Source organism: Miscanthus floridulus, chromosome 4, assembly GCF_019320115.1.
Source record: "Miscanthus floridulus cultivar M001 chromosome 4, ASM1932011v1, whole genome shotgun sequence".
Classification (NCBI taxonomy): domain Eukaryota; kingdom Viridiplantae; phylum Streptophyta; class Magnoliopsida; order Poales; family Poaceae; genus Miscanthus; species Miscanthus floridulus.
Genome location: NC_089583.1, coordinates 2,616,841 through 2,758,199, shown reverse-complemented (window position 1 = coordinate 2,758,199; position 141,359 = coordinate 2,616,841). Strand labels below are relative to the sequence as shown.

General features: G+C 47.1%; 8 protein-coding genes and 3 pseudogenes across 19 annotated transcripts; 8 read left to right on the top strand and 3 right to left on the bottom strand.

Moving 5' to 3' along the window:
* Window positions 1-8,247: 8,247 nt before the first annotated feature.
* On the top strand, window positions 8,248-10,481 carry LOC136550788 (uncharacterized). The gene is made up of 3 exons (XM_066542377.1): window positions 8,248-8,505; window positions 8,595-9,003; window positions 9,091-10,481. The coding sequence occupies exons 1-3, from the start codon at window positions 8,467-8,469 to the stop codon at window positions 9,513-9,515; spliced, it is 873 nt and encodes a 290-aa protein (XP_066398474.1). The 5' UTR covers window positions 8,248-8,466; the 3' UTR covers window positions 9,516-10,481.
* A 12,832-nt stretch (window positions 10,482-23,313) lies between these two features.
* Window positions 23,314-29,758, bottom strand: LOC136550787 (protein LEO1 homolog). The gene is made up of 11 exons (XM_066542376.1): window positions 29,444-29,758; window positions 28,303-28,646; window positions 27,982-28,096; window positions 27,284-27,466; window positions 26,488-26,664; window positions 25,997-26,128; window positions 25,730-25,909; window positions 24,991-25,122; window positions 24,165-24,272; window positions 23,849-24,079; window positions 23,314-23,641 (listed from the first exon to the last, which is right to left on the bottom strand). Exons 1-11 carry the CDS (start codon window positions 29,678-29,680, stop codon window positions 23,486-23,488), a joined length of 1,995 nt encoding a protein of 664 aa, XP_066398473.1. The 5' UTR covers window positions 29,681-29,758; the 3' UTR covers window positions 23,314-23,485.
* A 10,904-nt stretch (window positions 29,759-40,662) lies between these two features.
* Window positions 40,663-43,483, top strand: LOC136549325 (4-coumarate--CoA ligase-like 9). Of its 4 annotated transcripts, none has more exons than XR_010781871.1 (6): window positions 40,663-40,932; window positions 41,010-41,232; window positions 41,762-41,907; window positions 42,045-42,112; window positions 42,204-42,323; window positions 43,446-43,483. XR_010781871.1 is itself a non-coding variant. In XM_066540562.1 (5 exons), exons 1-5 carry the CDS (start codon window positions 40,828-40,830, stop codon window positions 42,244-42,246), a joined length of 585 nt encoding a protein of 194 aa, XP_066396659.1. In that variant the 5' UTR covers window positions 40,663-40,827; the 3' UTR covers window positions 42,247-42,555. The 4 variants fall into 4 exon arrangements, 1 of the variants encoding a protein (XP_066396659.1); XR_010781869.1 differs by lacking the exon at window positions 43,446-43,483 and adding an exon at window positions 42,428-42,561; XR_010781870.1 differs by lacking the exon at window positions 43,446-43,483 and adding an exon at window positions 42,432-42,497.
* A 78-nt stretch (window positions 43,484-43,561) lies between these two features.
* Window positions 43,562-46,117, top strand: LOC136549322 (4-coumarate--CoA ligase-like 7). Of its 2 annotated transcripts, none has more exons than XM_066540559.1 (6): window positions 43,562-44,587; window positions 44,745-44,934; window positions 45,107-45,252; window positions 45,377-45,444; window positions 45,582-45,684; window positions 45,811-46,117. In XM_066540559.1, the coding sequence occupies exons 1-6, from the start codon at window positions 43,574-43,576 to the stop codon at window positions 45,934-45,936; spliced, it is 1,647 nt and encodes a 548-aa protein (XP_066396656.1). In that variant the 5' UTR covers window positions 43,562-43,573; the 3' UTR covers window positions 45,937-46,117. The 2 variants fall into 2 exon arrangements, with proteins under 2 accessions (XP_066396656.1, XP_066396655.1); XM_066540558.1 differs by having other exon boundaries at window positions 44,726-44,934; window positions 45,102-45,252.
* An 8,600-nt stretch (window positions 46,118-54,717) lies between these two features.
* On the top strand, window positions 54,718-57,538 carry LOC136549326 (4-coumarate--CoA ligase-like 9). Of its 4 annotated transcripts, none has more exons than XR_010781874.1 (6): window positions 54,718-54,987; window positions 55,065-55,287; window positions 55,817-55,962; window positions 56,100-56,167; window positions 56,259-56,378; window positions 57,501-57,538. XR_010781874.1 is itself a non-coding variant. In XM_066540563.1 (5 exons), exons 1-5 carry the CDS (start codon window positions 54,883-54,885, stop codon window positions 56,299-56,301), a joined length of 585 nt encoding a protein of 194 aa, XP_066396660.1. In that variant the 5' UTR covers window positions 54,718-54,882; the 3' UTR covers window positions 56,302-56,610. The 4 variants fall into 4 exon arrangements, 1 of the variants encoding a protein (XP_066396660.1); XR_010781872.1 differs by lacking the exon at window positions 57,501-57,538 and adding an exon at window positions 56,483-56,616; XR_010781873.1 differs by lacking the exon at window positions 57,501-57,538 and adding an exon at window positions 56,487-56,552.
* Window positions 56,814-72,340, bottom strand: LOC136549329 (uncharacterized). Of its 4 annotated transcripts, none has more exons than XM_066540566.1 (3): window positions 72,071-72,340; window positions 71,850-71,960; window positions 56,814-56,989 (listed from the first exon to the last, which is right to left on the bottom strand). In XM_066540566.1, the coding sequence occupies exons 1-2, from the start codon at window positions 72,338-72,340 to the stop codon at window positions 71,895-71,897; spliced, it is 336 nt and encodes a 111-aa protein (XP_066396663.1). In that variant the 3' UTR covers window positions 56,814-56,989; window positions 71,850-71,894. The 4 variants fall into 4 exon arrangements, with proteins under 4 accessions (XP_066396663.1, XP_066396664.1, XP_066396665.1 ...); XM_066540567.1 differs by having other exon boundaries at window positions 56,814-56,981; XM_066540568.1 differs by lacking the exon at window positions 56,814-56,989 and adding an exon at window positions 60,819-61,419.
* Window positions 57,617-60,158, top strand: LOC136549321 (4-coumarate--CoA ligase-like 7). 2 transcript variants are annotated; one of them, XM_066540557.1, is made up of 6 exons: window positions 57,617-58,642; window positions 58,800-58,989; window positions 59,162-59,307; window positions 59,432-59,499; window positions 59,637-59,739; window positions 59,866-60,158. In XM_066540557.1, exons 1-6 carry the CDS (start codon window positions 57,629-57,631, stop codon window positions 59,989-59,991), a joined length of 1,647 nt encoding a protein of 548 aa, XP_066396654.1. In that variant the 5' UTR covers window positions 57,617-57,628; the 3' UTR covers window positions 59,992-60,158. The 2 variants fall into 2 exon arrangements, with proteins under 2 accessions (XP_066396654.1, XP_066396653.1); XM_066540556.1 differs by having other exon boundaries at window positions 58,781-58,989; window positions 59,157-59,307.
* On the top strand, window positions 72,160-88,943 carry LOC136549319 (sister chromatid cohesion protein SCC2-like; annotated as a pseudogene).
* Window positions 88,944-90,781: 1,838 nt separating this feature from the next.
* Window positions 90,782-97,160, top strand: LOC136549316 (phosphatidylinositol 3,4,5-trisphosphate 3-phosphatase and protein-tyrosine-phosphatase PTEN2A-like). The gene is given in 14 exon segments (XM_066540555.1): window positions 90,782-91,033; window positions 91,108-91,669; window positions 92,327-92,428; window positions 92,521-92,577; window positions 93,651-93,716; window positions 93,979-94,155; window positions 94,265-94,303; window positions 94,305-94,352; window positions 94,428-94,492; window positions 94,583-94,659; window positions 94,771-94,817; window positions 95,386-95,516; window positions 95,736-95,805; window positions 96,320-97,160. Coding segments are annotated over 13 exon segments (1,941 nt in total). The 5' UTR covers window positions 90,782-91,033; window positions 91,108-91,159; the 3' UTR covers window positions 96,872-97,160.
* Window positions 97,161-98,100: 940 nt separating this feature from the next.
* On the top strand, window positions 98,101-99,780 carry LOC136549317 (UDP-glucose 6-dehydrogenase 5-like; annotated as a pseudogene).
* Window positions 99,781-100,102: 322 nt separating this feature from the next.
* LOC136549318 (probable WRKY transcription factor 57) lies at window positions 100,103-104,816 on the bottom strand (annotated as a pseudogene).
* Between the last annotated feature and the right edge of the window lie 36,543 nt (window positions 104,817-141,359).

The following is a 141,359-nucleotide window of genomic DNA, read 5'->3' as shown; positions in this document are numbered from 1 at the left end:
TTTCTTACAGTACATGCATGACACATATTTTTCCTAGGAAGTACATTACATAAGAAGATCAACAAACTTGGAATCATATTTTTCTGAAGCCTATAGGATTTTTCTACATATTTTTCAAGTTATCAGCAATATCCATGATTAAATAAAGTTCTACAGAAAAGTATCTCAAAAATGACATACAATAATTTTCCAAGTAGATCTGATGATAAGGAACCTAGAAAAATTTATTTCAATAGATTTGGAGCAAATTTGAGTATTCAAACATTTTCCAAATCATTTCTATTTTCAAATAATAAAGAAAAACTGAAAACTAAATCATCCTATTGCTACTGGGCCGGCCCGTGGGAATCAGTCCGGCCCACTACCACACTTGGCCTGCGCGGCTCGAGCAAAGGGAAGGGGAGGCGGCCCGACATGGGCTTCGGCCCATGGCCTCTTTGGCCAAGCTCGGCCGAGGCGAAGCCATGCCGGCGCCGTGACGTCGCGGCGGCGTGGCTCGGCCAATGGGGCCGGCGGCCATTGCCGGCCGTGCTAGGGCAAGCTAGCGGGCGCATGTGGTTCACGTGAAGCTGGCGAATGTAGGCAGGTAGCTAGGCAGGGAGGAGAAAGGGAGGAAGGGTGCCTTCCACGGCGGCCGAGCACGGCGGCGCCATGGCCGACGGTGGCAAGGCGCCAGAAGGCGCTACCTGGGCTCAATAGTCGGCACAAGCATGAGCACCACGTGCTGGAGAGCGAGGTGGAGCTGCTGGCGCACGATTGCTGGCCGAGGTGGAGGAGAGACGGTGAATTTGACCGGCGGGTGGCGGTGGCGCTCGGTGGCCGCGGCGAGGAGAGGCGGGCACGGGAGTGCGAGAGAGCACGTGGGATGGAGTGGAGAGGAGTGCATCGTGGTCGGCAGGTGTAGGCGGGCGCGTGGGCTTGGGTGCAGGCCGGCTGCGACGTGCAGCGGCGTCGACGGTGCATGGCCGCCACGCGGCGGGCTTGCCCTGCCATGGTCGGGACGCGGCGCGTCAGCGGGCGGGTGAGCACGGAGGCAGGCCAGGCGTGGCGCTGGGCTGGGCTGGTGAGGCGCGCGACGCTAGCGCGGGAGGCTCGCGGCTGCAGGCTGGGCCGGCTTCGGCCGTGGGCCGGAAACGAGGCGGCGGCCCGCGAAGTGAGAAAAGCCCTTTTTCAATTTAGAATTTCAAGAAATTTTTAAATACCAGCTTTCAAATACCATTTTGAGCAAGAAAATAACATCTTTTGAAAATGTACCAAAAATGAAAATTGATTAGAATGTAATTCTCTACAACTTTGCTTTTATGACCAAAGCCAAATTCTTGATAGATTTTGAATTCTAAAATTAAAGTCAATTTTAACTCAAAACCCTAATTTTGGAGAATTATTTTTAAAAGCAAAATTTGGCAAAATTCAAATACAAACCTTGCTCCAAAAATTGTGCTAAACATTTCTAGATGATTTACCATGATAGCCAAACATGTTTTACTAGCCTAGCAACATAATCAGGGCAAAATAACTCTTAAACAGGTGTATGCAACATTGACGTTTCACGAACATGTTTCGTATGTTTTGAAGCAGTGTTTTAGTTGTGTCGGTGTTTTGGAACCGGGGGTCCCTCAACCAACGAGTGAATTTGTACTGCGTGTCCCTAATCCCGGATGGTGATGCAAAGAGACACAAGGTTTATACTGGTTCGGGCAGTCGAGGCCCTACGTCCAGTCTGAGAGATTGATCTTGTATTCCTTGCACCGGAGTGCTCGTGGTAGGGGGTTACAAGCTGAGTGAGAGAGGGAGCTAGCCCCAGGTCTCGGCGAGGGTGGTGCGAACGGCTTGGGACGTTGCTCCCAAGCAGCGTGGAAGTGCGTGATTCTATCGGTGTGTTTTTCCTCCGCCGCCTAGGAATGGCCCTGGCTACCTCCTTTTATAGTTACAAGGAGGAAGCGAGAGGTACATGAGAAGGCTACTATTTGCTGACGTATTCCGCTCCCTGAAGCAGTATGGCGTCGTGGGAGTTCCAGTCGATGTCTAGTCGGTATGGTCTTCAAGGCTGACGACATGCTGCGCTCTTGTACTTTTGTTGACTTGGTGAAATGCCGAGGCCTGGTGGCTGCTGTAGTAGGCTGCGTCGAGACCTGTCGCGCTGAGGCCGAGACCCACTGTGCCGAGGCCTGCTGTGCCGAGGCCTTTAGCGGGTGGCAATGTGAGGTCTGGGCGGCCATCGCCGATAGTTGATTTGGGCGGAACAGTGCCGAACACGCGTCTATAGGATACGGTGCCCTGTATCGTCAGTAAGGGATGGTAAAAAGGCGATTTGACCGTTGTCCTGCCGCGGCATGCTGCCGATCGTGACTTCCGTAGTGCGGGCAGCTGGGTGCATTAATTGGATGCGATAGCCTGCCGGAGTGACTTTCGAGGTGGAGGTGACGAGATTTCGGGACGAGCCCAGCCTCGGGCGAGGCGGAGCACGGCCAGTTCGCCCGAGGCCCTACCGGGAGTCTCGGGCGAGGCGGAATCCGAGGCTCATCGGGGGTCTCGAGCGGGGCGGAGCGGTCGGTTCGCTGGCCCCGAGGTCACAGGAACCCGGTTCTGACTCCCCACGTCGTGTCCGTCCTTGGTGCAGGAGTTTAGGCAGCACAGTAGCCGGTAACCCTTGCACAGTCCCGTCGTGGTTGGCAGGGTGCTGACGTGACGGACGTCTGGTCTGCCACGACGCTGCACTGCGCCGCCGTGTGATTTGTTGGAGTGGTTGAGCGCCTCGACAGGACGTGCGGAAGTGACATGCGGGTCGTACTCGGTCTTGTGCGTCGTGGGGCTCCAGTACGGCTTGATGCAGGGCATGGCGGGCGACGTGCGGGTTGCCGTGTAATGACGTCGTAGGGGGCAGCGACTATGCCGAGGCCGAGCCATCGCGGGGGGCTCGGTGGTCATGGACCCTCAGGCTGCCGAGCCCGTGAAGCAAACTGTCGAGGTTCTTGGGGGGAGTTATTGGCCTTGGGTACTGATTCCGAGGCTACAGTAGCCCAGATGTGGCTCCCCACGCTGCATTGTCCTTGGTGCAGGAGTTGGCAGCATAGTGAGGCATGGGCGTTACGGTGGTTAGTACAGTGGCGGGTAACCCCTGCCCAGTCCTGCCTCCTGTCCCATCGGCCATTCTGCTGTACTGTGCCGGGCGTGCGGTTGTCGTCAGGGGCAACAGTCGGCTGAGCTGATGTGACACGACGTTTTGTCAGAGGGACGGGAGAAGGAAGAGGCGGCGGAGTGCTGCCGAGCCTGCCTTGCGCGAGACGGAGGGTCGGTGGCCCGGCCGTGGCCTTTGGCGGGGAATCGCTCGGGGTCGGTAGCGAGGGGGCCTCGGGCGAATCGGAGAATCGGCCGAGGCCTGCGGCGATGGGCCTCGGGCGAGTCGGAGAGTCGGCCGAGGCCCTTGGAGCCTCGGGCGAGTCGGAGAATCGGCCGAGGCCAACAGCGTTTAGCTGGTTTCGATCTTTACGAAGTCTAAGCAGTCGTTTTTTGGATTTTGCTTAGGGTACCCCTTCTCACGGTACCCGACAGTAGCCCCCGAGCCTTGGGGGGAGTGGAGGCACTCCCCCTGAGGTTCTGACGAGAATTGGCTCTTCATAGTTCCTGTTGGGATGTTGTTTTGTTTTCGGGGTTTCGGTGGGTGCGCGCGAGCGCACCCGCCGGGTGTAGCCCCCGAGGCCCTGGAGGAGTGATTTCACTTCTCCAGGGGCTTTTCTCTCTTTCGAGTGGGGAGTTACATTGTGTTTGCCGGGCCCGTGGGTGCGAGTTCGGATCGCAGGGCCTCGACGATGCTGCGGGAAGAGCCCCTTAGCCTCCGCCTGGAGCGAGAGGGCCGTCAGGGGTTCACCCGACTTTTTATTCGACCCTCGCGCTTCCTTTTCGCTCGGAAGGAGGGTTTGTTTTGCCGAGACCCCTCGCGTGCGAGTCTGAGCCGCTGGGTCTCAGCAAAGTGTCGCAGGAAGAGTCCCTTAGCCTCTGTGCGGAGCAAGAGGGCCGTCAGGGATTCTCCTGACTTTTTGTTCGACCCTCGCGCTTCCTTTTCGCTCGGAAGGAGGGGTGGAAGATACCGCGCTACCCTCGGTGGGCGCGAGCGACGGCATTTCCGGTGAGCTGTTATCGGGTAAGTCCGAGTGGAGGCCCGTACCCCGTTCGCTGGGGGTCGGCTAGCGGTCCTGAGACGCGCTCCAAGAGTACCGGAGGGTTTCTCTAGTGGGTGCCGAGGCCGTTCGCTGGGCCTCGGTGGCTCGGCGCCTCCCTACGGTGGGATCCCATTCGGAGACTTCCCTGCCGGTCTCGGACACGACACAGGGCATCCCAAGCGTCTCGCTTGCTTGGGCCTCGGCCTCGCATAGGCTCGCCCGTAGTCGCCCCTGACTCTGTTGTCCTGGGGCGGCTGTCGAAACCCCTGGGGGCCCAGCCTTCGAACCCCTGGACCGTAACGGGCTTGGGTCGCTTGTCTTTATCTCGGGTGCAGGAAGAGCCCCCGAGCCTCCGCACGGAGCGAGAGGGCGGTCAGGGGTCCTTCCGTCTTTTTTGCCCGTCCCCCGCCCGTCCTTTTCGCTCGGACGGGGGGGGGCTGTTTGCCGAGCCCACTCGTGTGCGAGCCTGAGCTGCTGGGTCTCGGCAAAGTTGCAGGAGGGCCCCCGAATCTCTCGCGCGGAGCGAGAGAGCGGTCAGAGGTCCCCTGGCTTTTGGTTCGCCCCTCGCGTGTGAGGGTCTGACTGCCGAGCCCCCCTCGGGTGCGAGCTTAGGTCGCGGGGTTTCGGCGTCTTTTTGCAGAAGGAGCTCCCTAGCCTCTGCACGGAGCAAGAGGGCCGTCAGGAGTTCTTCCGGCTTTTTGAACGACCCCTCGCACTTCCTTTTCGCTTGGAAGGAGGGTTTGTATTGCCGAGCCCCCTCGTGTGCGAGCCCAAGTCGCTGGGATTCGGCAATGTGTCGCAGGAAGAGTCCCTTAGCCTCCACACGGAGCAAGAGGGCCGTCAGGGATTCTCCTGACTTTTTGTTCGACCCTCGCGCTTCCTTTTCGCTCGGAAGGAGGGTTTGTGTCGCCGAGTCCCCTCGTGTGCGAGCCCAGGTCGCTGGGACTTGGCAACGTTTCGCAGGAAGAGTCCCTTAGCCTCTGCGCGGAGCGAGAGGGCCGTCAGGGATTCTCCTGACTTTTTGTTCGACCCTCGCGCTTCCTTTTCGCTCGGAAGGAGGGGTGGAAGATGCCACGCTACCCTCGGTGGGCGCGAGCGACGGCATTTCCGGTGAGCTGTTATCGGGTAAGTCCGAGTGGAGGCCCGTACCCCGTTCGCTGGGGGTCGGCTAGCGGTCCGGAGACGCGCTCCAAGAGTACCGGAGGGTTTCTCTAGTGGGTGCCGAGGCCGTTCGCTGGGCCTCGGTGGCTCGGTGCCTCCCTACGGTGGGATCCCATTCGGAGACTTCCCTGCCGGTCTCGGACACGACACAGGGCATCCCAAGCGTTTCGCTTGCTTGGGCCTCGGCCTCGTATAGGCTCGCCCGTAGTCGCCCCTGACTCTGTTGTCCTGGGGCGGCTGTCGAAACCCCTGGGGGCCCAGCCTTCGAACCCCTGGACCGTAACGGGCTCGGTGCCTGGTCCCTTTGCCTGAAAGGAATCGGGTGGGGGTTACCTCTCTCCCTGCGGTTAGCAACGGCAGGCGCGCCTTTTGAGGCAGCTTTTTCGGGGAGGTGGGACGGGGCCTGCAGCTGCTGCGGTTGGGCGTGACGTGCGTCAGTCGACGGGACGTAACTGCACGCGCAATTAATGAGGAGGGAGTGGGCGGTAAGACCGGATCTGGATAACCGCACCGGATTTCCTGGGGGAAACTTCCCCGATTTCGTCGCCTGGTGGTTTCGATTCGTCCCTGCATAAATACGCAAACAGCCTCGCCCTCTCCTTCCTTACCTTTTCCGCGTTCGCCTTTGCTGCCTCCGTGCCGTCGCTGAGAGCATAGAGCGCTGGGGAAGAGAAGTGCGAGGGCGAGAGATCGAGAGAGAGAGGGGGAGAGATTACCGCTGTAGCAGCGTCCTCCGCCGCGCAATGGCTGGTGGTCCCGTCATCCTCCCGGCGGATCCCTGGGAGCGGTCCGACGTCACCGAGGAGAAGCTGCAGTCGCTCGTGGAGGCCGGTCTTCTTCGCCCGATCACCGACCCCGACGAGCCGGAGTGGATTGCTCCGGGGGACGAGTCGGAGCCGAGGCCGCGCGACGGTTACGTGGTGAGCTTCGTCGTCTTCCACGAGCGAGGCTTCGGGTCGCCGGCGGATAGCTTCATGCGGGCACTCCCGCACTACTATGGCGTGGAGCTGCACAATTTCAGCCCCAACTCCATCGCGCAGGCGGCCATCTTCGTCGCCGTCTGCGAGGGGTATCTAGGGATCGCTCCCCACTGGGAGTTGTGGCTCCATTTGTTCCGAGCGACGTTCACCTCCAAGCCGGGGGGAACGAGGGGGGCTCGGAAGGCGCAGAGGGCCGGCGGCTGCACCCTCCACGTGCGCCAAGACCGGCAGTCCCTCTACATCCCGGCCCAGCTGTCGACGTCCAACCGTCGTTGGTATGACGGCTGGTTCTACCTCCGCAACGACGGCGGAGGACTTCCCCCTTATACCAGGCGGGTTGTAGAGAGTCAACCGGAGAAATGGGGGTACGGCGTCATCAAGGTCGACCAGCCTAGGCTGGAACCGCTCTTGAGGGCCTTGGGGAAGCTGCGTGACTGCGGCCTTTCGGCGGCCGTGGTCGTGGCGGCCTTTCACCGCCGGAGGGTGTTGCCGCTAATGGCCCGGCGACGGCGGTTGTTCGAGATGACGCCGAGCGACCTGGTCGCCGGTATCAAGATGTCCGCCCTTCGCCCTTACCGATGACGAGACCCTGCGTCGGGTGAGGGAGGCGGTAGACGGGAGGCCGAGGCTCGAGGACTTAATGCCGTTCCCGATGCGCCCGTCGCGGGGGTATGTCTCGCTGGTAAGTTGGATGTTGTCGAGGCTTTCGCGTCCTTCTTGTTTTTCGCCTTTTTGGTCTGTTGTCTTACTTCGTCGCTCTCACAGGGGATAAGAGACGTGCGAGGCTCCCCGCCGCCCGTTCCTGAGGACGCCCGGCGGCGATCCGTGAACAGGGCGCGTGCCGAGGAGGAGAAGAAGAAGAAAGATGCCCAGGAGGCGAAGCGCACGAAGAAGATCCTCGCGCGCGAAAAGCTGGACGCCCGTCGCCGGCGCCAGAGGCTCGACGGTCTCCCTTTGGAGCCGTCTCCCTCGCCGTCGGTGTCGGATTCTTCGAGCGACGGCGGTGGGTGCGAGGTGGGGACGGCCTGCCTGGAACACCTCCCTGACATCAGGGAGATGGTTCCCGGGGCGCCGGCAAGGAGCCTGACGCCCCTAGGAGAAGGAGGAGGTGTCCCGGGGCCAGTGGTGGCCCGTCCCGGCGCCGAGGCCGGCACACCCGAGGCGCGGGTGTCGGAAGAGCGTGCCGTCGACCCGATGGGTTCGACGGTGGAGGTTGAGCGGGTGACGGTGGGGGCGACCCCATTATCTCCGCGAAGGGTCGAGGAGGTGCCGGGGTCCGACGGGGTCCAGCTGGCGCTGGTGGACACCGAGGCCGCGTTGCTGCCACCACCGCCGCCGTTGCAGAGGAGGCGGACGGTGTCGAAGCGGTTGCATCCCCGTTCGCGGTAAGCGTCTTTCCTGGCGGAGTCCGCTTCTTGTTTGCCCCTTGGTTGCATGCTGACCTTGGGAGTGTCTTTTCTTGCAGCCAGACGCTTCTGGTGGGAGACCCTCCCTTGGCGCCCCGTAAGGCGCTCAAGGTGAACGTTAGCTCCTCCGCCCATCAGGCAGCGGAGGCGCAGGCTGACGCGCAGCGTGGCGCGGGATCGGGTGAGGCCGTTTTGGAGGAGGCGGCTGCCCGGGAACAGGGGGCCGAGGCGGCCGCGGAGCGAGTGGAGGAGGAGGCCGCCCAGGAACAGGGGGCCGAGGCGGCCGCGAAGGAGGCTGGGGCGTCTGCTATTGCCGAGGCCACTGAGGGCGAGGCCGTAGCCCCCAAGACCTCCGATGTCAGGGCGGTGGACACCGAGGCCATCAAGGTAGAGACGGCGGAGGCCAGAGCCCTCGGGTCCGTCGAGACCGAGGCGATGGAGGTGGAGACGGGGCAAATTTTGGCGCCGCCCCTGGTTCAGACAATCTCGTCTGATGATTCCTCCCAAGGGAAGGAGGCGGCGGACGTCGAGGCGGCCAGTACCGCGGAGCAACAAGTCCCAGATCCTGCCGAGGGGAGTTCGGCCCTTGTTCCGCTACGGCCCGAGCCCCGTGGGTGGAACTTCCCGCGTGTTTTCTGGCGGGACCAGGCTGATCCCGAGGGGGAGCCTGTGTTCGCCCTTGAGGACGTCGCCGAGGGGGGGCGTTGGGATACCCTCGAGGAGTATCGCCGATTGGCCGTGCGGTCGTTGCAGACAGCGATGACTGTCATGGAAAGGGACTTGCCTGGTGTCACTCGGGTGAGTACTTTCCCCTCTCGTGCCGCGTTGTTTTCTCTCCGAGCCCGCTTGCAGTGTTTTGACGTGTGTTTTTTGTTTTGCCTCCTTAGGAGCTCGAGACCCGATCCCTTGGGAAATCGGTGTTCCTGCGAAATGAGAGGGATATCTGGGACCAGCTCCGGCGCCAGAAGGGCTTGCTTGCCGACGCCCAGGGACTATTGTCGGCGCGGAGTGCGGAAGTGGAGGACCTCCGCCTTCGTTGTGCCGACATTCAGGCGGAGTTGGCCATGGCTAAGGAGCAGTCCGCCCCTCTGGTGGCCAAGATCAAGGAACTGGAGGAGGAGCGAGACTCCTTCAGGCTTCGGGCCCAAGAAGCGACGGCCTCTGCGAAGGCTACAGCCGGGCAGCTGGGTGCGGAGCAGCGCGAGCATCAGGCGACAAAAGTCGCCCTGGCAGAGGCTACCAAGGCGGCCGAGGCCTCTCGGGTCGAGGTCTCAGCCTGGAAGGGCAAGGCCGAGGGTAAGTTCCGCTGAACCATGTTCCTCGTTCCATTTGCTCTTTTTGTCCTGGTTCGCGCTTGACTCCTGACCCCTTGCTGCGACGTAGGTCTGGAGAAAGAGGCCTCCCAGGCGGCTGAGGCCTCCGTCGCGGCGCAAGCAGCGCTGGATGCCGAGGTCCGGGAGCACGAGGCGCTGCGCAGCGCTGTCCGGTCTGCCTGCGAGGCTCTGGACATCGAGGAGGTCCAATCAGCTAGCTCCCTTGGGAGCCGCCTCATCGCGTTGAGCGGCCACGTCCGCGAGAGACTCCGAGGGGCGTTGCACACGGGTGTCAAGCGCGCCCTGGCCGTCGTCTCCTCGCACTACGCCATCAACCTCGAGGCTGTCAGCGACGGCTACGTGTTGCCAGAAGATGACGAGGAGGCTGATGCAGAGGTCGTGAGGCTGTTGGAGGCGGCCGAGGCACCTGGCACCGCGTTGGCCAAGCTGTTCGAAGAAGAGGTGGTCCCTCCCGCGCCAGCCGCCGATCCTTGAGCTTTGACCTGGGCCAAAAGGGGCCATGTAACCGAATCGAGTTAGTTGCCGAATCGTGACGTTTTTTTTGTGGCCGTCGAGGCCCTTAAAGTGTTTGCGTATGTGTGCTTCTTAACCGTTTTCCATTTTATTTCTAAGTTCGTGCCCTCTGTCCCGATCGCGAAGAAATCCCTCGGAACCTAAGCCGTCCTTCGGCGAAGGGCGGTGAGGGAGCTGCCGTAGCCCAGAGGCGTAGGCCGTTCTCACAACTCAGCCGGCCCTTTGGCCTCTAGACAGGCTTTTGGTCTTTGGGTTTCTTGCGAAGGTCCCGTCGGAGCGCGAGAGAGTTTGGTGTGGAAATTTTCGGAAAAACGGTTGAGAAATGGTGTCCGGGACTTAGGGGGGTTCCCCCTTTTTAGCCCCCGAGGGAGGCTCGACTTTGCAGAGGCAGAGCCGAGTCTCCCTTATTGCGTTATAGTGACGTCGAGCCCCTATCGATAGATAACCTCTCTGCAAAGAACTTCCTCGGAACCTAAGCTGTCCTTTGGGCGAAACGGTGGTGAGGGAGCTGCCGTAGCCCAGAGGCATAGGCCGTTCTCACGACTCGGCCGGCCTTTTCGCCCTTGAGACGATCTTTCGGTCCTTGGGTTCTATACAGCCGATTTGTCTATAAGGGGGTTCCTCGAAAGATTATAACAATTTAAAGAACGCTTCTTTATTCATTTCGAGAAACAATGTAAACAACGTTTGGAAATTTAAGGGTAGAAACGACGTAGCTGTTCTATGTTCCAAGCGTTGGTGAAGATTTCGCCCTTCTCGTTGGCTAACTTGTAGGTCCCGGGCTTCAGCACTTGAGCGACGATATACGGCCCCTCCCAGGGTGGGGTCAGCTTGTGGCGGCCCTTGTTGCTCTGCCTCAGTCTCAGCACTAGGTCGCCCACCTTCAGGTCCCGGCTTTGGACGCGCCGGGCTTGGTAGCGTCGTAGGGCTTGCTGATACCTGGCTGAGTGTAGTAGCGCGACGTCGCGGGCCTCCTCCAGTTGGTAGAGGGCGTCTTCGCGGGCAGTGCGGTTTGCTTTGCTCGTTGTACGCCTGTAGCCTCGGGGAGCCATATTCTAAGTCAGTGGGGAGGATGGCCTCGGCTCCATAGACCAGGAAGAACGGTGTGAATCCCGTGGCTCGGCTCGGGGTATTTCTTAGGCTCCAGATGACTGACGGGAGTTCGGCAAGCCATTTCTTGCCAAACTTCTTCAACTGGTCGAATATTCTTGGCTTAAGGCCTCGTAGGATCATGCCGTTGGCACGCTCTACTTGGCCATTCGTCCTTGGGTGCCCTACGGCCGCCCAGGCCACCCGGATGTGGTGGTCGTCGCAGAACGTTAGGAATTTGCGCCCGGTGAATTGTGTCCCATTGTCAGTGATGATGGTGTTAGGAACCCCGAACCTGTGGATGATATCCGTAAAGAATAGCACCGCTTGCTCGGATTTGATCTGAGCGATCGGACGAGCCTCGATCCATTTAGAGAATTTGTCGATAGCTACCAGCAGATGGGTATAGCCCCCGGGTGCCTTCTGCAGAGGCCCAACCATGTCCAGTCCCCACACAGCGAATGGCCATGTGATGGGGATGGTTTGGAGGGCTTGGGCCGGGAGGTGCGTCTGTCGAGCATAGTACTTGGCATCCCTCGCAGGTGCGTACTAGCTTTGTGGCGTCGGCCACCGCCGTTGGCCAATAGAAACCTTGGCGGAAGGCGTTACCTACGAGCGCCCGAGGCGCCGCGTGGTGCCCGCAGACTCCCGCGTGTAAGTCCTGAAGTAGGGATTGGCCAGCCTCGGTGGTGATGCATCGTTGGAGAATACCAGACGGGCTGCGCCTATATAACTCGCCGTTGCAGAGGACGTAAGTCTTGGCGCGACGCGCAAGCCGTCGGGCTTCGGTTCTGTCAGCAGGAAGCTCTCCTCGGACGAGGCGATCAAGGAAAGGGACTCGCCAGTCCGTTCCTTGGTCGGTCTTGGGAGGCTCTTCGTCAATCGCCATCGCCTCGGGCTCGGCTGGCGGGGTCTCGACGGCAGAGGGGGCCTCGAGCCCTGCGGTGGGCTCGGCCGATGGGTCCTCTTCCGTCGCCGAGGCGTAGTCGACGGACGGCTTGTGGAGGTCTCTGGCGAAGACGTTCGGAGGGGCCGGGGTCCGTGCCGACGCCATCTTTGCCAGTTCGTCCGCGGCCTCGTTGAACTTTCGTGCAACGTGGTTGAGTTCGAGACCGTCGAACTTGTTCTCCAGACGACGTACCATCGCGCAGTACGCCTTCATTTTGGGGTCGTGGCAGCTTGACTCTTTCATCACCTGATCGACGACGAGCTGCGAATCACCCCGTACGTCGAGACGTCGTACTCCAAGTTCGATGGCGATTTGCAGGCCGTTGACGAGGGCCTCGTATTCGGCGACATTGTTGGAGGCGGCGAAGTGAAGCCGGATCATGTAGCGCATGTGTATTCCGAGGGGCGAGACCAGGAGCAGGCCCGCGCCGGCCCCAGTCTTCATCAGAGACCCGTCGAAGTACATGGTCCAGCATTCTGATTGGATTTGAACGGGTGGCAGCTGTGTGTCGGTCCACTCGGCTACAAAGTCGGCCAGGACCTGTGATTTGATCGCTTTCCGAGGCGCGAAAGACAAGGTCTCCCCCATGAGTTCGACAGCCCATTTGGCTATTCTACCCGAGGCCTCCCGGTTTTGGATTATCTCCCCCAGGGGAAAAGACGACACCACAGTCACCGGGTGGGACTCGAAGTAGTGACGCAGCTTGCGTCGAGCCAAGACTATGGCGTAAACTAACTTCTGGATGTGCGGGTAACGTGTCTTAGTCTCGGAGAGCACTTCGCTAATGAAGTAGACAGGTCGCTGGATGGGCAGAGCGTGTCCCTTCTCCTGCCTCTCGACGACTACGGCCGCGCTGACCACTTGGGTCAGTCGCGGCGACGTAGAGCAAGAGGTGTTCGCCCTCGGCGGGCGGAACCAGGACGGGGGGGTTGGTGAGTAGTGCTTTGAGCCTGGCGAGGGCTTCCTCGGCCTCGGCGGTCCAAGAAAAGCGCTCGGCCTTTCTTAAGAGGCGGTACAGGGGTAGGCCTTTTTCGCCGAGGCGGGAGATGAAGCGGCTCAGGGCCGCAAGGCATCCCATGACCCTCTACACGCCTTTGAGGTCTCGGATCGGGCCCATGTTGGTCACGGCCGAGACCTTCTCCGGGTTGGCCTCGATCCCACGTTCCGAGACTATGAATCCTAAGAGCATGCCTCGGGGGACCCCGAAGACACACTTCTCGGGGTTGAGCTTGATGTCCTTCTTTCTGAGACATGTGAAGGCAACCTCCAGGTCGCCGACGAGATCGCTGGCCTTCCTGGACTTGACTACGATGTCATCCACATAGGCCTCAACGGTTCGTCCGATATGTTCGCCAAAGGCTTGGATCATGCACCGTTGGTAAGTGGCCCCTGCGTTTCTGAGGCCAAACGGCATGGTTACGTAGCAGTACATGCCGAATGGAGTGATGAAAGAAGTCGCGAGCTGGTCGGACTCTTTCATCTTGATTTGGTGGTAACCGGAATACGCATCAAGGAAGGAGAGGGTTTCGCATCCTGCAGTGGAGTCGACGATTTGGTCAATTCGTGGTAGTGGGAATGGGACTTTCGGGCATGCTTTATTTAGACCAGTGTAGTCCACGCACATCCTCCACTTGCCACTTTTCTTCCTGACTAGTACAGGGTTAGCCAACCACTCTGGATGGGATACTTCCTTGATGAACCCGGCGGCCACAAGCTTCTGTACTTCTTCGCCGATGGCCCTGCGCTTCTCCTCGTCAAACCGGCGCAGGCGCTGCTTTGCCGGCCTGGAGCCTGGCCGGATATCTAAGGCGTGCTCGGCGACCTCCCTTGGTATGCCTGGCATGTCCGAGGGACTCCATGCGAACATATCGACGTTCGCACGGAGAAAGTCGACGAGCACGGCCTCCTATTTGCTGTCAAGGGTGGCGCTGATCTTCAGTCCTCGGCCGTCGGGGACGGCGGGGTCGACGGGGACGTGCTTGACAGCCTCCGCGGGCTCGAAGGCCCCGGCGCGCCGCTTGGCGTCGGGAACCTCGCCACCAAGCTGGACGAGATCGGCGATGAGGGTCTCGGCCTCCACGATGGCCTCGGCGTACTCGATGCACTCGACATCGCAGTCGTATGCATGTTCGTACGTGGACTCGATGGTGATGACGCCGTTGGGGCCTGGCATCTTGAGCTTGAGGTAGGTGTAGTTGGGGATCGCCATGAACTTGGCGTAGCACGGGCGCCCCAAGATGGCGTGGTAAGCCCCCTTGAATTCCACCACCTCGAAGGTGAGGACCTCCTTGCGGTAGTTGGAGGGGGTGCCGAAACAGACGGGTAAGTCGACGCGTCCGAGGGGTCGCGTGCGCTTTCCTGGCACGACGCCGTGAAAGGGCGCGGAACCGCCTCGGAGCCGTGATCGGTCGAGCTCCAGGAGCTCCAGAGTGTTGACGTAGAGGATGTTGAGGCCGCTGCCTCCGTCCATGAGCACTTTGGTAAGCCGGGTGTTGCCGATGATCGGGTCGACGACCAGTGGGTACTGCCCGGGGTTTGGAACGTAATCAGGGTGGTCATCTCGGTCAAAGGTGATTGCTTCCCGAGACCAATCGAGGTACCGGGGGGTGGCTACCCTGACCGAGAAGACCTCCCGGCGTTCCCTCTTTCGCTGGCGCGCCGTGAGGCATGCCGAGGGTCCGCCAAAGATCATGAAAGCGTTGCGTACCTCGGGAAACCCATCATCTTTATCACCAGTCCCTTTCGCCGGCGCCCCTTTTCCTGGCCTCATCGTCGTCGGGGAGCCCGAGCCTGGCGTAGTAATGCCGGAGCATGGTGCATTCCTCGAGGGCATGCTTCACCGGGCCTTGATGGTAAGGACAGGGCTTTTTTAGCATGTCGTCAAATAGCCCGGGGCCGCGGGGGCCTCGGGGATTCCTGCGATCTGTTGTGGCGACGCGGACGGCCTCGAGGACCTCCTGCTTCCCCGGGCGGCCCTTCTTCTTTCTCTTAGGAACGCGGGTGGGCGAGGCCTCGGGGGCCTCGTCCTTTTGCTTCCCCTTGGCGTCGTTGTTGGGGAAGATGGCCCCCACCGCCTCTTCGCCCGAGGCGAAGTTGGTGGCGATGTCGAGGAGCGCGGCGGCAGAGCGCGGGATGTTGCGCCCTAACTCTCGGACCAAGTCCCGACAAGTGGTGCCGGAGAGGAAAGCCTGGACGATCTCCGAGTCACCGACGCTGGGTAGCTCGGTGCACTGTTTGGAGAAGCGCCGGATGAAGTCTCGGAGAGACTCGTCCGGCTTCTGGCGGCAGTGCTTGAGATCCCAGGAATTCCCAGGGCGCACGTAAGTGCCCTGGAAGTTCCCGACGAAGATCCTAACCAAGTCGCGCCAGTCGTGGATTTGCGAGGGGGGGAGATGCTCAAGCCAGGCTCGCGCCGAGTCCGTCAAGAGCAAAGGGAGATTGCGGATGATGAGCAGATCATCGTCCGCGCCACCCAGCTGACAAGCCAGGCGATAATCGGCTAGCCATAGCTCAGGGTTCGTCTCGCCGCTATACTTGGTGAGGTTGGCTGGCTGTCGGAACCGGGCGGGGAAAGGAGCAACGCGGATGGCCCTGCTGAAGACCCGAGGTCCTGGCGGCTCAGGGGAGGGGCTGCGGTCCTCACCACTGTCGTAGCGACCGCCTCGGTGCGGGTGGTAGCCTCGGGCGGCTCCGTCGTCGTGGCGCCGTCGCCTGCCAACTACCTCGTGGTCGCCTTGTACCTCGCGTTGGTGTCCAGGTCGGTCGCGCACCGAGGGGGCCCTGTTGACCGTCGGCGCGCGAGCGGGCTCGGGACGGACCGAGGCATCCCGACCTTGGCGAGGTCGTGCCGTGGGTTGCTCCGAAGTGCCTCCGCTGCCGGCGGGAGGCGGAACTTTCGGCCTGCTGTACTGCTGCGGTCTCGAGGAGGTCGCGGAGCTCCCCGCGGACCCGTCGCCCTTCGGTGGTGGAGGGCTCGGGCATCGCTCGGATCAGCATCGCAGCAGCTGCGACATTCTGGCTAGCGCGGTTAAAGATTGGGGGTGGCTCTCCGCCCTCGTTGTCGTTGATGCGGTGATGAACGTCGCGGGCCCGCGCTCGGGCTCCTCCGCCCTCACCGCGCCCTCGCTGCTCCTGCTCGAGAGTGTCCCGGAGCTGTTGCAGAAGGAGTCGGTCCTGTTCGACCTTGGCCTGAAGCTCGCGGAGCTGCTCCAGGTCTGGGCGACGATGCCCCCCGTGGACGAGATTCTCGTTCCGTGCTGCCGGGGCTGCGAGACGAGGAGGCGTGGCACCACCCGTCCCCGCCCGGGGCGGTGAACGAGTGCCTGTCCCTTCTTCCTCTTCGCCCACCGTTGGCATCCCGAGCCCGACGTGGAAGCACTCACGGGATGGATCGTAAGTCCCTTCGTCGTCGGAGTCGGAATAGCCGAGGCAGTAGTCGCTTGCGGCCAAGAATTGGCGTAAAGCCCCAGGGTTGTGGAGTTCGGAGAAATCCACCCCGGGCCACGCCTCGTCCTCGTCCGGGGGGTCGGAGTGGGTGCTTAGGTCGAGAGCGAAGCGCTGGCGGCGTTCCGAGGGGTGCTCGTGAGCGGCAGCGTAAGCGTAGGCGTAGGAGGTGGCGGCATTTCTTAACCCAAAGGGGTATGGGAACGGGGCCGTCTCCAGATTCTGCCCCGCCGGGGTCGGTTCTTCAGGGAGTGGCGGAGCGGGGTTAGATGACTGGGCATCGTCGTAAGCCCCTGGCGATTTTCCTTTGTCCAGGCTCAGGTCAGACAGGTCCCCAGTCAGGGACCCCGTACCAACAGCTGGTCGCAGGATATCGGCGGGGAGTGTCGTGCTGCCCCGGGCTCGCGTAGCGTCGGGGTGGCCTTGCTCGCGCCGTGCCCGGCGAGCGTGGCGAGAGCGGCCGCCCGGACGCCGCCTACGCCTGGGCTGCCGGGGCGTGACTTCGTCGTCGGACGGTGGGGTTCGAGGAGCGAGGAGCACCATGTCGTACTCATGCCCTAGAGACATGAACTCTAGGCTCCCGAACCAAACTATGGTGCCGAGGCGCAATGGTCGTATGTGGTCTGCCATCCGGAACTTGCTAGGATGACGAAGCTGACACGCAGAGGCCCCCTACCTGGCGCGCCAACTGTCGGTGTTTTGGAACCGGGGGTCCCTCAACCAACGAGTGAATTTGTACTGCGTGTCCCTAATCCCGGATGGTGATGCAAAGAGACACAAGGTTTATACTGGTTCGGGCAGTCGAGGCCCTACGTCCAGTCTGAGAGATTGATCTTGTATTCCTTGCACCGGAGTGCTCGTGGTAGGGGGTTACAAGCTGAGTGAGAGAGGGAGCTAGCCCCAGGTCTCGGCGAGGGTGGTGCGAACGGCTTGGGACGTTGCTCCCAAGCAGCGTGGAAGTGCGTGATTCTATCGGTGTGTTTTTCCTCCGCCGCCTAGGAATGGCCCTGGCTACCTCCTTTTATAGTTACAAGGAGGAAGCGAGAGGTACATGAGAAGGCTACTATTTGCTGACGTATTCCGCTCCCTGAAGCAGTATGGCGTCGTGGGAGTTCCAGTCGATGTCTAGTCGGTATGGTCTTCAAGGCTGACGACATGCTGCGCTCTTGTACTTTTGTTGACTTGGTGAAATGCCGAGGCCTGGTGGCTGCTGTAGTAGGCTGCGTCGAGACCTGTCGCGCTGAGGCCGAGACCCACTGTGCCGAGGCCTGCTGTGCCGAGGCCTTTAGCGGGTGGCAATGTGAGGTCTGGGCGGCCATCGCCGATAGTTGATTTGGGCGGAACAGTGCCGAACACGCGTCTATAGGATACGGTGCCCTGTATCGTCAGTAAGGGATGGTAAAAAGGCGATTTGACCGTTGTCCTGCCGCGGCATGCTGCCGATCGTGACTTCCGTAGTGCGGGCAGCTGGGTGCATTAATTGGATGCGATAGCCTGTCGGAGTGACTTTTGAGGTGGAGGTGACGAGATTTCGGGACGAGCCCAGCCTCGGGCGAGGCGGAGCACGGCCAGTTCGCCCGAGGCCCTACCGGGAGTCTCGGGCGAGGCGGAATCCGAGGCTCATCGGGGGTCTCGAGCGGGGTGGAGCGGTCGGTTCGCTGGCCCCGAGGTCACAGGAACCCGGTTCTGACTCCCCACGTCGTGTCCGTCCTTGGTGCAGGAGTTTAGGCAGCACAGTAGCCGGTAACCCTTGCACAGTCCCGTCGTGGTTGGCAGGGTGCTGACGTGACGGACGTCTGGTCTGCCACGACGCTGCACTGCGCCGCCGTGTGATTTGTTGGAGTGGTTGAGCGCCTCGACAGGACGTGCGGAAGTGACATGCGGGTCGTACTCGGTCTTGTGCGTCGTGGGGCTCCAGTACGGCTTGATGCAGGGCATGGCGGGCGACGTGCGGGTTGCCGTGTAATGACGTCGTAGGGGGCAGCGACTATGCCGAGGCCGAGCCATCGCGGGGGGCTCGGTGGTCATGGACCCTCAGGCTGCCGAGCCCGTGAAGCAAACTGTCGAGGTTCTTGGGGGGAGTTATTGGCCTTGGGTACTGATTCCGAGGCTACAGTAGCCCAGACGTGGCTCCCCACGCTGCATTGTCCTTGGTGCAGGAGTTGGCAGCATAGTGAGGCATGGGCGTTACGGTGGTTAGTACAGTGGCGGGTAACCCCTGCCCAGTCCTGCCTCCTGTCCCATCGGCCATTCTGCTGTACTGTGCCGGGCGTGCGGTTGTCGTCAGGGGCAACAGTCGGCTGAGCTGATGTGACACGACGTTTTGTCAGAGGGACGGGAGAAGGAAGAGGCGGCGGAGTGCTGCCGAGCCTGCCTTGCGCGAGACGGAGGGTCGGTGGCCCGGCCGTGGCCTTTGGCGGGGAATCGCTCGGGGTCGGTAGCGAGGGGGCCTCGGGCGAATCGGAGAATCGGCCGAGGCCTGCGGCGATGGGCCTCGGGCGAGTCGGAGAGTCGGCCGAGGCCCTTGGAGCCTCGGGCGAGTCGGAGAATCGGCCGAGGCCAACAGCGTTTAGCTGGTTTCGATCTTTACGAAGTCTAAGCAGTCGTTTTTTGGATTTTGCTTAGGGTACCCCTTCTCACGGTACCCGACAAGTTGTTATTTACATGATTAGGCATGTATGATTAGGATGCTTGATGATGCATGATATGCATGATTTGCAGTGCCTAAATGCTGGCATAACACCGGGGTGTTACATGCACGTTCTCCACAATAGCCTCCCATTGTTGTTGTTGGTGGTGGCGGGGGTGGCGGTGGAGGCTCCTTGTTCTTATGATTAGGGCAGGTGCAATATGGATCATTGCAGAGTGCCACCTATGAACATGCACCATTGTTGTTATTGTCGTCGTTGTCTTCCTTGTAACCGTTGCTAACTTCCCTTTCGAAATCGAAGATACGGTCCTATAGGTAGTAAATGTACTGCTAATGCTGATAAATTGGTCGAGGATTGATCCAGCTAGTGAATCCACAGTTTTCTTTGGACTTGGAAGACTATAATAAATATGTCCTATGAGTTGTAAGGGTATTCATGAAACATATTTAACAAATGAATAGTAATAGCAAGCTCGCGGGCATTTAAAGAAGTGACGACCTCCATCTATCCCCTTGGTGAACATCTACACTAAGCAGTCCTCACCATGCATGCATTTTGGCCAATCTCTCTTCCGGTTATCGTATCCTTTGATAGGGCACTCTTTAGTGAAATCACTCTTGCTCTCGGGAGGAAACTGATACACTGGTTCCTCAAAGAAATCAGGACAAGAGACCCCTCCCACACAATGGGAGTTCCCTTCGTCCCCTCTTTCCTCTCCCTCTCCCGAAACCCTTTCCTCTAGATGACCCTCCAGACATTCCTACTCCAACAAGATTGAATACTAGTTTGGTTTTGCTTTTAGTTAGCAATGCATCTTGAAACGCATATATATAGGCGGAGGCAGGTTTGCTAGCTGTTGTATTGTATTGTAAATGCTCCTAAAAAGTCTACTCAAAATCACTAAAAAGCCTACATCGAAGGACACTGGAGAGCCTAGATTCCATCACTAAAAAGACTATTCGAATTCAGACTTCAATCACTATTTCAAAGGACACTGAAAAGCCTATTCGACTATGATATGATAAATCACTATAAAGGCTAGATGCTATTGGTGTACTGCACAAATGTACATTAGGCAGAAAATTTTGGCATAATTTTCCCTATTTTTATGTAATCCGTACACAAATATGACATGAATATTTAACCTCAATACAACATGTTCAAACATACAAATATATGCCACATTCATCTCAAACCATATACATGAGCATATTAATAGTTCATACAGTCCATAATAATAGTCCATAGTAGTTCATACAGTCCATAATAATAGTCCATACAGTCCATAATAAAAGTTCATACAGTGCACAATAGTTCATAATGAAAGTCCACAAAGTCCATAATAACATCTACCACAAACTCTGCCACAAACCCTCACTGCCTCCTGGTCTTACCCTTACCCTTGTGACCAAGAGCGCTGGAGAAGGGCTTGAGGCATCATAGGATATGGCTATAAGAAGTATGCTCTGGTATTTGCCAATCAAGAATGTATCATCATGGAGAAGATGGGACGACAGTGCCTAAAGGCCTCGACACACTGAGGGAAGCACCAGAAAAGCATGAAAGAATATCTGCCTCCCATCCTTCCATGCATTTGGTTTTGGGATGTACTCATAATGCATGCCTGAATTCACCGCTTTGATTACATTAAAAAGTACTGGCAGCTACTCATACCCATCCTCCTAGTCCCCATATATCTTTCACGATCGTTGCTTAGCCCTCCAAGCTTTACCATAAGTTGTCACATAACCTCTATACAATGTCTTAACGGTCCTAATAATTGTCCTAACCTTCATGTTGGGTTCTCCCTGCAATATTCCCATCAACCGCTTGGCAATAAGGGTAGATGTCAACTGCCGATGCTTTAGTGTGAGCACATGGTTAGCACAATTGTATCGCCCGACAACTTTTGTGATCTTCCACTTTCCGGTGACCTTTTGCTTCCTTGCACAAACCCTACATGGGCAGTGTTTCTTATCGCACATAACTATGCAACGGCGCTCTGCATATGAATACAAGACCTCATAAGGTCTCTTTCGTATCACTGCAAACGCCTGCAACCACTTCTTCAATGCAGGGAGGTCCTTGAATACCCTACCCTTCTCAATTACCATGTTAGGGCCGACCTCAGGAGCTTCTAGTAGCTCATCATCACGTCCTTCTGCACACGCCTGATCAGAATGAGCAAGATCACTAAACTTGTGAACTCTTAGATTACGACGGCCAGGAAAAATACGCCTCAGCATCTCAACGTCACTCTCCGTCAGCTCTCCAACAAGACGATCATCATAAAAATCAAGAGCCCTGCCATCTCATATGGCTCCGAATCATTCATAATTTCAACACTATTGGAGATACGAAATCCATCTCCATAGTGCACTTGCGCAGCAAAAAGGGGCACATCCATATTGTCAGGAATGTCTCTTGCAACATAAGTAGAAATACGAGGAAAGAATGAGAAAAATGGATGTCAGGAAGGGGGTAAGCTCCCAATAATGATACGGATAAGACACTTACTCGGATGATTCTGTATCAAAGGGATCTCATGAGGAGGATCTACCACAACATCATGAGTCCGACAAGCATCTCCAACTACCTCATTGGGGGCAGATTGAGCATCAGGAATCATAGGTGCAACCTTCACATCCATATCAGGTTCCGGGATGGGAGGGTCAAAGTGTGCCTGCTAACCCATTTCTGGAGAAAACCCATGAGGGATGCAATCAAGTACAACCCGACGCACAACCACATCCAAACTTTAGAACTGGCTCTTCATAGCCGATCTCACATAGTTCTCCCACTGATCCGCACATCCAATTGGGATCATCTTTCTTAGGATGTTGGGAGGGGAACCTAGGTGAAGTACACCCTCAACTGTGATGCCATCATCTCCATGGCAATGTAGCTCTTCCCGAGCCCTTGCAATCAACTCACTAAATGAAGGCTTCTCATTGAATAACACAGACACGCTTTGCATATCCACAAACTCAACATATCCATAGCGATCTCTTTCCACGGTGCCTCCATGATATATGCTCACTAGGTTGTCCATCTATTAGTTCATACACAAATTCAAACACAGATCGTTTAGTCCAAAGTAGTTTCATATAGTACCTAACTAATACATACTAACTACAACCCAAGTAAATAGGTTAATAACTAAGTATATAGATATAATCTAGTAACTAAATAGCTAAATCATACCTAAATAACTAAATATACAACTAGCTATCTAACTATATCTATGTACCTATGTATCTATGTATGTATCTATCTACATACCTATCTCACTAAGTAAATCAACAACCTACGTCATCACATTTACTAGTAAGTACCAAATAATCAAACTAAAGCTACAATTCAATCTAACTATGTACCTACATTGCATATTCACAAATTTTATCTATCCGACGAATGCAACAAATAGAGCAGGCGACGTTGGAGGTGACAAGCACTAGCCGAACTTGCCGGCCATGGCGGGTGCTACGGCCTTGTAGCCAGACACTAGCCCCTCCCCTCATCCCTTTCCAAGGGTCACTGCCCTCGGCACGTCGAGGGCCAGCGGTAGCAATGGACGACCGGCGGCAGGGATCGGGCGGCTGACGAGGAGGGGACGGCTCGTGGACGGGGAGCAGGCGGATGGGGTCGCCGGAGATGTGAGTAGGCTATCGGGGTTGCCGGAGGACAGGGATGGACGGGTCGTGGCGGCGAGCGGCAGACGCGGCGGGGCGCGGTGCATGGCGGGGTGCGTCGGGGCGCGGGGCGTGGCGCGGGGAGGACGGGGACGGGCGGGACGTGGGCCGCGGCGGCGAGCGGCAGACGCGGCAGCGAGCGGCGCACGGCGTGGCGTGTGGGGTGCGGCGGCCGCGGCGGTGAGGGCGGGGGCGCCGGTGGATGGGCGCCGGCGGCGGGCGGCTCGAGACTCGGACGAGCGAGGGAAAACGGAAGAGAAAGAGGAAGAGGAAGAAAGAGAAAGGAAAGAGAGCCCACATGTAAGGCAGGCACGGCGCCAAGACCTATGGCGTCATACTAGGTGTCAAGATCTACGGCGCCAAGCAGGTTGTCACGTCACCGCTACGTCTGCGTCGACGCCAACGAGGCGCCAAATGCTCTAGCGCTGAGACGTGTAAGCTCGGCGCCAATTACGTCGGCACCGAGATGAGGGTATAGATTTTGAAAGCATACCTCCAGAGGCAGATTTTGTGAAAAACTTAAAAAAAAAGCTAAAATACAAAAAATTCGAGGAGGGTATGGTTCAGCGTGCAGGACGTGTGGGCCTAATGGGGGTTGGCCCATTGGGCCGCCTAATGGGCTAGGCTAAATGGCCGGGCAGCACGTCGCCGCCAGCCTGCCACCGCTGGCCAAGGCGTGCATACTGCATATGCCCCAACGCTCCGAGGCTGGCCAGCGGCAGTATCCACTGCTCTCGTCTCGCACCACTCTGCCACCGTCGTCTCGCACTACTCTGCCACCGTCGAGCAAGGCATGCATAGGCCCCCGCAGCATCGTCAACTCAGCCGTGACCAGCACCAAAACCCGTTCTCAGCACATGAATTTCACAAAGTTCACACACATCATGCGAAATTTCCATATAATTTAGCAACGACCGTCGTGACATGGTAGCATATTGACCAACTTTTTTTTTCTTTTTCTTTTTTTGCTTCATCTCATAATAAACCGGCACACCGGAAAATAACAGTTAGCAACCTCTTTTTTCCAGATAACCATTCTCTAAAAGAAATGGGAAAAATGAAAACTGTAGCAGGTCAGGTCATACACACACCAACGTTTTACAAGTTCTAGTCCTCGTCGCTGTCATCAAACACGACAGCCTTTCTACGATGCTGAACAGCCGGCTGCTTCCTTGGTGGAGAGTCATCGTCATCGTCATCCTCGGACACCAGCTCCTCGCGCCTGTGCCCACCACCCCCTGATTCTCTCTTCCGTTTTGGTGCCTGCATCAGAAGTTCCATTTTGATTATATAGAAACTGCAGAAATGCCCTCTAAACTGATTTCCTAAATAAAAAGATTTCTAGTCCTACAATCGCGAGTCTTGTCTGATGCAAAGTATTCCGTTCTTTAACACATTAGCTCAAGAAAAAACTGAAGCTAAGCATCTATGGAAAAGAAACAATGGTGTTTGAGGCCAAAGATATTTCACCTCCATTTCTTCATCTGACAGAGGCGCTGCTTCTTCAACATCTTCCTCATATTCTTCCTCCTCATCCAGCTCATCCTCCCTTCCACGAGGCGGTGAATGTTCAATATCCTCGCCGTCGGTTTCATACTCTGACTCCTCCCTCTCACTCTCCGAGTATTCATCAGCTTGACGTCTCGGTGGACGAGCAGGAGGGTACGGTGGTTTGCGGGGAACATTTCTGCTCATATTTGACTGAAATGTGCAGAGCAAATAGATACATGTATATACTAAAAGTTTGGCTAAAGTAAAACTGATAATCATGAGCACAGCTGCTCACCTTCTTCGCGTTAATGATACGCCTCTCAGCTAGTGCTTCAGCCTCCAATTCATCCTCAAAATGTCTACGACCTGCCATTCGCCGAGAACCATAGTCAGGCTCCTCGTCCTGCCAAAATATGAGTAACTTCAGTCAATTCTCTAATAGTGATATTACTGGACAGATGTAAAATAACATCATTAATGTCCCAAAACTAGGCAGTTTGTTAGAGCTGGTCAGAGCAATCCTGTTTGGTCATGCCGAATCCAATAACAAATTTATTGGGACAAGTTAAAAACCAGCACAATGCTTAATGATCTAAAAAAATGGCTGCTAAAATTATTTTTCTAAATCAAGGAATAAACTCAAGAGTTGAGTAAACTAGCATACCATGAAGTAACCTCATACAGGAATAAACTGTCAACATAATGAAAGATACATCATCATTTAAGACATAACTGGAGTAAGTTTAAACCATTTTACACTGATTTTGTGGTAAATGAAACATATGAGTGTGGCATGTGCATGCAATAGCTCATAAAAAGGGTTTAGTTGCTGAAAAAAAAGTAAAAGGGAAAAGAAGTTATTAGGCACACTTTTTCTCTTGCTATGTTGCCAGAATTTAAACACTCCCAAAAAATACAAACCAGACAAGATTGCATCACAAATGTTCACCGAACACAAACTTTTAATTATTATTTTTCTTTTCCCGCCCTTCACTTTTTAGTGGGATAATACACTTGGCGGGGTAGATGGACGTAACAGAAATGGCACATTTACACCAATAGCTAATAATAACATGACAATCTAATTGTCAGAAAAAGCAGCTCAACAACAAGATACCAACCTCATCTAGAGCGCCTTCTAAGAACCCTGGAGAAAGCTGCCGCCTTGGCCGGGCAGGTTGTGTGTACTTGCGGTTCACTTTTTCTCTCTTGCGTTGAAGGATCGAATGGGCTCGAATAGTTTGGCCCTGATTCTGCATAATTTTCGTATCAGTAGAAAGAACAAACTCTGTCCAGATGCATATGAAATCAGTTTTTAACAAAAAGGAAAAAACAGATCAGAAAGAAACATGACTTGAGTGCTATTATTTCAATGGTCAGGATATAACTTTTTGTATCTTAATCAATCACTTTGCATGATGTAACTTTTTCTTTGGGGGTGCTCATTTGAACATGCACACTAAATCATAATAACACTAGCAACATAGTGACAACTAATATTTACTTTTAGATCCCTCGTACTGCTTAAGCTGATGAGACCTAAACTGATTTAGAAAACTATACAATATGAACTTCAGAAAATGATTTTGTAATTGAAAAAACCAATAGGTGTATACATCGGGATAGATCCAATCTTCTCAAGATAGATCCAATCTTCTCAAGAAAATACCACGCATGCGAGGAACTATGTATAGGACTACCAACAGGAGAAACAAATGGGCAGGAAAAGCAAAGCACAATACAAGTAATGCACACCTGAACTAGGGATCTTAGTTCAAGCAGCTATATTGGACAAAAGCAAGACATGCACGTCGTGTGTTACATAACATCCAGTGAATGAAGTACTAGTGATATACTAACCCTTTCTTTTTCCATTTTCGCTTTCTCAGGATCCTTAGTCTCAAACCATTTTTGCATCTTAACAGTTTTCTTATTCTGAGAATCAACCAGGGCAGTTAATAAGCGATGTGACTTTGAAGACAAGGAGGATGGCATAAATCGCATTTTGTGCAAAAGCCTTCCTTGTGATTGTAGAATTCCCTGCGTTAAAGTTCAAAATTAATAGTGCCAAAAAACCTAATCATTGGTGGTTGAAAAAAGAGGTGGTACTAGAAATACTTAGTTTACCTTCCCATGCCTCAAAAACAGATGGGACTGGTCATGATGCGCCTCATGTACAGAAATATCAAGAACCTCATTGCCAATCAGAAGCTGCATACTTCCATCCTTCCATCTTACAAAGCGTGCATTGCTTTCATACTGCAATAAACAAGTGCCCAAAGCTTAGTAACCAGAGTAAAAAGAAATGAAATCTCAGGAAGCCAGCGAAGAAATTTATTTATCATAACCTCGTAACCACCTATACAACCTGCACAAGGTTAAATGTAACTCTCAAATAGAAACTGATAATTTGATGGGTGTCCTATGCACAGACAGCCAAAGTGAGCTGTAAAGTTGCTTTCTTTGGACACATTTACCCCAAATAAAAAAAAAGGAAAAATACAGTTAAAAACAAAATAATTGCAAAAATCAAGACACAGGGAAGAGGTCAGTCCAAGTATCATCAGTATGTTAGTGAGTTCCAAGACTAATTGATACATGGACAGCATTCCACTTACAGATGTAGTGCCATCTGCATTCCTAACGGTTCTCCACCGCACAATATTGTCCTCTAGCCGTATCCTTTTCCTAGTCCCAGATTCATCTGTAACAAAAGCATCTTCTTCCACATATGTTTTTGGATCAAAGGGTTTAGGGTCGATCCCCATAATGTTTGATACCTTGATCACATTCATCTACAAAATAGGAAACAGTTAGTGATCAATCCATATGTGAGTAGCTACAAAAGCACAAACCTTTGATCGTGGATGATAAAATTCCTAGCCAAGCATGAAAAGTTCCAAATACAACATGTTTGCTATATTATCAGATTTAACATAAAGAGAACAGCAACCATACACATGCTCTTTTGGACAGCTCTTTTGGACAAGTATAAGCGAAGTGCTCAGCCAAATGATCAAGTTCCATCCTTCTTCAATGAAATTACACTAGCCAGGTAGCAAGGTGTATGTAACTAGAGAACATCATCTATGTAACAAGCAGCAGATGGTAACATTGTAGATACCAAGGAATATAAAACAATATAATGCAGATATAGCAAGATAAAACATGATACAGTATTAAAAAACATTAAATTCTTGGACACAAAGAAGGCAATACACAGTAGCCTATAACTCATAAAAAGCTTTATTAAACTACATGCCCCAAAAACATGAAAATTTCAAATTAAGAGCAACAATCTAATGATAAACATCAATAATGTACAACATGAAATTGTCTCATCAGAAAAGGACAGCAATGGTATGTGGCCAAAGATGGATTAAATGTATCATCATATGACAATAAATAACTCACTTTGTCAGGTTCAGCTGGTGGTTGCTTAAATGGAACCACCAAGTCTAGCGGTGGACCGACTGGTTTCTCTTTTGGTTTCAGTTCACGATTATCATCAGATTCATATCGCATATCTTCATCAGCCACAACGTCATCTGGTTGCATGTCCTTCTCATACTGGCCTTCATCCTCCATGGGAGATCTCTACAAAAGAAAAAGAAATTTTATTAAGCACAAGAGGAGTTTGAAAAAGAAAAGACTATAGAAAAAGATAACAGGTGAATATTTCTCAAAGCTGAAGGAGTGTGGGTCAATACTCATGTAGCAAGACACGAAGAGAAAACATAGCTTCCATTCAGAATTCAGACATATCAAGTCACAACAAGAAATGCTCTCATGGGAACTTAAAATATCTCAGATCCATATATGTGAGGTGAAACACTGAAGGTTAAAGGAAGACAAAATAGTGAATTTGCTGAGTTTATTCTCTGCATGCTAACCTGCATTTATGTTCTGTTAAAACTAACATGACATGCAGCAGATCGTAGCTATCTAGAGACATAATTTCAAGCAGGAAGTTCAAATAAAAACGAAAAGCTCTAGGGGTAAGCCTGATGAAGGATTCTGCTACACACTTTGAATCTTTATTAACGTGACTATCCTTACTTCTTACCTAAAATCGGCAAATAGAAAGGGCAGAAAACATGAGTGAATCTTACATGAGATTCTTCATCAATTTCATGCCTAGCGCGATATGGAGCTGGTTCATCTTCATCACTCTCGCCAAACACATCGCGAACTACTTCATGATCTCTTTCTTCCTCCATCGGAGAGCTGCATAATAATAAGATTATAACTTTTACAGACAACTACAGGATTAGGAAAAAGTCAGAATAAACAAAGAGTGTGTATGATGATAAAGTAATTGCCCAAATAACTAAACATTTGTGAACCATTGAATTGGGTACTAAAAATTGTAAAGCCTAAAACGGATACTGATGTATAGTTTGATATGTAGCATTATGCTTTTCCCGCCTAACCTTTGTTTCCTTGTTTGGCGAGGTTCCTCGTCTTCTTGAGCTCCATCAGCATAGTAATTATCTTCAGATCCATCCGATTCAGAGGCAACAACTCCCCTTCTTCTGCTAGATACTGTCCTCTGCTGGTAGCCTTCATCTTCACTATCCATTCCTCTTGCATCAGGTTCCATCCTCTGGTCATCGAACTCTCTTTCTGGGGAGCTCTGGACTTTGTCCCCATCACTTTCTCCTTGATCAAGATCGGCATGATGAGCTTCACCTTCACTTTCCTCTTCCATTCCAACTTGCCCCTCACTTTCGCCTTCACCTTCCCCTCCATTCTCTGCCTCGCCATCCACTTCTTCCTAGATAAATATGTATTAAATAGGTTAGTGTTACCTCAGGAGGCTTTCCTTAACTACACAGCATTAGAATGTTGGAGCAGTATGTAAGGATGAACAGCTTGGGCAGAAAGGAAAATTACATGAGCATTAACCTTGAACTCCTTAGTGACACTAGCAGAGCACAGTGGCCCAAATTCTCACCAAGATAGGGCCAGTGTTTTTAAGATCAATTGGTACCACTTGAAATTCCCCAAAAAGTAAATAGATTTACAGTTTAGTAATTCGCAGCTTGGTGCGCTGAGTGTAGAAATCAACTAAACTACAGTTTTCCTAAACCCAACCGAGTAGCAATGAAACTCGTATAGCAAAACATAACAGAGAAAACATGTGCTATCCTCTTGTAAATGCGACGAAGCACATGGACCTTGTGAACCTGAAACTCGAATTTGTTTTTTCTTGTCCTAGTGTTTGGATTTCGTAGTACAGACGACTGGACTTGGGGAGAAAATGAGGCAAACAAAATCATGTATCCATCAACCTCTCTCTGCATACACAACTAAAAAAAATGGATCAAGCGCGACTCCAAATCTCAGTAGAATTCAAACAAATTCGCACCGACTGTACACTCCCCCCCCCCCCCCCCCCCCCCCCCCCCCCCCCCCCACACCCAAAAAAAAAAACTGCATCACCAGCCGCGAGGCTCCCGGCCGAACCCGAAAACCTAAGCCCTAGCCCAGCCCCAGGCAGGTCCGACGGGGAACAGCAAAGCTGCCGAGACGAATCGGAATCACGGGGAGGAGGGAGACGGGAAGGCTTACGGAGTGGTATCCGCCGTGACGTGCGTGCGCGTGGCTGCGGGCGTCGTCCTCCTCGTCGTCTTCCAGCTCCTGGTGGTGTTGCGGGGGCGACTGTAGCTGGTGGCCGTCGTCCTCATCGACGACGTCATCGTCGTCGTCCGCCTCGTCCTCGTCCTCCGACTGGTCCCCGAAGAGGTTCTGCATCATCTGGTTCCGCGTCTCCTCCTCCACATCCCGCTCCCGATCGCCGCCCGCCATCGCCGATTCGCCGCCGCCGACTCCGCCTCTCGTCCACCTCACCGGCGTGTCCTGGCGTTGTGGTGCGAGGTAGAGGTGTTGTTGGGCCTTACCTTTTTCGAGAGGCCGAGAGGAGTTGTGATTAGTGGGCTATGGGCTTTAGGCTTTGGGCTTTGGTAGATGTGCGTGCGTTGGGAATTGTTTGGGCCGGAAGGCAAAACTGGGATGTGGTGGTAACGTCTGATTTTTTTCCTTTTTTTTTTGGTATCCGCATAACTCAAGGTTTTCTCTTCTAACTCCAAAACCTGATAAATTGTCTCAACTCTTAATACCTTTTCATCTAAAAAATATGGCAACACTTGATAAGGTTTCTAATAAACCACAAAGATTATATCGGCTTCTAAAAAATCCAAGAGAAATCATATGGATAGATTTGTACACAATAAAGCCGAAAAAATTAGAGCTCATCAAAATATATCTAGAATCTTACAGAAGTAAGATTTAGCTTTAGGGAAATGATAAATATCCATATAACATAAAAACTTTCCTAAACATTTCAATTGATGTCTAAATATGTTTTAACTTCTCGCAACAAAATTATGAGATGCAACGTGCAACTAGCGTGAATACAACATGCTTCAACGTGAATGCAACATAAATCAATGTCTAATAAATGCATGATTGGACACATCACATGTTTTTGTTGTAGAAAGGTTTCAAAATATTAATAAGGACCCACATAATATTAAGGACCCATTTAGGAGTGTTCCGACTCCTCCCTCCTCTTAAGATGGCTCCGGCTCCTCATGTGAAGTAGCTTTTTTGGTGGAGTAGAAGTCATTTTGGAAAACGTTTGGCAAAAACGGCTTCAATAGAGATTTTGTAATAATTTGTAGGAGATTTTTGAGGAAAACCGGAGGAAGATATATTTTTGTGGCTCTGGCTCCTCTATAAAAAATGGCTCCAACTCCTCTGGGCTCTTAGCAAGGAGACATTTTGTAGATGCCCGTTTGAAAGGTCCTTGTTTGGTTTTGTTAATTGAGCGACAACCTAGGTGGACTAATTGTGTTTAATGTGAGATACACAGGTAATTAGTTCATAGGTACATCATGTGTGAGCAACCTTTGCCATGAAGGTGAAATGGCTTGGAGATGTCGCAAAGCTCACACATGTGATGAAGAAGCTCATTGCATATGAGACATGACATGGAGTCACGTGATCAAGGTAGAGAAGATCAAGACAAAACTTGGCTCGATGGACCGGTTGTAAGTGTGAAGGGCAAGTTGAGTGATGACTTGGCGCCAATGGACTGAAGCAACGGTGAAGAGCAAGTGAAGTCAAGATTGATGAACCGATACGATCACATATGATATGAAGTGGATCATATCATTTGGTGATTGGTTGGTGCATGTGTTGCATCAACAATGGAGGAGATGGAATAGAATGCGCAAGGCAAAGGTATAACTTAGGGCATTTCATTTCACCGGTCATAGGCGTGTAGAGAAGTTGATGACCGGCTTTAGGATAGATGGCCGTACTATCAAGAGGGGCAAACTTGTTTGTATATCGGTCATCTAGTATCACTTGAGCGATCTAACTTTGCATATGTGTTAGGATCGAGTGGCGTGGTGAATTGAGTGCTAATCCTTTGGAAAAATGTTTGTGAAAAGCTAACACACGTGCACAAGGTGACGGTCACTTGGTGGTGTTAGCACATTTGTAAAGGTGAAGAAGTTAGTAAAGAAAAGGAGACGAAATCAGGCACGGAGTGGTGCCTTGGGGGCACCGCCACCCCCTGTCTGGTGCACCACCACCCTTAGGACGGTGCCAGGCTGGCCGAGGCCGAGAGCAGCGTGATGGGAGCTAGCACTGCCATGCCTTGTCTGGTGGCACCACCACCCTTAGGATGGTGCCCACCGAGACTTGACAGAGCGCAGCTGGAGTCGGGGTGGTCACCGGACGTGATGATGTGCACGGGCGTGTGTCGGTGTTTTGAGTAAACACCAATGAGTAAATTTGTATATTGCACATCTAGCTCAGATGGTGTGCTAAAAGGACACAAGGATTATACTAGTTCAGGCCGAATGTCCCTACATCTATTTTCTGGCTGCTCGTGTTACTAGCACTAAGTTTGTAGTAGGGGGTTACAAACTGGCGAGAGAGGGAGGAGCTCCCAAGTCTTTGTGGTTCGATTGCTCGATGCTAGAGGTTTTTGATCTGATGCGGTGCGATGTACCGATGCCCGATGTCCCTTAGTGGGATGCCCTACTTTCTCTTTTATAGCCCAAGGGAAAGCAAGGGTTACAGCCAAAGGGAAGAGGGAAAAAGAAGGAGAAATAAGTCTCTTGGAGGTGTGCCGTCCTTTTTTTGTGTGGTCCCGTTGACCCTGTAGATCATGGTGGTAGCGGCGTCGCACTAGGGTCCTGTTGGCCGCTACAGCATACGTGCGGGCGTCGTGCGTCGTTCTTGTCTTCCATCCCATCTAAGCGGACAGAATGGTCAAAGGGTCCCTGACAAAGGCCATACAGGGGGCTGGTGGTATAGTGTCAATCAATCTAACGTTGGTCGATTGACATTGGACGGTGGTCAAGTAGGGAGTTGGCAGCACAGTGCTGACCTGTTGACGTGGTGGGCGACGTGAGTCTCCTAGCATGGCCTAATACGATCGCCAGTCACATCAGGACGCGCTCGAGATATGCTCCCGGGCGTGCGCCTCCACGTCGTAGTGGTTGAAGCGGTTCAGGTCCTACCCTAGGGCCACTACTTTTGTTCAGTAGCAAATGCGACCCCTGAGGAACAGGCAAGGTGGAAATCTCGCCCTGGGGGCTGGGCAAGACGGAATCCGACCCTCGGGGGGTCAGACAAGGCGAAAACCTCGCCCTGGGGACTGGGTAAGACAGAATCTGACCCTCGAGGGTCGGACAAGGCGAAAACCTTGTCCTTGGAGTTGGAGCCCACGCCTTGGGGTTGAATGAGGCGAAAACCTTGTCCTTGGAGTTGGAGCCCATGCCTTGGGGTCGGACGAGGCGAAAACCTCATCCTCGGAGTTGGACGTGGCATGGCCCGGCCCCTAGGGTCGGATGAGGCAGAAACCTTGTCCTTGGAGTTGGACGAGGCCTTGCCTGGCCCTTGGGGGTTGGACGAGGCCACAGTTGTGTCCTCACCTTGGATGAGGCGACGTGACGCTCATTAATCTTTTGGCTCGGATACTCGGGTATAGATATCCAACAACGTGGCATGGACAGTGCACCGCTGGGTGCTGTCCGGTGCCACCGTCGTGTTTTTCCTGAGGCTGTTGTTTTCGGTGTTGAGCTAAGGGGGGCACCGCCATGAGCACCGCCACCCTATGTCCAGTGTACCACCCTATTAATCTAGAGAGGGAGGAAAACAAGCACGAGCACCGTCGGGGGAACCGCCACCCTGTGGCAGTGGCATCGCCCCTACCTGTTCGGTTAAAAGCTCTAGTTTGGTTTTGGTGAATTGATAAAACCCTAAATGCTAACCTAGTTTATGAAAATAATTATAAGATAGGTAGCACTATTCCAAGTGATGAAGCAATAGTGAAGATCATGATGATGATGATGCCATGGTGATGATCAAGTGCTAGGACTTGAAGAAGAAGAAAGAGAAAAACAAAAAGCTCAAGGCAAAGGTAAAACTTAATAGGAGCTTTTTCATTTCGGTGATCAAGACACTTAGTGAGTGTAATCACATTTAGGATCTATAGCCGTACTATTAAGAAGGGTAAAACTCGTATCGAAATGCGGTTTCAAAGTGCCACTAGATGCTCTAACTCATTGCATATGCATTTAGGATCTAGTGGAGAGCCAACACCCTTGAAAATATTTGTGAAAATATGCTAACATACGTACACAAGGTGATACACTTGGTGTTTGGCACATTTGAGCAATGGTGGAGAAGTTAGTAAAGTAAAGGAGGTGATTGTCACTGTGAAACAGTGACCGGACACGGGGGAGCAACGTTCGATCAATTTTAGATGAAGTTGGCGCGCTCGGGCTCTGTTGTTGAAGTGACCAGACGCGACAGTGGTGAGTCCGGTCAGAAGAAGTCGAGGCTATGTAACCTAGGGTATTGCACCGGACGCTGAGCTGGGTCCGGTCGAGGTACACCGGATGTGTTTGATCGAGAAAATGCTGCTCTAGATGCTCTCTGGAAGTGATCAGACTCCACATTATTGGAGTGTCCGGTCATTCCATTGGTGCATCTAGTCACTGGGTGTTGGTGCGCAGGCGCGTGAGGACCTGACGTAGGCATAGTGTGACACGGGGGAGCAGTGTCCGATCAATTTTAGATGAAGTTGGCATACGCAGGCTCTGTTGTTGAAGTGACCGGACGCTAGGTCAAAATGTGATCGGACGAGACAGTGGTGAGTCTGGTCAGAAGAAGCCAAGGCTGTGTAACCTAGGGATTGCACCGGACGCTGAGCTGGGTTCGATCGAGGTACATTGGACACGTCCGATCGAGAAAATGTTGCTCTAGATGTTCTCTGTAAGTGATCAGACTCCACGTTATTGGAGCATCCGGTCATTCCATCAGTGCGTCTGGTCGCTGGGTGTTGGTGCGTAGGCACGTGAGGACCTAACGCAGGCGTAGTGTGTCCGGTTAGCTTGCCTGTGTGTCCAATCATGACTTAGGGGTTGCGCTGAGTCACTTGACTGTTGAGATCGTGCAGATGTCGTTGAACATGGGGGACACATGGACGACGATCAGTGATCGGACACTAGGGTTGGCCTATTCGGTCGATCTGACTGGCATGTCCGGTCGCCCTGAGTTGGGCTACAGTGAGAGCCTAACGGCTCTATTTTGAGGGGACGCTTATATAAGGCGTTTGGTCGGCTCTAGCTCACTCTCTTGGTCATTTACATTGACATAGCAACCTTATGAGCTTAGCCAAAGCCCTCCCACTCATCTCCATCATTGATTCATCATCTTTGTGAGATTAGGAGAGAATCTAAGTGCATTGCTTGAGTGTTTGCATCTAGAGGCACTTGGTGTTCGTGTTCTGTTGCGGGATTTACTTGTTACTCTTAGTGGTTGCCACCATCGAGACGGCTTAGAGCAGCGAGGATCATCGAGCATAGGTTGGTGATTGTCTCTAGCTCCAATTGTGGTGATTGTAAGGGGTTCTTGATCCTTTCCCCGGTGGAGAGCCAAAAGGTACTCTAATAAATTGCTCGTGGCTTGTGTGATCCTCATCTTATGTTGGTTGTGCGATATCCTATTAAGAGTTTAGCGTGTGATGTCAATTAGCGTGTGAACCTCTAAGTGAGTGAATCACCACAACGGAGATTAGCTTGCCGGCAAGCAAGTGAACCTCGGAGGGAAAATCATTGTGTATTGATTGTCTCCATGGTATTCATTGGTATTCACTCATTGGTCACTTGCCACAATGGTATAACCATCTTTCTCTCTCTCTATTTACATTACTGTAAACTAGTTGTCAAGCTCTTTAGTGTAGCTAGTCGTGAGAGCTGGTTAGTTTGGTTAGTGTGGCTCTTTAGTTAGCCTTTGAGAGCACACTAACTTAGGGGGTGTTTGGTTCCCGCGACTAAAATTTAGGAGGTATGTTAGGAGGATGTTGCATGGGGTGTTCGGATACTAATAAAAAACAAATTATATAATTCGTCAGTACTCCACGAGATGAATTTTTAAGCCTAATTAATCCATCATTAGCACATGTTTAATGTAGCAAAACATTGTCAAATCATAGCCTAATTAGGCTTAAAAGATTTGTCTCGCAAATTAGTCGCAAACTATGTAATTAGTTTCATAATTAGTCTATATTTAATACTCCATGCATGTGTCTAAACATTCAATAGGACAACGACTAAAATTTAGGAGGTCCAACCAAACACCCCCTTTGTGTAGTGACATAGCCATTGTGTGGATAGAGACTATAAAAACTAGAATTATGGTAGATGGCTTGCATTTTTAGTAGGCTAGCGTAACACTCGTTTCACCTCATATTTGTCTAACCGGTTTGCTAAGTGTTGTTGTAGAAATTTTTAATAGGCTATTCACCCCTCTCTAGCCATTAGGACCTTTCATCAGTGCCAGGTCTACAACGGCTAGTTGAAATAGCCGTTGGAATTCGACCGTTGGGGGCACCGCCACCCCATGTCCGGTGACCGCACTGCCATGTCCGATGCCCTCGCAGAAAGTACAATTTTGCTCCAACAGCTCTATTTGGCTTAGAGAGTTAGAGGCTATAAATAGAGGTAGAGCTCGGGTATTCGGTTGATTGAGCACCCTTGGGACTGAGTGTCCATGCTTGGGGAGTGCTTGGGAGCCCTCCAACTCACTTGTGCTTGATAGTGATCATCCGATCGAGTGAGCGAGCGATTCTAGTATGATTGCATCGTGAAGGTTTGAAAGGTCCTTGTTTGGTTTTGGTAATTGAGTGACAACTTAGGTGGACTAATTATGTTTATGTGAGATACACAGGTGATTAGTCTACAGGTATATGTGTGTGAGCAACATATGCCATGAAGGTGAAAATGGCTTGGAAATGTTGCAAAGCTCACATATGTGATGATGAAGGAGCTTAAATGCACATGAGACATGACATTGAGTCATGTGATCAAGGTGGAGAAGATCAAAACAAGACTTGGCTTGATGGACCGGTTGCAAGTGTGAAGGGCAAGTCGAAGGCTTTGGAGTGATGGACCGCGTGGCGGTGAAGCTTGAGCAAGACTTGGCGCCGATGGACGATGGCAACGGTGAAGAGCAAGTGAAGTCAAGATCGATGAACCAATATGATCACGTGATGATATGAAGTGGATCATATCATTGTTGATCGTGTTGGTGCATGTGTTGCATCGACATTGAAGGAGATGTAATAGAATACGCAAGGCAAAGGTATAACCTAGGGCATTTCATTTCACCGGTCATAGGTGTGTAGAGAAGTTTATGACCGGGTTTAGGATAGATGGCTGTACTATCAAGAGGGGCAAACTTGTTTGCATATCGGTCATCTAATGCCACTCGAGTGATCTAACTTTGCATTGTCGCTAGGATCGAGTGGCGTGGCAAGTTGAGTGGCTAACATCCTTTGGGAAATGATTATGAAAATGCTAACACACATACACATGGTGGTGTACACTTGGTGATGTTGGCACATTTACAAAGGAGGTGGTGTTTGCAGGGGTGAGATGGGATTTGGAGCTTTCGGGAAAATGAAATGCCTATTTTCTATTGCGCCGGATGCAAATTCTTGTGGGTGGCACATTGGAGCAAGGGTGATGAAGTTAGAAGTGAAAACGAGTTGATCGCGAAGATGCTGGCGTCGGTCAACTGACCGAACGCTGGATCTGAATGCACCGGACGCTGGCAGGCTGCGTCCGGTCAGGCTGACGTACGATGACACAGAAGCTGGAGTGTGACTGGACGCTGGCTGTGTCCAATCAAGTGTGACCGGACGCGTCCGGTCGAGGTCGATACCTTACTGGAAACGACCAGACGCTGGGGGTTCAGCGTCCGATCAGTGAAAGCTGCTACGTCCGGTCAGGTCAAGTGACCGTTGGAACCAGGACACGTGGCCGTCTATAGGCGACCGGACGCTGGAGGTCCAGCGTCCGGTCAACACGATTGGAGCGTCCGGTCGGCCCGATCGTTGCCCAGTGAAGGGGTAATGGCTAGTTTAGCCCTTGGAGCTATAAATAGAAGTGGCCTTCAGCCATGGCTGGTGTGGAGCACCACAAGGGACTTAGTGTCCATGCTTGTGAGTGCTTGGGAGCTCTCCATCACACATATACTTGATAGTGATCATTCGATTGTGTGAGTGAGCAATTCTAGTGCGATTGCATCGAGTGGCACTAGGTGATCGAGTTGCAAGCCGGTGGTGCTTGTTACTCTTGGAGGTTGCCACCTCCTAGACGGCTTGGTGGTGGTCTCCGTCGAAGCGCGCAAGAAGCTTATGCGGCGCTCCGGAGAAGTGCTTGTGAGGGGCACTTGTGCTCGCCCCACAGGAGCCACGAAGAGCAACTTTAGTAAAGTGTGTCATTGAGCTACCCTCACTCAATGGGTAGGTTCTTGCGGCGCTCGACGTGCGGGCTTAGCGGGTGATGCTAATTAGCTGCCGAACCACCAAGTGAGCGGTTGACACAACGAGGACTAGCGTGTTAGCAAACACGTGAACCTCGGGAGAAAAATCATCGTGTCAACCTTATTCTTCCCGTTGGTTTGCATCCCCGTTACACAAGCTTGCAATTACTTTTATACATATTAAGCTTGTGTAGTTGCTCTTGAAATTAGTTAGCTTGTGTAGCTTACTAGTTACCTTCTTGCTTGTGTAGCATAGAAGTAGCTCCCGTGCGTAGCTAATTTGGTTTGTGTAACCTTGTTAGTCACATTGCTTAGTTTGTGTAGCTAAGTATTTGCGCTCTCTAATTTGGCATTGGTTGCCTTGTTATTGAGCATTGCTAGTGAGCTTAGTTGGCTTTGTGCTTTTACTTACTAGCATGTGTAGGAGCTCCCTTGTTGCTTAAAGTACTAGAGGCATAGGTTTGTGTGACCTTGCTCCTAGCATTGGTTAGGTGAGCTCTAGCTAGCCCGACACCTTAGTTGTAAAATTAGTATCTTTGGAAGGTGCTAGAGAACATATATAGAGGGGTGTTGTCTTGGCTAGACCAATAGTTTTAATTCCACACTTGTTTCAGTTAGCCAACGTGATTAAGTTTTAGAAAAGACTATTCACCCCCCCTCTAGTCCGCCATCTCGACCCTTCAAGGTTGCATCGAGTGGCACTAGATGATCGAGTTGTAAGCTGGTGGTGCTTGTTACTCTTGGAGGTTGCCACCTCCTAGATGGCTTGGTGGCTTATGACTACGTTGAAGCACGCGAGAAGATTGTGTGGTGCTCCGGAGAAGGATTTGTGAGGAAGATTATGCTCACCCCGCAGAAATCACGAAGAGCAACTCTAGTAAAGCGTGTCATTGAGCTACCCTCACTTTCAGGGTAGGTTCTTACAGTGCCCAACGTGCGGGCTTGACGGGTGATGCCAATTAGCCGCCGAACCACCAAGTGAGCGGTCAACACAACGGTGACGTAGCTTGGTGGCAACCAAGTGAACCTCGGAAGAAAATCACCGTGTCAACATTGTCTTCATCATCTTCTTGGTGGTCTGCATTCCGCGCAACGCAAGTTTGTATTACTTTCATTTATATTGTGCTTATGTAGTTGCTCTTGTGACTAGTTTAGCTTTAGTAGCTTGCTAGTTACCTTCTTGCATGTGTAGCATAGAAGTAGCTCCCTTGCTTGACTAATTTGGTTTTAGTAACCTTGTTAGTCACATTGCTTAGTTTGTGTAGCTAAGTAATTTATGCTCTCTAATTTGGCATTAGTTGCTTTGTTGTTGAGCATTGCTATTGAGCTTAGGAGCTTTATGCTTTTGCTTACTAGTTGTGTAGGAGCTTCCCCGTACTTAAAGTACTAGTGGTATATGTTTGTGTGACCTTACTCCTAAAATTGGTTAGATGAGCTCTAGCTAGCCCAGCACCTTAGTTGCTTGTTTATGATCTTTTCAAGGTGCTTGATAACCTAGATAGAGGGGTGTAGTCTTGCCTACACCGATATTTTTAATTTCGCATTTGTTACGGTTAGCCGACGTGATTGTTTATAGAAAGGACTATTCACCCCCTATAGTCCGACATCTCGACCCTACACCGTTTAGCAGGACTTCTTCCATGGAGCCGCGAGAAGCTAGAGCCGGAGCCCTGTCAAATAGAACCTAACACATAGTATAGAGCATTGTATATGAAAGCAAAATTAGAGAACCACATTAATTTTAAGCTAATCCATCTTTCTAGTACAAGTTCCTCTAGTGTAGTGGGTCCCGACGACGTTAATGTTAAGTTGATATTATATTACTATTTAATAAAGGAGGAATTCATGGCGCACACTTTTGGCCGAATAGTAAACAATTTGATTTGTTTTGTTTATTCGGCTGCCAAGGATCCTAGCATCATCTTCATGAACATGTAGATTTTAGAAAAAGAAAAACAGGAACGACAGTAACCAGCTGGAATACCTGCGATGCTAACAATTCTTATTGGAGCATGCAGGTGCCAGGTTTTGTTGAGCCTGGGGGCACCGGCCCATGGTGGGTGGGCCTTCGTCCCGTTCGTTTGGCTGATAAGCCATGGTTGAAAGTATCATTGACTGATTTATTGTGAGAGAAAAATATTATTCGTTGGCTGAAAAAGTATGGCTTATAAGCTAAGTGAACAGGACGCTTGGCTCCGCCATTGGCTTCTAGATATGTTTTTTTTTCATGGGCTGTGAATACTTGTTTGGGTTTACTGTGTTCCAATCTAGCTACCTATTATGATTCTCTTGGAATTTTAGAAATTTATAGAATTTTTTTTGTGGTTTAAAACTTTAGCATGAGTTTATTTTTTTAATTAAAATGTAAGGGAACCATCTTGGAAATCACCTGTAACCGAAACAAGAAGGGGTAATTTAAATGGTTTTGAAAGTTGAATAGAGACAGTTTGCTCGCATTTGGATTTCGATGAGAAAACCTAAATTATGGCTATAGTTTAGGGAGGAAAATTTATTTTTGTTTTTCTACAAAAGTCTTTTATCCACATATGTTTGAAGTTGTACAAAAGGGTTTTATCCTGTAGGTTCCGCCTCTAGCTCTCTACAAGTAAGTACTAGTCTTGGATTAACAGCTTACCATTATTGCGATTTGCATTCAACAAGCCAGGCTTCTCTTAAAGATCACCAAATGTTTATGTAGGAAGAAAATCTCATGGTAGATCGATTCAGAATGTCAGAATTTTAATGCCAAAACCAGAAACCTGAAAATGCAAGCGACACAACTAATATCCAACCATACTAATTAGCAATGCAACTGTGCCCTGCTATGGGTTTACATACACTACATAACAATCGGTCCTTCTGTCATGGAAGGAGCGTGTATATATGCCTGAATTTGTTGCTGCAACTGTGCCCTGCACAAAGTGGTAGAATGGAAATCTTGGTACTATAGAAAAGACAAGGTGCCATCCTGTAGATGTATCGCTGTCCAAGTGTCGAGTGACGCGGCACGCTGGCGACTCCTCTCCTACTATTCAGCCTAGCCTTAGCCTCAGCGCACCGCCACCCCGCCACTCGCGCGCACCAACCGCCCCGGCGAAGCACCCATGCCGCCGCCGTCTGCGTCCGACGCCGACATCGACCCGCGCAGCGGCTACTGCGCGTCCACGAAGACATTCCACAGCCTGCGCACGCCGGAGATTATCGTTACTGCAAGTTCATGCCTTTCGATTCTTAGTTCAGAGATTATCGTTACTGGTTGATACAAACCACTTGCAATTATCTGTAGATTATACGAATTGTTATTTCCAATTGGCAAACGGGGTATGGTCTCACGGAGACTACAGCCGGTTTCTGCCGTGCTGTTGGGGAGGAAGAAAGCGCGCGAATTGGATCCGTGGGCCGTCTTTCATGGGGCGCTGAAGTGAAGATTGTTCATCCAGAAACAGGGGCTGCCATGCCTCCTGATGTGCCAGGGGAGCTTTGGGTCCGAGGCCCTTTTGTAATGAAAGGTAAGGTCCATATCAGCATGCAATTAGTCTATCTAGTAGTAAAACACTATGCTATAATCCACTTTGCTCATATAAAATAATGACGTTGCTTTTAAGAGGACCTTGTCCTGATAGCTATAGTTTCAGTGGCTTCACGGGGTATTGCATAGTCAGATTCAGATAACTTCGGTATGACCACACTAGTAATGTCCTATAAGAGAGTTTTATAAGTTGGACAAGAGTTTCAGCATTTAGAGTGTGTATTTGTTTCTTCAGCCACCAAAGAAAAGATGCCACCAACCTTGCACTTGTTTACAGAAAATGTAAATAAACTTCACAAAAAGAAAAAAAGAAAAAAAATTGTTGGCATTCCGATGCGGTCCTTTCATGTGGATGTTGTCAGTTAATTTAAGCTACATGATTCAGTATCAGTGTTCTAATTTTGCTAGTGCATAACGTGATGCCTGTTGCTACTCGATTATTTTCGCCATCACCCTGACACTAAACTGAAACTTCAGCGACACTTTGTCCCTTTTGGGCGTTAGCGTAGGTTACCATGGCGAGGAGGATTCTACATCTGAGATCTTGGACAGTGAAGGATGGTTGAGGACAGGAGATGTTTGTTATATTGACCAAGACGGGTTCATTTACACTGTGGACAGGCTGAAGGAGTTAATTAAGTACAAAGGCTACCAGGTATCTATCTGCTAGTGTTTTAAATTTTCTAATTAGCAATAATAATCCCATGACCTAGCAGAGCATCTGTTACAGACTTTCAGTGTCAGCTTGCCTTCTCCCCTGAATCCTGATGGCATAGTATATGTTTCATTCAGGTGCCTCCTGCAGAGCTGGAAAGCCTGCTTCAGACACACCCAGATATTGTTGAAGCCGCAGTTGTCCCGTAAGTACACATACACCCAGAAAACATGAGAATCAATCCTTTAAAAAAAGACACTAATGGAATATTACAATAACTCTTCTTCATAATACAGATACCCTGATGACGAGGCTGGAGAGTTGCCGGTAGCGTTATAATTTGCCATGCAGGTTGTGCACTACAAGAGAATCCACCATGTTTTTTCTTGTGGATTCCATACCACAAAATGCGGCAGGTAAGATTCTACGGAAGGACTTGGCCAAGCTAGCATTGCGGCGTATTAGCTCCAAGCTATAGTATGTAGTTGCATTGTATGTGATGTCATTTTTTGTTGGATAGGTAGGTAGATCAGTTGCAACGTGATGTCAGGGTGTCACGCCATCGCCATGACTGTATAAAAGTTCTAGCAGATATCACGTTTGTAATCAGTTTAAGACATTGAGAGTAATTGAGTAAGTGTGAATTTTAAATTATATGCATTGTTTAAATATCTATAGATTGAGATTATATCAGATACTACGTACTCTGATGAATTTGTACCCTGGAGTATTATTATTCGTAGCCACTCCAAACGTGTCTCCAATAACCAATATGATCATAATTTTATTTTAGTTGTGGAACTGCAAACATCAAAAATTAAATTCAAATATTTGGCACATCCACCAATATTCGTTCAGTTTCGAAAGGATAGGGGCAAAACAACACTGATAACAAATTTAGGAAAGAAAGGGAGAGATGATATGGAGATGAATGCATAACAGTCTAATAGGAATTGCAGAGTGTAAGTTCTTCATTCAGTTCAGGACGGGTACTTTTCCCACCAGCGTCTTGAACTCCTCTGAAATGCTAAAAGATTGTTTTAATTAGCAAGCACATAGTAGGCAACTAAACAGTGGAACTCTAAACAACAAAAAGTTAAATTCAAATATCTGCCATATTAGTCCATTGATCAGATTGAAACCAAATTTGACAGATCTCTTGATTAGAGAAAATCTACCAGTACATCAAGAACTTGAAGAAAATAGAAACAAGTGGCATTCTCTGCTGCAGGCCAGCAGTAAATCAAGAACCCCAAGAACAGAAAATAGAAGCAATCAGCATTCTCTGCAGATAGATGTCGATCCTAAGCTTTTCATTCCACTGCACCCAAAAGCATAGTTTCTAGAAAAGCTGGAAGTGGCTGGGTATTCCAGATATATATTTTCCAACCGTGAGCAGAAGCCTGCCAACTGATTGGCCATGGTAGATTGGCAATCGGACGCAACGTTTTTTTATTATTCATCCTGTTTGTTGATGCTGAAATTTGGCTTATGCTAAACCGTGGCCATTATTTTTTGCTACCGTGTCCGGTGGCCAGTTGCCTTCCGAGCCGTGCAGGTCTCTTGACTTGATTCAGCAGCCGTCAGTGTCCAGCCGCCACCCTGCCCACCTCGCCGTCGTACTCGTACACGCGCGCACCAACCGCCCCGGCGAAGCACAGCACCCATGCCGCCGTCTCCGTCCGACCCTGACATCGACCCGCGCAGCGGCTACTGCGCGGCCACGAGGACGTTCCACAGCCTGCGTTCGCCGGCGCCGCTACCTCCGCCGGACCTCCCGCTCTCCTTCCCGGCCTTCGCGCTGTCCTTCCTCCCCGACCCGCTGCCCCCGTCGTCCCGCCCGGCGCTCGTCGACGCCGGCACCGGCGCGGCCGTCCCGTTCCCGGCGTTCCTGTCCAGGACCCGCGCGCTCGCTGCCGCACTCCGCGCCCGCGTCCGCCTCGCCCCGGGCGACGTCGCCTTCGTCCTCGCGCCCGCCGGCGTCCACGTCCCCGTGCTCTACTACGCGCTCATGGCCGTCGGCGCCGTCGTGTCCCCTGCCAACCCGGCGCTCACCGCCGCCGAGGTCTCCCGCCTGCTCGCGCTCTCCAACCCCCGCGTCGCCTTCGCCGTCGCGGGCACCAGGGGCAAGCTCCCTCCCGGGCTCCGCACCGTGCTGCTCGACTCCCCGACGTTCCTCTCGTTCCTGCTGCACGAGCCCGAGGACGACGCGGCGGCGGCGGTGGTGCGCCAGTCGGACCCGGCGGCGGTGCTGTACTCGTCGGGCACCACGGGGCGCGGCAAGGCGGTCGTGATCACCCACCGCAACCTCATGCCCAACATCGCCACGCAGGCGCCGGCGCCGGGGCCGGAGGTGTTTATGGTCGCCGTGCCCCTCTTCCATATCTATGGCTTCATCCTCTGCCTCAGGGTGCCGTCGGCGGCGCACACGCTGGTGCTGCACACGGCCAGGAGGAGGTTCGATGCCACGGCGGTCCTAGCTGATATACCAAGGTTTGGAGTAACGCGCCTGGCGCTGGCGCCCCCGGCGCTGCTGGCCATCGTGCGGGCCGCCGAGGAGGACGCGGCGGCCACCCCCCGCGTGTCCACGCTCAAGGCGGTGACCTGCGGCGGCGCGCCCGTCGCGGCTGACCTCATTGCGCGCTTCTCGCGCAAGTTCCCCGGCGTAAGCCTTGCCCAGGTTGGTTTCACTGCTGCCGGTTCATGTTTTTCGATTCTTGTTCAGAGATTATCGTTACTGGTTCATACAAATTAAATCACTTGCAAGCAATCTGATGCCCGCCCAAGTGGTCAGTTGGAATTATACTAATTGTTACAGTATCTGCAATTGGTAAAAGGGGTATGGTCTTACGGAGACTACATCCGGTTTCTGCCGTGCTGTTGGAGACGAAGAAAGCGCGCGAATTGGATCCGTGGGCCGTCTTTTATGGGGCGCCCAAGCGAGGATTGTTCATCCAGAAACAGGGGCTGCCCTGCCGCCTGGTGTGCCAGGGGAGCTTTGGGTCCGAGGCCCTTTTGTAATGAAAGGTAGCAGGTCCATTCATAACCATGCATTGAGCTATATATGATTCAGTATCAGTGTTCTAGTTTTGCTAGTGTATATCATGATGATGCCTGTTCTTGCTTGATTATTTCGTCATCACCTTGACATTAAACTGAAACTTCTGTGACACTTTGTCGCATTTGGGCACTAGCGTAGGTTACCTTGGCCAGAAGGATTCTACATCCGAGATCTTGGACAGTGAAGGATGGTTGAGGACAGGAGATGTTTGTTATATTGACCAAGACGGGTTCATTTACATTGTGGACAGGCTGAAAGAGTTAATTAAGTACAAAGGCTACCAGGTATCTGCCCAGCGTTTAAGATTTTCTAATCAGTTATAATCCCATGGCCTAGCAGAGCATCTGTTACAGACTTTCAGTGTGAGCTTGCCTTCTCTCCTGATGGAATCTGTTTCATTTCATTCAGGTGCCTCCTGCAGAGCTCGAAAACCTGCTTCAGACACACCCAGATATCGATGAAGCCGCAGTTGTCCCGTAAGTATACATTACATACACCCAGAAAACATGAGAAAAGAGAAATCGACTCTGCATGACACTAATGGAACATTTTCTTCAAAGGGAAAAGACACTAATGGAATATTCATGCTAACTAACTATTCTTCAAAACACAGATACCCTGATGACGAGTCTGGAGAGTTGCCGGTAGCGTTCATCGTCAGGCGCCCAGGAAGCCACTTGCACGAATCACACATCAAAGAGTTCGTCGCCAAACAGGTTTGCTGCTGGCTCAACACAACAATTTTTTTTTTCTTTTTTGAAAAAGAAAAGAAAAGAGGGAGCTTTGTTGAGTTGATTCAGCAATAAGCTTGGGCCCAATAACCGTTATCGCTTGTCATGCAGGTTGTGCACTACAAGCGAATCCACCATGTTTTCCTTGTGGATTCGATACCGAAAAATGTGGCGGGTAAGATTTTACGCAAGGACTTGGCCAAGCTAGCATTGCGGCGTATCAGCTCCAAGCTATAGCATGTAGTTGTATGCGATGTCATTTTTTGTTGGATAAGTAGGTAGATCAGTTGCAACATGATGTCAGTGTGTCACGCCCTCACCATGACTGTATAAATGTAGCATATATCACATCTGAAATCAGTTTGAGACATTGAGTAATTGAGTAAGTGTGAATTTGAAATATATATATATATATATATATATGTGTGTGTGTGTGTGTGTGTGTGTGTGTGTGTGTGTGTGTGTGTGTGTGTGTGTGTATATGCATTGTTAGGGTGGGCATCCCCATTGTTTAAATACATGTATATATACTGAGATTATATATCAGCTACTGCAAACAATCTACAATTCGATCATAATTTTATTTTAGAAAAAAAAAATCATAATGAGACCCAGCTGGCAGGGTCAGAGACTCAGAGCTATCCCTCCTCCCCTCTTCTGTGGCTGCACCCGTGACCCCACCTGTCAGGATCAGAGCTGCCCCTCAGATGACACTGCCCAAATGCCCAATCCACCACGCGCAGCTCAGCCGACCAAACCCTAGCTCGGACCCGCGGCGAGCAGCATGGCGCCGCCGGCGCTGATGGACGTGCTCGTGGGGGAGATCCTCCTCCGCATTCCACCGCACGACCTCCCGAGCCTCCTCCACGCCGCGCTCGTCTGCAAGCGCTAGGGCCGCATTGTTTCCGACACCGGCTTCCGCGGCCGATTCCGTGAGTTCCACCGGACTGCCCCATTGCTCGGCTTCTTCTTGAATGAGGCGAAAACCTTGTCCTTGGAGTTGGAGCCCATGCCTTGGGGTCGGACGAGGCGAAAACCTCATCCTCGGAGTTGGACGTGGCATGGCCCGGCCCCTAGGGTCGGATGAGGCAGAAACCTTGTCCTTGGAGTTGGACGAGGCCTTGCTGGCCTGCCCTTGGGGTTTGACGAGGCCACAGTTGTGTCCTCACCTTGGATGAGGCGACGTGACGCTCATTAATCTTTTGGCTCGGATACTCGGGTATAGATATCCACAACGGCATGGACAGTGCACACGCTGGGTGCTGTCCGGTCCACCGTCGTGTTTTTCCTGAGGCTGTTGTTTTCGGTGTTGAGCTAAGGGGGCACCGCCATGAGCACCGCCACCCTATGTCCAGTGTACCACCCTATTAATCTAGAGAGGGAGGAAAACAAGCACGAGCACCGTCGGGGGAACCGCCACCCTGTGGCAGTGGCATCGCCCCTACCTGTTCGGTTAAAAGCTCTAGTTTGGTTTTGGTGAATTGATAAAACCCTAAATGCTAACCTAGTTTATGAAAATAATTATAAGATAGGTAGCACTATTCCAAGTGATGAAGCAATAGTGAAGATCATGATGATGATGATGCCATGGTGACTGATGGATCAAGTGCTAGGACTGAAGAGAAGAAGAGAAAAACAAAAAGCTCAAGGCAAAGGTAAAACTTATAGGAGCTTTTTCATTTCGGTGATCAAGACACTTAGTGAGTGTAATCACATTTAGGATCTATAGCCGTACTATTAAGAAAGGGTAAAACCTCGTATCGAAATGCGGTTTCAAAGTGCCACTAGATGCTCTAACTCATTGCATATGCATTTAGGATCTAGTGGAGAGCCAACACCCTTGAAAATATTTGTGAAAATATGCTAACAATACGTACAACAAGGTGATACACTTGGTGTTTGGCACAGTTGAGCAATGGTGGAGAAGGTTAGTAAAGTAAAGGGAGGTGATTGTCACTGTGAAACAGTGACCGGACACGGGGGAGCAACGTCGATCAATTTTAGATGAAGTTGGCGCGCTCGGGCTTCTGTTGTTGAAGTGACCAGACGCGACAGTGGTGAGTCCGGGTCAGAAGAAGTCGAGGCTATGTAACCTAGGGTATTGCACCGACGCTGAGCTGGGTCCGGTCGAGGTACACCGGATGTGTTTGATCGAGAAAATGCTGCTCTAGATGCTCTCTGGAAGTGATCAGACTCCACATTATTGGAGTGTCCGGTCATTCCATTGGGTGCATCTAGTCACTGGGTGTTGGTGCGCAGGCGCGTGAGGACCTGACGTAGGCATAGTGTGACACGGGGGAGCAGTGTCCGATCAATTTTAGATGAAGTTGGCATACTCAGGCTCTGTTGTTGAAGTGACCGGACGCTAGGTCAAAATGTGATCGGACGAGACAGTGGTGAGTCTGGTCAGAAGAAGCCAAGGCTGTGTAACCTAGGGATTGCACCGGACGCTGAGCTGGGTTTCGATCGAGGTACATTGGACACGTCCGATCGAGAAAATGTTGCTCTAGATGTTCTCTGTAAGTGATCAGACTCCACGTTATTGGAGCATCCGGTCATTCCATCAGTGCGTCTGGTCGCTGGGTGTTGGTGCGTAGGCACGTGAGGACCTAACGCAGGCGTAGTGTGTCCGGTTAGCTTGCCTGTGTGTCCAATCATGACTTAGGGGTTGCGCTGAGTCACTTGACTGTTGAGATCGTGCAGATGTCGTTGAACATGGGGGACACATGGACGACGATCAGTGATCGGACACTAGGGTTGGCCTATTCGGTCGATCTGACTGGCATGTCCGGTCGCCCTGAGTTGGGCTACAGTGAGAGCCTAACGGCTCTATTTTGAGGGGACGCTTATATAAGGCGTTTGGTCGGCTCTAGCTCACTCTCTTGGTCATTTACATTGACATAGCAACCTTATGAGCTTAGCCAAAGCCCTCCCACTCATCTCCATCATTGATTCATCATCTTTGTGAGATTAGGAGAGAATCTAAGTGCATTGCTTGAGTGTTTGCATCTAGAGGCACTTGGTGTTCGTGTTCTGTTGCGGGATTTACTTGTTACTCTTAGTGGTTGCCACCATCGAGACGGCTTAGAGCAGCGAGGATCATCGAGCATAGGTTGGTGATTGTCTCTAGCTCCAATTGTGGTGATTGTAAGGGGTTCTTGATCCTTTCCCCGGTGGAGAGCCAAAAGGTACTCTAATAAATTGCTCGTGGCTTGTGTGATCCTCATCTTATGTTGTTGTTGTGCGATATCCTATTAAGAGTTTAGCGTGTGATGTCAATTAGCGTGTGAACCTCTAAGTGAGTGAATCACCACAACGGAGATTAGCTTGCCGGCAAGCAAGTGAACCTCGGAGGGAAAATCATTGTGTATTGATTGTCTCCATGGTATTCATTGGTATTCACTCATTGGTCACTTGCCACAATGGTATAACCATCTTTCTCTCTCTCTATTTACATTACTGTAAACTAGTTGTCAAGCTCTTTAGTGTAGCTAGTCGTGAGAGCTGGTTAGTTTGGTTAGTGTGGCTCTTTAGTTAGCCTTTGAGAGCACACTAACTTAGGGGGTGTTTGGTTCCCGCGACTAAAATTTAGGAGGTATGTTAGGAGGATGTTGCATGGGGTGTTCGGATACTAATAAAAAACAAATTATATAATTCGTCAGTACTCCACGAGATGAATTTTTAAGCCTAATTAATCCATCATTAGCACATGTTTAATGTAGCAAAACATTGTCAAATCATAGCCTAATTAGGCTTAAAAGATTTGTCTCGCAAATTAGTCGCAAACTATGTAATTAGTTTCATAATTAGTCTATATTTAATACTCCATGCATGTGTCTAAACATTCAATAGGACAACGACTAAAATTTAGGAGGTCCAACCAAACACCCCCTTTGTGTAGTGACATAGCCATTGTGTGGATAGAGACTATAAAAACTAGAATTATGGTAGATGGCTTGCATTTTTAGTAGGCTAGCGTAACACTCGTTTCACCTCATATTTGTCTAACCGGTTTGCTAAGTGTTGTTGTAGAAATTTTTAATAGGCTATTCACCCCCTCTCTAGCCATTAGGACCTTTCATCAGTGCCAGGTCTACAACGGCTAGTTGAAATAGCCGTTGGAATTCGACCGTTGGGGGGCACCGCCACCCCATGTCCGGTGACCGCACTGCCATGTCCGATGCCCTCGCAGAAAGTACAATTTTGCTCCAACAGCTCTATTTGGCTTAGAGAGTTAGAGGCTATAAATAGAGGTAGAGCTCGGGTATTCGGTTGATTGAGCACCCTTGGGACTGAGTGTCCATGCTTGGGGAGTGCTTGGGAGCCCTCCAACTCACTTGTGCTTGATAGTGATCATCCGATCGAGTGAGCGAGCGATTCTAGTATGATTGCATCGTGAAGGTTTGAAAGGTCCTTGTTTGGTTTTGGTAATTGAGTGACAACTTAGGTGGACTAATTATGTTTATGTGAGATACACAGGTGATTAGTCTACAGGTATATGTGTGTGAGCAACATATGCCATGAAGGTGAAAATGGCTTGGAAATGTTGCAAAGCTCACATATGTGATGATGAAGGAGCTTAAATGCACATGAGACATGACATTGAGTCATGTGATCAAGGTGGAGAAGATCAAAACAAGACTTGGCTTGATGGACCGGTTGCAAGTGTGAAGGGCAAGTCGAAGGCTTTGGAGTGATGGACCGCGTGGCGGTGAAGCTTGAGCAAGACTTGGCGCCGATGGACGATGGCAACGGTGAAGAGCAAGTGAAGTCAAGATCGATGAACCAATATGATCACGTGATGATATGAAGTGGATCATATCATTGTTGATCGTGTTGGTGCATGTGTTGCATCGACATTGAAGGAGATGTAATAGAATACGCAAGGCAAAGGTATAACCTAGGGCATTTCATTTCACCGGTCATAGGTGTGTAGAGAAGTTTATGACCGGGTTTAGGATAGATGGCTGTACTATCAAGAGGGGCAAACTTGTTTGCATATCGGTCATCTAATGCCACTCGAGTGATCTAACTTTGCATTGTCGCTAGGATCGAGTGGCGTGGCAAGTTGAGTGGCTAACATCCTTTGGGAAATGATTATGAAAATGCTAACACACATACACATGGTGGTGTACACTTGGTGATGTTGGCACATTTACAAAGGAGGTGGTGTTTGCAGGGGTGAGATGGGATTTGGAGCTTTCGGGAAAATGAAATGCCTATTTTCTATTGCGCCGGATGCAAATTCTTGTGGGTGGCACATTGGAGCAAGGGTGATGAAGTTAGAAGTGAAAACGAGTTGATCGCGAAGATGCTGGCGTCGGTCAACTGACCGAACGCTGGATCTGAATGCACCGGACGCTGGCAGGCTGCGTCCGGTCAGGCTGACGTACGATGACACAGAAGCTGGAGTGTGACTGGACGCTGGCTGTGTCCAATCAAGTGTGACCGGACGCGTCCGGTCGAGGTCGATACCTTACTGGAAACGACCAGACGCTGGGGGTTCAGCGTCCGATCAGTGAAAGCTGCTACGTCCGGTCAGGTCAAGTGACCGTTGGAACCAGGACACGTGGCCGTCTATAGGCGACCGGACGCTGGAAGGTCCAGCGTCCGGTCAACACGATTGGAGCGTCCGGTCGGCCCGATCGTTGCCCAGTGAAGGGGTAATGGCTAGTTTAGCCCTTGGAGCTATAAATAGAAGTGGCCTTCAGCCATGGCTGGTGTGGAGCACCACAAGGGACTTAGTGTCCATGCTTGTGAGTGCTTGGGAGCTCTCCATCACACATATACTTGATAGTGATCATTCGATTGTGTGAGTGAGCAATTCTAGTGCGATTGCATCGAGTGGCACTAGGTGATCGAGTTGCAAGCCGGTGGTGCTTGTTACTCTTGGAGGTTGCCACCTCCTAGACGGCTTGGTGGTGGTCTCCGTCGAAGCGCGCAAGAAGCTTATGCGGCGCTCCGGAGAAGTGCTTGTGAGGGGCACTTGTGCTCGCCCCACAGGAGCCACGAAGAGCAACTTTAGTAAAGTGTGTCATTGAGCTACCCTCACTCAATGGGTAGGTTCTTGCGGCGCTCGACGTGCGGGCTTAGCGGGTGATGCTAATTAGCTGCCGAACCACCAAGTGAGCGGTTGACACAACGAGGACTAGCGTGTTAGCAAACACGTGAACCTCGGGAGAAAAATCATCGTGTCAACCTTATTCTTCCCGTTGGTTTGCATCCCCGTTACACAAGCTTGCAATTACTTTTATACATATTAAGCTTGTGTAGTTGCTCTTGAAATTAGTTAGCTTGTGTAGCTTACTAGTTACCTTCTTGCTTGTGTAGCATAGAAGTAGCTCCCGTGCGTAGCTAATTTGGTTTGTGTAACCTTGTTAGTCACATTGCTTAGTTTGTGTAGCTAAGTATTTGCGCTCTCTAATTTGGCATTGGTTGCCTTGTTATTGAGCATTGCTAGTGAGCTTAGTTGGCTTTGTGCTTTTACTTACTAGCATGTGTAGGAGCTCCCTTGTTGCTTAAAGTACTAGAGGCATAGGTTTGTGTGACCTTGCTCCTAGCATTGGTTAGGTGAGCTCTAGCTAGCCCGACACCTTAGTTGTAAAATTAGTATCTTTGGAAGGTGCTAGAGAACATATATAGAGGGGTGTTGTCTTGGCTAGACCAATAGTTTTAATTCCACACTTGTTTCAGTTAGCCAACGTGATTAAGTTTTAGAAAAGACTATTCACCCCCCCTCTAGTCCGCCATCTCGACCCTTCAAGGTTGCATCGAGTGGCACTAGATGATCGAGTTGTAAGCTGGTGGTGCTTGTTACTCTTGGAGGTTGCCACCTCCTAGATGGCTTGGTGGCTTATGACTACGTTGAAGCACGCGAGAAGATTGTGTGGTGCTCCGGAGAAGGATTTGTGAGGAAGATTATGCTCACCCCGCAGAAATCACGAAGAGCAACTCTAGTAAAGCGTGTCATTGAGCTACCCTCACTTTCAGGGTAGGTTCTTACAGTGCCCAACGTGCGGGCTTGACGGGTGATGCCAATTAGCCGCCGAACCACCAAGTGAGCGGTCAACACAACGGTGACGTAGCTTGGTGGCAACCAAGTGAACCTCGGAAGAAAATCACCGTGTCAACATTGTCTTCATCATCTTCTTGGTGGTCTGCATTCCGCGCAACGCAAGTTTGTATTACTTTCATTTATATTGTGCTTATGTAGTTGCTCTTGTGACTAGTTTAGCTTTAGTAGCTTGCTAGTTACCTTCTTGCATGTGTAGCATAGAAGTAGCTCCCTTGCTTGACTAATTTGGTTTTAGTAACCTTGTTAGTCACATTGCTTAGTTTGTGTAGCTAAGTAATTTATGCTCTCTAATTTGGCATTAGTTGCTTTGTTGTTGAGCATTGCTATTGAGCTTAGGAGCTTTATGCTTTTGCTTACTAGTTGTGTAGGAGCTTCCCCGTACTTAAAGTACTAGTGGTATATGTTTGTGTGACCTTACTCCTAAAATTGGTTAGATGAGCTCTAGCTAGCCCAGCACCTTAGTTGCTTGTTTATGATCTTTTCAAGGTGCTTGATAACCTAGATAGAGGGGTGTAGTCTTGCCTACACCGATATTTTTAATTTCGCATTTGTTACGGTTAGCCGACGTGATTGTTTATAGAAAGGACTATTCACCCCCTATAGTCCGACATCTCGACCCTACACCGTTTAGCAGGACTTCTTCCATGGAGCCGCGAGAAGCTAGAGCCGGAGCCCTGTCAAATAGAACCTAACACATAGTATAGAGCATTGTATATGAAAGCAAAATTAGAGAACCACATTAATTTTAAGCTAATCCATCTTTCTAGTACAAGTTCCTCTAGTGTAGTGGGTCCCGACGACGTTAATGTTAAGTTGATATTATATTACTATTTAATAAAGGAGGAATTCATGGCGCACACTTTTGGCCGAATAGTAAACAATTTGATTTGTTTTGTTTATTCGGCTGCCAAGGATCCTAGCATCATCTTCATGAACATGTAGATTTTAGAAAAAGAAAAACAGGAACGACAGTAACCAGCTGGAATACCTGCGATGCTAACAATTCTTATTGGAGCATGCAGGTGCCAGGTTTTGTTGAGCCTGGGGGCACCGGCCCATGGTGGGTGGGCCTTCGTCCCGTTCGTTTGGCTGATAAGCCATGGTTGAAAGTATCATTGACTGATTTATTGTGAGAGAAAAATATTATTCGTTGGCTGAAAAAGTATGGCTTATAAGCTAAGTGAACAGGACGCTTGGCTCCGCCATTGGCTTCTAGATATGTTTTTTTTTCATGGGCTGTGAATACTTGTTTGGGTTTACTGTGTTCCAATCTAGCTACCTATTATGATTCTCTTGGAATTTTAGAAATTTATAGAATTTTTTTTGTGGTTTAAAACTTTAGCATGAGTTTATTTTTTTAATTAAAATGTAAGGGAACCATCTTGGAAATCACCTGTAACCGAAACAAGAAGGGGTAATTTAAATGGTTTTGAAAGTTGAATAGAGACAGTTTGCTCGCATTTGGATTTCGATGAGAAAACCTAAATTATGGCTATAGTTTAGGGAGGAAAATTTATTTTTGTTTTTCTACAAAAGTCTTTTATCCACATATGTTTGAAGTTGTACAAAAGGGTTTTATCCTGTAGGTTCCGCCTCTAGCTCTCTACAAGTAAGTACTAGTCTTGGATTAACAGCTTACCATTATTGCGATTTGCATTCAACAAGCCAGGCTTCTCTTAAAGATCACCAAATGTTTATGTAGGAAGAAAATCTCATGGTAGATCGATTCAGAATGTCAGAATTTTAATGCCAAAACCAGAAACCTGAAAATGCAAGCGACACAACTAATATCCAACCATACTAATTAGCAATGCAACTGTGCCCTGCTATGGGTTTACATACACTACATAACAATCGGTCCTTCTGTCATGGAAGGAGCGTGTATATATGCCTGAATTTGTTGCTGCAACTGTGCCCTGCACAAAGTGGTAGAATGGAAATCTTGGTACTATAGAAAAGACAAGGTGCCATCCTGTAGATGTATCGCTGTCCAAGTGTCGAGTGACGCGGCACGCTGGCGACTCCTCTCCTACTATTCAGCCTAGCCTTAGCCTCAGCGCACCGCCACCCCGCCACTCGCGCGCACCAACCGCCCCGGCGAAGCACCCATGCCGCCGCCGTCTGCGTCCGACGCCGACATCGACCCGCGCAGCGGCTACTGCGCGTCCACGAAGACATTCCACAGCCTGCGCACGCCGGAGATTATCGTTACTGCAAGTTCATGCCTTTCGATTCTTAGTTCAGAGATTATCGTTACTGGTTGATACAAACCACTTGCAATTATCTGTAGATTATACGAATTGTTATTTCCAATTGGCAAACGGGGTATGGTCTCACGGAGACTACAGCCGGTTTCTGCCGTGCTGTTGGGGAGGAAGAAAGCGCGCGAATTGGATCCGTGGGCCGTCTTTCATGGGGCGCTGAAGTGAAGATTGTTCATCCAGAAACAGGGGCTGCCATGCCTCCTGATGTGCCAGGGGAGCTTTGGGTCCGAGGCCCTTTTGTAATGAAAGGTAAGGTCCATATCAGCATGCAATTAGTCTATCTAGTAGTAAAACACTATGCTATAATCCACTTTGCTCATATAAAATAATGACGTTGCTTTTAAGAGGACCTTGTCCTGATAGCTATAGTTTCAGTGGCTTCACGGGGTATTGCATAGTCAGATTCAGATAACTTCGGTATGACCACACTAGTAATGTCCTATAAGAGAGTTTTATAAGTTGGACAAGAGTTTCAGCATTTAGAGTGTGTATTTGTTTCTTCAGCCACCAAAGAAAAGATGCCACCAACCTTGCACTTGTTTACAGAAAATGTAAATAAACTTCACAAAAAGAAAAAAAGAAAAAAAATTGTTGGCATTCCGATGCGGTCCTTTCATGTGGATGTTGTCAGTTAATTTAAGCTACATGATTCAGTATCAGTGTTCTAATTTTGCTAGTGCATAACGTGATGCCTGTTGCTACTCGATTATTTTCGCCATCACCCTGACACTAAACTGAAACTTCAGCGACACTTTGTCCCTTTTGGGCGTTAGCGTAGGTTACCATGGCGAGGAGGATTCTACATCTGAGATCTTGGACAGTGAAGGATGGTTGAGGACAGGAGATGTTTGTTATATTGACCAAGACGGGTTCATTTACACTGTGGACAGGCTGAAGGAGTTAATTAAGTACAAAGGCTACCAGGTATCTATCTGCTAGTGTTTTAAATTTTCTAATTAGCAATAATAATCCCATGACCTAGCAGAGCATCTGTTACAGACTTTCAGTGTCAGCTTGCCTTCTCCCCTGAATCCTGATGGCATAGTATATGTTTCATTCAGGTGCCTCCTGCAGAGCTGGAAAGCCTGCTTCAGACACACCCAGATATTGTTGAAGCCGCAGTTGTCCCGTAAGTACACATACACCCAGAAAACATGAGAATCAATCCTTTAAAAAAAGACACTAATGGAATATTACAATAACTCTTCTTCATAATACAGATACCCTGATGACGAGGCTGGAGAGTTGCCGGTAGCGTTATAATTTGCCATGCAGGTTGTGCACTACAAGAGAATCCACCATGTTTTTTCTTGTGGATTCCATACCACAAAATGCGGCAGGTAAGATTCTACGGAAGGACTTGGCCAAGCTAGCATTGCGGCGTATTAGCTCCAAGCTATAGTATGTAGTTGCATTGTATGTGATGTCATTTTTTGTTGGATAGGTAGGTAGATCAGTTGCAACGTGATGTCAGGGTGTCACGCCATCGCCATGACTGTATAAAAGTTCTAGCAGATATCACGTTTGTAATCAGTTTAAGACATTGAGAGTAATTGAGTAAGTGTGAATTTTAAATTATATGCATTGTTTAAATATCTATAGATTGAGATTATATCAGATACTACGTACTCTGATGAATTTGTACCCTGGAGTATTATTATTCGTAGCCACTCCAAACGTGTCTCCAATAACCAATATGATCATAATTTTATTTTAGTTGTGGAACTGCAAACATCAAAAATTAAATTCAAATATTTGGCACATCCACCAATATTCGTTCAGTTTCGAAAGGATAGGGGCAAAACAACACTGATAACAAATTTAGGAAAGAAAGGGAGAGATGATATGGAGATGAATGCATAACAGTCTAATAGGAATTGCAGAGTGTAAGTTCTTCATTCAGTTCAGGACGGGTACTTTTCCCACCAGCGTCTTGAACTCCTCTGAAATGCTAAAAGATTGTTTTAATTAGCAAGCACATAGTAGGCAACTAAACAGTGGAACTCTAAACAACAAAAAGTTAAATTCAAATATCTGCCATATTAGTCCATTGATCAGATTGAAACCAAATTTGACAGATCTCTTGATTAGAGAAAATCTACCAGTACATCAAGAACTTGAAGAAAATAGAAACAAGTGGCATTCTCTGCTGCAGGCCAGCAGTAAATCAAGAACCCCAAGAACAGAAAATAGAAGCAATCAGCATTCTCTGCAGATAGATGTCGATCCTAAGCTTTTCATTCCACTGCACCCAAAAGCATAGTTTCTAGAAAAGCTGGAAGTGGCTGGGTATTCCAGATATATATTTTCCAACCGTGAGCAGAAGCCTGCCAACTGATTGGCCATGGTAGATTGGCAATCGGACGCAACGTTTTTTTATTATTCATCCTGTTTGTTGATGCTGAAATTTGGCTTATGCTAAACCGTGGCCATTATTTTTTGCTACCGTGTCCGGTGGCCAGTTGCCTTCCGAGCCGTGCAGGTCTCTTGACTTGATTCAGCAGCCGTCAGTGTCCAGCCGCCACCCTGCCCACCTCGCCGTCGTACTCGTACACGCGCGCACCAACCGCCCCGGCGAAGCACAGCACCCATGCCGCCGTCTCCGTCCGACCCTGACATCGACCCGCGCAGCGGCTACTGCGCGGCCACGAGGACGTTCCACAGCCTGCGTTCGCCGGCGCCGCTACCTCCGCCGGACCTCCCGCTCTCCTTCCCGGCCTTCGCGCTGTCCTTCCTCCCCGACCCGCTGCCCCCGTCGTCCCGCCCGGCGCTCGTCGACGCCGGCACCGGCGCGGCCGTCCCGTTCCCGGCGTTCCTGTCCAGGACCCGCGCGCTCGCTGCCGCACTCCGCGCCCGCGTCCGCCTCGCCCCGGGCGACGTCGCCTTCGTCCTCGCGCCCGCCGGCGTCCACGTCCCCGTGCTCTACTACGCGCTCATGGCCGTCGGCGCCGTCGTGTCCCCTGCCAACCCGGCGCTCACCGCCGCCGAGGTCTCCCGCCTGCTCGCGCTCTCCAACCCCCGCGTCGCCTTCGCCGTCGCGGGCACCAGGGGCAAGCTCCCTCCCGGGCTCCGCACCGTGCTGCTCGACTCCCCGACGTTCCTCTCGTTCCTGCTGCACGAGCCCGAGGACGACGCGGCGGCGGCGGTGGTGCGCCAGTCGGACCCGGCGGCGGTGCTGTACTCGTCGGGCACCACGGGGCGCGGCAAGGCGGTCGTGATCACCCACCGCAACCTCATGCCCAACATCGCCACGCAGGCGCCGGCGCCGGGGCCGGAGGTGTTTATGGTCGCCGTGCCCCTCTTCCATATCTATGGCTTCATCCTCTGCCTCAGGGTGCCGTCGGCGGCGCACACGCTGGTGCTGCACACGGCCAGGAGGAGGTTCGATGCCACGGCGGTCCTAGCTGATATACCAAGGTTTGGAGTAACGCGCCTGGCGCTGGCGCCCCCGGCGCTGCTGGCCATCGTGCGGGCCGCCGAGGAGGACGCGGCGGCCACCCCCCGCGTGTCCACGCTCAAGGCGGTGACCTGCGGCGGCGCGCCCGTCGCGGCTGACCTCATTGCGCGCTTCTCGCGCAAGTTCCCCGGCGTAAGCCTTGCCCAGGTTGGTTTCACTGCTGCCGGTTCATGTTTTTCGATTCTTGTTCAGAGATTATCGTTACTGGTTCATACAAATTAAATCACTTGCAAGCAATCTGATGCCCGCCCAAGTGGTCAGTTGGAATTATACTAATTGTTACAGTATCTGCAATTGGTAAAAGGGGTATGGTCTTACGGAGACTACATCCGGTTTCTGCCGTGCTGTTGGAGACGAAGAAAGCGCGCGAATTGGATCCGTGGGCCGTCTTTTATGGGGCGCCCAAGCGAGGATTGTTCATCCAGAAACAGGGGCTGCCCTGCCGCCTGGTGTGCCAGGGGAGCTTTGGGTCCGAGGCCCTTTTGTAATGAAAGGTAGCAGGTCCATTCATAACCATGCATTGAGCTATATATGATTCAGTATCAGTGTTCTAGTTTTGCTAGTGTATATCATGATGATGCCTGTTCTTGCTTGATTATTTCGTCATCACCTTGACATTAAACTGAAACTTCTGTGACACTTTGTCGCATTTGGGCACTAGCGTAGGTTACCTTGGCCAGAAGGATTCTACATCCGAGATCTTGGACAGTGAAGGATGGTTGAGGACAGGAGATGTTTGTTATATTGACCAAGACGGGTTCATTTACATTGTGGACAGGCTGAAAGAGTTAATTAAGTACAAAGGCTACCAGGTATCTGCCCAGCGTTTAAGATTTTCTAATCAGTTATAATCCCATGGCCTAGCAGAGCATCTGTTACAGACTTTCAGTGTGAGCTTGCCTTCTCTCCTGATGGAATCTGTTTCATTTCATTCAGGTGCCTCCTGCAGAGCTCGAAAACCTGCTTCAGACACACCCAGATATCGATGAAGCCGCAGTTGTCCCGTAAGTATACATTACATACACCCAGAAAACATGAGAAAAGAGAAATCGACTCTGCATGACACTAATGGAACATTTTCTTCAAACGGAAAAGACACTAATGGAATATTCATGCTAACTAACTATTCTTCAAAACACAGATACCCTGATGACGAGTCTGGAGAGTTGCCGGTAGCGTTCATCGTCAGGCGCCCAGGAAGCCACTTGCACGAATCACACATCAAAGAGTTCGTCGCCAAACAGGTTTGCTGCTGGCTCAACACAACAATTTTTTTTTTCTTTTTTGAAAAAGAAAAGAAAAGAGGGAGCTTTGTTGAGTTGATTCAGCAATAAGCTTGGGCCCAATAACCGTTATCGCTTGTCATGCAGGTTGTGCACTACAAGCGAATCCACCATGTTTTCCTTGTGGATTCGATACCGAAAAATGTGGCGGGTAAGATTTTACGCAAGGACTTGGCCAAGCTAGCATTGCGGCGTATCAGCTCCAAGCTATAGCATGTAGTTGTATGCGATGTCATTTTTTGTTGGATAAGTAGGTAGATCAGTTGCAACATGATGTCAGTGTGTCACGCCCTCACCATGACTGTATAAATGTAGCATATATCACATCTGAAATCAGTTTGAGACATTGAGAGTAATTGAGTAAGTGTGAATTTGAAATATATATATGTGCGTGTGTGTGTGTGTGCGTGTGTGCGTGTGTGTGTGTGTGCGTGTGTGTGTGTGTGTATGTATATGCATTGTTAGGGTGGGCATCCCCATTGTTTAACTACATGTATATATATTGAGATTATATATCAGCTACTGCAAACAATCTACAATTCGATCATAATTTTATTTTAGAAAAAAATTCATAATGAGACCCAGCTGGCAGGGTCAGAGACTCAGAGCTATCCCTCCTCCCCTCTTCTGTGGCTGCACCCGTGACCCCACCTGTCAGGATCAGAGCTGCCCCTCAGATGACACTGCCCAAATGCCCAATCCCCCGCGCGCAGCTCAGCCGACCAAACCCTAGCTCGGACCCGCCGCGAGCAGCATGGCGCCACCGGCGCTGATGGACGTGCTCGTGGGGGAGATCCTCCTCCGCATTCCACCGCACGACCTCCCGAGCGTCCTCCACGCCGCGCTGGGGCCGCATCGTTTCCGACACCGGCTTCCGCGGCCGATTCCGTGAGTTCCACCGGACTGCCCCATTGCTCGGCTTCTTCCGCAACCGGATCTCTTTCGTCCCCCCCCCCCCCCCCCCCCCCCCCCCCCCCCGCCGCCGCCCTCCTCAACTTCCACCGCCTGATCGACTCCCACCATGGCCGCGTCCTCCTCCACCGCCTGATCGACTCCCGCCATGGCCGCGTCCTCCTCCACCGCCTGATCGACGCGCGCCAGGGCCGCGTCCTCCTCTGGAACTTGCGCTGCCAATATGATGATGATGAAATTCACTTGGGCAATGAATTAATGGTTTGGGATCCAATCACGGATGAGAGTAGCGAACTGCCCTTGCCGTCGACGTCCGAACGCCCAGTTAGCTGGAATGCGGCGATGCTCTGCGCCTCCACCGGCGGCACCTGTGACCACCTGGACTGTGGACGCGGGCATTTCCTTGTTGTGTATGTGTGCAAGTCCGAGACTGGGATGTTTGCCCATGTCTACTCATCGGAGACTGCTGCATGGAGCGAGGAGATCTCTGCTAAGAACCTCCATGTGAATAATATATATGTGCTGACATAAGCTCAGATGGACTATAACTTTACCTATGGTCAATGGAGGTTGGTCCTGACGAGGATGTAGGATGGGCACAAAGGAAAGTAATTAAGCTTAGAAAATTACTTCCTGATGTCCCCCTACGCTCACTTCATTTGGTTGGCTTCGCACATGGCCTTGATGTTATTCTTGTGGCGTCAAGTAAGGGCCCCTTTCACTGTTGACCTGAAGTCCGTCCAGGCCACAAAGTTGCACGGAGAAGATTGCTGTGAGTTCTGGTTCCCCTACATGAGCTTCTACACTCTAGGTACTAGAGTAAGACCCAGGCATCATGTCTATCTTTCTTTAACATTGATATATATGTTAGTTGATCTCCACCAATAGGCCCAACGGCCTATTGGGCCTTATCTCTGCTCCCTGATCGGGGGAGCCCAACCCTAACTCGGTTGGAGGGCCCCTGTCGCACGGCACACATAAAAGGAATGTGGGGGTGAGGGCTCGGACTACGAGGTTGACCGGAGCCGCCACACCCACCAAAAGAGAAACCCTAATCCGATCCTAAAGCGTGCTGCCAGCGACGGGATGGCTCACCGACTCCGCCGTCTCCCCTGCAGGTCACCACCCGGCCACTGGACCTCGACACCGAGCCGGAGCTGCCTCGACACCGGCAGTCCGCGAGGTCACAGCGCAACCGCGCACGGCGAATGGGAATGTTACCCGGATCTACGGGTTACACACAGAAAGGTACACACCATACATATCGATTTCAACAATGGTATCAGAGACAGGTTACTAAGTGTGTAACCCTAACCCTAATCGGGTAAAAGTAAAAGAAAGAGAGACCGGCTCATGGTGTACCGGTTATCACCGCCACCGCGCGTGGGGGAAAGGAGCCGCACCGTTCGACGGCGCACGGCAAAAGTAAAGGACCGAACAGATCAAGTTCGGATCTAAGGAATGAAGAAGGATGGGTTCAGTTTTGGCCGAACTCTAAGACCTAACCCTAGAAAGAATCCCATCACTAATCGGTTCAATCCGAGAAGAAAGAAAAGGAACCCTAGCATCTAGATCTCGAATCACACAAAAGGTAAACACGGATCGGGTATTCGGGTTCAACCGAACCCTAACCCTAGATCCCGATTCGATTCGGATGAGCTCCAAAGGGAAAAAGAACAGTTTCGGATGAACTAAAGCAAAGAAAAGCAATTGGTTCAACCGAACAAGGGAAAAAGAACAGTTTCGGATTAACCCTAATCCGAAAAGAAAAGAAATCAAAGAAAAGATTCAAATCCAAAAGGGGAAGGGGAAAAGAACAGGGTCGGGATGCGAACCCTAACCCTAGATCCATTCAGATGAACTTCGGAAAAGAGAAGAATGCAAGCCAAATAGAATTGAAAGAAGGGGATGGGAAAGGAGAAAGGGAAAGGAAAACGGAAACACCTCGCCGGGCGTTGGGAAAACCTTTTCGCCGGCGCGGGAGAAGAAGACCGAGCCGGGCTCGCTGCTCGCTGGCTCGGTCAAGGGGGCGCCGCGGCCAGGGCCGCTCGACGGCGGCGTGCTCACCCGTCGGGGAGCACGCGCGCCGGCGAGGGGGCCGGCGACGGCGCCGTGGCTCGCTGCTCCACCTCGGTCACTCGCTCTTGCCTCGCTGCGGTGTGAGGAGAGCTGAGAAGAAAGCGGCGACAGAAAGAGAATGAAGAGAGAGAGAGCGGCGAAGAAATGCTCTAGGGTTTTGCCCGGGGCGCGCGGCGTCGGCTTTTCTATTCGAGCGATACAGCCGGGCGACCATCGGATGTGATCCGACGGCGGAGCGCGACTGGGCCAAACTCAGCCCAGGCGGGCGCGAGCGCCGGGCTACTTTCCCTGGCCCAGGCCCAGGTTGCGGCCTGGGCGCGGGGCCAGCGCGGCGACTGTGCGCGTGCTGGAGTGGGCCGGGCCGCTTTAAGGCTGGGCCGAGTGAACAGAATTGAAATGATTCAGATTTTGTTTTTCCTTTTTCCAGCAAACATTTATTTCCTGGAAAATGAATAAATTGGCTCAAAAGAAAAATAGAAAAAGTATTTTTTACCTGTGGGTAGAATTCAAGAAATTGAGTGAAAGTTTTTTCGCTGCTAAAGAAAAGTATATTCTCCAGTGATTTTGTACTGACATGATATTTAACTGGAGAAAAGGAAAGTTTTTCCAGTAAATGTTTATTTCCTGGAAATTGATTAATGGATTAAAGAAAATATAAAAGGCAATTTTCCCTGTGGATAAAATTCAAGAAAAGGAGAAGTTTTTCCACAGCTAGAGAAATTGTTTATTCTCCAGTTAATTTGTACCAACGTGGTATTTAATTGGAGAAAAAGAAAAGTTTTCCGCTGCTAAAGAAATTGTTGATTCTCCAGTTATTTTGAACCAATGTGGTATTTAATTGGAGAAAAAGAGATTTGTCATGGATTATGATGTTGTTATTTTCTGACCAACGTTGTTAATAACAATATCGTAATTTTAATGATTTATGCATTGATTCTACTTCTGCCCAACGGTGATGTAGAATTAGTGTATAAGAACAGATGTTAATTTTAATGATTTATGCATTAATTCTACTTCTGCCCAACGGTGATGTAGAATTAGTGTGTAAGAACAATTGTGAAAGTTAATGATTTATGCATTAATTCTATTTCTGCCCAACGGTGATGTAGAATTAGTGTATAAGAATAGTTGTATGTTTTGATTTTGACCAACGTTGGAATCAAGGCATGCAAATGGTGTTAATTTTATGTTAAGAAAAATTATGATCTGGTTTTCATCCTGTCTAAGGTGGACTGGGTAGTCACCTCACCGTGTTCCACTGAGATTGTGGCACCGATGAGGGAGACAAAAGAGAATGATGCCACTTGGACAACTAAAGAAAGGGATTTTGAATCCCAAAAGATATCCTATGGCTTTTGAGCATAGAAAGTGGATCACTGCCAATAAAAAATGTTTGGCTGTGATAAAGAACATGATTGAACCCGCAATTGTGGGCTTAATCCTAGAATGTGACACGATCACCGAGTACCTCGATAGAATAAAGAGTCAGTTCACTGACACTTCAAAGACATGCTACTCAGCTGATAAAGCAGCTGGTAACAGAGTGTTACTCTGGAAATGGTGGCATAAGAGAGCTCACGATGCGTTGTCAAAATTATGGCACTATCATTTAGGCCATATTTCGAGGGGGATAATAGAAAGACAAGCTAAGAATGATATTCTTCCTCCATTAGAGCTCTCAGATTTAGAACAATGCAGAGAATGCATAAAAAAAAAGTATGTAAAGAAGCGCATGAATTTTATAGATTATTCACACAGACATCTGTGATCAGCTTTCCTGTAAAGAGTGTGGATGGTTATGATTCGTTCATAACATTCACAGATGATTACTCCCATTATGACTATATTTATCCAATCAAAGAAAGAAAAGATGTATTGGATAAATTTAATCATATTAAAGATTAAAGACAGTCAGGTCTAACCGTGGTGGAGTACTACGGTCGGCATACCCTAAAAGAATGGTATAGTAGCCCAGTATTCTATATCGGGCGAACCTCAGCAGAATAAAGTAGCTAAAAGAATCAATCGTACCCTGATGGATATGGTGGGCAGTATAATAATTTACTCCACCTTATAGTTGAGCCTGTGGATGGAGGCGTTAAAACTTCCATTCATATTCTCAATAGAGTATCAAGAAAGTCGGTGCTCAAAACACTGTATGAGTTGTGGACAGAAAGAACACCCTCACTTAACCACTTGCGTGTGTGTGCGGGAGCCCTGCTGAGGCTAAAGTGTTTAACCCAAACATTGGAAAGTTATATCCTAAAACAGTAAGTTGTCATTTATTTGGCTACACAGAAAAGTCATAAGGTTTTCGTTTCTACTGTCCAGAGAGATATACAAAGTTTGTGGAAACGAGACATGCTGTCTTCCTAGAGGACGAATTGATGAAGGGGAGCATGGTAGCTCGAGAAATTGATCTTGAAGTGAAGCGGGTGTAAGCGCCCACTCCAATGATTCATAAGCCAATTTTCTCACTACCTGTTGTAGCTGCACCGACAGTGCTAGATACTATGGTGTCAGCACCTGTTGTTATTTCACCTGTGGCAACAATGAATGAAAATGAGGAACCTGTTCTTCAGGATTCTATAGAACCTATTGCCACACATGAGGGGGAGCAACAACAGCCTCAAACAGAAGATGTGCCAAAAGTGGAGGCCCCTAGAAGGTCTCAAAGAGTTAGAAAATCAGTTATTTCTGCTGATTATGAAGTGTATAACACTAAGTAATTTCAAATGGAGAATGATCCCACCTCATTTGAAGAAGCCATGAGAAGTGATCATTCATCAAAGTGGCTTGAGGCCATAGAAGATGAAATGAAATCGATGAATGTCAATAAAGTTTGGGTTTTGGAAATAATTCCTAAAGGAGTCAAAACAGTAGGCTATAAATGGGTCTACAGAACAAAACTTGGCTCTCAAAGGAATATAGAGAAATATAAAGCGCGACTTGTGGCAAAAGGCTATATGCAAAGAGAAGGGATTGATTACAATGAGACTTTTTCTCCAGTCTCATGTAAAGTTTCCTTCAGAATCATAATGGCATTAGTGGCACATTACGATTAAAAATTACATCAGATGGATATAAAGACGGCATTTCTCAACGGAGACTTGGAGGAAAATGTTTACATGGCACAACCGAAAGGTTTTGTCATGGAAGGAAAAGAACGAATGGGATACCGCCTAAAGAAATATATTTATAGATTAAAACAAGCTTCAAGACAGTAGTACTTGAAATTTGATCAGACAATAAAGAATTTTGGGTTTTAAAAGAGAATGTAGAGGACAATTGTGTCTATGCAAAGTTTAAGAATGGAAAGTTTATCTTCCTTGTCCTGTATGTAGATGATATCTTACTTGCTATTAGTGATGTCAGTCTACTACTAGAGACAAAGAAATTTGATATGAAAGATCTTGGCGAAGCCTTATTCATTCTAGGGATCGAGATTCACCAAGATAAAAGAAAAAGGGTATAAGGACTGTCACAAAAGGCATACATGGAAAAGATCTTAAAGAAATTCAGTATGCACAAATGTAGTCTCTCACCTGCTCCTATAGTCAAGGGCTACAGATGTGGGGATTTTCAATGCCCCAGGAACCAATATGAGCTCAATCGACTAAAGTGAAAGTGGTTCCATATGCTTCAGCTGTCGGAAGCTTGCAACATGCTCAAGTATGTACGCGCCCTGACTTTGCATTTGTTACCGGGTTTTACTTGGCAGATTCCAGAGTAATTCTGGAATAGAACACTGAAATTAGTAAAGAAAGTCTTGCATTATTTGCAAGGAACGAAAGGTCTCATGATGACATATGGAAGATCTGATTCACTCCACATGGTGGGATATTCAGATTCTGATTATACGAGAGTGAATACATATCCAGACGTGGATTCTCTATCATCTCGCAAAGAGGAGCTATTTCATGAAAAGCTCAAAGCAAACTATCACTACATCGTCCACAATATATGACAGTTTGTAGCGTGTTATGAGGCAACGGGCAGGTGAACTAACTAACGAAGTTCATACCCGGTTTGAAGGTGGTTGACGACATCTATAGACCACTTAAAGTAATACTGCGATTATAATCTGGCAGTACAGTATGCTCACAACATAAGTCAAGTGGTGCTGCCAAACACATTGACATAGAGTATTATGTTGTGAAAGATTAAGTCCAGGATCAAGTCATAAGTCTTGAGCATATAAGAACAGAAAAGGATGCTCGCGGATCCGCTTACAAAAGGCTTACCACCCAACATGTTCAGAGGACATGGTGTTCAGAGAACATATAGCTAGCTTGGGTTTAAGGGAAAGCCTAAAATATTCCTGGACAAAAGAAGGACCCAAAGATAAGTATCTATTTCAGAACAGAGTAGTGAGTTGTAGCTGTTAAGTCTATCGGCAATGGACCGTGACGATGAGACATGCTCTATGAGCTAATCTGTAATGGAATGAACAAAAGCAAATGATATGAAAGTGAAAGATGAATGAGATCAAGGGGGAGAATGTTAGTTGATCTCCACCAATAGGCCCAACGGCCTATTGGGCCCTATCTCTGCTCCCTGATCGGGGGAGCCCAACCCTAACTCGGTTGGAGGGCCCCTGTCGCACGGCACACATAAAAGGAATGTGGGGGTGAGGGCTCGGACTACGAGGTTGACCGGAGCCGCCACACCCACCAAAAGAGAAACCCTAATCCGATCCTAAAGCATGCTGCCAGCGACGGGATGGCTCACCGACTCCGCCGTCTCCCCTGCAGGTCACCACCCGGGCCACTGGACCTCGCCACCGAGTCGGAGCTGCCTCGACACCGGCGTCCGTGAGGTCACAGCGCAACCGCGCACGGCGAATGGAATGTTACCCGGATCTACGGGTAACACACAGAGAGGTACACATCCTTCGATTTTAACAATATAGCGTTGCTTATTATGTGATTTACTAATATTCAGATTGAGCATTATTATTTCATTTAGTAATATGAAGTTTTGGATGATGGTATTTATGCTCAACAGCTCAAGCAATATGAGTTAATGAAAGTGTGATATCCCAATTACATTTAAAGTGTGATGCTCCTGCTGTCCTCCGCAACAACTTTTTTTATGGACCAGATCCATTAAATTGGCTAGACATGCATAGGAGCTTTATTGTCTTCCATCCGTCTTGAAAAATGATCTAGATTGGCCATTAAGGTATCCAACAGAGAAGAAACCAAAAAGACATAAACCTCCCACATATCCTTAACACCTTTGCATTCTTTGGCTGTGATCTATTGCCAATGTAACTCAACAATATATGTGCATGGATGATGATATTATACTGATAAATAGAGGTGTCTCTCAAGTTATGAGTCCATGTCAATAGGAGCTTTCATGGATGGTTAGTACCAAAATGTTCACTGAGGGAAATCAATCAACTGATGTTAATTTCAAAACTATGCATTTCTGCAGCATTGGGAGCTGCCTCTGCCGAGGGATCAAGAACAGGCACCTCAAATGCCTGATAAACATAAGGTTCTCCATTTCAGGCTGGTCGGTCGAGGTTAAAAGGGATGACAGTAGTGGTTAATAACTTATTTTTATGTGGGACAACTCTTTAGCATGAGTAACATTAGTCATGATCTAAGTTTGTTGGACTTCAGGGTTCTGCATTTTGTGCAAGGGATTGCATCTCTTATGTCTGTTATCTTGATCATCACTGTGAAGTTTGCTTGGGACCCTGTATTATCCTACTGTACGTGTACTCCTGAACATTAGCTTTAATGAAACCTTTGAATGGTTGAATGCATATGGTGTCCCCCATGTTATTAAAAAAACTGCGCTAAAGAAAATGAGCACTTGAGTTTAAAAACACCACACTCCCATGTTAAGCCACAAGATAATGAACCAAGCTAAAACTGGATAGGAATAATATGGCACATATGGGAGTGTGGTGTTTTTAAATTCAAGTGCTCATTTTCTTTAGCGCAGTTTTTTTAATAACATGGGGGACACCATATGCATTCAACCATTCAAGGGTTTCATTAAAACTAATATTCAGGAGTACAAGTACAGGGGTCCCAAGCAAACTTCACAGTGATGATCAAGATAACAGACATAAGAGATGCAATCCCTTGCACAAAATGCAGAACCTGAGCATGACTAATGTTACCCATGCTAAAGAGTTGTCCCACTTAAAAATACATTATTAACCACTACAATGATACATTTTAACGTTGATCGACCATCGACCAGCCTGAAATCGAGAATCCTATTTTAATCAGACATTTGAGGTGCCTGGTTGATCCCTCGACAGAGGCGGCCCCCAATGCTGCAGAAATGCAAAGTTTTGAAAATAACATTAGTTGATTGATTTCCATCCATAAACATTCTGTTACTATCCAGCAACGAAAGCAACAAGTTGTTGGGTAACCAAATAGACAAATATAACCACATAAAAACAAAGAGATAGACAGAGCAAACAAATCACCAACAGTTGAATTCATCATGAGACACAAATAAACAAAAATATCAATATGGTTCTTGGAAAATTCTGACAGCAATGATAAGGACATTTAGAATACCTAGGATTCTAAAGGACATTGTTTTAAGCTTTTAGATATGGCAACATGAAACACGTAATATACTTAAATCCGTCAGCAAGATTTTTTCCTTGGCAATAGCAACATATGTAGCATTCTTTTCCCCCCGTAGGTTCATCGTTTTCCGATTTGCTACTGCAGTTATGATCAAGCAGACAGCTGGCCCGAGGTTTGGGTTCCCATTCTTGAGTCCTTAAAGCTTCACCATAACCCATTCCCCGATGCTTCTTTAGATGGCTCATATACCAACAAACTCTTAACTAATCATTTCAGACAGATGCAACGTGATGTGGTTATGTTGATGGCATTGAATAGAATGAGGGGATATAATTTAGCACAGGATTTGAAATCTCAGAATGTGTTGGTTTGCATTGGGACAGGTAGAATCAGACTGAGAGTTGTCTTTGGTGATGTAGTCACAATCCCATCAGAATTCAAAAGCTACGCAACAGCCGGTGCACTCTTCCGCAGCATCTTATGGACCTTGTACCATGAGAGTAAGCTTCTGTCTGAGGATAACGTACATTTCCATAATCTGCTCACGTCCTGGCTCATGATCAAAGGCTAGTGAACCATGCTTTCTCTTCTGAGCCGTTTTGGAAGAAATTTGACCGAGTTTGAGGATCTCGATGTTGGTGCGAAATGACCTGCAGAAGCTAGTTTCGAACAGCTGATGATCTGGATGTCTTCCCCATTGACTCAATGCACGCCAACTTTATATCTCTGCACAAGGCTTCAGAGGAGTTCAAAGATCAGGACCGAACCTTTATATCTTTGCAAGACAACCTCCAAATCATCAGCTGTTCGAAAAGTGACAACAGTAATAAAAAATTAAATCATAGAGAAAAGTGACAACAGTAGACAACCAGCCCAACTTGACCAGTGATAACAGGGAAAGACGACCAATAATGTCATGTCATAACAATAAAGTAAAGACAATGTAACAAAAACTGATAACAAGGTCATGTGTCATCCTACCCAACTTGGCCACCCTCTAACACCCATCATCTTTAATAACTTTCTTCTTAGAGAAGTAATTACTCATTTTCAGAGTGTCCCACCACCCTAAGGTTTTCCTGAAGGATTCCTGTGCCTTTGGAAGATACATCGGAGTGTGGGAGTGTAGCTGATCAACGTCCTGTGATTGCTTAAACCCCCATGGTGGGTGCATCAACGCATTGCGGTTGACACTCACCAGCCAGTTACCCGTCAGCGACTTCCAGGCCCACCCCGAGTCCTTCGCTATCCTCCGGAGGTTGTCTCACTCAAAGGTTCGGTCCTGATCTTTGAACTCCTCTGAAGCCTTGCGCAGAGATATAATGCATTGAGTCGGTGGGGAAGACATCCAGATCAGCAGCTGTTCGAAACTAGCTTCTATAGGTCATTTCGCACCAACATCGAGATCCTCAAGCTCAGTCCAAATCTTCCAAAACGGCTCAAAAGAGAAGCATGGTTCACTAGCCTTTGATCATGAGGCAGGACGTGAGCAGATTATGGAAATGTACATTATCCTCAGACAGAAGCTTACTCCCATGGTACAAGGTCCATAAGATGCTGCGGAAGAGTGCACCGGCTGCTGCGTAGCCTTTGAATTATGATGGGATTGTAACTACATCACTAGAGACAACTCTCAGTCTGATTCTACCTGTTCCAATGCAAACCAACACATTCTGAAATTTCAAATCCTGTGCTAAATCATATCCCCTCGTTCTATTCAATGCCACCAACATAACCACATCACGTTGCATCTGTCTGAAATGATCAGTTGAGAGTTGGTTGGTATAGGAGCCATCTAAAGGAGCATCGGGGAATGGGTTATGGTGAAGCTTTAAGTACTCAAGAATGAGAACCCAAACCTTGGGTCAGCTGTCTGCTTGATCATAACGGCAGTAGCAAATCGGAAAACAGTGAACCTACGGGGGAAAAAGAATGCTACATGTTGCTATTACTAAGGAAAAAATCTTGCTGACGGATTTAAGTACATTACGTGTTTCATGTTGCCATATCTAAAAGCCTAAGACAATGTCCTTTAGAATCCTAGGTATTCTAAATGTCCTTATCATTGTTGTCAGAATTTTCTAAGGACAATATTGATGCATTTTTGTTTATTTGTGTCTCATGATGATCCGAGTCTATGTACTTTATAAGTATATCCTATGAGTAAGATCTTAGCAGGTTCAGATAAGGCCTTACCATTCTTATGCATGAAATAAAATAAGAAAGAATAACTAAACTCAGATTTATGGGCACATTCAGAATTTTTTTTCTTGTGCAATATTCATTTTAATTTTTGATGTGCACGAACAGACGCTGAAGGATTAGGCACAGAAATACTTTAAACCACTCAATGGTATTATGGCCTGCCAAAAAAACAGTTTTGATGGTTGATGTCAAGTTTAGTTACAAATTACTATATCTACTTATATCAGCGACTTTCCACGTTGTTGGCACATTGAGCCGAACTAAAACAGATTTCTTATGGCAGTAGCCTAACTATTCTTAGATTACCTTAGTTTAGAAAGTGGTGGAAGCCAGGCCGGAAGAGTAGTGAATCTACGTGTTGCAAGGTGAGTCGAGCGCAGCGCGATGCCTATCCCCACTCCTCTGTACCCCTGCTCTCTGGAACATACAGGATAGCACCGATGAACTGAACTGAACAACATGGAGAGATAGAGAGCGGCCTTTTGCGTGATCGAGAAAAAAATGAATAGCGGCAGCGGGGGATCTACCTTGTAGGCTTGGTGGAAGAAATCAGCAGCGGGGCCTTGGAGGACGAAGACGTAGGCGGGGCCTTGGAGGACGAAGACGTAGGCGGGGCAGGAAGCCTTGTAGGTGTAGAGGAAGAAAACGGAGGGGCCTTTGCGGTTGAAGACGTTGGTGGGGCAGTTGCAAGCTTCCATGAGGGGCTGGAGAAGGAGAATGCCGGGGCTGATGAACTCGACGGCGGTGAAGTCGGCGGCGGCGGGGTAGGAGGCCTCGACGCTGAGAGCTTCCCGCATCTCCAAGCCCGCGCGGCCGCGGCCGCCAGCCGTTGGGAGGTGCCGTCGCCTGCGCGCTTTGAGAGCTGCAGTGCCAAGCTTTACCAGGTCCATGAGGACGGAAGGGACTGGCGGTGGAGGGGATGGGGGAGGCACCGCGGCGGCAGCGGCGCCATGTGAAGAAAGTGAAGGGTGGCGATTTGGCAAGGCGCCGCGGCGGCAAGTATGCCAGTTGGGTGTAGAAAGAAAAACCCTAGTAGGCGTTTATGGTTTGGTGTTGTGGGCTGTGGTGCGCATCTCAGGCACCGTCCCCAGGCCCAGCCCAAATCACGGTCCACTAGCAGTTCCGTCGGCCCGTCGCTCTCCTCCTTCCCTCGCAAGGAGGGGATCTGGGCGCCTCTTCCCTTCTCTTCTCTTCTCCGTAGCAGCATCAGTACTGTACTTCTCCGCAGTCCCCATTCATCCCCACCACCTCCACTTGAAATTGAAACTGAAACTGAAATCAAATCAAACCAAATCGAGCCGAATCAAAGCCGTCCTCCACCTCCCCAACCCCAACGAGCGAATTCCGCTGCGGATTGGAGCCCTCCTCCTCCCCCCCGCACCTAGGGTTTCGCCCATGGACCCCGGCGCCAGCGCCGGCGGGGGCGGGAGCGGGCGCCGGGCGGGCTTCGAGCGGGCGTGCCGCCTGCCCAACACCGTCCACTCCGAGGTCCTGCCGTCGCTGCCGCTCCCCACCCTCCCGCGCGAGCTCGGCTTCGACGCGCTCCGCGACGACGAGCCCCTCGCCGCGCCCGACCGCCCCGACATGATCATGCAGGCCGCCGACATCGCCCGCATCCTCGCCGACACCGACGTCTCCCACCTGTGAGCGAGTTCCCTTCCCCTTCCCTTCCTCGCCTCCTCATTCCCCTCGCTGCTAACTCCACCCTCCGTCTTTCCTTCCGCAGGGGCTTCACCCCGGAGGACAACGTCGACGTGGATCCCAGCCGGTGCTCCTGGCTCTGGAGGGAGGTGCTCAAGCACAACCCCGACGCCTTCAAGGTCAAGGCGCCCGGGCCTTCTTCGCAAGGTAAACGCTCTGCAAATTGAGCCTCCCTTGGGTTAGTCCCAGCCCCAGCCAACCTAGCTACTAGGTACTGTACTACTAGCTAGCTGCTTCCTGCTCATTGGAGTGAACATTGTAGCCTGTCTAGTTCCCAGCTACTGCTGCTGCTGTATGTATGACTAGATTTGCAATGGCCTGCCATGGACTGAACATTTCTTAAGTTGCTGTATCCTGCTGCTGCTGCTGCTGCTGCTTAGCACTGCCTCCCTGATGGTTTGATGTGTGTGTGTCTGGCTTGCTGCTGTTTGAAAGGTTTCATTTGCTTATGGTGTTTCGACAAGCAGATTCTCGTGCCATGTAGTCTGGTACCACGAAATTGCTATTCCAATGCTCACCTGTCGAACTATGTCGTTGTGCTGTGTATCATTGTGTTTACGGCGGGGGCGGGGAAGGCAGTTTTACTTATGTTCCTCAGCTTTCGATGTCCTAGTGCACGGAGATGACCTGTGCACCACATAACTCACAGATTAAATGCCCCCAAGTAGTTGGCTTTTGAACTTGTGCCAATCCCTGCAATTATTGTATGATGATTGTCGAGTGAGGTGGCGCTTACAGGATTTTCTCGCTGCTGCTGTGCCCTTTTGCGTTGCCGGCGTTTGTGTAGTAGCACTGAGGCGTTTCTAGTTCCACGGACTGGGATGGAGGACATGACGATCGTTAAATATGATGCACAGCAAAACAGTGAGCACTTGTGTAGTTCATGGTAAAACATACCTCATGGGCGTTTCCTAGGCCATAAATGTGTGTCCATCATTAGTTCAGGAAATGACCTGGGTTACCTGGATTTGACACGTATCGATTCCGACTTGCACTGTCGCGGACTCTGGTGTCTTACTTGGTTGGTTCAGAGAAACAGGGTTCAGTGGATTATTCTAATATAGATGGTTCTAATATTGTAAATCAAGTTGCAAATTCCAGCTTAGTTTTAGTGTACAGTACTACAGTCACAACTCACAGCCGCAGATGGCACTCAACCACCTATGTACTCTCATGTCCTGGAATTGTTCATGTTCAGAATGAGGTCGTCGTTTACATTTTACTGAACGGTACTAATCAAATGCCCAATAGTTCATTTTCTGTCATTAGGTGCATCAATAGGTAACTTTTAGTGCTTAAAACTTATTTTTGTCCGTTCCATGTGCATTTACCCCATATATAGCATTAGTGATGTACCACTAGAAGACCACACAGCAAAAAAATGCACCGGATGATCATTTATTCCTTACTGCGCTATACAACACGGGATTTTTTTTTCCCGGTGAACTAAAGGATATTTATTTAATGGTGTTGACAAATTTGGCCCCCCTACTTTGATCAAACGTTTTTTGTTTTGTTTTTGTCAGCTGGTTCCTTTACTCACGATCAGGGGTGGGCCTGGGTTGGCTGTGCCACTCATACGTTACATGGGCTGCTGGATGTGCTGGACTACCTGAGTTTTTTTTTTGTGTGTGGGTGTGTGATTTGGGGGGGGGGGGGGGGGGGGGCGCTCTCCATGGTACACTCGTGCCATAGCCAATGCTTCAATGCTTGCGTTACTTTTTTTCTCTCACTATGTTTCACTGTTCTGAAGCATTTAAAAGCTTTGAATGGTGGTTGATGCCAGCACCTGGCTCGATGGCTTGTGTGCAGTGTCATTAAGGCTAAGTTAGAATAAGCGGTAAGTAAATTTTGCCCTAATTATTATGTCGCAATGGCTTTCCAACAACGAAGCTCAGTTTTTTTGCTTCATTTTTTTAAACAAACCTTACACCTTGTCATCCAACTACCTGAGCTTCTCTTTCTTTAGCAGTTCTTTTGATCTATCTCAGCATGCTTGTTTCTCAAATATGGGATGCTTGAATGTTTGTAGTCCTTTCGCTGCCTAATTGGATGCGAATTTTCTCTGTAAGAGCTCCATGCTATGTATGACTATTTGATGGGGACTGGACTGTCTAAAGTTTCCTTTTTATCCCACAAGTCCCTGTCCTGATTCCCGAAACATTGGTTCAGCTGTCAAAAAATTGGCATGCCTTGCTAATGTATCATCTATCGGATCATCAGTAAGCAACAAATTGCACATAAGAGACCAAGCTACAATAGACAAGTAGGGCCAATCTAACCACTAGTGAAGTTAGAAGGACTAAATTGTTACTTTCCCGTAATCTATACATCCTATTTTAAAACGAGTTGTTCCTTCTATTACTGCATCCACCAACGCAAATTGCACTGTACCAACGATCAGCTGGTACTGTTAATTTGCTTTATATACAACCCCTTGGCTGTACTGCATCATATGCGTGCTGTTTATAGGAACACATCAAGCTCTAGTTGGTAGTTGGTACAATTGGAAGTTTGGAACAGCTCTGTTGTAGCCTTGCGGTTTGTGGGTGCAACCATTATGTGTATGCAATATTAAATGCATGTAATCTTCTCATTACTTGCTTTATGTTGTGGCCTATATTTTTTTTGTGGAAACAACAAGTTCATGACCTTCTTAATATTCAGATTTCCAATTTTGTAGGATGTATAATATATTTCTAACTTAAATACTTAATTCAATTCCTTCTATCAGACTAGAAGGTAATGGAAATTTGCTCATTTGGCATTTTGTATCTTGGCAATATTGTGCAGACTTGTTATTGCTGCTCTCTATCCTTATTTTTTATAATGCCAAGCTATCAAACTCAAAACCATTGTGGTAGTGTGCTTGCTAGTTGAGTATCTGACTCTGTCTGCTAGTCCTATGGTCTAGTAACATTATTGATGGGGTAATAATTTTTCATGTTTAAATAATACGAGTCAAAACAGCTTCTGTTTGATGATAGCAAAGCATTTCTATGGAGCTGCAAATGCTTTTGATTTTGTAAGACTTTTTTTTATCTTGCCATATGTAATTTATTTATTACAGTTGGTCAAGTTTTTCAGGTCCATTTGGAGGCCCAGGATATCAAAATCAAGAACGTGAGAAGCACTTTGAGCATCTTACACCCAATACGAGCAAAGCACGAAATGAATCTGCATTTCCTCAGGATGAAATTGGCTCACATAGAGAGCGTTTTCATGTAAGTTAGATACCACCAGTTTCTTATTGATGTCAGTTCCTTTCCTTGTGCTAAGGGGCTTTCTGTTGCTAGAATGAACTAACCCCTGGATTCAGTTGCTTCAAAGAAGCCAAAAGTAAGGAAGAAAGAAATTAACAATTCTGTTTCAAGTTCTGTCCCCAGCATTCCTAATAGTCAAGGTTTGTTTCTATTGATTTGTATATCCTGCTCATGTAGCTTCCCTTTATTTATTTTTTCAATTTCTACTGACTCTGGTTATAATTATGCTTTTTAGAAGTTATTGCTAACTTCTGTGAGGTGGTGGAGGATTTCTGTGGAAAAGCCGAAATTCCGGACGATGGAGATGGCGGTGACTGGTTGTCAATCCCACTTAATGATGTTAAGGTTCTTGTGAATGAAATTACATCTGTTCGATCCAAAAGGATATTGCATGAGGTTCCTATGGATACAGTTACAAGGTTATTAGATGTGATTGACCGTCAGATTCGATGTTCTCAAGGTTTATCGATAGATGTGAAGGAAAATGTGAGTTACTTACCATATCATAGCAGTTTACATTTTTCAAATTTGCATTTAATTTGATCTTATTCTGTTTCAGATATGATTTAGTAAATTTCTTGCATGTTATAACTTAGCAACTAACAAGTGCTTGGATACCTTCAGTCTGATGCCGTTGATGCTGAACCTCTGGTTTTCTCTGCTTTGGAGTCCAGTCATGCTGCGTTGGCAATTATGACCCACCATGATATGCCAAAGCAACTGTATCGAGAAGAAGTATGCTCACAGTGAATTCCTTTCTCAGCTTGTTGTGAAATGGTATTATTATGGTTGCTGACTCTTTCCTTCTTTGCCCCCCTGAAAAACAGCTTATTGAGCGAATTATTGATTTCTCAAGGCATCAGATCACAGATTGTATGGCAGCAAGTAACCCAACCTTCCGAGCTCTCTACAAACCAGCTGAAAATGTTGCAAACAATGGTAATATCAAAGTACATGCTGATATTTCTTTTTTTCCCTTGAATATGTAGGACAGCTGCATATCATTGCATTATTTGAGTAACAAAAAAAACATAAGTACATGGGTAGATCATAACCACTCGACAGGGTACACTTGTACACAAACAAACAGTTGAAACATGGACACCGCAGAGCGGGTAGAAAAATCACAAACTAGGATCAGAGCCCCTAAGCTCCGTTAAGCCTTTCCACCCTTGCACCACATTGCAGGCTCTTTGTGAATTGTACGCCAGCCATGCATTGCTAAACTGATATTTCTGTCTTTGGCTTTTCATGATTGTCGAGCCACATTCCTTTATAAGTTGGTTACATGCAATTCTCTGTTTTCTATGTTTGATATGCCTTTTTGTACCTTAGCATTTCATGAGTGACAAGCTTTTACTATGCTTGAGCCCAACCAACCTTTCTGCAATAATTTAGTGCTACTCCCTCTGTCCTGAGATAAAAGAGATTTCGAGTTGTCCTAAAAAAGGGCGTACCCAGTATAGAGTGCTCCCGTCTGTGCGGGGTCTGGGGAAGGGTGTTAGTGGCAAGCCTTACCCTCGCCTGTGCAATGCGAGGAGACCGCGACTCGAACCCGGGACCTTCCGGTCACAAGCGGTAAGAGATTTCGAGTTGTCCTAAGTATGAAAAAGTTTATCGAAAAGGAAAATAATATTTACGACATCAAATTAGCCTCATTAGAAATATTATTAAATGCCAATGTTCAAAAAGGTGCTCTTCCTCGTTCGGCTAGGCACACCTCTGCACTGGGCGGAGGGATACTGCCTTGCCTGGGGGTGGGGGTGGGGGGTGTAGGCGGTACCCTAGGCGGCGTCAGCCCATCGGCGGCGGTATGCACGCAGATCCACCTAAGGCAGGGACGTGCTGCGGGTGACGCAGACGTTGGGTGGTGTTGGGGGAGGAAGGGACGTCGGGCAGAGGTCGCCGGTGGGGGAGGAGGAAGAAGACGAGATGCAGCAGGCAGCAGCAGTGGGACGGGAGCAAGCCAGCATCGTCATGGGGGAGGTGAAGGAATGGCGAGGTGAAGAGCTGCCACCGTCGGAGGCAGGAGAACCATCGGGCGGGACTTCGGGAGAGAAGCAGCGGGAGTTTGGGACTTCGGGAGGGAAGCATCGGGCGAGAGAAGAGAAGTGTCAGGAAGATAGGCGGATGAGCAGCGACTGGCGGCTGGGGATGGGAGAGAAGCATTGGCTGTTAGGGTTACACACTATATATATGAATGAGTTGGACTTGGGCTGAAAATACTGCTGTTGGGCTTCTTTTGGCCTGCTTTGTCGGTGCACAACGGGGCTTTCTCTTCAATAAAGTCTACTTATCTCTTATTTCCTTCTCTTTTTTAAACATATATGTGTGTATATGCTAACGCCTAGAAAACGCCTAGGCTCAACTAGGCGCGCCTGGGCTCTAGGCAGAGGGTCACCACCTAGAGAGCGCCAAGTTCCTTTTGTAACCTATTTAAATGCAGTTTCATAGTTTACCTCTTTGATATGTAGACTGCCAGAACTCTTCTCTATAAACTTGGTCAAACTCAGGATAGTTTGACTTAGGACAAACCTACCCTTATATTTCAGGACGGAGGGAGTAGCTATGATGATCACTAGTGATGACTAAACTTGCCTTTTGGAATCACTTAATCACATTTCATATATGTATCTTCTCTTTGGTGCAACTAGGAGATGATGATGAAGATGATTTGGAAAATGGACAAGTTAGCAAAAGGAGACGTACTGCTACTAATTTGAGCATGCAGGAAATCTTCAAACAGGTACATGATCAATGCACTTAAAATATTTTGTTGTTTCTGGTTTGTAATGGGGCACTACCAGGCACTAATAGTATTCTATTTTCTTTTTCTGTGTCAGAGTTTCTGCTTCTGTCTATTCTGCTGTGCAGAAACTATGCTTGATATTGGGCTTTCTTAAGGAACTGCTCACAACAGTACGCTTGTCAGATAGTTGTATTCTGCAGTTAGCGAAAACATGCTTTACTACATTCTTGGTGGATAATATGGAGCTATTACAATTGAAAGCGATTGGGGTGATTTGTACGGTAATTTTCTGCGTATTTGCTCAATCTTTTTTCTGCACATTCAGTTTTCAAAGAATTTGCTCACATTCAAATCCTTGCACAGGTGTTTTCATCATACACACAGCACAGGAGTTACTTGGTCGATGAAACACTTCACCTTCTTCGCAAGTTGCAGTTTTCCAAAAATGCCTGTTAGAACCTACCATCTAGCAGATGAAGACCAAAAGCAAATCCAGATGATAACAGCACTGTTAGTTCACCTGGTTCAGTTTAGTGCAATTGTTCCGGATAGCTTAAAAGGAACAGTTGATTGGACCACTATCGCTGATGCCTCTGGTGATGCTGATTATTATCCAATTAAATGCCATGAAGTGGCAACAGAGGCTTGTTGCCGTTTTTGGACTGATGTCCTTCAACGTTTTACTGCTGCTAAATCTCAAGATATGTCGGAAACCAAAGGAATAATAGATAATCTTGTTCAGGATTTCCTAACGATACTAAATTTGCCAGAGTATCCAGCTGCTGCTTCTATTCTTGAGGTAATTTTGCTCAGCAGTGCTGTTGCTATATCTGTGACCTTAAATATAGGCATGAGCTGGCATTAGTATTACTGATTCTTGAAACTTAGGGCATGATTGGTTGGGTGAATCCAGCCCAGCCTGGCTACCTGTGATGCAGGGTTGGGATGTTTGGTTGGCCGGGGGAGGCCATTGGTGGATGGGTGGGTGGGTGGGGGAGGGTGCATGAGGCGTATATGGGCCTGGCTCCGCGGAAACTAGATTGAAATCCGTTTCCTAGGGGCCTGATTGGCGCGGTGCAGCCTGCAAGTGTAGGTAGGTAATTGGTAGCTAAACCTGGCCCACATGCAAGCAACCAATCAACTACCCAATCCACCATGGCCCGAGTGAAGCAAGCAAACCAAACAAGCCTGCTTGCATGCTGCCCACAGGCTGGTCATGCTCAGCATGGTTACGATCCACCTTCAGGCCACGCTGGGCCATCTAAGCAATCACACCCTTAATATTACTGGTTTAATTACTTTGTTAAGTGTTTTGCATGGCCCTCAAATACTATTTTATATGTGTACAGGTTCTCTGTGTGTTGCTGCTTCAGAATGCTGGATTGAAATCTAAGGACACTAATGCTCGGTGCTTTGCTATTGATCTTCTTGGTGGTATTGCATCAAGATTGAAGCGTGATTCTGTCATCTGTAGTGAGGAGAAGCTTTGGATATTGCAAGATCTCACTGATGCAGGTAGTGATGGCTCAAAAATCTTGAAAAACAAGTGCTGTGTTTGTCTTGGTGGAAGAGGTATAAATGTAGCCTGTAATGAATGCGGAAGATGTTTCCATTCAGATTGTATGGGGGCTGGTAGTCAGGATAACTTACAGCATGATAGTGTCTGCCCCTTGTGTTTTTGCAAACAACAGCTCAATGTGCTACAGTCATACTGCCAGTCACAAATTAAAGAAAATGGCAAAAAAGCTGCTGCCTCTGCTAGTAAGAAATCTGCTAAACCAACTGAGGTGCCACCAGTGGATATTGTTCGACAAATACTACTGAGTTATCTCCAAGAAGCTGGTCCACAAGATGATGGGAACCTGTTTACTCGATGGTATGTTGCATGGAATGTTTCGTTGTGCAAGTGTCTTTGGAGAATTATAACCATTCTGTATGCAGGTTCTATCTGTGCATCTGGAACAAAGAGGACCAACATTCTCAGGAGATCATCTACTATCTCGCTAGATTAAAATCCAAGGAGATTCTGCGAGATTCTGGCAATGGTCTGGCAATTTCCAGAGATTCAGCAAAGAAAATTTGCTTGGCACTTGGTCAGAAGAACTCATTTTGTAGGGGTTTTGATAAAATTCTTGCCCTTCTTTTGGTATGTGGTTGCTTCCAGATACTTCAGTTTAATCTATATGTTCTAGAGTTAATTCCCAATGCTTTTCAGGCTAGCTTGAGAGAAAATTCTCCTGTAATAAGAGCAAAAGCCTTACGTGCGGTGAGTATATGTGTAACCTATGAAAGTATTTGTGTAACCCATGAAACTATATGTTTTGCATCTTTCTCATTTAGACATCATTCATCAGTATCGAGGACTTAACTTCTCTGTAGGTCAGCAGTATAGTTGAAGCTGACCCTGAGGTCTTGGGTGACAAACGTGTCCAATATGCTGTTGAAGGGAGGTTTTGTGATTCGGCTATTTCTGTTCGTGAAGCTGCCCTTGAACTTGTTGGGAGGCATATTGCTTCACATCCTGATGTGGGCCTGAAGGTCAGTAGACATATGACATATCAAGTTACCTTATGACATATTTGTGGGCATCGATATGGTTTACTATGCATCTTCCCATCACAGTATATAGAAAAAGTTGCTGAGCGAATAAAGGACACTGGAGTCAGCGTTCGCAAGCGTGCAATCAAAATTATAAGGGATCTTTGTGCTTCAAATCCGAACACGGACACAACTCATGCCTTTGTGGAGATAATTTCTCGTGTTAATGATGAGGAGTCCAGTGTACAGGTGAGCTGATAGCCTGATATGAAAAACAATTGACTGATGTCATGAAAATATATTGTCTTAGCAGATTCATATGTGATTGCAAATGTTTTGTTTTCTTTCATTGCTTATTGTTTCAATTTTATTTTGTAAATAGGTTGATTCTTAGGTGTGTGTGTGTGCTTAAATATTTGCTCTCATGCGTTAGTGAAGATAGTGTAGTTACTTAAAATATTTACATGTTAATTGGGAACTCCCTTGCATCTTTTGCTTTTCCAAATAACAAAACATCCTCATCTGGAAAATTTAGATAACACAAAAGGAAAGAGGAAGTTGTTAATGCACATCTTTCTGCTTTTTTCCCCCCCTATTTAGCCATACGTAATCTCCGTACACATGAAATAATTTATGGCACCAATCTTGAAGGCACACTATTAGTCTGGTCAATCGTTTTTGTGGTTTCTCCTTGATGCCATAATGGATAACACCAAGCATACTTTATGATATTACAGATTACAGAAGAACATGCAACATTGTTGGGCCTGCAATATTTATGTTGCTTTCGATCACCAATTGAGTTAACTTAAACTATCTTCATTACTTCTGTAGGATCTTGTATGTAAAACATTTTATGAACTATGGTTTGAAGAACCAACTGGGAGTCATAAGCACTTGGTTGCTGATGGAAGTTCAGTTCCAATGGAGATAGCTAAAAAGACTGAGCAAATTGTTGACATGTTGAGGAAGATGCCCAATCACCAACCCCTGATTACCATCATAAAACGTAACTTGACTCTTGACTTCCTCCCTCAGTCAACCAAGGCTGCAGGGATTAACTCATCCATGGTGGCATCAATTCGGAAGCGTTGTGAATTCATATGCAAACGCATATTAGAAAGAATACTGCAGGTACTTTCTGACCCAATCTGATAGTGAATAGCTTGTGTAATTGATAATTTTAGATTAATTCTCGCACATCTCTTTCTTGAAGGTTGAGGAGGGAGCTGCTAATGAGATGGAAATCCACGCGCTTCCTTATATTGTTGCCTTGCAAGCATTTTGTATTGTTGATCCCACACTCTGCATTCCAGTAACCGATCCTTCTAAGTTTGTTGTGACACTACAACCATACCTTAATATTCAGGTGAGCATGGTTTGCGTCAGTCGAAGTTTAGGTTGTCATCTCCTATCAGAATAGAGGTTCTTGTGTTCTTGCCCCTGTTTTCAATCCCAGTTATTACCCTCATTTTGCTAACTTTACGATTTTGCCCCTGTTTTTTTGAACTGAAGGTAGCGTTTACCCCTATTCCATTAAGTCCACTTAATGGCGTCAACTCAGCTATTAAAAGACTAGTTGGCTCATACGAATTGCCCCTACTACTTTGATTACTATGTCATTTTGCCCCTATTTTGACATTTAGAGCATTTGACAGATACCAAAACAATTTTGATGACAAATCTCGACAAAATATGCATACATTTCAAATTTGAGCAAACTTTGACAAAAAAATTAATTTTAAAAGTCTGAAAGTGCATGAATAAAAAATTAAATCTCACCCAAAGCAGGTGGCAAAATCACAAATCACAAACTTAAAAAAACAAGGACAAAATCGCACTTGGTCTTCACAACAGGGGCAAGGACATTATTGTCGCTTTATTTATGACAACCTAGGGTTTCATTGATGCTGTGGCTTCATTGCTGCACATTCGTACCACATCATACTGTTTATCACGCTCCTCTGCTAATTGTGCTGTAGACTTGAACCTATATGCCTATATGTTCGAAAATTCTGGTGTTTTGTGGTTGGTTTTTGACTACACATATACTGTAAACAACAGAGCTAGAGTTTTGATTATTTTTGGGAAGTAGCTATATTCTTGTTGATGTGATCAACTAAAACATTTGTGCAGTGTGAGTTTGTATAGTACTTTTCTGCTACAGTCAAAATTACAGCAAAAGTAAATTTAATAATTTCAGTTAGTTCTGTGCACAATTACATATCTGAGCTATGTTAGGTTTGTGTCTAGTGGAGGCATCGTTAGTGTCATCGTTAGATTGCAGCTCGAGGACGAGCTGCATGTCCAGGTGGGGTGTAGTGTTAGAGGAGTCAAGGGCCTATTGGGCCTTAGCCCATTAGGGTTAATTAGTCGCTTGCTTAGGGGCCAAGTCAGACCTCTCTATATAATGAGAGGAGATGTATCAATCTATAATCAAGCAAGAGATTAGAAGGAAATCCCTTCTCTCTTGCCGGCCGTGGGCGAAGCCCCGCGGCCGGCCTCCCCCAGCGCCCTTGCAGCCCTAGCCGCCGTCGCTCCCCTCGACTCTCTCCTCTTAATCCTAGCAGCCACATAACATGTGATCAACTAAAACATTTGTGCAGTGTGAGTTTGTATAGTACTTTTCTGCTACAGTCAAAATTACAGCAAAAGTAAATTTAAAAATTTCAGTTAGTTCTGTGCACAATTACATATCTGAGCTATCTTATTTGGAACTGAATGCAAGTTCATTAATGTCTATGATTATCAATCATAGTTTGTCATTTATTTCTCCCCTACCAATACAATTTCATTTGCTCCTGATCATCTATATCTACAGGTTGACAATAAATCAGCTGCCCAGTTGCTTGAAAGTATTATTTTTGTGATTGATGCTGTTCTTCCACTCATAAGGAAGCCGCCACAAAATGTTGTTGAAGAACTTGAGAAGGATCTGAAACATATGATAGTTCGCCATTCGTATTTGACAGTTGTACATGCTTGTATCAAGTAAATGCATTCCCCCCCCCCCCCCCCCCCCCCCCCCGTCCCTCCGTAATTATTGTTTGATAAGCATTGTTTCTCCCTATGTTCTATTTGGAGTTGAGAATTCATTTCATGAGTTCATATGCTATTGATGTAATTTAGATGGTATTTGTCGTTCTGATTTAAAAAAAATTCTTTGTATACTTTTTATGTACGCTTCTGCAGCATCACTTAACTTGTTATTTCATCTCCCTACTCTCTCTTAAGTCTTAACAACTTCCATATTTCTTATCTGAGTTGTTCCTAAAAACAATATTTTCTCTTTTGATTGAAATAAGTTATTGATCACTATCGGGATAGGCTTGTCATATTTCTATCTAAAGCTAAAAATGAGCAACAAATTGCGGAAAGTTTCAAAGAAAACTAATGCAGTGTTGACTATCGTGTCTATGTCATTATGTTGAGCATTTGTAAACATTTGAGCATAGTTACTAGTTAGTTATTGAATATCTTATTCGTATATTAATCATTATTCCTATATTGTTGGGGGTGGGGGTGGGGGGTGGGGGGCTGATCTAGTGCACATTAGTTCTAGATGCAGTTTTAGCAGCATCAGTTTATTCTATCATTGATCATTGAGCTCATGTGTTTTTTTTTCTCTGATCTTCTTGCATTCTTGCCAGACTTACCTTGAAACATTCTTGTTTATTTCTCTCTTGCCTTTTTACAGGTGCCTTTGTGCTCTGAGCAAGTCAGCAGGTAGAGGTCCAGGATTACTGGAAAACCTTGTTAATATTTTCTACAAGCATCTGTCTGGAGCTAGTTCAGATAGTCAGGTATTCCATTTTTTTATTCATTGAGTGAGCTGCAATCTTACGCAAATGTATGGTAAAAATGAAACTTATTTTCACATAGTAGTTTTTTTTTGTATTATGAGGCCTATAATTATTCCATTTATCTATTATGTGCAATTGAGGACAACTGTAGACGGACATTTATTATTTATTTTGTATATGTATTGGGCATGAAAATCACTGCTTCTCTCTCTACCAAGCTCTGTATGCTTGCGATCTCTCTCTCTGTTTCAAACATGCAGCTTTGCTATGTTTAGCTGATTGTATTCATTCTGGAACTCAGCTGTTGGGTCGATCACTGTTTTGTCTTGGACTCCTCCTTCGGTATGGTTATCAATTGATGCTAACATCTGAAAATCAGCTTGATTTTCCCAAGATTATCTACTTGCTCCAGAGAAAATATCTTCTCAGGGATGACTTCAGCTTGAAGGTTCGAGCTTTGCAGGTGTGTGTGACCACTTGTAATTCATTAAGACATAAAATATCTGCTTGGTGATGGGATTATCTGTGCCTAGCTGTGTTCAATGTAGTTTATGGTGTGATTCTATGTGACTGGCTGCTCACTTTTGAATCTTGTTTACAATCTCCAGATATCTGTACATGGTGATTAGTCGAGTTAGGGTTTAAAACTCGTGACATTATTTATTTGAGACCCATAACAACTGGAACTAGCATAGATGACAATGCATAGCAAGTCACCTGTCTACATAACTGTTGCTTTGGTTGTTACAGGGTTGCAAATTTTATTTTATTTTATTTTTTTATGAGCTGTTCCCTATAAGATGCCAATTTCCCCTTGTACATTCAGACTTTGGGATACATACTTATTGCGAAGCCTGAATTTATGCTACAAAAGGATATGTTGAAACTCATAGAGACAGCACTATCTTCTGAGGTTGATTATAGATTAAAGGTATGTCATTTTGTAATTGCATCTTCTTTTGGTAGTTATTTTCTTTTTGAAAAATTGAGTAAATTAATCCACCTGCTCAGATTCAAGGACTTCAAAACCTCTATGAGTATCTCAGAGATGCTGAAAGCCAACTTACTGCTGAGAGTACTGCAAAACCTCCTGTACAGTGTGAAATAAATGGCGGAAGTGAAGTGCCTGTTGCTGCTGGTGCTGGAGACACCAACATATGTGGTGGTATTATCCAATTGTATTGGAGTTCTATTCTTGATAGGTGCTTGGATACAAATGATCAAGTTCGCCAGAGTGCACTTAAGGTGAATTAAGCTGGCATTATATTTCATTTCACGCTTTATCTTATCATTTTACAATAGAAATAAGCTATTCTTCTTCTTGTAGATTGTTGAAGTTGTACTTCGCCAGGGTTTAGTTCACCCTATTACCTGTGTTCCTCACCTTATAGCACTTGAAATGGACCCGCTGGAGGGGAACTCGAAGTTGGCTCATCATCTACTGATGAATATGAATGAAAAGTAAGTTGGCCCAACTTCCCATACTTATTTGTTTTATTATATTTGGAATAAAACACTATCTGATCAGTTCAAATTTGTTTGCAGGTACCCTTCATTTTTTGAAAGCCGCTTGGGTGATGGACTACAAATGTCATTTAAATTCTTTGAATTCATAGTCAGCAACCATAAGATGGCAGCAAACATAAAATCAAATCCAATTGCATTTGTCAAACCTGGCATATCTAGAATATACCGTCTTATCCGTTCAAATCGAAATTCCAGAAACAAATTTGTCCACTCGATAGTTCGGAAATTCGAGTCTGATAGCCGGAGTCGCAGCACAGTTAGCTTTCTTGTGTAAGTAATTTAAGTAAAAATACACTTGTTGATGCTCTATTCTTTGATGAGGTATTGACTGTCATTTTGTCTACATATTGCAGATACTGTGCTGAAGTTCTTTCCTCCCTGCCTTTCACATGCTCCGATGAACCACTTTACTTGATCTATGATATAAATCGAGTTATTCACCTTAGAGCTGGAGGAGTCGAGGGCAATTTGAAAAGGTGGACTTCTATGTCTCAACCGCAAGATACGGCGGGTGTGCCAGCATTGCCAAGAGAGAGTCATGTTGTCATGCAAGAGCCTGGTGGATATTACGATAATGTGGGATATGTCCCTGAAAGGGTGAATGACAACAATCCTTGCAGTACTTCAGACGTGGCCAAAGTGAAGGTGGATGTGGACATGATCAAAGTTCAGGTGTGTTATGTTAGAGAAGTTCTGGGTGGTAGGGTTCATTATTTCAATTGATCCATCAGGGAGGCTGCTGCCCTGAAACCTTTTTCATCTTACAATTTTCACTAACTTTTTTTTTCTTTTTTGCCAGGGAGATTGCCATGATGCAACAGCCCTCCAGCTACTACTGAAATTGAAGAGACATTTGAAAGTTGTTTATAGTTTAGATGATGCCCGCTGTCAGGTATGGTTTGCTCTTTATTTGGAGATTGGTACTGCTATTATGGGTGCATTTACATGAGACATGGTCTGTTTGTGTTTTAATACAGGCATTTTCTCTAAAGGAGCCTCCGAAATCTGGAGAAGCATTCTCCAGGCAGAATGTTCCTTTTAATATTGGCAACACTAACATCAGTCTGCCGAGCTGCCTGCAGGATGTAGCTTCTGTTTACCAGGTACTAAATAGTGAACTTAAGATTCCTTGGCAAGACAAAGCTGTATAGTTTATGGTTTGGTATCTGGCATGTACTACTCTCTTTTTTATTTGAAAGATATATCCTACCCTGTTCATGGTTGACGCTGATGTGGTTTGGTGGACATGATGCTCAGGATTTCAAGACAGCGCTCCGCGAAGATTCCATGGACTTTGCTGTGTTCATCCCTTCAGTCCAGACTAGGAAGCGCCCAACCCCAAGAAGTACGATGAACCCAACCCCAAGAAGTACGACGAGAGTCAGGAGAACGGCTGCCCCGAGTGTTACAAAAGCCCGTGGTGGTGCACGGGGTGACGATTCTGACGATGCTGACGATGACGACTGGACTGGGGGTCCAAGAATGCTCGACTTCAGTGGGGGCGGCCGTGTGACAAGGCAGAGGGTCCAAGTATGATGACTGGTCTTGGTGCTTTTGTACATTCTAGGGAAACCTATAGCAGCTGACACAAGAAGGGTTAGGGCTGAGTTTTAGGTTTAAAGTCGTTTAGGGTACATAGAAGCAGAAAGGAAAGGAAGATAGCTTTTTACTTAGATGCCATTGATTTGGAGCACTCCTTTTCTTGCTCTGCCCCTGTCCTGTTTGTAATTCCCGTCGGGCTTTGGCAAAACTGACAAACGGGTTGTGCTCCGGCTTCTGATCTGATTCAATGGGAATGAAATTATTCCTTTGCCTGTAGCCTATGTTTCGTGTAATTGCCCCGCTCGCTGATGTTGTATCTGTACGTGTGCTAAGCATTTTTTTAGTTCATAGTGCTTGATAATATACAGCTAATAAGCCTCATTCCATTCATGTGTAATTCTCCGGGGAAGAAAGGAGCTCGCTACCTCCGGTAAAAGAGTAAGCTCCAACAGACAAGCAGTAGGCAGTAGTTTGATGTTGCTGCTAGCTAGCTGAGATATATTTTTTAGTTGATTTATTATGAATTATTGAATTGTTGAGTAGGTAGGTAATGCTACGAAATGGGTGGACGGACCGCTCCCTCTCGTGGCCAGGAGATGGGGCCGTTGCTGGCCGGGCCACGTGCCACCATCCTCGGTTGCCCGCTGGCCGGGAAAAAGAATGATAGATTGAAAAACGCATGCTGCAAGCGTATTTTTTAAGCGTTTTAGATGTTTTAAAGGTATGTTGTACTGTTTCATGTGGATATTGTAAAAGTAGATCAGGATGTTACAATGGTTGTATACGTATGTTGTAAACTTATGTTCACAATGTTTCATCTGTTTTTCCAGACGTACTGTTGCAAGTGTGTTTATTTGAATGTTGCATATATTTTACACATGTTGTAAGTGTTTTATCTGGATATTGTGTATGTTTTACAATGGTTTTCAAGTGTTTTTCAGGTGTTTTTCCAAGTGTTTCATGTGCATGTTTAGTGTTGCTGTCTTCGTGACATAGTTGACACTATCTGTATTCAAATTCAAATTCAGATAGAAATATGAAAATAAATATAATATCGATGATATCCATCTGTTTCCGATCCATTTTCATCGGGCTTACCAGCCCAACCGAAGGGAACGTGGTACTACCGTTCCACTGTACCAGGAGACCATCACGCTTCTGCTAAAAGAGAGAGAGAGAGAACATCGTGCTGGAGAGTGGAGACCTACGACAAGCACGTATACACCGGCCTTGCTAGCATTAAGACGCCCGCACTATCCATAACTTCACCAGCACTGAGAAAAGAGAGAGGGATCTCTCTTTTCTCAGTGCTGGTGAAGTTATGGATAGTGCGGGCGTCTTAATGCTAGCAAGGCCGGTGTATACGTGCTTGTCGTAGGTCTCCACTCTCCAGCACGATGTTCTCTCTCTCTCTCTTTTAGCAGAAGCGTGATGGTCTCCTGGTACAGTGGAACGGTAGTACCACGTTCCCTTCGGTTGGGCTGGTAAGCCCGATGAAAATGGATCGGAAACAGATGGATATCATCGATATTATATTTATTTTCATATTTCTATCTGAATTTGAATTTGAATACAGATAGTGTCAACTATGTCGAATATGATATGATTGGATATTGATATCATAAATATGTAATTTGAGTATTCGGATACGGATACGGTATCGGATGTTGGATATCCGGACTCGGACACGGACAGATCTCAACCCCTCTAAACGAATTCGGTTTCGAATACGGTCGGAAAATATCCGTACCGTTTTCATCCCTGCTCCTGGCCCATTGGTAGAGATGAAAACGGTACGGATATTTTCCGACTGTATTCGAAACCGAATTCGTTTAGACGGGTTGAGATCTGTCCGTATCCGAGTCCGGATATCCAACATCCGATACCGTATCCGTATCCGAATAATCAAATCGCATATTTATGATGTCGATATCCAATCATATCCTATCCGACATAGTTAACACTATCCATATTCAAATCCGAATGCCGAACAGAAATATAAAAATAAATTTTAATATCGATGATATCCGTATCTAGTCCGTTTTCATCCCTATCCCATTGGTGCATCGCTCCACCTTGCCGCGGAGCCTGGCCGGCCCGGCGGATGCAGAACGCGTGCGAGGGCCCACACGTCAGTCGCGTAGCCGCTCAGGGTCCACCCGGTGCGGTGCCGACTGCCCCTCGCCTCGCGCACCGGAACCGGATCTCGTCACCGCCCTCTGTTTCGGATCTCGTCGGCGCCGTCCCTCCCACGCTGCCCTCTGCCGCCGCCACCACCACCTCCTGCGCCGGCGCTCCTCTGCGACGCACTTCGCCTCCGGAGCTTGATCCTGTCTCCCTTGCCTCCGCCTCCGCCTCCGCCTCCAGGTAGGAGGAAGTCGTCGCCTTCTTAGGTCAAGCCTGAGCTTCCTGACTTGTGTCCATGTGTAATGGTCTTGCAGATGTGACATGCTTTTCTAGTCCCTCGGAATAATTAACATCGATTACACAATCATGGAAGAGCAGCAAGTTAAGCCATCGGATCTGCCACCCACTAGTTCGGACAACCAGGGTCCAGTTGCAACTCCTCCTGTTACCAGTGCTGACCCTGTTCGTCCGGCTGCTTCAACTGGTTCTCCCAGTCAGGTTGCGGCTGCAGCTCCTGCACCTATCGCTGCTCCTGCAGAAGATGCTGCAGGGCGTGAGGCGCCAGCATCCGTGTTTTCTGCATCTGGTTTATCCTCCTGGGCTAAGAACCTGAAAATTCCCCAGCCTTCATCAGGTCAGGAATCACCTACAGGAAAGAATACCTTTGCCCGTTTAACAAGTGGCCTTGGACTGCGTATGTCACCAAAAGCGGCACAGCAAGATGAGGGTGCTGAAGGAAGCACCTCCCCAACAACAGGGCAGCCTGGTGTTTTTGGTTCTTTGACGAAAGGCATTGTGGATTCCTCTAAGAATGCTGTAAAGGCAGTGCAAGTCAAGGCTCGCCACATGGTCTCACAGAATAAAAGACGATACCAGGTACTTCTAATTCTACATGGGAATCGAAAATTTGACATCTTCAAATACTCTTGTCATTCAGTTCTCATAGTGTAACATAACCAGGATACAATCACATAAGTGTTCATTCATCACCTTTAGTGATGGTAACTTGCTGCATTATGTGCCTGTGCCAGTGCGCATTAATGCTAATGACTGTTAGCTTAGATCTATACTATAATCTATTTGCTCATATCTAACTTGCAGCAAGTTTGTACACATTACTCAGGTTTATCTAATTCTCGCATTTTGTGTTTCTACACATGCTCTCAATATCTATAGGTCCTAGGCACATGGTAGGGTGATGCTTAGATCCTAGGTGACCTCGTTGAACGTTAGTTTCTCAATCAGGGAGATCTTTCTTTGTGCCTGATGATGATAACAAATCATCACTTCTATGTAGTTTGATATATACACTAAGGGCAATTGAGGAACGGAAAATTTACTCACAGGGGCAAGAATCATCAATTTGATGCTGCTGATTAACCTTTTTATAAACCATGTGGGGTTGATTGTTGTCATTGACACCTGAAGGAATTGTACAGTCAGATCATATTAGTGATGATCCTTTAGTTGATTAAGTTTTGTAGATTTAATATAATGGAAAGGTGTAATGATCTGATTCTGCTACTTACTCAGGAAGGAGGATTTGATTTAGACATGACATATATTACTGAGAACATAATTGCTATGGGTTTTCCCGCTGGTGATTTGAGTTCAGGGCTTTTTGGATATTTTGAGGTCAGTTTACAAGCGAGATTCCGAAGTTTCCTTAAAGCTTGTTTCCTTTCATATGCTCTCATAGAAAAAGGGAAAGTAATACTCCATTGCAGGGTTTCTACCGCAACCACATGGAGGAAGTCATCAGGTTCTTTGAAATGCACCATAAGGTAACTTTTGCTTGTTATTAAGTTTCTTAACATAAATGCTTCCCAGGTGACACATTTCATGTTGTTGGTTATAGTTTATTGCTATTCTTGTCCATTTTCCTACACCACCATACCTTGAACTTACTGCATTGTCTTCATGTTATTAATGTAGCACGAGCCATCTTTGGCAGTCAAGGACTAGGTTCAATAGAGCAAGCCACTTCATAGCTCATCCTCTGAGAATGAGACAGGAATACCTTTAGAAGGATATTATCGGTGTTAGAGCAGTAGGAATGTAATGTATAAATGAATAATCTGTTTTATTTGATTTGACTACCAAATTCTACTGAAACTAATACAGGTTTGAATTTTTCCCCTCTGTCAGTAGTTTCTTCATTGTTAATTTGAACTATAAATATGAATGTGCTCAGATTTTTTTTTTTTGGTTCGTATTCGATGCACTTCAGCCCCAACAGATCATTTAACAGCTTGCTAGTTGTATTAAAGAACAAAACTGAGGACCTTGGCACCTGGTCCCAAACCCGGGTGCTCACTTTAGGAGGGGATTCCCTCCATTTTCCGTGAAGGAAAAAAGAGAAAAACTGACAATTTTTTTTTACATGATCATCTTTCCCATCATTATTATACATATTAACAATTTCATAATTTCATAGAATATGCATGTTTTTATCATGAAATGAGCACTATAAGACCATTTGGTTTGGTGCTTACTTAACACCCCCTCTCCTCTCCCCACATTGCCCTAGATTATATGCCCTAGATTATATGCTTATACATTTCATCTTGTCTAATGAGCATGCTTTATTTTCTCCCCATGCATTTTCAAAATTCCTTTCCCCTCCTGGTACGTGTATTGCCTTTTCCTTCTTACAAAAAGAAAGTTATTGTTCTTAAGTGCATTGTTTGCCTATTTAGTTTCCGGTATTCAAGGCAGCTAGATAAGTCTAGATTCTGAACTTTAATTATAAAGAGAACCTGCATTTGAGGGCTTATCTTTTTTGTAGCACTATAAGAAATAGGAATTTTGAACTAATCATGCATTTTAGTCTTCTAATTTAATCATTATGTTTCAGGGGAAGTATAAGGTGTACAATCTTTGTTCCGAAAGGCTATATGATGCATCTCTTTTTGAAGGAAAGGTATGGGTTGCTTACCATTTCCACATTTATAGTACACCTAAGGCATGATACTCCCAGCCACCAACAAAAAAAAATACTAAAAACTCAGTGGCACATCTGCTGATGTATAAAGTGTTCCCATCTTTGTCTCTGTTTCTTTATTGTATTTTGGTAATTTGACAATACTTCTGTTGTGCCTTGATGTCAACCTGTTTGGCCTTGCAGCATGATGAATTTGTTGGTGTATTATATTGGAAAATCTAATTTTGTGTGCGTATTTCAGGTGGCCTGCTTTCCTTTTGATGATCATAACTGTCCTCCAATACAACTTGTCATATCATTCTGCCATAGTGCCTACTCATGGTTGAAGGAGGATATAGAGAATGTGGTGGTTGTCCATTGCAAAGCTGGTAAGGCAAGGACAGGATTGATGATCTCGAGTCTTCTACTATTTCTAAAGGTAAGGTTACCATGCATTGTATCTGTATACCAATCAGAATGATACCTACTGCAAAATCTTCACCAAATTTCTTACAATTGGAGTTTTTCCCCCCTTTTATAACGGACAGTTCTTTCCTACTGCTGAGGAGTCCATTGAATACTATAATCCAGAAAAGATGTGTAGATGGAAAAGGGCTTATTCTCCCAAGTCAGATTGTGAGTGACCCTCATAGTTATGAAAGTTGATTCATATAACTTTTGTCTTTACTGAACATGTTGGGAAAATTGCAGAGATATGTGAAGTATTTCGAGCGCATCTTAACTTACTTCAATGGTGAAAATCAGCCACCCCGAAGGTATTTATTTATACCTTTTCAACCATGGTGTCAAAATGATATGCATGTGTATTTTGCTTTAGTAATTAATCATGTTATTACACTTTCCAGGTGTATGCTTAGAGGGTTTCGTCTTCATAGATGCCCCTATTGGATTAGGCCATCAATTACAGTCTCTAATCACAATGGTGTGTCCACTTAATTGAAACTGAAGTTGCCATATGTCATGATACAATAATTTAAGAATATACTGTGGCTTGATATCTTCTAGTGCATCAATTAATCAATCTGTTATGCAGGTGTTCTTTTTTCTACAAAGAAGCATCCAAGAACAAAAGAACTTATGGTAAGCATCTTCATTTGTGCACCAATCTTATTTTGTGTTCAGTTACTCATAGGTTTATAGTTTCGTCTCTGTTCAGTTTGCTATGGAATATTTGGGTAGCTTATATTATGAATTCTTCATAGTTTGATGCCTGTTTGCATAGTGGGTAAGGGCACCAATGTTTTTATATAGCAATGCTAGATAAAGGAATGTCTCATTGTTTTGGAAGGATATCGTACAACTTGAAGCCAACTTAAATGACTAGTACCACTAACCAATGTATTGATATTTGCATGGCTATGTCTCTTAGTACAGCATATGTTTGATATGCAAACTACGCTTGAGGATAAACTCAAAATATTGCATTGTTTCATGTGTTCCTCTGGACATAAATAACAAGAAGGCATTCCCAGAAGGATGCTTCTCCTTGCTGTCTCTTATCTAAAAAAAATACAAAAGAAATGTCTTATTTTTCTATGGCTTAAAACTAATTTGTACCATTCTAGATATTTATTTATGCATACTTTTATGCTGAATCTTATTCATCTGTAATCTCCATTGTAATCTAATTTTACTACCATAATTTCAGCCAGAAGATTTCTGGTTTAGTGCACCAAAGAAGGGGATTATGGTTTTTGCATTGCCGGGAGAACCTGGCTTAGCCAAGGTAGCTGGTGATTTCAAGATCCAGTTTCATGATCGACAGGGAGATTTTTACTGGTGAGCTCCATGTAGTATTAAACTAATAATAATAATATTTCCTAGACATATCTGTGCTCTGTTACTTAATGATTTCATTTTATTTTTATTCCATGTTATGTAAGTTGCATGCACATATGTATATTATCTCGATTGGATGGCACCAACATTTTACATGGGAATCCGGAAAAGAATTATTGTCCTGATATTTAATTTCATTTCTTCCCCTATCCTTTTCAGTTGGCTAAATACAACAATGATGGAGAACAGGGTGACTTTGAATCCAACTGATCTTGATGATTTTGACAAGGTGAAGGCTTATTCATTGTTAATAATATTTATAACTATTTGTGAAGAGCGAATATGAAACTATTTTAACAAGATATGCCAATAAATCCTGAATTCTTTGTGTTCATACTTTGTTTTTATGACGTCGGATTCAAATGCTAGATACTAGTTTGTTCACACAACTTAGGTAGTTTTGAGAATGTTCTCCGTATCTTATAGCTGATGCCTTAGTTTTTGTTTTTCCTGATTCTCTTTGTATTTTCAAATCAACTCTCTGCTCCAGGCATTACCATACTGAATATAGCCTCGCCTTGTTTACTTCACTGCGTATACTTCTTTTGCCCGTGCATAAACATTTTATGGTCAGTAGGTGAAGGAAACAGACATTTTATCAACAATTAGTTATTTATCTAAGGATTGCTTATTTTCATTCTGTTATCATTTATCAGTGACAGTTGTTGCCATGTTGTGGCTCTTGTTTTGTTTACCATTTTTTTTTGGGACTTGAAACTAAAATACTTTATAATTTTATTCAGAGAAAATTGCCGTCACCTGGATTCCAGGTTGAGGTTGTCCTGGTAGATTACGATGGCTCGCAACCACCAAAACCAAAACCAGCCGCTGGACCTGCTGATACTAAATCTGATGCTGATTCCTCGGCTAGCACGGTTGCGAAAGAAAATAATGCTGCACCTGCAGAATCCAACAAGGGAACTGGAAGCAATGATAAAGATGAAGTTTTCTCCGACAGTGACGGGGAGGATGGATCATCCAAGGGAAGAAAGGAGAAGACTGCCGGCGGTGGTCAAAGCAGCGTAAATGCTGCTAAACCATCCCAAACAAGCAACGTGCAGGAGGCAGCATCAGCTGCTGCCAGTAGACTGGATAAAGTAGCTATAACTAGCGAACAAGGAACCGCAAAGGCACCTGATGGCACATCTCTCAAAACTGAAGTCAGCAGCAAGGCCAGCTCCACCACACCACCACCTACAGCAGCTGACTCTTCCAGCATGAGCGAATTCAAGGCGATCGCAGCAGATGCCTCAGTGTTCTCATTCGGAGATGAAGATGATTATGAAAGTGAGTAGTGCTTCTATGGGTGTTTGGTTTCCGTTGTACAGTTTGGTGCCCTCTAGGACCCCACCCCCCCATCATAGAATGCCAGTTTGAAGCAGCTGGGAAGAGAAGTGGAAAAAAGTTAATTCATTCTTGCGTTTGGTCTCCACTGTAGCAGTGTCATCAGTCTGATGTTGTACCCAGATGAGACTTGTAACTCAACCAGGGCTGTACCTTGTTGATACCTCTCCTATTTGTTTACAGAAATACCTTGTACACGAAATTAATTAAACAATGCAATTACTTTTATTAAGAGTTAAAGTGCGCATCTTTAGGAAGATTCTGTACATGAACTTGTTCAGTGCAATTCATTTCGGCTTGTTTGGATAGTTAGGAAGGATTGGAGGCAAGTCTCAGTTCAAACGTATAACTTGAAATAGATGTTGGAAATTTCCAGTTGAACGCCCTTCGGCCAAACTGTCTCCGGCTCATTTGGGAACAATTAAGGTAGTGTACTCTATTTCTGAATTAGTTTTGGTATGTGTCCTGTAATTGCCCCGCTCTCTGATGTTGTGTGCGCTTATAGGCCTTTTCTGAATTAGTTTCTGTATGTGTCGTGTAATTGCCCCGCTCTCTGATGTTGTGTGCGTGCTTATAAGCTGCCATATTTCCGATGCATCTTTGGTTATGCCAGCTTCTGAGCCTCATTCTATGTATTCGAATCTGCCATGTTTCCAAGCATGGATGGAGCAACGCGTGTGATGCGTATTTGATAAGTGTTTGTCTTTTGAAGAGCCACCTCTATTTCATGTAAAAGTAGGAAGACCTCTAGACGTTTTGAACTCAATCCATGGCATCTTCTACCTTTTCGGTCTCTACACTTGTTAAGGTGGCACGTCCTGAATGAAAGCCTGTGAGATTTATGTGAGGGTTTTGGCAGGTTAGATCAGCTCATGCTGTTCCTTTATTCCCTGCTTTTCTCATCTTCGATGGCAAGGATTAAAGTTACTGCAAGAGAATCTGGGGAATGGAGGAGCTGGCTACTTCTGGCATAATCTTGTGCTCCGTGATCCTGTCTATGGTGGATTGGTGCTGTACGTGTGTATTTAAAGAGTTGTACACACCACTAATGCTTCATAATCCCCCCTCGTCGTCAACATCTTGCATGCTTATTCGCAACTGGTAATTTTTTCCCCAAAGCCCATACAGGTTTAGTTCTTGATGCCATTTTGTTTGCAATGCAGTCTTGCTGCTACTTGTGCTAACCATGGCAGGTTGTTATCTATGAGATCATCTTGTTGCTTCAATATATGTCTAAGTCAACTTCTTGTTGCTTAGGAGTCGATCAGGCATGGTGAAGATCTGCTCCATCGGCGGCGGCTACGTCGGCGGCCCGTCCATGGCCGTGATGGCGCTCAAGTGCCCGGCCATCGAGGTGACCGTCGTTGACGTGTCCCGGCCGCGCATCGACGCCTGGAATAGCGACCGCCCCGCGATCCTGGAGCCGGCCCTGGACGCCGTCGTCAGGGCCTGCCGCGGCCGCAATCTCTCCTTAAGCACCGACGTGGACCGCCACGTCGCCGACGCCGACATCGTCTTCGTGTCCGTCAACACGCCCACCAAGGCGCGCGGCCTCAGCGCCGGCAGGGCGTCCGACCTCGCCTACTGGGAGAGCGCGGCGCGCGTGGTGGCCGCCGCGTCCCGCTCCCGCCCTGGCACGGGTAAGATCGTCGTTGAGAAGTCCGCCGTCCCCGTCAGGACCGCCGAGGCCATGGAGAGGATCCTCCAGGCGAACGCCACCGGAAGCGGCGGAGGCGCGTTCCAGGTCCTTTCGAACCCGGAGTTCTTCTCCGAGGGCACCGCCGTGCGGGACCTTCTCTGCCCCGACCGCGTGGTCATCGGCGGCCGAGACACCGACGCGGGCGCCGTGCGCGCGCTCGCGGACGTGTACGCGTACTGGGTCCCCGAGGACCGGATCGTCAGCACGGGGCTCCTGTCCGAGGAGCTCGCCAAGCTCGCGGCGAGCGCGCTCCTGGCGCAGCGGGTCTCGTCGGTGAACGCGCTCTCGGCGCTGTGCGAGGCCACGGGCGCCGACGTCTCGGACGTCGCGCGCGCCGTCGGCAGCGACGGCCGCGTCGGGGGAGGCAGTAGGTTCCTGGACGCCGGCGTCGGGTTCGGCGGGCCGAGCCTCCGTCGGGACGTGCTGAGCCTGGCGTACGCCTGCGAGCGCCACGGCCTGCACGAGGCGGCGGAGTACTGGCGGCAGGTGGTGGCCGTGAACGAGTAGCAGAAGGGCCGGTTCGTGCGCCGCGTGGTGGCGTCCATGCTCGGCGCCGTGGCCGGCAAGAAGGTGGCCGTGCTGGGGCTCGCGTTCAAGAAGGGCGTGCGCGACACGAGGGAGTCGCCGGCGGTGGACGTGTGCCGGGCCCTGCTGACCGACGGGGCCCGCGTCAGCGTGTACTAGCCGGTGGTGAGCGAGAGGCAGATACGGCGGGACACGGCGGCGCAGGAGGAGGTGGAGGTGGCGAGGGACGCGTACGGGCTCTGCGTGCTGACGGAGTGGGACGAGTTCAGGACGCTGGACTGCCGCCGGGTGTTCGACGTCGTGATGAGGCCGGCGTTCGTCTTCGACGGCCGCAACGTCGTCGACGCCGGGGAGCTCAGGGAGATCGGCTTCGTCGTCTACGCCGTCGGCAAGCCGCTGGACGCCTGGCTCAAGGGCATACCGGCGGTGGCGTAGCCGATCAATCGGTTTCTGATGTATGTAGTATTGTAGTACTCCTAATAAAATGTAACAAAGCTCAAAAGACTTCTCTTTTGGCAAGTTGTGCTCTAGCTTTTTTTCGTTCAGAGACAAAATTCTGATTTGCAAAAGCGGCGCATAGAAAGCACACTGAATGTGAACACTGGGATCCCGTATAGAGACACTACGAGTACTGAACAAAAAGCACTGAATGTGAACACTGGGATCTCGTATAGACATTAGGAATACTGAACAATCCATTCACACAAGATTGAAGATAACATTGCAGAAAAGGCCCCAAGATGCAAAGTTGCATTACTCAAAGGTATGCATGTCTACATTACTATCACAAAATAGAAATCGCATAAACACACAAAGGGCCGGGCAAGTTTATTAATCTCAACTATATGCCATGATTAATAACTGCAACGTATATAAATCACTAAATCAGTAGAGCTCTTGTTTGGAACAATAACCTTGTGTAACTAATATTTTATCCAAGGCTGCCGATTGCTATTATTTGCTAGACAGTTGACAGTTGACACCACCACCCTATATATTCCTATATATATATGTATATGTTACAATCAATAATTCTTCTTGTCTGATCTGTCTGTCCAATCAGAGATTAACAATAAAAGCAACAAATAAACTGATGCATGGATCCATCGAATTAATTAAAGTAATTAATTAGCTACCCATGCCTCATAGCCGGCGGCACCATGTCGTCAAGAAGCCCCTTGTCGACTGCCGCCGGAGCAGCAGCACTGCTAACCGGCGGCGGCGACAACGTCGTCGTCGTTGACACTGAAACCACTGGCATGGACGACATGGTAGCCGAGGACGACGACAAGGGATAGCTCGCCGCCGCCAGCAGAAGCTCCTGGTTGTTGCAGTGCAGCGGCGGCGGCCTTAGCAGGTTGCTGTCGCTGTCGTTGAGAGCGTTCTGCTGAGGCGGCGCGGGGTGTCGTCGGGAGGAGCAGCGGCGGCAGCAGGTGGCCGTGGTCGGCGACGCTGCTGGTGGTTGTGCCGCCGTAGAGGTGGTGGTGGTTGTGCTGGTGCGCGGTGGCAGAGAATTGGAATGGCATGTGGTGGTGGCCGACGGCGGCGGCGGCGGCGAGTGCAGCGGCAACGTGGAGGTGGTGGGCGCGCGGGAAGGCGACGGTGTGGTGGCAGTGCTGGCCCTCGTAGGTGGTGATGACGACGGAGGGGTCGTCGGAGGAGCGCTCCACCCGCTTCTTCACCGTGCACTTGCTGTTGGTGCACCGGTAGTAGCTCCTGCAGGTACACCGTACATCATCCATCATCCATAACTTAACAATTTTAGAGTTCAATTTTCAGAGCTTCAGATGCAGATGCATGTATCAATCATCAGCTGTTCCTTTTGGTTTAAATTTTATTTTATTTTATTAATTTAATCCATAGATCATCAGTACTATATATTCATGATGCATGTTTGCCAGCGTTCCAATCAGATCATTTCGAATTTTATTTTATTTGATTTCATTTCCTGACCTGTTTATAAGTACCGAAATGTTTATAGGCATCAAGTAGGAGCTCTGTACTTTATATTATACCTAATTGCAATCCGTGTAATATTGAATACCCGTAACAGTTTTAAGTTATCCACGCACATATATATTTGAACGAGCTGAGTGTGATTCATTCATTCATGGCATGGAAATCGTTCGTACGTAGGGTGTGTTTGGTTGAGCTGTGGCTGTGGACAGGAACAAAGCTAGGAAAAAAATATAGGATGGGCTAAACAACGGCAATTAGTAAAAAAAGAGGTTCAGCAAATCTCAACCCCTCCTACCTGTACATCTATAGCTGAAATTTCAGACGGCGGCTCTACGGGGCTTCGCTTGCTCGCGAGCGGTAGGGGGGCTGGAGCCCCCCTAGCCCCACCGCTAGCTCCGTGGCTGGCTGTGGGAAAAAGCTGCTGTGGGCTGTGAGCTGTGGGAAAGCTGCTGTGGGCTGTAGAAAAGCTGAAAGCTGTTTGGTTAAACAAGTATAAAATATACCTTCTATCTTTATCTCTCTTGAAACAACTATGAAAGAGCTTTTTATTCCACCAATTTTGAAAAGCAGAAAGCCAAAAGCCAAAAGCCAAAAGCAGGGTCAAACCAGCTTTCAAAAATGTACTACAGAAAAACAGCTGCTTCTGAAAAAATAGCCTAAAAAACAACCCCTTTAATTGGGCTTTTAGCTTTTGGGGCCAAAAGCCAAAGCCAAAAGCCCAACTAAACGGACCGTAGTATATGCTAATATGCATGCCATTGTCATATGTTGAATGGATCAAAATGAAAATTGGACTGTAACTTTTACTTATATATAGAGAGAGACAGGGAGACAAATAAAATATACGATGCATGCATTCTCGGTATACTAGCTATATTTATAAATCTATTTTCAGGAGCAGTTGTCCTACCGTAATTGAAAAACTTAGGTTTAGAGGCAGATTTTTTTTAACAAAAGTGACCTTGGAAATGATTTTCCTGATATCTAGACTTTAGAAAATTGATGGTGTAGTACGTGTTGGTTTTAGGAACCAGCCCCAAAATTCATTTTTAACCATGAGAAAAAATCTTCTGCTCTAGTGATCAAACAATGATCGCTAAAATTATATATTACCTGAACAATATCAAATTAAAATTGCAGGCACCTGAGAGAGAAATGGGAACATATACATTGCATGGGTATACCTGGGGAAGGGGCTGTTCTTGACGGCCTTCTGTCCGTACTTCCTCCATCGGTATCCGTCCTCGAGGTGGTCCACGTCGCTCTTGGTCATGAAGGCGAACCGCGGCTGCCGCGCCCGCTTCTGCCCCGCCGACGACGACTTCATCGTCTTCCCCGGCGCCGGCGGCTTGCTCCTGCAACCATTTATATATATGTATGATCACTGCTAATAAAGTAACTCTATTATTTGTGACGTGAAGGTACACGTACGGTGAATTAAGACGGTATGTACGTGCTGCGTGCGCTGCTGTTATATATCATGGTATAAGTACATGTACGAAAGCCATATATATGCGTGGCCAGTGATGACCTGCTTGTTGGATGCATGTGATGAGATGAAGGTACGTACGTACGTCGTGCAACACCGAACGACCTTACCTGGCTAGCATCAAGCTGCATCGTGCATAGCTGGTTGCAACATGACTTGACAATGCAATCAGTGTCTTATCTATGTGTATACGTTTCTTATTATTATGATGTGACAAGTACTCCCCATTTTAAATTATGAATAGTTTTAATTTTAGGTACATGGTTTTTTCCCTTTATTTGAGAATGTACATGGTTTTTTCCCCTGTACATATATATATATAGTAAAAGTTTAAGTACCGATCGAGAAAAGTCAAACTGATTTATAATTTTAGAATAGAGGTTATATCGTAAGTAATAATGAGAAAAAATCCATGGCAGGACTATATATTATAATTTTTTATGATAGAAGTCGTGTTTTTCTCGTGAAGATTAAAATTAAAAAGATATATAAAAAGCAAAAGAAATAATAAAACAGAAGGTAAGGCAAGAATAGGAGGGAGGAGGAGGAAAACGCGTGGCTCCCTCTTGTGTTATTTATTATTTTGTTATTATTACTATATAGGTTGATAGTGAAAGCAGGAGGAGTAGTGTCTAGATAGATAGATAGATTTGCCGTGACACACGAGAATCGCGGCGCAACGTCCGCTTCACTTGAATTCCGTTCCGTTCATTCCATTCCCATCCATCCATCCCTCCCGCGCAAATTTCCCCAACTGCCCCTCTGTTCCGGCCGTTACAGTCACAGAGGTAGGGATGAATATCACCGATATTACATTTGTTTTCATATTTCTGTTCGAATTCGGATTCGAATATGGATAGTGTCAACTATGTCGGATAGAATACGATTGGATATCGACATCATAAATATGCGATTTGAGTATTCGGATACGAATACGGTATCGGATGTTGGATACCCGGACTCAGATACGAACAGATCTCAACCCCTCTAAACGAATTCGGTTTCAAATACGGTCGAAAAATATCCGTACCATTTTCATCCCTAAGTAATTAATTAATGTCCCATCCACTTTAAATTATAGGTCGTTTTATTATTTTTAACATAGATTTTATTTATTAGAACGGAGGAAGCAGTAATATATAATAAGAAGCAAAGCAAAGGTTGAAACAAATCCAACAAACACGCACATTATATATGTGTGTGTTTTTTATATTAAAAAGAAAATGAAGAGAAGGAAAACAAAAAGAAAGAGGTGAAATGTGCAAGTTGATAGCTTGATGCACGTAATAACAAATGCAAACGCCAAAACAAATCAGCTCAAGCGAAACTAAATCCTGAATAAAAAATAAAGAAAGAGAGAAAGAGAAAGATCAGGCGAAATGCGCAATCAGCAGTTACGAATTAGTACTAGGCTAGTGACAGTAACGGGTTTAATTTGGGATCGGAGATGGACATGGACATGAAGAAGAAGCTAGGGAATGAGGAGCTGCTAGCTAGTGTGAATTGGACTGGTTGAGCATAGGCACTGTCACTTACGCTGCCTCGGTGGCTGCGGCGGCCGCCGGCACCCCGTCGTCGTCGTCCTCCTGCGCGGCAGCGGCGCCGTCGTCGGTGGAGCTGGCCGACGACGCGCCGCCATCCACCGACACGGCGGACCCGGCAGGCGTCGGCATCGTCGTCGCCGCCACTACCGCCTGCTCCTCCGACGACAGACAGGGTGGCGGAGGTTGCGTGCCCCGATGGTCCTCCGGCGGATCCAGCGGCGGCAGCATCATCGACATCATCATCAGCTCCTCCGTCGTCGTCCCGCCGGCGGCGGCCCAGCAACCGGCGAGCTCCGCGAACATCGCCGAGGAGTCGGCGTAGTGCGCGTCGTCGGCCGTGAAGGGCCACTCGCCGCCCCCCACGACGCCCGCTGCTTCACCGCCGCCGGCACCGGCCATGATCGGGTCCAAGGCCGACACACTGCACGTCGAAGACTCGCTTGCTAGCTTGGGCTTCTTGGCTCCGAACCCGCTAGATCAGCTGCGTGCGTGTGCTATGGTTGCTCCTCGATCGATCTCAGGCTCAGCATGCAGCGGCAGCTAGCGAGCGAGCTTTTCTTCTCTTCTCAAAAAAGATTTGGGGGTTTCTCTCGGTCTGCTCTGGGGCCAGTAGTGGCTTTTTCATTCAGATGTGGATGGTGGTGGTGGTTTGCTACTTTGCTCGCTCGCGAGGGGGTTGTCTCTCCATTTATTTCACTCGCTCACTCTGATTAAGAATATTATTACTAGCGGTGTTGTGAGGGTAAGGCTGTGTCCGACTAGAGATCCATCGCGGAACCTAAACTTAAAATATATAGTCTTTAATAGAGTATTTATATAAAAGATTTATTTTAAGTGTTAGAAGAGGTATAACCCTCATCTGAGTATTCTCTCTCTTGGTGACCTATTTATAGAAAGGATTGTTTTTAGGTTTGGTTACTGAAGAAAACTAAAAATAGATATTAAACTTTTTGCCTATAACGCTACATAAAAAATAAATAAATCTTATATTTTAGGATCGTAATGGTTGGAGACGTGTAAGGAGGTAAAGGATGGAGTACACATATGTACTAGCATCAAATTAATTATTCACTTCATTGCTTATTAATTTATTTATTGTTGTGTACCACTTTGATCAATTCCATTAGCTAGCTAGCCAGCTACTCCTATCCTATCCTAGCTCACTCACTCACTCTGCTGGTCCATTCTACTCATTGTCGATAGTTTAACTCAACTACTTCTTTCTATGTATTCTCTGCCTTGGAATAAATAGATTTCTAACCTAAAAATTTATCTACAAATAAATCAATTTCTAAAAGGCTAAATAGTTCACCGGCTCATTTATTTTTTTCGAAGTCTCCTCGCATTTACTTCACCCTCTCCCACTTCAACCCCCCCTCTCATCTTCCAATCCAATTTGAGTTTCTGTAGTTGGATGTATGTTGTAAATAATATAATTAGTGTGTTATTGGAACAATCGTCAATTGATGTGCAACTACTCTAGTTAATTAAGAGTAGTATGGCCTTTTCACTGTCGTGCTAATCTATCGTAAACCTACAAGAAATCTATTTATCCAGGGAGAGAGTGCTACTAGGTTAGAGTACATACAGTATTCCCTCTATCTTCTTTTATTAGTATTTAACCTAGATACCAAGATGCGATCATGATGGATTAATTGTTCACCCAATACCGTGTTTCGTTGGCCATTATTGCGCACGTTCGATTGATGGTGGCCTAGGCTCACCACACCAAAAGCCATGTATGTGCATGCTTAGATCAGTCTTAAGAGCAAGTCTAATAATAGAGCCAAGTATTTGGCTATAAGCCAATTTATAATAGCCAAGCTATACAATAATGGTATATTATTTGTCTATAAGAAACTTTCTTGTTGCTATTTTTATCTATGCCTCACTTTCTCTTTCTTAGTCCTCCTCACATCCACTTAATGTATGGGCACATCACTGCGTATGCTTTCGTGCCCAGCTCGTTGCTTGCATGAGAGCCAAACTCTCCCCTGTTTTCTTCTCCACATCAGTATTTGCTTGGCTATAAATCAATATTTTTCTATCATATCAGTCAGGGATGTGCTATATTTTTTTCATTTCTTGTGTGTCTACCATAGAAAACAACAATATTCTTGTTTTACAATATTATTTTTAGTATTAATGCTTGTTTTAATGATATGAAAATAAGTTATGAATCAATAAACAATTATAAACTACAAATCATCTTATGTACTAAAAATATGTTTTATTTTCTGTTTTTAGATTACAATGCAAGTTACTAGTATATGCATAATCAACTATACTCGAGTTGAGCATAGCTCGGCTTGTTGGGTTTTTTTATTGTGGAATCTGTCAACCCAACTTCAAGTCTTTGACTTGTCAGTGCTCGTATTTTTCTAAATTTGTTTCAGAATTTAACAGTTGTCGGGTTCATAAACCCGAGGTCCCTCGGGGACCGGATTCCACGCCAAGTCTCGGCCTAGAAGAACGGCCTTTTCTTCTTCTGGACCGACCCAAGAGTCTGAACTCAACAGACCGGAGCACTCGCTTCAGGCCTAGGCTGCCTTCGGCCCTATCTCTCCGACCGGAGCACTAGCTCAGGCTCAGGCTAGCTCCGAACGGCCTCTCCGATCGAAGCGCTAGCGTCAGGCCCCGGCCGCCTCCGCACGGCCTCCACTCGGAAAGCCTGATCCGAGGACCGCCTCCGACTCCGACCCCATGTCTCCGACCGGGATTCATAGAAAACCCTGCTCATCGCTATTCTCCGACTGGCGCGCCAGAACCGACCGGGGACCATCCGACTGGGGATGCCCGCTCGGAAAGAACTAGAAGGCGTGCGGAGGAAGGCAAAACATGGCTCACAAGTCAACACCACTGTACCAGGGACCATAGCCTACATGAAGCAGTGCTCTGCAGCCACCCTGACATAAAGTATTGTAGGGGCCGCTAGAAACTCCCATATGGTAAGCCCCCTTCGCGTATCTCTAGACACCGATTGCGGTATGGGCTCCAGGATCTGCCACACCGAGTGAACATAGCGCGGCTCCTCACATGCCACGAGGCATCCAAAAGTATTTGTAGGTACCGGTGTCCATCCTTCCTGAAGAAGATATCTCGATCCCCCATGCTCATCTAACATCCTACAGCAACATCGACAGTATTGGGAGGCTTCAATTATTATCTAGTTTTCATCACCATAGGCAGCAAGGCTTAGAAATATCTGTACTCTCTCCCTCTCACCTGTAAAGAGTCATCTCCTTCATCTATAAAAGGGGATACGCTCCCACCAACTAGGGGAGATTGACTTCTTTAGGCTCAGACTCACTAGATCGATACCAACCCCTTGCAACCGCAGTACCACCCAGTTCCGACCGCGACCCTTCTGGTCGGAGCCTTCTGAACCTCTTGTATACCCCCTCCTTTCTCCTTCTCATTTGTAACCCCACTACAGACTTTGAGCACCTAGGCTCAAGAATAAAGTCGCTGACCGACCTTGACTGGACATAGGACACGTTGCCTGAACCAATATAAATCCCGTGTCATTAAGTGCTAGGCCACCTCCGATCACAACGTACATCAAAACTACAAATATTTACTAGTTGGTCACTTTCTGCACCGACAGTTGGCGCCATCCGTGGGGAAGACACTGTACGTTCAACACCTTTTGGTCATCGGATGGCCCATTTTTCCACCACTCCCGCCATGGCGGGCTCCGACGATACGATTCGTTTTGGCTCGCTAGAGTTCCCCGCAGTCTCGCCCGCCGGGATGTGGGTTCCACCCGTCTTCGAGCCATTCCAGGCCTTTCGCTTTGGGAGCCTGGACTTCGTCGCCGACCGGCTCGGTGTACTCTACCTCCGCGAGGAGGCTGGCGACCTAGCACCTATCGGAGGAACGTCCTCCATCGACTCCAGGATGCACGACTTCGACAATGCGACATCTACGCTTCATTCGGAGCAAACTCTCTGCTCAAACCCCACTATAAGTAATATGCGTGCTACTCACTCTTTATTTGCTATCTCTCACCAGTCACCCGGAGGAAATGTACCGCCCACGCCACAAACGCCATACGATCGGTTCCCCTACGGCCTTGCGTCCTCCACGGACACCTATGCTCGGGGGCTCCGAAGGATGCTGGCACCATCCCCCCTCATGTTCGAGTTCATGGGAGTAGTGGGCTTCGTTCCTGTCATTCCTCACAAACTTCCGGATGATGATGGCGAGAGCGACGGTTCAAGCATCGGTGACGTGGCACCCCGCCACTGTCCGTCCTAGGAGTGCGCTATGGCAGATGCTCCGCGACAACTGCTGGTGGTCGTGGAGTCTATGCAAACTCACACCCCTCTGGACCCACATGCGGGAGCCCTTGCATCTGCGCAAGCACACGCTGAGGAATTACGACAACAACGGTAGAATCAGCCACCGTCTACACCGGCGCCGTTGGTACAACACGTTGCGCCCCACGCGCCTGGCCTAGCGGGTGGCGCCTGGGGTCGCGCTTGTCAGGTTCAGCACGACATCATGAGCAAAGGGAATGATGTCCCACAATTCACCCGGGTCGGCCAGAATATCGCTGCTGTGGCAATGCTTCTTTGCGGTGTTCCTGAGCCCGTCGACCCTCAGGAGCGGGCAGTCTACCGGAACCTTCGGGTTCTAGTAGAGGTCGCCGCCATCCAACAGGCGGAAAGCTCCGCATCATGACTCCAACCCTCGCCCTCTCTCCCCACCGGGGGGATGAGGACGCGCCAGCCAGATCGATCCGTTCGCTCACCACCACAGCTAGTAGGCTCGACTCGAGGAGTGGCAGTCGTGCCATGATCCAACTAGGTGCCTGCTCCACATCGACCACACCAGGACGCTCATAGCATTGCTAGCAACTGTCATCGAGTCCGACATGGTAACGACGTCTACCATACGGCAGCAGGCGACACGGACCCTGGCTAAATCATCGAGGGAAGCGGAGAAACATGCCCCAGGCACGATCATTGGACAGATGGCTGGAGCCCCAGCCCTGAGGGCCTAGGGCCATGAGCCTTCAGCCGGCGCATCCAGAGAGCGTCGTTTCTGCAGCGTTTCCGGCCTCCCACCAACATCACCAAATACACCAGGGAGACAAACTCAGACATTTGGCTTGAAGACTTCTAGCTCACCTGTCGAGCCGGAGGAGTGGATGATGACTTTTTCATCATCCAATATCTTCCCATTTGCGTAGGGGAGCATGTTTGGGCATGGCTCAAATTTCTTCCACATGACAGTATCCGCGACTAGACTAACCTCAAGAGGGTCTTCATCGGGAATTTCTTAGGGATGTACGTCCGCTCGGGAAACTCCTAGGACCTCAAGAGCTGCCAGCAGGAGCCCAATGAATCCCTGCGGGATTACATACACAGGTTTTCCCAATGTTGTAACTCCCTCCCTGATGTTGTCGACGTAGACGTCATCAGCGCTTTCCTCTCCGGGACAAACTACGAGTCCCTGATCCATAAGCTTGGCTGCCTAAAACCTCGCACCACCCGCAATCTACTCGACATTGCCACCAACCATGCCTCTAGCGAGGAGGCAGTCGGGGCAGTCTTCAGCGGAGGCCGGGACAAAGGCAAGCCCAAGCGCGCGGATCTAAACGAAGGCCCCTCCACTCAGATGGGCAAAAAATAGGAAGGATCGGCACCGGACGGATGACACCGCGTTGATCGTCACAGCTGATCATGCACCTAGGCAGCCCCAACAGGGACTGCCTGACCACTTCAACAAACTCATGGATGGTCCGTGCCCCAATCACGCCTATCCCGTCAAACACCTCTGTAAGGAGTGCGAGCTCCTCAAACATTTCCTCCGACAGGCCGGCACGCCAAAGGAGGGGGACGACAAGGAGCCAGCAGTTAGGAGGGTGAAAGCTCTAGTTTGGTTTTGGTTAATTGATGAAACCCTAAGTGCTAACCTAGTTTATCAAAGTGATTATGAGATAGGTAGCACTACTCCAAGTGATGAAGCAATGACGAAGATCATGACAATGGTGATAGCATGGTGATGATCAAATGCTTGAACTTGGAAAAGAAGAAAGAGAAAAACAAAAGGCTCAAGGCAAAGGTATAAAATGTAGGAGCCATTTTGTTTTAGTGATCAAGACACTTAGTGAGTGTGATCACATTTAGGATAGATAGCCGTACTATTAAGAGGAGTGAAACTCGTATCGGAATGCGGTTATCAAAGTGCCACTAGATGCTCTAACTCATTGCATATGCATTTAGGATCTAGTGGAGTGCTAACACCCTTGAAAATATTTGTGAAAAAAGGCTAACACAAGTATTCGGCGCTTTCGGGAAAATGAAATGTCTATTTTCTATTGCGCCGGATGCAAAATTCTTGGTGGTTGGCACATTTGAGTAAGGGTGAAGAAGTTAGAGTTGAAATGGAGTTGGTCGAAATGATGCTGGCGTCGGTCTACTGACCGGACGCTGGGTCACTCAGCGACCGGACGCTGAAGGGCTGCGTCCGGTCGAGCTGTCAGACAGCACAGTCGCTAGGGTTAAGCACCGGACGCTGGTCTGCGTCCGATCAAGGTGGACCGGACGCGTCCGGTCGAAAAAATATGCCTCGGGGAGCTTACTGGAAACGACCGGACGCTGGGGCTTCAGCGTCCGGTCAGTTCTGACCGGAGCGTCCGGTCAACTTCGTAGCCGTTGAAATCTGACGAACAGCGTTTGAAGCTGGTGACACGTGGCATCCAACGGGTGACCGGACGCTGAGGGCCAGCGTCCGGTCGGTATGACCGGAGCGTCCGGTCAGAGCGTGTTTTGCCCAGTGAAGGGGTACAACGGCTCTATTTGATGGGGGCTCTATTTATAGCCCCATGGCCGGCTCAAGGGATAACTCTTGCACATTTTCATTGACATAGCATCCTTGTGAGCTTAGCCAAAGTCCTCCCACTCATCTCCATCATTGATCCATCATCATTGTGAGATTGGGAGAGAATCCAAGTGCATTGCTTGAGTGATTGCATCTAGAGGCACTTGGTATTCGTGTTGCGCTGCGGATTTCGCTTGTTTCTCTTGGTGGTTGCCACCACCTAGACGGTTGGAGCAGCGGTGAAGGATCGGCACGAGTTGGTGCTTGTTCGTGGCCGCCTTCGGTGATTGTAAGGGGAGTTGTACCTTCCCCGGCGGAGTGCTGAAAGGTAACTCTAGTAAATTGCTCATGTCATTGAGTTACCTCACTTGTGGGTCGGTTCTTGCGGTGTCCTATCGTGTGGACGAGGTTTGTGAAACACCTCTTAGCCGCCGAACCACCAAGTGTTGGTCGACACAACGGGGACTAGCGTGTTGGCAAGCACGTGAACCTCGGGAGAAAATCGATTGTCTCTTGTCTTTGGCATTCTCCCGGTGATTGGCTATATATTCATCTTGTGATTGGTTCATCCCCTACACGTCGGTATAATCACTCTACTCACTTATTTACATTCTTGCAAACTAGTTGACACAAGCTCTTTAGTGTAATTAGAATTGAGAGCTTGCTTTATTATTTATATTCATCTAGTTGAGCTCTTTAGAGTAGCAAGGTTGAGAGCTCTTAGTGAGTAATTACATAGCAAGTTTGTGTGCCTAAGTAATCATTGCAACTAGAATTGTTGGATAGGTGGCTTGCAACCCTTGTAGAGCTAGAGCAAGTTTGCATTACGCTATTTGTCATACTAATCAAATTGCTCTAGTTGATTTGTAGATTTTTAAATAGGCTATTCACCCCCCCTCTAGCCATATTAGGACCTTTCAGAGGGGCGGCGCGGCAGGCAAGGATAGGGATGGTTTCCCTGAACCCGAGGAGTGCATCATGATCTTCGGTGGAACCGACGCCATCTGCTCCAAACGCCAGCACAAGGTACGCTACAGGGAGGCATGCACCACCGAAACGGCCATCCCCTCTTTTCTTAGCTGGTCGAAATCCCCAATCACCTTTGATCAGAGGGACCATCCCTCCTACGTCATGAGACCAGGACGCTACCCGCTCGTCGTTGACCCCATTGTCCGCAAGAAGCGCCTCACCAAGGTGCTAATGGATGGGGGTAGCGGTCTCAACATCCTGTACGTCGACACCCTCGATGTCATGCACATCCCCCGATCAGAGCTTCGCCCAGCGGGCTCCCCCTTCCATGGGGTAATCCTAGGAGCACAGGCATACTCACTCAGATAGATCGATCTACCCATCATGTTCGGCAGCCGAGCCAACTTCCGCTCGGAGGTCCTCACCTTTGACGTGGTAGACTTTCTGGGGTCCTACCATGCCATTTTGGGGCGGCCATGCTACGCAAGATTCATGGCGATCCCCAACTACACCTACCTCAAGCTAAAGATGCCGGGACCAAACGATATCATCACAGTGAGTAGCACCTTTTCACATGCCTTTGAGTGTGACCGTGAGCACTACGAGCTTGCCACCGTGGTCGTCAACTCATCTGAGCTCCTGCAGGTCAGGGAGTCATCAACCCCTGCAGTCCTAGACTGCAATAAACCAACCTCCTCAACGGCCTTTCGCCCGCTCGAGCAAACCAAGGCGGTGGGTATCGACCCCACCAACCCAACCAAGACAGTTCGGGTCAGGACCCAGCTTCCGGCCAAATAGGAAAACGAGCTCATCGACTTCCTATGCGACAACCGCGATGTCTTCGCATGGCAACCATCTAACATGCTAGGGATACCCCGAGAAGTCACTAAGCATGCACTACGTCTTACCCTAGGCTCTAAACCCACCAAACAATGCCTGCATCGCTTTGACGATGAAAGGCGCAGGGCCATAGGCGAGGAAATCGCCAAACTCCTGATAGCCGGGTTCATCAGGGAGGTCTTCCATTCCGACTGGCTTGCCAATCCCGTCCTGGTCAGAAAAAGACCGGGAAGTGGAGAATGTGCGTTGATTATACTAGACTTAATAAAGCGTGCCCAAAGGATCATTTCCCATTACCGCGCATAGACCAGATTATTAACTCCACCTCGTGTTACGAAATCCTCTTCTTTCTAGATGCCTACTCAGGCTATCACTAGACTATGATGAAAGAGTCCGATCAGCTCGCAACCTTATTCATCACCCCGTATGGTTCGTACTGCTACATAACCATGCCTTTTGGCCTAAAGAAAGCTGGCGCCACCTACCAAAGGTGCATGCAGCAATGCTTCGCTGACCAAATTGACCTGCTCGACCAGCCCAATCAGGCTGAGCGGCCAAAACCAACGATCGTCGTCTATGTTGATGACATAGTGGTCAAAATGACTCAAGCTTGCGACATGATCGCAAACTTGGCCGCGACGTTCGTGAACCTTTGAAAGTTCAACATCAAGCTAAATCCTGAAAAGTGTGTTTTCGGGGTTCCAAAGGGGAAACTGCTGGGATACATTTTATCCGAGCATGGCATCGAAGCCAACCCTAAAAAGATCATGGCCATCTCCAACATGGGCCCCATACACAATGTCAAGGGTGTGCAGAGACTCACCGGTTGCCTAGCTACCTTAAGTCACTTCATCTCCTGTCTCGGTGAACAGGGGATGCCGCTCTACAAGCTCCTCAAAAAGACAGACGCCTTTGTCTGGACTGAGGAAGCCCAGCAGGCTCTTGAAAGCCTCAAAACTCTCCTAACGTCAGCCCCAATCCTCATCTCTCCCAAGCAGGGAGAACCCCTCCTCCTCTACGTCATGGCAAGTAACCATATGGTGAGCGCCGCCCTGGTAGTAGAGAGGGAGGAACCAGGACACCAGCTCAAAGTGCAGTGACCCGTATACTTCGTCGGAGAAGTACTTACCTATCCCAAGGTCTGGTACCCCTAGGTGCAGAAACTCCTATACGCCGTGTTAATGGCCGCCAGGATGCTCCTACACTACTTCACCGACCACGAAGTCACAGCCGTCACTTCATACCCACTCAGAGACATCATCCACAATCGTGACGCCATGAGACGAATCTCTAAGTGGGCCCTTGAACTCACGGGCCATGACATCAGGTATACCCCCCGCACCGCGATTAAGTTTCAGGCTCTCATGGACTTTATCGCCGAATGGATGGAGGTCCAGCTACCGTCCTAGGACGTCTCCCATGAGTACTGGACAATGTACTTCGATGGGTCCATAATGGCGCCTGGCTCAGGGGCTAGAGTGGTTCTAATCTCCCTAGATGGGAGTAGGCTCCGCTACGCCATCCGCCTCCACTTTTGGGCTTCAAACAACACTATAGAATACGAGGCCCTTATCAACGGACTACGCATCGCCATCGAGCTCGGCGCTACGCGACTCTATGTCTGCGGTGACTCAGAACTAGTCATTGATTAGGTCATGAAGGAATCCTCCTACAAAAGTCCCCTCATGACAGCATACTGCCAAGAGGTGCGTAAGCTCGAGGACAAATTCTAGGGAATCGAACTACATCACATCTCTCGAAGGGACAATGCCGCCGCCGATTTCCTCGCAAAATTGGCCGCCAGGCGAGATCCGCCCCCGAGCGAAGTCTTCATCAACAACGCCCACGAGCCATCAGCCCGCATCCTGGAAGGTTTGACCCAAACACACCCCGATAGCTAGCCGGTGCTCGGGGGCTCTGACCCTAGTACCTCTATAATGACGTCGCCCGTAGACATTGCTGTATTGGCACTTGATCAAACCGATTGGCGAGCACTGCTACTCGCCTACCTCCTCGAGGAGGTTCTCCCACCTGAAAGAACTGAAGCCCAACGAATCGCTCGACGCGCCAAGACCTTCATCGTGCTCGGTAACGAACTCTACAAACGGAGTCCGTCAGGAGTACTCATGAAGTGCGTCCTCGCCAGACGGGGAAAACAGATCCTCCTCGAGGTCCATTCCGGGATCTACGGGCATCATGCGGCCCCAAGGTCCCTAGTCGAAAAAACCTTTTGCTAAGGTTTTTACTGGCCCACCACACTATGAGATGCAAAGGAGGTCGTCCGTAGGTGCGAAGGATGCCAGTTCTACGCTCGGCAAACCCATTTGCCAACACAAGAGCTCCAAACCATCTCAATCACCTGGCCATTCGCGGTCTAGGGCCTCGACATGGTAGGACCTCTCAAGAAAGGTCTAGGCGATTTTACTCACCTACTCATAGCAGTCGACAAGTTTACCAAATGGATAGAGGCCAAGCCCATCACCAATCTCCGCTCGGAAGAGGCGGTCAAATTCTTTCTTGACATCATCTACCGATTCGGCGTTCCTAACTGTATTATCACTGACCACGGGACTAACTTCACCGGGAAGAAGTTCCAAGACTTCAGCAATGGATATGGCATTAGAATCGATTGGGCTTCAGTCGGACATTCACGAACTAATGGTCAGGTTGAATGCGCCAACGGCATGGTCCTCTAAGGACTCAAAACGCACATCTTCGACCGACTCAACAAACACGTCGGGCGATGGGTTGTAGAGGTCCAAGTGATCCTCTAGATCCTAAGAACAACCCCAAATCGATCCACGGGATTCACACCTTTCTTCCTGACCTACGGAGCGGAAGTTGTGTTGCCCTCTGACCTCGACCACGACGCATCGAGAGTAAAAGCTTTCGACCACGACCGAGCCTCGGCAACTCAACAAGACACAGTCAACCTGCTCGAAGAGGCCCGCAAGACAACCGTCATCCGCTCCGCTCGCTATCAACAGACCCTTCGTAGGTACCACGAAAGGAAGATCAGAGGAAGGATTCTCGAAGTCGATGATCTCATGCTACGAAGGACCCAATCAACAAAGGAAAAACACAAGCTCTCTCCACCCTAGGAAGGACCCTATACGGTAACCGAAGTAATCCGACCAGGCACCTACTGACTGGAGGACAACAACGGTAATGTTCTCAACAACACTTGGAACATTGAATAGCTACGTCGTTTTCCCCTTAGAAACAGGTCTAAACACCTTCAATTAAAGCACATGCTCCTGTAAGAGCGCCTCTGCCCAAACGCTTTCAACCTGGGTCACTCGGGGGCTCCATAAATATACAAATATTGAGTACTACCTCTCTATTTTGTTTACTGTTGTATGGAAAATTCCTTCCTACCCTAAAGAGGGGGTAGTTCGTTCCTTTGTTTTACCTTACGTAACTTTGCTTTAGAATATTCCAACTGATTGCACCCTGCCTTTTCCTACGGCTACAACCGGCCGAGCCTCACGGGCCACGCCCCGGGCTCGCAAAGTTGCGACCTACGGAACAAACAGGCAGGTACGAAATAGAAAGAAATTTAAAACAAAATTATGCTAAGGAGAAACTAAGGAATGGAAGGGAACAAGCTTCCCCGAATAGAATGACTCCATCACAGAAAACAAAAATACCATTATAAACTATTAAGCACACGAACGTTTTATACGGGGGCTTCCCCTACAAATTTAAAACTATCCACTTCCACTAAACTACTATTATTTTTACATGCTACTGGGGCGGCCTAGCGACATCCGACGATGGTGCCACTGACGAAGGCTCAAGCTGCTCACTTCCCGATGATGCGGCATCCGGCTCGGCCAAGACCGAGGCGACATTCACCTCCAATCCGACATCACTGCTCCTGGGTTTGCAAAAGGATCCGTAAGTACCTCCCCCTCGCTCACTCTTCCTCTCACTTAGGAACCGCCATAGCGTACAGGCACTCTCGGTGAGAAAGAAGAAGGAAGAGCGAGGAATCTTCACCAGAAGAGACCACCAGACCTCCCTGAGTCGATCGAGTCACCCAGGAGAGATCAACCGGCCTCCTGAGTCGATCGATTCACTCAGGATAAGCACCTGAGATACAAGTAGGAAGCGAAGGGGTGCCCCATGCGGGCCATGCCGACTCCATCTCGAATGACGAGCACGAGTCCCGGTCGAACATTTCTGACTGAAGCTCTCCGAACCCCATCTCTCAGGTCATCAAGGTAAGCATGTGTTCATTAAATACAAAACTGTTCACATGAGAGCTAACCCACGATTGACAAGCGCAGGTCTCGGATGGGCGTTTCCTGACTAGGAGCTCTTCGAACCCCGTCGCTCCAGTCTTTAAGGTAAAACACCATCAAAGCCCCTCTATTTCATTACAAATCATTCATACATCCATACACGCATTCATCTCATACGCCTGAACCCCCCAGACGGTTAGGGCATGAACCGCCCGGGGGCTCGGGAACTAAGCATCGCACGTGCAGCGAAATGCACCAAAACGCTCCGTGTTACGCCATGAAGCGGTGGCTTGCCTCATTCGACATGAGCAACCAAACAGAAGCTAGGGGAGAAAACCATAGATGAGCACCGTGCGGCCTTCGCCCGGTCTGGCAAACCTGGGTCATCTCAACCTTCTCGTTCGATCCTGAACCTCTCAAGCCCACAGAATCTCCATCGAGGGGAGGCCGTCAGGCCACCCGGGTCGGTCTATGGAACGACCTAGGCATCTACCAGGCTGAAGGAAAAGGAGTAGTGGAATGCCACAAAAGGGCTATGCCGACCCCATCATGAACGACGGATCCAGATTCCACTCGATCACACCCGTTAGCGAGCTCACCGAACTAGTCTTCGAGCCTGAGCGATCAGGATAGGCAATGAAACTCAGCCCCTCCGGTTGTGAGGAACCGGATGGGGTAGCGCAAAAATGACTCACAACCCCCATGAAGGCCCGACAAGGCTCGAGGGTTTAAACACCATGGGACCACGACTCCGAATTCACGTCGATGGGATAGGCGACATTCGGCTATGGCTTGGGACCGCAACTCCTTAACTCGCGTCGATGGGATAGGCGACATCCGGCTATGGCTTGGGACCGTGACTCCTTAACTCACGTCGACAGGATAGGCGACATCCGGCTACGGACTTGGGACCGTGACTCCTTAACTCGCGTCGACGGGATTGGCGACATCCGGCTACAGCTCCTGGGACTGTGACTCCTTAACTCGCGTAACGGCTTCAGATGGCTTCACTAACTAAAACTAACTCTTTCGATCCACGGCGAGCACCGACGCCTGGGTCTACTCGCGACTCCACCTTACCCGATCCCACGGCGCGCACCGACGCCAAAGATCAAACTCTGTTGCATCCGAAACTAAGTTATTTCCATTCACGGCGTGCACTGACGCCGAGGCTTGTTTCAAAAACTAAAAACTTCCTCGTCCGATCCCTAGCGCGCACCGACGCCGGGATCATTAAGTTCTGTCTCAATCCAATCCCCGTGCTTAAAAACACCTCGGCTACACAACGACGCCATGGTTAAACAAAATTCCGTCTCAAACTAAAAAAATGCATACACGCCCGCTAAGACAACACCCCCAACAGGTTTGACCTGAACCGCCTGGGGCTCAGGGGCTACACCCGCGGGTGCGCTCGCGCACACCCGCCGGCAAGACAAAAATCCCCTAGATGATTCTATCTGAATCACTCGAGGGCTTAGGGGCTCCTGTCGGGTTTATAAACCCGGGGTACCTCAGGGACCGGATTCCACGCCAAGGCTCAGCCCAGAAGAATGACCTTTTCTTCTTCTAGACCGGCCCAAGAGTCTGAACTCAACAGATCGGAGCACTCGCTTTAGGCTCAGGCCGCCTTCGGCCCATCTCTCCGACCAGAGCACTAGCTCAGGCTCAGGCCAGCTCCGAACAGGCCTCTCCGATCGAAGCGCTAGCATCAGGCCCCAGCCGCCTCCACACGGCCTCCACTCGGAAAGCCTGATCCGAGTACCGCCTCCGACTCCGACCCCGTGTCTCCGACCGAGATTCATAGAAAACCCTGCTCATCGCTATTCTCCGACTGACGTGCCAGAACCAACTGGGGACCATCTGACCTAGGACGCCCACTCAGAAAGAACCAGAAGGCGTGCGGAGGAAGGCAAAACATGGCTCACAAGTCAACACCACTATACTAGGGACCATACCCTACACGAAGCAGTGCTCTACAGCCATCCCTGACACAAAGTATTGTAGGGGCCGCTAGAAACTCCCATATGGTAAGCCCCCTCTGCGTATCTCTAGACACCGATTGCGGTATGGGCTCCAGGATCTACCATACCGAGTGAACATAGCGCGACTCCTCACATGCCACCAGGCATCTAGAAGTATTTGCAGGTACCGACGTCCATCCTTCCTGAAGAAGATATCTTCGATCTCCCCGTGCTCATCTGACATCCTACAGCAACATCGACAGTATTGGGAGGCTTCAACCATTATCTAGTTTTCATCACCGTAGGCAGCAAGGCTTAGAAATATCTGTACTCTCTCCCTCTCACCTGTAAAGAGCCATCCCCTTCATCTATAAAAGGGGATGCGCTTCCTCCAACCAGGGGAGATCGACTTCTTCAAGCTCAGACTCACTAGATCCACACCAACCCCTTGCAACTGCAGTACCACCTAGTTCCGACCGCGACCCTTCCTGGTCGGAGCCTTCCGAACCTCTTGTATACCCCCTCCTTTCTTCTTCTCGTTTGTAACCCCACTATAGACTTCGAGCACCTAGGGCTCAGGAATAAAGTCGTCGACCGACCCCTACTGGACGTAGGGCACGTTGCCTGAACCAGTATAAATCCTGTGTCATTGAGTGCTAGGCCACCTCCGATCACAACGTACAGCAAAACTACAAATATTTACTAGTTGGTCACTTTCTGCACCTGACAACAGTGTTGTTCTTTCATCAGTGGCAAGTGACGTGCTTGCCGACATTGAGGCGCTTATTATGACTTCATCAATATAAAGATCTACCGACTCAGTCTTTTGTAGGTGCTCAGAGGTGTAGGGCAGTGTATGCGTGTTCATAAGGATGAGTCTCTGCATCCGTACTGTGATTTTAAAAAAAACTATGCTTTTGACATCACCATGATGTTAGGTTGCACAAGGTATTACTCATTAAATGCTATAATATAAGGTTGTGAAATGCCCCCCTTATGAATATGTACGGAATTGAAAGAACTTGATGTAAAAAATAAGCTAAGGTGGTATAAGTAGATTCTTTTCATGTGTTCAGCTTCAAATTTATCGACTTCTAAGCTAAATTGACAATTTAACTCTCTTTATAGAGTTATAGACAAAAAAAGAATGCTCATATACAATTCACTAACTTTTCACACATCTCTTTTATTTTGTCAATCTCCATCATCTATCTATCGATGACATAACTGAAAAGGATAGGACATAAGCTTGCATTTGGCCACCACGAATAGATTGCATGCTAACAACCACTACATACGGACGATACAATGATATATAAGTATCAGTACAAAAAGGAAACGAATCAAGGGAAACTTATAATATGTACAAACAAATAATCGATCAAGAAATCGGTTCGTCCTAAGCTTTTCTAATAAAGCCAGGCTGAGTCTTTGATCTAAAAATAATCAAGATTTTTTTTATACAAATAAATGGTATACTCCGTCCCTAGCTAGTCATATAAAAAATGATGTTAGAACAGGATATTAGTGTAAATGGTGCAGTGCATGCATAGGAAGCCAGATGATAGATGGACAGTACTGTTAGGTAAGTGTTAGGCCCAACGGATCCCGTTGAGTTCACTCACCGTACCTGTCCATTCTTCTCCAGTGGTATCTTGTTCTTTTTTTAATCGCACTGTCACTGCAGAACAGCAAAAGGGTTCTTTTGTGTGCCGACTCTTGCTACTTGCCGACCGGATCCGGCGGATGGACGATCGTTTGGTCGTGTCTTTGGCGTGTCCAGGGTGATATCCCTACTATACTAGTTCTAGTTCTTGAAGTAGTACTACATTAGCTAGGCACTAGCTTTGGTTTTATATATATATATAATGAGGCTATGAGCTTCGGTCTGGGTAAAGTTGGGGCAGGATATGTACATGCCCTGATGCCCATTCACCCGGATCAACTCAAATCATTGTGACAACATATCTAGTACAAATGTACAGTAATTCATCAACATCATCTCGATCTATATATCCATGCCATGGGTATATACCCATATGATCTCTTCTCCCCTGTGTATATAGGCCCCTGTTTTTTTATAATTAACCTCCTTAATTAGTTACAAGACATAATATTTGGAGGAAATATTTAATTCTGAGGGGAATTTTCAAAATTCAATTACAAGAGTTAATTAGCTAATGTTAGAGTTGCTGAACAATTAATATTTTGAGGAAAAGATTGACAAAAGACGTTTTGTGCGTGTATGACATTTGTTGTGGGAGCTCTCACATATACTCCCTTCGTCCTAAAATATAATGCATTGTGACTTCTAAAATTTGTACTGAAACATAGTGCATTCTATATATGTAATGACTATGTTTAGATTTGATAAAATTTGTGAAAATGAAAACCATAATTTGAGGAGATACTCCTTAATTGGAACAATCCATGGGTACATGCATCATTTGAGTGTTCATTTAAGTTGTCTTAAAAATACAATATATTACATGATGGAGGGAGTAGCCTACAAAACACAAGATGTTTTTTTTTCCTTTTTCTTTTTCTCACGTGGGTTTTTGGCTTATTGGTATTGTGTTACACATTTACAAAACACACAATAATTTTCATATAGCCTACACAATTCATTAGAGAATCGGTGGTTATTGAAGGTGTTTGGGTGCCGTCCAATTTCAATTTTAGACCAAAAATAGAGTTTCCAAACAACTTTGATATAGCCTATAAAAGCTATAGATCTAAAAAAACTTAGGAGTTGGAGGTCCCAAAACAAACATTATTACTAATTTTGTCCAAATCTGTACATAGTATGTGCAATTTAATGGCCGCAACATGCATAAATTCCTAGATAAGGTAATGTGTCTCTAGAACCTAATAATGCCTCATGTTCATCCGTCCTCAAATATAAGGGATTTTGATGCAAATTCTAAGGAAAAGGACATTATGTAAATTCTAACCCTATTATGGGTGTAAATTCTAAACTTTCACTACTACAATTTGTTGTAATATGTTTATAAATTATAGCAAATGTATACTTCTATGAAACTGAGTTCAAGACAAATGTTCTTGTATCACTTTCAAACACATTCAAACTCAGCACTTAGAAAGCATTTCCGCAGTCAAAATTTGAATTGATTGACTTAAGAAAAATCCAAAATGTGATTTATTTATAACTAGAGGGAGTATTGTGGTTTATAGATGCATAATATACCTTAATTACTTGTTTTGCAGTTTTACAAAGTGTATTTTATTTATTTGAGGAAATCTTCATAAAACATCTTTTACTTTAATCTTACAAACTATTTTCAATTATTACAAAATAGTATCATATTAAAAGTACAAATCTAGTAATATGTTGTTTGTACACTAAATTCTCATACAACCTAATTAATTGGTCAAAATTTAGGAATCTTTACCTTTTCCAATCAAATTATGCCTCATAACAAATGAATAGAGGAGTATAGTAAATAAATTATGCATCACTTCTATTTTATTGGGAGCAAGTATGTGGCAGAACCGCCTAATCTAATGCCTCCTAGGAGTGCTTGTCTTCCATTAGACACCAAGCACTCAGGGAAGAACACTAAATTACTCGGTTTCCGTCGGGCACACCCCTAGGGGAGAACCTAAAAATCTACATTTTTGCCATCGAGATCACAAATGAGAGAATAAAGCTTATATCATTCTTAACCATTTCTTACATCACTTTTAATACAACATCAGAGTATAATATTTATTATTACAACAATGGAATGTAATCATATTATCAGAGTTATAAACAATTTAATTGAACAGCGGAATATAAACATGTGATCATAATTACAGCAGAAATAAATATCTAATCATGACATGATGAAGTATTGATATATAAACTACGATAACAGATTATGAAACTTTCATTTATAAAAGCATTTAGTGAAAGTTATAAATAACAACTACGATCGCAGCGTAAAGGAATCCTCGCTGAGCCCACCAGGAGGTATCCACACACAAGGGCCAGCTCTAGCATCCACCTGTCACCTGCAACAGGAGGAATAAAACCCTGAGTACTCAATTAGTACTCAGCAAGACTTACCCGACAGGAGGAAAGAAAAGACTCCAAGGATATGCAAGGCTATCTGACTTGTGGGTTTATTGCATTTGCAGGAAGCATTACTAAGCGTGCGTCCTTATATTCGATTTTTATTAATAGCCGCATTGGTTCATTAACTAACCATTCTATGTAAGCACCTGTGCTACTTTTAAGCAGGTGGTAAGCAATTAGATTTCCTTTTTCCATCTTTCATCTTTCAGTTCTTATTACGGTGCTAGGCATGAAACAAGACGTACCGGATCGCCCGGTGATTCGTGAATCAATGCCTCCAGCTGGGTACCCTGAAAACACACGCCCTCGCTTGTACCCAAAGCACAAGCAGAACCAACTCATCACCCTCCTGTCCTGGGTCCTAGGTCCTCGTCCAAATTGGGACTTCAAGCCCCCGCCCCTGAGTCCCTAGACTCAGTGCGGTGCAAAGACCTCCTCCACCAAAAAGAAACCCTGACAGTCGGTCCAAAAAGAGCCGGAATCCACGACAAGAGAGCAACAAGTCTTTCAAGCGCCCATACCCAAGTATGTGCTCGGGATAATAAGTCTGTGACTTGCCTCGATGGCTTATGCAACGACCGGTCCTTAACCAACACAGACAGGGAAAATAGTGTAACTAAGCTATGCCCTGTGTCCACGGACGACACAACCTCTTACACCCACCAATACCCAAACCATATCCCTACCCGGTCCCCAATTTTTTTCCACCATTTATATTTTACAAGTGATAATAATTCAGTAATATATTTCCTATCTCTCGCGAGTGATAGGCAATCACTCGACTTCTATCGGAGTCCTGTAGCATAGCAATCTACATGATCCTATCATACTAGTAAGACTCATAGGATACAGATATATATATGCAAGTAGGTTTCATTCAACTCCTTAAAACTTAATGCACAAATATAATTTAAACTACAAAAAAGTATGGGTTATGCACCGGGGCTTGTCCTGGGTAAGATATATATTAAAAAGTTAGTATCTGTATCTTCAGATCATCCATCATCAGCTGAATAACAAGCCCATTGCATCATCTCCTGGAGAGAATACCATTACGCCATCTTCGGATTCCCAATCATCCTTCAATTGATCCGTTGATCCATCATCGTACCTATATGATATGCATTGATGCAAATGCATAGACATAATTAATCAACTGCAATCATGACTCATAAAATACTGATTTACGCCTTTCAAGTTAACGAGCTATTTCTAACGACTAACGTGCTAATCTACATATCAACATCATCAAGAAAGATATCATTTCCCCACAAGTGTTTTAAATATACAATTTCCAGGTGTTTCTTTATTCCATTCTATCGATTTAATCTTTATTCGAAATAGGGCACCATTATTTATTTCGCAAACTAATTATTCTGGAGCTACAAAAATTACCACTTGTACCTAATATTGCTAGGAACCTACTGTAGAAATTTTAGATCCAATACTATTACCAATTTACCACAGAAATTCCTATAAGTTCTCCTTTTAACAATATTAAACATTTTAAAATAATTAGAGCAACCCTAAAAGCATACTAAACCTATGTGAACAAGATACACTATTAGGTAGATCATGATTTTAGAAACTCAACAAAACTGGTTTGTCATTTTTATGACTTTTCTATGATTTATTACAAATTTTACAAGTTCCCTATTTTTTATAAAAGAAAAAGACCTAAGAAAAGAAAAAGGACCGCTTGGGCTAACACTAGCCTAGCTCGGCCCACGCACGCGGTGGTAACAAGCGCGGGCGGCACAACCGACCCAACGCGCGGCGGACGGCCTAGGCGGGTAGGGACCGACCGGCCCAACGGGAGCACGGCACCAGGCCCAGGGGCAGGCGGCGCGGGCAGCGGCCCATGCGGGCGCGTGGCCAGTGGCCTAATAGGCTCACGCGCGGTGAGCGCGGCCCAACACGGGCGGCGGTGGTATATTTGCGAGAAGGCCCTTATGCTTTCCTTAATTCAATCCGCCAGACATACGCACTATTCACCTGAGTCACGTAGTTTGCAATAAGAACCTGGCAGTAATTTTGATTCACCGTTCTCACCTTCTCCTCTTCCTCAAAATAGAGCACCGGCAGTGGAGTCCATCCGACGGCCAAGGAAGCGGCTCGCCGGCGGCGACGCTGCGTGGGTCGGCGCGTGGGGCAGCGAGGGTACCTACCGCACCCGAGGGCGTTGGCGTCACGGCCAGGGACAGCCCAAGGTGGTCCAGCCGTGAGCGCTGGCGACCGGCTCGGGCGCACAGAGGCAGAGGACAATGACGGAGATGCTGCGGGTCATAGCCTGGAGCGATGGCATTTCTGAGCAGCGTGCGGGCCACGGCGAGGTGGTGGAGCGTAGCACGCAGGGCTCGGGCGTGCTATGGGGCTACGGTCCGGAGCGGCCATGGGCTCGGTCGCGCTCATGCGGAGAGGACCGGCGAAGGGTGGGCGAGGGGCGCAGCGACGACGGCCTCGGTGCGTAGTGGCGCTGGCTGGACAGACCCCTCGGTATCGGTGGACCAGGCGCGCACTCGGCTGGGGTGGTGCCATGGAGGCGGAGTCTCGCGGCGGTAGCAGCAACAAGGCAGGCGGGCGAACGACGGTGGGGGTAGCCTTGGCGGGTGCTGTGGCTCGGACGTGGTGCACGGCAGCGTAGGCACGGGTGCACTGCGCGTACGGTGGCAGGGAATCGGACGAAGCAGCGATGGGAGCGAGTGGAGACACGCGCGGACGGAGTGCGCGGCCGGGCGACGCGGGCGTGGACAAGCAGAGGAAGGGCGAGGGAGGTGGAGCGGCGTCGTGCGGTCGTGGAGTGGAGGGCAAGGAAGAGCAGGAACCGTGCATGGGAAGGCGTTGGCGCCTGGGAGAGGTAGGGCTAGGGTCCAGCGCGGGACCTCAGGGCTCGCGCGCACCGGGAAACAGGAGGAACCGCGGCGGCTCAGGCGCACTGCGAGTGCAGAGGCAGCAAGGGCGCGGGAACACGGGCACGCGGCGCGCAGCGCGCACGGCGGTAGGCGCAGCCGTGGGGCGATGGAAGGGGAAGCACCGTGGAGCAGCGGACCGCGGGCGCGGCCGGACGGAAACGCTGCGGCTTGCGTAAGTGGTGGCCGGCGATGGGAGCGCGGCCACGGCGGCGCTGCGGCGCGAAGAGCGGGGAAGGGAGGAAACTACGGCATGGCGTCAATGCGAAAGGACAGCAGAGGCAGACAAGCTCAAGAGGAAAAGCAAGAGACGTGTGCGGGCTCGGTAGTCTCCAAGCAAGGCCATGAGGAAACAAACGCACGTGGCGCAGCGTGGCCAGCAGGACGTGCCGGTTGGCACGGACAAGACCGCGGCAACAGAAAAAATAGAGGGAGGGGAGCAGTACGAGGCTCGGGCGCTCGGCCGGCTTGGAACATCACGGTGGCAGCGGGCCACGGCGTACGCGACAAGGATTGCGTACGTGCTTTGCTCTGGTGGTAATGGTGCTGAGCTGCTTGTCTGGTAGAAGCAAAAAGGGGAATGCTGAAAAGCAGGGGCAGCAGAGGCATTCAAGACAAGCAAAGGCAGACAAGGACAATCAGAGACAAAGGCAAGCAGAAATAGAAATGAAAGGAAGAGAGCAGCGCAATTCGGTCAACTCTCATTAATGCAGGAGCAGCGCAGTAGCCGCAAGGACGGCACATGCTCCACGCGCTACGGCACGGCACAGAGGCAGCGACGAGGCTAGGCGTGCACACAAGCTTCCACGAGTGCGTGTTGTGTACGTGCACGGCGTGCGTGTGTGTTGCCGTATTTTTTAACATGCCTAAACCGAATCAATTTCAACAACTACGTATTTCATACACTAGTCCATACGTCATACTGACTCGTAGAAACAAAATATCTAGGAACTAATTAATTCGTTGTGCAGTATAATTCGCTAAAATTGACACTTTTAAACATAAGTTAATTTTTTTTAATCCGAGAAACTCGTTTCGGTAAATCCTGTTAGGTCTAAATCTCGGTGCTAAACGAGATCGTAACACCAAGGGTGTTGCAAAGTATGACCTATGCATGGAGAATAAGGAGAGCCCCAATAGATCTATGGGTGCACACATAAACATATATATACTGACCATTTACTTTACTAACTGACAGCTGCCGGAATCTCATATTTTTATTAGATGTCGAATTGCCTTTTTTGTCCTGATCGAGCGGCGCTCTATATAATATGAGTACTACGTGCATTATCTCTCGGCTGCAATATTTTTACACAATAAATTAACCATACCATCCTAATTAAATATAAAGGCACTCTGCTTCATTGATTATGCGTGCATACTACACCCACACCTAGCTATATATAGCTAACTTTCCCTACGATTTAGGTCAGCGCATACAGTACTATTCCATTCTAGTGATGCCAGCCGATCCGTATGGTTTGTGTTTCTAGTAGTTCTTAGTTTATTATTACTGTAATCTACTTATTTACCTTAAAAAAGGTTTATTACTATTCTACTGTGAAAATATGTACAATCAAGCACTATCTCTGTCTTAGAAAGAATAATGCAATTCTAGTTTTATGCCTAGTCAAAGCATTTAAGCTTGACAAAATTTATTATAAGAAGTATATCAAATGTTTATGTATGCTAGTTTCTCCGTCTGTGAAAGAATACAACTCTAGCATAGCATTGAGCAAAACTATTTTGAGTTTGGTCAAGTTTATTTAATAAATATCAATATTTATGATGCCAAATATATGTTATTATTATATTTATCATGAAATATATTTTCGTAGTATAACTATTTTGTGTTATAAAAGTTGTTACTCTTTTCTATAAACTTACTAAGGATAAAGCTAGAATTACATGATTTTTAGGATGGGGATAATACCAAATAAGTATGTATCATTAGATTCAATTGATTATTTTGTCATGGTATATCTATTTGGTGTCATAATTGTTGATTATAACTTAAGATTGTTTGACTTAAGATAAAACTAGAATTGCGTTATTTTTGGATGATGGAGGTAGTATATGACTATGATTTATGTGTTGTGTTCAGTTGACCTATGCCTACGTGATATTGAGGTGGCATAACAATTAATACAGATATACATATCCAAAAGTTATTTTTGCGAAAAATATAACAAAACAATAAATGTGACTAGCTGTATCATATATTGATGTATTCAAAAAGTTCCACCGTCTAAGTGTGACGAAACAATGTAATAATCAGCATTATATTAAGGTTGAAACGCCGTAGAATAAAAAAAGTATCATACCAACAAACAGTAGTTACAGATTCGAGCTATATATAATATCTAGGCGAGGTGTGCTACATTTAATTACCATTGAAGAGAAATTATTGACATATATTCTATCCAGCCGCGTTGTACCTCAACATTTGTATATAGGAGTACCGGCTGTGTGGAGTAGTACTCTGGTTATATAAGCTACTGCATTTAAAAAGTTAATTACAATTCTCTAATCTTAATTAGAATTTGGAGGAGTAGCTAGAATTTGGTACAATGGTTGATTAACATTCTAGGCAAATAAAAGGCCATGTTAAATTAAAACTTTATTTTCCTGTCAGTAACCTTTAAAATACCCAAATACTAGATTTCGGAGGCGTGCGCGTTAGTGCTATGGCATGCGCAGCCCTCGGTGCCTTCCGATCTCACCATACAGTTAGGATATGTCTCAGCGGAGATTTCATGTCCCAGTTTTTAACGTATCCTTATTTTAAAAATAGTACAGAAGAATTTCATCCCTATAAAACCATATCTACTTCTATAAAATTTTTATCATCTCTATTCATCGATACAGTGCACGGTCAACGTATTTAATGCCTATCAAGCTTTATGAAACTGCTTTCAGATTGGCCTCGTATAATACTGCTACGTACGTGGGGTCACAGGAACATCAGGTACGTAAAAAGTTAGCACCTCAGACGTCGATTCCCCATTATTTTTCCAGTGCGCAGTAGGGTGTGGTGCCTGCCAACTGAAAATGGAAAGCGGGGGAAAGTAGTTTCCTAATAACATGGAATGTGCATCCGGATACCCTAGATACTGCGCGTTCGTGCTGTAGCAACGTTCTTTAAAATAACATGAAATTCGCATGCCGTTTAGTAGACACGTATTGGAAAACACTGCCATAATCTCACAAAATTTCATTCACATTTATAAATATATTCTTGTAGAAAATAGTGACTAATGGTATAAATTGGAGACTCTGTGATGTTGCCATGTTGGTCGGGCCATCAATTAGGATATTGCAGTCCACAGTTACACACATTTGTAAATTACTTGAATAAATAATTAATAATAAATTTATATCACTCCACTTTTTTATTATCAGTCCATTCACTACTCCATATGTGGGGGGCTACCTACTAGCTAACTAGACTGCTAGAGTGAGGCACATGGCGACCCAACAGCCATGATTAGTTTTTTATTCATTATACATTTTAATCATTCGGATTAATTAATTGGTTGATTTATAAATGGAGGAGGTGATTTGACGGGTGAGATAGATGAAGAGAAGATTAGTACACGCAATTAAAAGAAGATTGAGCCGAAAGGGACGGCGCGTGATTGACAGGACAGATGAGGCGGGACGGTGACAGCTGGGCCCACCACGAATCTTTTTGCGACCTAACTTGCCCATCACGAAACCTTGCACTCCCTCAGCCTGTTCGAGAGGCCGTATCGTATCGTGGATTATTTACTGCTGACTAGTTTGGTGTGAGAGAAAAATACTGTTCCCGGCTGGAAATTTACGATCGTTTACGAGCAAGCGAACAGGCTGCCTGTCCTGTCCCTAACCAAATAGCAAGTTTAAACATTTCAATAAGGCCTTGTTTAGATGTCATCCAAATTCCAAGTTTTTTCACTCTCTTTTCATCACATCAATTTTTAGCCGCTTGCATGGAGTATTAAATGTAGGTAAAAAAAATAACTAATTACACAGTTTAGTTGGAAATCACGAGATGAATCTTTTGAGCCTAGTTGGTCCATGATTGGACAATATTTGCCAAATAAGACGAAAGTGGTACTATTCATCGGGTTTAAAAAATTTGCAAAGTGAACAAGGCCTAAATAAAATTTTAACCCCAGTATTTTACACGCACTTTATTCCACTTCCCCTTAAATGTACATGCATATTATTACTATGACGATAATGATAGGGTCAGGGCGTTGCATACCGGTCCAGACAACCGGCCTCTGGCCTTCTCAACTCCTGCGGAACATATTTCCTCACTCTCGTTCGTCGCAACTGTTTCCACCGAGCCGTCCGTTCACAGCGGCCGCCTCCACCATGTAATCTCAGCCATAGCGCGTCGTTCGCCCGAAGACACTCTGCCTCGCCGCCACGGCCATCCTCCGCTGCGCCCCATCTCGCACCGCGCGCGCCCCATCACCTCATCTGTCGCGGCTATGGCGTTCATCGTGCCACAACGACTTCGGCGCCACCAGGAGGAGGTCGCCTCCAGTGCGCCTACGCTAGGCTGTTGTTCTCAACGTCCCCCTGACTCGAGCTTGCTGACTACTGCAGTTCCTCATCAGGTAGGCCGTGGCTGCCAGCAACGCCATGTTTTTAGTGTTTCAGACGTTTTACATAAATGTTTCGTGTTTCATCTGTATGTTACTAAAATAGATCTGGGATGTTGCATATATTGCAATGGCAATATACGCATATTGCAAGCGTATGTTTTGAGTGTTTTAGGTGTCTGAGACGTATGTTTCAAGTGTTTCATTTGAATGTTGCATAAGTAGATCTGGATGTTGCATAACATGCATGTTGCAAGCGTTTGTTTCAAGTGTTTCAGGTGTTTGATACATATGTTGCAATTGTTTTATCTGGATGTCGCATATGTTTCGCAATTGCTACACATGTGTTTCAAGTGTTTCAGACGTATGTTACAAGTGTTTCAGACATATGTTGTAAGTGTTTCAGCTGTTTTCGGACATATGTTGCAAGTGTTTCATCTGGATGTTTAAGTAGATCGGGATGCTCCATATATTGCAGTGTGCCTCGCCTGCCACAACCTCTTGCTGCAGTTAATGGGGCGTTGTGCATGCGTGTGGGGAGTGGAGGGATGGAGCGCTGCTCGACGGTGGGCGGGGGAAGCGGAGGGAGATGGCGGTAGGGGCGCAGGCTATCCCCGCGTGTGCGTGGGAAGCAGGGGAGCAGTGCAGGCGCAGCAAACGTGGAGGGGAGCGGCGTAGCAGGGAAGCGCTTGGAGTATCGAGGAGGGGAGGGGTGCAGGAAGCAACAAGCGTGGGGGAGCGGCGCGGGTGGTCCCCTGCCTGTGCATGTAGCAGGCGCTGGCGCGGGCATATAGCTAGCAAGCCCGGGCGTCCGTTCGGGCGCTAACAGTGCCGTTACTCTTACTGACTAGTAGTAGTAATAATATAAGAAAGGAAGAGTCCACTGATGTAGCAGCAATGTGCATTGTAATTCCTTTTAGTTTGGCCATGATATCCTAACCCATTAGGACACTACAAATTTGGCTAGTTTTACTTCAGTTTTGCTAGCTGTATGATCCCTAGCTAATCAGCGAGCGTTTACTATACTAGAATCCAGCGAAAAGATAAGATAATTCTGTGATTTTTTTCTAAAAAATGTTTTCATAGCTTTTTATTCTTTGAAAAATGACAAACCAAAGTTATACTCACAACTTTCGTGCATAATGTTTTTCCGGGACATAATTTATTTCCACAACTTCTAATCATAACATTTTTAATATGCTTTATATTAGTTTATAGATAACTTATCATACAAATTTCTTTATGTGACTTTTGAACCCCAACTTTTATTGTAACTATCAGTGGACAAATTTATTCATAACAATTTCTCAACATAACTTTTATAGCAGAACTTCACATAACTATTTTACGAATAACTTATACACATATGTTTTGTTGCTCAACATCTTTTGAAAAAATTAAACACAACTTATCCAGCACAATTTTTCTACGTAATTTGCTCCGAACAATTTTTTTTTATGAAATGCTCCGGACAAATTTCTCAACCTAGAAGATTATTTATAGTATATAGAAGATAAAATGCAAAGGATAGAGAGAAGAAAGAAAAAAATGGAAGGAAAAAGAAGTGAGAAAATTGAATGGAGGTATATCATCCATGATCACGACCACGAACAAATAGCTCCGGGCGCAGAGTGAGAGAAATGGAGAAAAAAATAAGGAAATACTCTAGGTTTTATGGAAATTACGAAACTCGATGTGCTTTCAGGGAACAGTTTGGAGTGGACTAAAGAAGAAGGTACTGATGATGGTTGGAAGAATGCTACGAGGTTGGATGGCCATGTTCAAGTTGGACGTCCAGGAGAAGATGGAGCAAATCGTTCAAGCGGTGGAGTTGGAAGCAAACTTGGCGCCGCGAATCATATGGACATCGGATGCATCAGGGTTGGCTCTATCAACTGCTCAGCTTTTGGAGGCATCGAGCGCTGCGATTATGGATCAATGCAATTTATCTTCAGCTTTGCTGCTGTCTTTTAGCCGTGAGGCTTCTGTGCGCGCTGCGCAATGATTCTGGCACTTAAACTGTGACTTGCTTTACTTCAATAAAGCAGGGGAAACCTCTTATTCTAAAAAAATATATATCAAGCCATCAAGGAACGATGGATGGAGACACAGGAAGATAATGTTGCCATCTATAGCTACCATGGGTCCTGTAATGTGAAAGTGAAAGCAATTAGTGGAAGAGACATGCATGTCCGTACGTGTCGCAACAGAAAAATCGTTCGCTCCAAATGAGCACCCGCTAATCTGGATTTGTTATATATATATATATATATATATATATATATATATATATATATAGAACTACTATCCTGTAGCTGGCTACAGAATAACTTATTCTGTAGCCACTTTGAGTTACGATAATTACTATGTTATTTTACGAGATTATAGTAACTCCTTACTAAGTGGTTTAATATAACGTTATGGTAAATATCCCCATGTGTTATAGTAACCCAACTATCGTAAACATGTATTTATATTATGGTAAATTAGTATATAAAATTATAGTAAATGGAGGTGGCTACAGAATAACTTATTTTGTAGCCGGCTACTGAATAGCCTCTCCCTATATATATATATATATATAGAACTACTATCCTGTAGCTGACTACAGAATAACTTATTCTGTAGCCACTTTGAGTTACGATAATAACTATGTTATTTTACGAGATTATAGTAACTCCTTACTAAGTGGTTTAATATAACGTTATGGTAAATATCCCCATGTGTTATAGTAACCCAACTATCGTAAATATGTATTTATATTATGGTAAATTAGTATATAAAATTATAGTAAATGGAGGTGGCTACAGAATAACTTATTTTGTAGCCGGCTACTGAATAGCCTCTCCCTATATATATATATATATATATATATATATATATATATATATATATATATATATATATATATATATATATATATATCATGACCCAAGAAAGCATTTAGTTTTCCTTTTGCATTTCAGAGTAAAACATTTAATCTAATGGCGTTCTGATCCATCCTTCATAATGTGAGTCATGTTAACATGACTGAGGAAGTATTTAGTTTTCCTTCTGCATTTCAAGATAAGCTCTTGCTTTTTCTCTTGCGAATTAATCTTTAGTACATTCTAGAAATTGTACTTTCCAGTCTAATTTGGAGAACTTTTAATGGGTCTCGTTTTGCTCCATCCCTGTATTTTGTATTTGAGTAATAAAATTTTACCCTTAATCTAATGGCGTGCCATGAGGTAAAAATAATACTTCTCCATCCGGCCACAAGCACACGTCCTTTTCATATAAGATCTGATCAATCCCAAAAAAAAAACTACAAACACTAATAACTTTTAAATTATCGAGTTTATTTGGAAATACACAATGCGAAACTTGTGTTTTGTCTTCTGTTTATCCTCTCTTTTGAAAGAGCTGAGCTTGAGTGCTCCTGGATGTAATAATGAATTAGCTATGTACATCTCTTCGAAGTGTCGTAGAGGCTGGAACTTCGTTTCATTATCTAAAAAAAATACTTGTAGAATCCTAAAATTTTAAGGATTTTAAGAAAGGATGCTAGAAGATATTATTGGTCAAAGACATGCACGAGTAATATATAAAGTCAATTGTGACAAGTAATTTTGACCAGAGGCATGCGGTAGATTAAGTAGCAAGAAGGCGATATATATGCGACACAACGCCAGGCATGTCCTGAGCTTAATATATATGCATGTAAGAGCATATATAAAGTACAGTACTATATACAAATAAGAATAGTATATATTGCCAAGCAAGCATTAATTGTACCAGTACGTGTGCTTGCAGCGGCATATGCAGCATACTCGCTCTGTTCTATATTATTTGTCGTTTTCGGTTTTGTGCCACAAATTTAACTCGATTTATAGAAAATACGTACAATATTTGTATCTCTAAATAAATTTATTAAAAAACTAGATTTAAAGATCTTTTCAATGATACTAATTATATACCATAAATATTAATATTTTGTAATATATATTTTATCAAAGTTATTTCTCGGAAAGCGAAAGCGACAGATATTTTAGGACGGAGCGAGTATGAACAAGCTAGCCCACACGGCTGCTAGTCCATGTCCTAGCTATATGTTTGCTGGCTAGCTATCTATATCTATACAAGAACTTTTACTGTTCATCTGGACTCAGGCACTGTGGTTACTGTTCATCCACTGCTCCACGAGACTCAGATCACTGTAGATCAGCAGTGCCGGTACCCCGGTAACGCGATGAACAGTGCTCGGATCCGCGATGAACGTTGCTCAACCCAATACAGAAACAGTACCAAAACCCGACAAAGAACAGTACCAACCCGATACAGAACAGTACACACCGATACAAAAACAGTATGCGTTCTTTATGGAACAGTGCACACCCGTTCCATCTTTTTCCCCTCTTTTTTCCTCCCTCCTTCCCACGCGAAGCGTGGGCACCCACGCTAGTATTACATATATATGTGCAAAAGCCGTGCACATTAATTTTATTTCAGGGGACCAAATTTGCAAAGTTTATCAAACAATAGTTGTCTTGAAGGGGCGAGCGTAAATTATTAATTAAGCTAATAAGTAGGTCATTTCTCTGTATATAAACATGGGCAACTATTCTGAAAAATTCGTTAGAAAAAAGTTTGACTTAATAGAACAAAACTAAAATAACATATGTTTTGAAATGAAGAGATCTAGAGTATATATATGCATAGCACGGTTGAATTTGATTGAAGGAGGCCATTCAAACATAACATACGAATTGGTTATAAATGTCTCAATTATCCACAACCAAGTACATACAGATGATTATATGCGCCAAATTAAGCTAATAGTACTAGTAATAAAGAGCTAGCTAGCGTTGTAATAAAGAGTAGTATTGCATGATACAAACTATATACGCCATCATGCACCATGACGTACGTGCATATGTACGGATCTAGCCAGCATGCATGCATATATGCATTCATGCATAGGTTTGTAACTTGGTACACGTAGAGAGTACGTACACGAGTTAAATATTTTGTACGTGTGCTGTGCTGTTGCAATCAAATGGCATATGCATGCACCTGCACGTACGTAGGATTTGGCAGCTCCATATATACGAATACGATCTCGTGTGTTGTCGTCCGTCCAGCACGCGTACGGCATGAGCAGATTCATGGCCTACTAATAACATGCATGCATGCGCCGCGCCCGTTAGGAATCCAAAGTACAAGGCCGGCCGGCCGTGTCAGTAATTTTGCTGTCGTGCATTTGTACCTCGATCGATTATATGCATTCATGTATGTTTCCATTATAGGTGCCGTAGCAGCTTGTTCATCATGCCGCACATTGCAATTTTAGGTTAGGTATGTAAAATTTGCCATTGCTGCATGTAGCACAAACGAGGTTTTCGGAGCCAGGCAAATTGCCTAGGTTTTCCATTAAAGGTGGAGGGCTACACTACACCTCCATGGATCTATCCACCTCCCGACCGCCATGGATCCGGCCACCGTAGAATGGATCCTAGCCACAGTGGACCCCCCTCGTCATCAATTAATTTATCTCCCGGAATCGTGAGCTGATCCAGCTAGGACAGACCCATGGATCTCGGACTCGTCTTCATTTCTAGGGCACACGAGCGGATCTGGCCAACATGGATCCCAGTTGCCTACCACCCGCAACGGATCTCGGCCTCATCTTCATCTTCACAACGCGTGAGGTCAGAGGATGGTGAGGCACTGCCCAGTGTTGGACCTAGTCCTAGCACCGACAATGTTGCTGCCAACCCCCCCCCCCCCCCCCCCCCCTCCCCTCCCCTTTGCCCACCCGTGGGCCAGCACTGTCGTTGAGGTTTAGAGACCGAGGGTGGGAGAGAGAGACCATGAAGAGAGGGAGCACCTGTGAGAGGGGCTATTATGGGTGATGCTTAAAGGACCTAGGGTTTGCTTAGTGGTTGGCTAGGCTGGCTATTGGAAGAGGCCCACCAATGAAAATCTTTTTGAGAGGCGGACATATTCTTTGAGCGTCTTCTAAAATCTTTATCTCCTAAAATCGTTTACAGAGACAATTGGATAAAAGATCCGCCTCTGAATAAAAAAGTAATTGTCTCCTAAAATTGTTTTAGTAGTGTTTATAGAAAATACACTAACATATTTATAACATCAAAATAGTGTTTTGAATCATCAATGGAATATGTTTTTGATAGTGCATTTATTTTGAATTTGTATATGTTAATATATTTTTCAATAAACTTGGTCAAATTTAAACTCAGTTTAACTTGAAGACAAATTCAAATAAACTATAATTGAGTACATGATTGTGTGGGCCACCTCTAAAGAACAATCGTCAACCAGCACTCCAAAAAAGTAACAAGCTTTTTTTGGTTTCACAAGGGCAGAAAACCCCCTTTTTGTCCTTCCTCTTAGTGGACAAAGGAGTTATGCCATTACTTAGGTCAAAAACTCACATATGTGATGGATTAAATTGGACTTAAGGGAAAATATGTCTTTCCATGAATACATAATTCAAATTTAGTTTGTAGCATGCATATATATTTGGTTCAAACTAAAAGCAGGGGGTCAGATAAGTTAGCTATCTAAACAAAGCGACTTTAATTTCCTTTGAAATCTTTAAGGGCCAAATTACCCACTGCCTAAGTGAAATCTTTGATGTCTTGGAATATTTGGATGAGCGAAATAATCTCATCTTCAGAGATAAGCAACCAAGTGTGTGGATGCATTCAAAGCTTCCGTCAAAGAATCCTTTGTAATGGTTATCCACACTACTGGAAACCGGCACTTTGCCGAATGTCTGCGGCACTCGGCAAAGCTCGAAATACACTCGGCAAAGGCTTTGCCGAGTGCCGCACTCGGTAAAGGGCACTTGGCAAAGAAGCCTTTGCCGAGTGCTTTTTGTCGGGCACTTGCCGAGTGCCGGAAAAAGCACTCGGCAAAGATTTACACTCGGCAAAATGAAAATGCGAAAAAAACCCAAAAATAATAGCAAAATTTTTTTTTCGGGGAAGGCCGCCACCGGCCAGCGCCCGTCCGTCCAGCGCCACCGGCCATCGAAGTCGCTGCATTTCTTGCGCAAAATTCGCGGCTAACGCGACCGGTGGGATTCGAACTCACGACCTCTCCCTCGCGTGTCTGCTGCTCTACCACTGCACTACACTGTCACTTGTGTCTAAATTCCGTTATCTATCCTCATATATTATACTAAACCGAGAGTAAATTGCTTGTTTGAGGCCCTAAACGAATTCAAATCAAAAAGTGGTCAACTATAAAGTTTCATAACTTTTTGAGATCTACAATTTTCATTTAGAAAGTTTTTCCATCCGAAATAAAAAAGTTGTCAACTACATAGTTTCATAACTTTTGGAGATCTACAATTTTCGTTTAGGAAGTTTTTCCATCCGATGTCTTTTGAAAAATTCAAATTTTAAAATTTTCAAATTCAAACGCCGTTTTTGCATGACAAGATGATTTCAAATCAAAATGTTGCCAACTACAAAATTTCATAACTTCTTAAGATCTACAAAGTTTATTTTGGTCATTTGTTCATCCGACATAGTGGTAATAACATTATTCACAAATCTTATATATATCCCTCTTCTACTTTCATGAAACTAATATGAGACATATGAGAGAGATGTAGATTTTATGAACAATGTTATTGTCGTTTTGTCAAATGAAGAAATGACCAAAATAAACTTTGTAGATCTTGAGAAGTTACGCAACTTTGTAGTTGAAAAGTTTTTTATTTGAATTCATTTCGGGCCTCAAAAATTGCTTTGAAAAAATAATTTGCCGAGGACAAGAAAAAATGCACACGGCAAAATGCCTCTTTGCCGAGTGTAAAAAAAAATGCACTCGACAAAGACGCATTTTGCCGAGTGCCAAAAAAAGGCACTCGGCAAAGACGTATTTTGCCGAGTGCCAAAAAAAAAGGCACTCGGCAAAGACGTATTTTGCCGAGTGCCAAAAAATGACACTCGACAAAATACATCTTTGCCGAGTGCCAAAAAAAGGCACTCGGCAAAGACGCATTTTGCCGAGTGCCGACAAATGGCACTCGGCAAAATACATCTTTACCGAGTGCCAAAAAAACACTCGGTAAAGCCATCTTTGCCGAGTGCCGAAAAAAACACTCGGCAAAGCCGTCTTTGCCGAGTGCCCGATAAAATACACTCGGCAAAGCTTCCGGCACTCGGCAAAGTGCCGGTTTCCGGTAGTGCCATCATGTAAAGGAGACATACATCCCAGAGACTGTCTCGTGGCTAGAGACCTGTGTAATTTTTCTGATTTTTTTTCATTTCTTATTTTTGTCACTTGATTGTGCGTATGCTACTTTTGTCCCTTTTTAATATATAAATAATTGAGAATAAAATCCTCTCCTGATCTTCTCAAAAGAAAATTACCCATTGCCCCATGAAAAATCCAGGAGTAACAAACAAATAAAGCATACAAAATATTTGGTTTTTAACTAACAGCACTCTTTGACACCGACACACTTTTATTGCATCTTCTTTTTTCTGTTTAATCTTTTCGAGAGATGTGAGTGTGGTGGGTTGTAGCTGCCTGTGGAATTAAGTAAGCTCTGCGATTGGAGGAGAGGAGAGAGAAAGCAGGTTTGGGAAGCTTGTATCTGATGTGGGAGTGCAAGCGCATACACGAAAATGAAAAGTAAGATTCTTTTTTACCTCTGGCTTTCCCAACTAATTACCTATCACAGTTGATCTTTCTCTATCTGACATGTACGTGTCCATTTGGCATCACGTTTCTTTCAGCTGGCCCAGCCCCATAGTAACTTTGTTCCATGTGTGGAGCTGAGGCAACTGCTACGTACGTGCGTGCGTGATAGGTTGTAATATGGTATTTCGTTTATTTTCTATTATACTGTTAACAAGGTACTAGTAACAATGTTTGCGTAAAATTTGGGAAATGAAGTATGATTTGTAGCATTCAAATTTCAGCTTAGTTTCACAAATCATCAAAGTATATATTAGTTATCTACCGATATGAAGCTGCTCCTCTCCACTACATATGTCAATCTGCTATGCAGCTTCCTGCAAGTTGGAGATATTAGTTATCGTCAGCAGATACCACCATGCATCCATCACGTTCTCGCGCGTTTAGTTTCAGGAAGTTGGAATTTGGGGCTATTGTAGCACTTTTGTTTTTATTTGGCAATTAGGGTTCAAACATGGGCTAATTAGGCTCAAAACGTTCGTCTCGCAATTTCCTACCAAACTGTACAATTAGTTTTTTTTCGTCTACATTTAATGCTCTATGCATGGGCCGCAAACATTCGATGTGATGGCTACTGTAGCACTTTTTGGGATTTTGGGTTAAAACTAAACATGGGTATACTGATACTGACAGATCCATGGGCGACGACGTTGATGGATGTGACGGCACTGGTGCAGCACTACTCAAAATACATTGATATCCATGTGGCGTCACGCAACTTGTATCGAAATATACATGGTGACGTCAGCCAGCATCTTAGGGCAGTCCCAATAATGCATTGATGATGGTTTCTATCCTCATTAAATGACTTGCCACGTAGGCAAAACGCTGACATGGCAACGTAATTAATGAAGAAAGAGAGCAAAAATCATAGAAATGGTTTCTTCATGAAGAAATCATGTCTACTCTTGACCCAATGCACCAAGAAACCATGAAATCGCCATTGGGAAGAAACCACCAGTTTCTAGGGAGCTCGTGTCGCACTCCCATTGGAGGAAGAAGATAGAGTTGGGAGAGAGAAAGAGAAAATAATTATTACTCATAGAAACCATGGGTTGAAAAGTGGTACTTTTTTAGTGCGGTATCCTATGTTATAGAAACTACTAGTTTTTTTCATTGGGACTGCCCTTAAGGGCATGTTTGGTGCGGATATGTTCCGGCTACTTTATTGTTGCCAGAGTCGGAGCTTTAAAGACGGACCCGTGCACCGAAACGGCTCTGGCTTCACGCACAAGAGAGAAAAAACACTCTTTCGCGCGACATCATCTGGTGCGGCTCCACTTCGGTGCGGGAGCCGCACCAAGCAGACCCTAAAACTATAGATAACTTTATTTGCACTCATGAAAACCTAAATAATGTCTATACAAATGTGCAATATGATTTTCTATGTACCACTATCTTTACTACCACACATAAAATCCTTGCTGCTTTGTTGGGTTACCCGATCTACTATACGTTGATCTTTTTAAAAAAAATAATCGGCAACTCTTCTATTGAGTTCATTTAAAAAAAAGGTTTTGCACCCAAGATCAAATCCTATCAGCTACACCTGACAAATCTAGAAATGGTAAACGCGAAAAGTAAAGTGCAAGAATGTAATACAAAATATAAAGGGGATAGAGAACACAAATTCCACTATCTCAACTTTTTGCCAAGATATCAGGAAGCTCATACTTTTTATCAAGATATGAAAAAGCTCATATTTTCTACTATCCTCATTCTAGTCTGTCTCAAGGGCCAACCTTCCATCTAGGTGACTCTGTGGATAGCCGAGGAGGCACTACCACATACAAGTGGGTCTCCACCTTGCCTTTGCTAGAACGGTCCATGCCATCTCTACTCATCTCTCTACTCGATAGAGCTTTTTGTCCATCATAAAGGTCCTCTCTTTCCTCATACAAGATCCGATGCTCACTACATGAGAGCGAGTGAAAGGTCTCACAAATCACAATATGTACAAGAAGCACCACTCTTGATGTGTGCAAGAACTAAAAAACAAGGGGGGTGTAAACATGTGTAACCTAAGCTAACACTTAAACTAGCACTAATTGAGGCCCATATGCCTTGTT

Coding starts and splice junctions, on each gene's coding strand:
- LOC136549325 (XM_066540562.1), top strand. CDS start 40,828: ATGCCGCCGCCGTCTGCGTCCGACGCCGACATCGACCCGCGCAGCGGC. Junction 41,233..41,761: donor AGGCCCTTTTGTAATGAAAG/GTAAGGTCCATA, acceptor GCGTTAGCGTAG/GTTACCATGGCGAGGAGGAT. Junction 42,113..42,203: donor GTTGAAGCCGCAGTTGTCCC/GTAAGTACACAT, acceptor TTCATAATACAG/ATACCCTGATGACGAGGCTG.
- LOC136549326 (XM_066540563.1), top strand. CDS start 54,883: ATGCCGCCGCCGTCTGCGTCCGACGCCGACATCGACCCGCGCAGCGGC. Junction 55,288..55,816: donor AGGCCCTTTTGTAATGAAAG/GTAAGGTCCATA, acceptor GCGTTAGCGTAG/GTTACCATGGCGAGGAGGAT. Junction 56,168..56,258: donor GTTGAAGCCGCAGTTGTCCC/GTAAGTACACAT, acceptor TTCATAATACAG/ATACCCTGATGACGAGGCTG.
- LOC136550788 (XM_066542377.1), top strand. CDS start 8,467: ATGACTGTCATGGAAAGGGACTTGCCTGGTGTCACTCGG. Junction 8,506..8,594: donor ACTTGCCTGGTGTCACTCGG/GTGAGTACTTTC, acceptor TTGCCTCCTTAG/GAGCTCGAGACCCGATCCCT. Junction 9,004..9,090: donor CTGGAAGGGCAAGGCCGAGG/GTAAGTTCCGCT, acceptor GCTGCGACGTAG/GTCTGGAGAAAGAGGCCTCC.
- LOC136549322 (XM_066540558.1), top strand. CDS start 43,574: ATGCCGCCGTCTCCGTCCGACCCTGACATCGACCCGCGCAGCGGCTAC. Junction 45,253..45,376: donor TTAAGTACAAAGGCTACCAG/GTATCTGCCCAG, acceptor CATTTCATTCAG/GTGCCTCCTGCAGAGCTCGA. Junction 45,685..45,810: donor AAGAGTTCGTCGCCAAACAG/GTTTGCTGCTGG, acceptor CTTGTCATGCAG/GTTGTGCACTACAAGCGAAT.
- LOC136549329 (XM_066540566.1), bottom strand. CDS start 72,340: ATGCGGGAAGCTCTCAGCGTCGAGGCCTCCTACCCCGCCGCCGCCGAC. Junction 71,961..72,070: donor TCTTCCACCAAGCCTACAAG/GTAGATCCCCCG, acceptor TGTATGTTCCAG/AGAGCAGGGGTACAGAGGAG.
- LOC136549321 (XM_066540556.1), top strand. CDS start 57,629: ATGCCGCCGTCTCCGTCCGACCCTGACATCGACCCGCGCAGCGGCTAC. Junction 59,308..59,431: donor TTAAGTACAAAGGCTACCAG/GTATCTGCCCAG, acceptor CATTTCATTCAG/GTGCCTCCTGCAGAGCTCGA. Junction 59,500..59,636: donor GATGAAGCCGCAGTTGTCCC/GTAAGTATACAT, acceptor TTCAAAACACAG/ATACCCTGATGACGAGTCTG.
- LOC136550787 (XM_066542376.1), bottom strand. CDS start 29,680: ATGGCGGGCGGCGATCGGGAGCGGGATGTGGAGGAGGAGACGCGGAAC. Junction 25,123..25,729: donor CGAAAATGGAAAAAGAAAGG/GTTAGTATATCA, acceptor AAAATTATGCAG/AATCAGGGCCAAACTATTCG. Junction 23,642..23,848: donor TGTCAGATGAAGAAATGGAG/GTGAAATATCTT, acceptor CTTCTGATGCAG/GCACCAAAACGGAAGAGAGA.